This window comes from Dendrobates tinctorius, unplaced genomic scaffold (assembly GCF_039654945.1).
Source record: "Dendrobates tinctorius isolate UK_male_01 unplaced genomic scaffold, ASM3965494v1 ptg000070l, whole genome shotgun sequence".
Lineage (NCBI taxonomy): Eukaryota > Metazoa > Chordata > Amphibia > Anura > Dendrobatidae > Dendrobates > Dendrobates tinctorius.
Window position 1 is genome coordinate 58052931 of NW_027361738.1, and position 121872 is coordinate 58174802.

The 121872-nt window shown below is 44.3% G+C and overlaps 1 protein-coding gene across 2 annotated transcripts; it reads left to right on the forward strand.

Moving 5' to 3' along the window:
• The first annotated feature begins 20738 nt into the window (after window positions 1-20738).
• On the forward strand, window positions 20739-116903 carry EPC1 (enhancer of polycomb homolog 1). Of its 2 annotated transcripts, XM_073581687.1 has the most exons (15): window positions 20739-20826; window positions 21058-21261; window positions 80876-81035; window positions 81300-81445; window positions 81536-81742; window positions 83404-83552; window positions 84421-84565; window positions 84868-85038; window positions 85835-85924; window positions 86046-86194; window positions 86372-86724; window positions 104702-104817; window positions 107413-107554; window positions 107636-108008; window positions 115269-116903. In XM_073581687.1, the coding sequence occupies exons 3-15, from the start codon at window positions 80936-80938 to the stop codon at window positions 115339-115341; spliced, it is 2214 nt and encodes a 737-aa protein (XP_073437788.1). In that variant the 5' UTR covers window positions 20739-20826; window positions 21058-21261; window positions 80876-80935; the 3' UTR covers window positions 115342-116903. The 2 variants fall into 2 exon arrangements, with proteins under 2 accessions (XP_073437788.1, XP_073437787.1); XM_073581686.1 differs by lacking the exons at window positions 20739-20826; window positions 21058-21261 and adding an exon at window positions 50256-50738.
• Window positions 116904-121872: the final 4969 nt, after the last annotated feature.

The window sequence follows — 121872 nt, forward strand, 5'->3', positions numbered from 1 at the left end:
GGCCATCACCCCATCATGGCCATCACCCCATCATGGCCTTCTCCCCATCACCCCATCATGGCCATCACCCCATCATGGCCTTCTCCCCATCACCCCATCATGGCCTTCTCCCCATCACCACATCATGGCCTTATCCCCATCACCCCATCATGACCTTCTCCCATCACCCCATCATGGCCTCCTCCCCATCACCCCATCATGGCCTCCTCCCCATCACCCCATCATGGCCTTCTCCCCATCACCCCATCATGGCCATCACCCCATCATGGCCTTCTCCCCATCACCCCATCATGGCCTTCTCCCCATCACCCCATCATGGCCTTATCCCCATCACCCCATCATGACCTTCTCCCATCACCCCATCATGGCCTTCTCCCCATCACCCCATCATGGCCTCCTCCCCATCACCCCATCATGGCCTCTCCCCATCACCCCAACACGGCCTTCTCCCCATCACCCCATCATGGCCTCCTCCCCATCACCCCATCATGGCCTTCTCCCCATCACCCCATCATGACCTTCTCCCATCACCCCATCATGGCCTTCTCCCCATCACCCCATCATGGCCTCCTCCCCATCACCCCATCATGGCCTTCTCCCCATCACCCCATCATGGCCTTCTCCCCATCACCCCATCATGGCTTTCTCCCCATCACCCCATCATGGCCTTCTCCCCATCACCCCATCATGGCCATCACCCCATCATGGCCTTCTCCCCATCACCCCATCATGGCCATCACCCCATCATGGCCTTCTCCCCATCACCCCATCATGGCCTTCTCCCCATCATCCCATCATGGCCTTATCCCCATCACCCCATCATGACCTTCTCCCATCACCCCATCATGGCCTCCTCCCCATCACCTCATCATGGCCTTCTCCCCATCATGGCCTCCTCCCCATCACCCCATCATGGCCTTCTCCCCATCACCCCATCATGGCCTTCTCCCCATCACCCCATCATGGCCATCACCCCATCATGGCCTTCTCCCCATCACCCCATCATGGCCTTCTCCCCATCACCCCATCATGGCCTTATCCCCATCACCCCATCATGACCTTCTCCCCATCACCCCATCATGGCCTTCTCCCCATCACCCCATCATGGCCTTCTCCCCATCATGGCCTTCTCCCCATCACCCCATCATGGCCTTCTCCCCATCACCCCATCATGGCCATCACCCCATCATGGCCTTCTCCCCATCACCCCATCATGGCCTTCTCCCCATCACCCCATCATGGCCTCCTCCCCATCACCCCATCATGGCCTTCTCCCCATCACCCCATCATGATCTTCTCCCATCACCCCATCATGGCCTTCTCCCCATCACCCCATCATGGCCTCCTCCCCATCACCCCATCATGGCCTTCTCCCCATCACCCCATCATGGCCTTCTCCCCATCACCCCATCATGGCCTTCTCCCCATCACCCCATCATGGCTTTCTCCCCATCACCCCATCATGGCCTTCTCCCCATCACTCCATCATGGCCATCACCCCATCATGGCCTTCTCCCCATCACCCCATCATGGCCTTCTCCCCATCACCCCATCATGGCCTTATCCCCATCATCCCATCATGACCTTCTCCCATCACCCCATCATGGCCTTCTCCCCATCACCCCATCATGGCCTCCTCCCCATCACCCCATCATGGCCTTCTCCCCATCACCCCATCATGGCCTCCTCCCCATCACCCCATCATGGCCTTCTCCCCATCACCCCATCATGGCCTCCTCCCCATCACCCCATCATGGCCTTCTCCCCATCACCCCATCATGACCTTCTCCCATCACCCCATCATGGCCTTCTCCCCATCACCCCATCATGGCCATCACCCCATCATGGCCATCACCCCATCATGGCCTTCTCCCCATCACCCCATCATGGCCATCACCCCATCATGGCCTTCTCCCCATCACCCCATCATGGCCTTCTCCCCATCACCACATCATGGCCTTATCCCCATCACCCCATCATGACCTTCTCCCATCACCCCATCATGGCCTCCTCCCCATCACCCCATCATGGCCTCCTCCCCATCACCCCATCATGGCCTTCTCCCCATCACCCCATCATGGCCATCACCCCATCATGGCCTTCTCCCCATCACCCCATCATGGCCTTCTCCCCATCACCCCATCATGGCCTTATCCCCATCACCCCATCATGACCTTCTCCCATCACCCCATCATGGCCTTCTCCCCATCACCCCATCATGGCCTCCTCCCCATCACCCCATCATGGCCTCTCCCCATCACCCCAACACGCCCTTCTCCCCATCACCCCATCATGGCCTCCTCCCCATCACCCCATCATGGCCTTCTCCCCATCACCCCATCATGACCTTCTCCCATCACCCCATCATGGCCTTCTCCCCATCACCCCATCATGGCCTTCTCCCCATCACCCCATCATGGCCTTATCCCCATCACCCCATCATGACCTTCTCCCATCACCCCATCATGGCCTTCTCCCCATCACCCCATCATGGCCTCCTCCCCATCACCCCATCATGGCCTCTCCCCATCACCCCATCATGGCCTTCTCCCCATCACCCCATCATGGCCTCCTCCCCATCACCCCATCATGGCCTTCTCCCCATCACCCCATCATGGCCTTCTCCCCATCACCCCATCATGGCCTTCTCCCCATCACCCCATCATGACCTTCTCCCATCACCCCATCATGGCCTTCTCCCCATCACCCCATCATGGCCTTCTCCCCATCACCCCATCATGGCCATCACCCCATCATGGCCTTCTCCCCATCACCCCATCATGGCCTTCTCCCCATCACCCCATCATGGCCTCCTCCCCATCACCCCATCATGGCCTTCTCCCCATCACCCCATCATGGCCTCCTCCCTATCACCCCATCATGGCCTTCTCCCCATCACCCCATCATGGCTTTCTCCCCATCACCCCATCATGGCCTTCTCCCCATCACCCCATCATGGCCATCACCCCATCATGGCCTTCTCCCCATCACCCCATCATGGCCTTCTCCCCATCACCCCATCATGGCCTTCTCCCCATCACCCCATCATGACCTTATCCCCATCACCCCATCATGGCCTTCTCCCCATCACCCCATCATGGCCTCCTCCCCATCACCCCATCATGGCCTCCTCCCCATCACCCCATCATGGCCTTCTCCCCATCACCCCATCATGGCCTCCTCCCTATCACCCCATCATGGCCTTCTCCCCATCACCCCATCATGGCTTTCTCCCCATCACCCCATCATGGCCTTCTCCCCATCACCCCATCATGGCCTTCTCCCCATCACCCCATCATGACCTTATCCCCATCACCCCATCATGGCCTTCTCCCCATCACCCCATCATGGCCTTCTCCCCATCACCCCATCGTGACCTTATCCCCATCACCCCATCATGACCTTATCCCCATCACCCCATCATGGCCTTCTCTCCCCATGTCCCCATTATATCATTGCCTTCTCCTCCAGGGCCAGGCATCACTTACACACACACAGACATACACACATACATACATACTGTATATACACACACAGCACCTCTCTCACACACATACACACACACACAGCAGCACGTCTCACCTGTCACACACACATACACACACACAGCAGCACTTCTCACCTGTCACACACACACACACACAGCAGCACCTCTCACCTGTCCGCAGCTTCACCCGCGCTTCCTCACTCTGGCACAGCAGCGGCCACTGAATGATGACGTCATTCAGCAGCGCTCCTCTCTGTGCCAGAGACAGGAAGCGCGGGCGGCGGGCAGGAAGCAAGACGGATCCTTGCAGCTACGCTCCTGCTATTTTCTCTTGCAGGTAGCGGAGTTGCTTGGATCGCTCCCTGCCTGCCGCACATGAGGGCAATCTGGCCAGGGGCTCCCGGAGCCTTGGGCCCGGAGAACCCGGCCAGATTGCCCTCATCATTTAGCCGCCCTGCAGAGCCCCCTGGAGGCTCTGGGTCCCGATGCATTCGCACTGGTTGAACCGGCGGTATGTCCGCCCATGCCTTATTGCATATGTGAACATACCCGTAGGCCTCATTCAGCTATCTGTTGTTTTTCTCATGTCCGGATGTATTATTATCCCTGTGCTGGACCTCATTGTCATCACTGTTTGGTCAGTGCGTCTGTTTCTGCCTTCACTGACCGTGTTAAAAAAAAAATTGCAAAGTTAATTCTACCGACTGCAATGTTAAAAACATACAGCACACAGACTGCACACAGATGGCATTTGTGTGCTGGCTGAGAACTTCATAGACCTGTGTAGGTGACTCAGATATGTTACATGCCTCTGTGATATTTTTTTTTGGGGGGGAGCACTTGATGTGCAAAACAAATCACGGAAATATGAACAGCCCCATAGACTGTAACGGGTATGTGTTCTATCTGTGAAAAACAAGGATAGAAAGGATAGATTAGGATTAGTGAGGCCTTAGGGTATGTGCACATGTTGCGGATTCTACTGCGGATCCACAGCGGATTTGGTGCTGCGGATCCGCAGCGGATTCTGCTGCGGTGTACAGAAAATGTTATCCAATATAAAACAAAAAAACACTGTGCACATGCTGCGGAAAAATCGGGGTTCATTTCCGCAGCATGTCAATTCTTTATGCGGATTCTGCAGCGTTTTACACCTACTCCATTATAGGAATCCGCAGCAAAACCGGACTCCTTCGCAGGAAATCTGCATTTTTTTTGCGTTTTTATCGCTTCTTTTGTGCGGATTTTTCACGTTTTTTTTCCAGAGGATCCTAATACAATGAACATAGTGGCAAATCCGCAGATTTTCTGCAAAATTAATGAACATGGGCACAAAAATTGGGGAATGCATTCTAATAATGGGATGTTTAACGTATGCATTTTTTAAGCGTTTTTGCAGGGAAAAACGCTAAAAAAAACGAAAAATCCTGAACGTGAGCACACAGCCTTAAACCGCAGGGGAAATCTGCAGAAAAACTGCAGAAAATCTGCAGTAAATCTGCACTAAATCCGCAGGTAAAACACAGGTCATTTTACCTGCGGATTTAGCTAAATACGCTAGGAAAGATCCGCAGGGTAATCCGCAACGTGTGCACATACCCTTAGGGCTTGCTCATGTGTTTTTTCTAGTGTGCGTTTTTTTTCCATGGAAGAAACATAGCATATTACAGTACCAACAAAGTGAATTTGATTTCTGAAATCTCATGCACATGCTGCTTATTTTTTCCTTGCAAATTTGAGCCTTAAGGCTGTGTGCGCACGATGAGTTTTTAGGCTGTGTTCACATGTAGCTTTTTTTTGTGTGTTTTCGCGGCGATTGTAAACTTGCGATTTTGCCGCAAAATCGCAAAAAAAAAGCATCCCATGTAATCCTATGTGATTCCGCACATGCTGTGCTAATGCTGCAAATTTATCCACGACGGAATTGCATCGCGGAAAAATACACAGCATGTTCATTCTTTGTGCGGAATCGCAGCGATCCCGCACCCATAGGAATGCATTGTTCTGCTTACTTTCCACATGTGGTTGTGCCCACCATGCGAAAAGTAAGCAGAACATTTGCGTATGGTACCAAGGGGGTGGAGGAGAGGAGACTGTCCTCCGGGCTCTGGGTACCATATCCCTGTAAAAAATAGAATTAAAATAAAAAAATTGTCTCATTCTCACCTTCCGATGTCCCTCGCAGCGTCCCAAGGCCTCAGCAATGCTCTCGGTAAGTCCCGTTTCCAGTGATGCCTTGCGACAATGACATTTGATGACGTTGTGGTCTTGCAATACCGTAGCGGTCTTGCGAGACCACGACATCACCAAAGGTCATTGTCGCAAGGCATTGCTGGGAACGGGACCTGCCGGGAGCATCGCGATGATCGGGAACGCTACGCGGGATGCCAGAAGGTGAGAATAACACAATTTTTTATTTTTTTTATTATTTTTGACATCCTATCTTTTTACTACTGATGCCACATAGGCGGCCTCAATAGTAAAAAGTTGGTCACATGCGTCAAACACTATGTTTGACGAGTGTGACCAACCTGTCAATCAGTTTTCCAAGCGATGCTACAGATCGCTTGGAAAACGCTAGCATTCTGCAAGCTAACTACGCTTGCAAATCGCTAGTTTTTCCACGGGAAATAGGCGGGAATTTAAAATGCAGTTTTCTCGCATATTTCCCGCGGAATGGAATTCCGGAATTCCCGCAGAAATTTCCGCAGGAATTCCGCAACGTGTGCACATAGCCTTAACGCTGCGTATTTTTGCTGTGTCAAAAACACAGCATCTTTCATTTCAGCCAAATTGATGAGATTTATAGAACTCTCATGCCCTCTGTGCTTTTTTTATTTACTCAGTATAAACGGAGTTTCAAAATCGCCAGGGCCGACCCGAACGTATAGGCGAACTAGGCGGCTGCCTAGGGCGCCAACCCAAAGGGGGCGCAGGAGAAAAAATAGAAAAAATTATAAAAAATCTTTTCAAAAGGCAAAAAGTGTACATATTTAAGGGCAAATATGACGCAAGAGAGGTTGGTTGGGTTGGCAACAATTTCGATAGAATCTGAAGTTGCTAAACAAATTAATCTCGGTGACTTAGTGTCATCCTTTTCAAAAAAAAAGGCAAGGAAACAAAAATTTTAATTACCTATGGTCGTTTTTGTTTTGTGTTATTGATTACTTTGTATATATTTTTCCTATACAACTTTTCAGAAGATTAAAGAGTTAGGAGAGAGTTAATTAATCATTGTTGTTGTGGTTTATTTTGCTCCTAAATTTATATCCCAAGTTTTCATCTACTGCCAAGAATAGTAGGGGCGCAACAAAATAGTTTCGCCTAGGGCGCCGTAATCTCTCGGGCCGGCCCTGAAAATCGCAACATGTCAATTTCTCATGAGGGTGCGCTGATTTTTATGTATGAATTTTCCCCATAAACTTGCATTAGATGCGGAAAATACACAGGTAAAAAAACGCACGTGCCTTTGTAGCGTGTTTCCAGGGTGGAAACACAATAAAAACGCATGTAATCCGCACATGACTATCAATAACGTTTTGTCAAAACCAAATACCAGGAAGTATCAAAAACAAAGCAGCTTTCTTTCAAACATGACATATCAAAAAGAGACCAAAAAGCGCAGAATAAAAAGATGTGATACAAATGCATGTAAAAAAAATGCACTGAAAAACGCAAGTAACCTCATTTACATAGTAAGTGCAGAAATTCTGCAAGATCAAAAACTTATCAAAAGCTCATCGTGGGAACGTAGCCTAAAACTCATCAGCGTATCCGCAAGAGAGATTGATAATTTGCAGAACACACAACTCAGGTTAATTTCTGCTGCGCAAAAGAAAAAAAGCACAGTGGACGTGAGATTTCTGTAAATCCAAAATGTAAAGTACTACGGATTATGTTGGCGCTAGATAAATAAAATTGTTATTATTATTATAAGGCCGGGGTCACACTAACTGATGCAAAATACGGTCTGTAGTTTACATGCGTAATACGGACAAATGTCCCCTAAATAGTGCTCCGTATGTCATCCGTAATCACGGTGTGGTCGCGCATTTTGCACATGTAAGCATCCGTATGGCATCCGTATTGCGAGATTTTCTCGCCGGCTTGCAAAATGAACATTTAACGGTTTTGAGGCCTGCTAACTATTTAAATCATTAGCCTACACCCTATTTATTGCCTCTGTAACAGGTGGCTGCCTCCATTCTGTCCATTTGTGACCTTGCCTTGTCTAGGTGTGTTGGTGTTGTTTGGCCAACATGACAGACAGTCTGAGTTTCAACACAACTGAGCAGGTTCTCTTCAACTGGCTTTTGTCACGCCGCTTTGGTCAACCATATCCTGTGATAGTGGATCCGCGGAGGAGGAGACGCATGTGGGTCCATCCACTTTTGAGGCAACGACTCACAAGAGGTCATTTCCACCAGCTCTATTCTTCTCTGCGGGATCCTGAAAATTTTTTTCAATACTCTCACATGAGCCTTGCACGTTTGATCGACTCTTGGAGACAGTGCACCCTGGGATAACCTTTCAGGACACAAGGATGCGCAAAGCTATATCTGCAGAGGAGCGACTTCTACTCACATTACGGTATGTACTACCCAACTACATTCTCTATGTTCATGATGTGTTGCCCAAAGTATGTGTATTTCATTATTTGGGTACCATTTTTTGGCCTCATCTTAGTCCAGATATATTTAAACTTATAGACCAGAATATTTTGTGTATTATGTACTGAATATCACGTAGTCAATTTGGTCGAAAAAATATGTGTGTTAGTAGATATGACAAATTATGTTTTGTATGTATGTAGCTGTTGTTTTTCTAATTTTTAGATTCTAAATTTTACATTTCTGTTGTTTTCCAGCTTCCTGTCCACTGGCTTGTCTTATGCCGCCCTCCACCGTGAGTTTCTCATTGGAAGATCTACCATTTCTGGCATAGTCAGGTCGACATGTAGTGAAATCTGGACAAGACTACATCAACTTGCCATGCCCGAGCCCAGGATGGAAGACGGGTTGAGGATCTCAAGGGACTTTGAGGAGGAATGCCAGTTTCCTAATTGTATTGGGGCCCTTGATGGGAAACATATCTGGGTGCGTAAGCCGCCAAACTCTGGCTCCCAATTCTTCAATTATAAGCAATACTTTTCTGTTGTATTGTTGGCTCTGGCCGACAGTCAATACAAGTTTATAATTGTCGACATTGGGGCCTATGGAAGGACGGGAGACTCTAGAGTCCTCAATACTTCCATTATGGGTCGGCGGCTACGCACAAACCAGTTGGATCTACCCCCACCACGCCAGCTACCAGGCTCCACTCAAGAATCAGTCCCTTATGTCCTTGTGGCAGATGAGGCGTTTCAGTTAACGCGCAATGTAATGAGGCCATATCCCCGGCGCAACCTGGACCACCAGCACATAATTTTTAACTTGCGCCTATCACGTGCTCGGCGACTGGTGGAGTGTTCCTTTGGCATTCTTTGTGCCAAATGGCGGGTACTCCAGTCTGCCATTCAGGTGAGTGAACAAAATGTTAATGAAGTTATAAAAGCATGTGTCGTTCTTGATAACTTCACCAGGATACATGATTGTTCTTCCTCTGCTGGTGTGGTGCGTGGGTTGGACAATGTGCATAGAGCGAGACCACATGTCAATCCCCAACGTAGACCGCTCTCTGGGCTCAAAGTGCGTGATATTTTCACCAATTATTTTAGGTCACCTGAGGGGGAAACTTCTTGGCAAGAGCATGCTGTATCTATGTTGTATTTTTGTCTGTGTAAATATATATATTTCAACACCTTATGTTTCTCTCACTTTATAATTCCCTTGGTAAGCGTATGTTAGTATGTCATGATGTTATTGCATAATTGAGACAGAGACATTTAATTGATTTGGCAAATTTTTACTTTAGCCAATTTTGAGGCTTTTTTTTTTAAATCATATTCTTGCCATATGGTTAATGTGTAAATGGCACAAAGTGGCCTTTTAGCATATAGGCAATTTTACAAACCAGAAATGTGCTTAGCCAACAAAAAAAGACAAGACCATAAAGAACAAAACAATACTACAACATTACAAATGGTGGTAGGTCGGGGGAGGAGAAGGCGGAAGCCCAGCCTGTGTTGACTGCTGGCTATTTTGGCCAACTTGGCCCTTGCCCTGTGTGGGGGCATGCTCTTGGCCATGATGTTGGTGTGCTGCCTCATGCGATTGTGGTGGGTACTGGGCAGGCTGATACTGGAGTGGGGCCTCCTGTCGGGGCTGGTAGGCCCTTGGCTCATACCCCCCAAAATAGCCACGTCGTCCCCAACGAGGTTGGGACCAGCCTCCAAAACTGAGTGGGAACAAGTGGCCATATTGGTGAGGTTGGTTAGAGCCAGACATATGTGGCCAAAGTTGGGTAGGGGGAAAAAAGGTGGTGAGGTGTAGGAGGATCCTCAGAGCCTGATTGAGCAAGCATGTGTGGCTGTGGTCTAAGGTGCATCAGATTCCTTGAGGAAAGCTGCCACCTCTCCAGATATTCAGATAACTCATATGGGGTATTGGGGGGTGTGCTTGCATCTATCAGGATCTGAAAAGATTCTCGAATACATAGCCTCAACTCACGGGGAAGGGACCGAAGCTAACAGGCCAGGCTGCGTGAGTACGCCTCCTCCCCATCATCATTATTCACTCGAGCAAGATGGTTGAGTACCCCTGTGTCCATATTTGTACGGGTATCTTGGGCAGGGATCTGGCGCCTTCTTTTACCTCACCAGGATGCTACAGCAGGCTGGGGGGAGCCCTCTAGGTGGACACTTGGGCTGCTGCTGATGTTGCCCTGATCATCCTGTATGGCAGATGGTGCTGCAGTTGATGGTCCTGCTTGTGGCTGTGGTCCTGGTGGTGGGGTTTGTGGTGCAGGTCCTTGTCCAAGGTGAGAAGGAGACGAAACTTGGCACATGCTTCTTGGAGGGGGAGAAGATGGGCCAGCCACCTCTTCCCCTACAGACCCAGGATCTATGATGGGCTCTGTATCTGACCCAGTTTGTTAGGCGTCGGATTCCCGGCACTGCACAGCGGGAATCCAGAGCCAGACATCCTGCGGTCTCCCATTCTCCTCCAACCGCTCAGACTCCTGCTCAGCATTCTCGGCAAACCAGGCATTTCCCTCAGACTTGTTCTGTGAGCCTGGATGTTGCTGCCACCTCTGGTGCAGCAATGGTGGCGCAATCTGCTTTGCAGGGAACTGCTCCGGAGGTTAAGTCCTCGTGCCGTGCTACTGGGCATGCCCGCAACTTGTCTTCTCAGTGGAGAGCAGGGGTCACATGTGCAGGTCCTATGTCGGATCTGATTGGTCCTTCCTATAGTACTGGAAGGTCCCGGAAGCGCATGGCTATAAAAAGCCCGCATGGCGGCTCAGCCATGCGCTAGTGTAGCATATTATGCTGTGTGTGTATGGTGATGGATGCATGGACTGGTGGCTGACTTATTTGAAACCCCTTCCCTCGGTTATTACGAATGGTGACAGATTGTTGGGTAGTCAGCTCCAGATTGTGGCAAGCTACACGCCACTGTGCCTCCTGCACTGCACACTAGCGTCCGACGGTGCTCGGTCATTCCGGCGCCGTCGTTCAGCGGCCATAGTAATTGCCGCGCTGCAGTAGCAGCGTCCTTGGCGTCTGCGTTTGCAACGTCACTCGCTGGTTAGCCTGTGAGGTGAACAGGGCCAGCGTCCTCATAAGTCTTTTGTGTTAGCGACACTGTGTGTGAACAGAGCCGCTCTTAGCGTTCGGGTGACGTTAACCCGAGCGCAGTACTTCACCTTTTGGTGCATTCGCCATTACTCAGCAGCGGTCTTGTCACCTACCGCACGGTGGACCCCGGGCGGCGAACGCACCCCCTATTATTTATATCTGGTGCGTTCCGCCGACCCTAACATTACACTAGCGCCAGGGTCTGGCTAGTAATGGCGGATGAACAGCGACTGCTGCAGTACATCCGGCAGCTGCAGGGCAGGTTGGCGGCTCTCGAGCGTTCAGCCTCAGCTGCGGATGTTACTGCAGTCGCTGTTCAGGCAGCCACAGAGGCTGCCTCCCGTGTGACCACAGCCATCCCTGTCCCGACTTTGTCCCACCTCCCGCTGCCCGAAAAGTTATCGGGTGATAGTGCTGCTTGTAGGGGTTTCGTAAGCCAGTGCTCTATACAGTTGGAGCTGCTGGCCGCCCGATTCCCCTCTGAGCGGGCTAAAGTGGGATTTATCATTTCCCTTCTGTCGGGCAGGGCTTTGGAGTGGGCCACACCGCTGTGGGAGCGTGGTGATCATGTGGTGCAGTGTGTCTCGCGGTTCTTAGACACGCTGAAACAGGTCTTCCTGGGACCACGAGTCACCCATGACACCGCGCTCCGGCTGCTGGCATTATCACAGGGCTCGTCCATGGTCAGTCACTTCGCCATCCAGTTCCGGACGCTGGCCTCAGAATTAGAGTGGCCAGATAAGGTCCTCATTCCGGCATTCTGGAGAGGTTTGGCTGGCCATGTGAAGGACGCTCTGGCCACCAGGGAGATTCCCGCTACACTGGAGGAGCTTATCACTGTCTCCACCCGAATAGATCTTCGCTTTACCGAGCGAGGGTTGGAGCGGGACCAGTGTAGGCAAAGGTTTAGGTTGGCACCTTGTTTTTCTAAACCTCTGGAATCTTCCGATCGGGCGTCCGAGCGTCAGGGGGCTTCCCGTGAGGGATCTAGGCTCCGGTCCGCTCGAGCTCCTGTGAGCAGTCATATTTGTCGGCAGTCCGGTCACCGTGCCAACCGGTGCCCACAGCAGCAGGGAGAACGCTCGCGCCCAGTGGCCGTAGGAGGCGGCGCACTAGAGTCAGCGACGTTTTCCTCCAAGCTGTCCTTTAAGGGGACTCTTGGGTTTGATTCTTCCACTCTGGCGGTGGAGGTTTGCGTGGATTCCGGGGCAGAGGGCAATTTTATGTCGTCAGCCTTCGCCCAACGGCACGCTATACCCCTGGTTATGATGTCCACACCAGTCACCGTCAGAGTGGTGAACGGCACTACCCTACCCTCGCAGATAACTCACCAGACCGTTCCCTTAGTACTCTCAGTGGCCCCGTCTCATCAGGAGACGATATCCCTCCTCGTCATGCCCGAGGGTATTGACCAAGTACTTCTAGGGGTTCCCTGGCTGCGGTATCACTCCCCCCATATAGAGTGGTCCTCAGGGAGGATTATTGGGTGGAGTAAATCATGTGAGGGTAGATGTCTGAGGGAGTGCGTTCAGGTTGCCTCCACCGAGGTCCCCGCTGATCTCTCCTCGCTCCCCAAACACTATCGACAGTATGCAGACGTGTTCTCCAAAAAGGCGGCGGAGACCCTTCCACCGCATCGCCGCTATGACTGTCCTATTGACCTCTTGCCTGGTGCTGAGCCACCCCGGGGTCGAGTCTATCCCCTATCTCTCCCAGAGACTGAGGTCATGTCTCAATATATCAGGGAGAATCTGGCAAGAGGATTCATTAGGAAGTCAGTGTCACCAGCGGGGGCGGGATTCTTCTTCGTCCAGAAGAAGAGTGGGGAACTACGTCCTTGCATTGATTACAGGGGTCTTAACGCCATCACCGTTAAGAATAAGTATCCACTGCCCCTGATATCAGAACTGTTTGATAGGCTACGAGGAGCGAGGGTATTTACCAAACTTGATCTGCGGGGGGCTTACAACCTGATTCGCATCCGTGATGAATGGAAGACGGCATTTAACACCAGAGACGGGCACTATGAATACCTGGTGATGCCCTTCGGCCTCTGCAAAGCCCCGGCCGTCTTCCAAGACTTTGTAAACGATATCTTCCGGGATATGCTTACCACCTCGGTTGTAGTCTATCTGGATGATATTCTCATCTACTCTCCAGATATTGACTCCCACCGGAGAGAGGTTTGCAAAGTCTTTGATCGCCTGCGAGCGAACTCCCTCTATGCCAAGTTGGAGAAGTGTGTGTTTGAGCAGGAGTCCTTGCCTTTCCTGGGCTATATCATCTCCGCCCAGGGATTGGCCATGGATCCTGCCAAGCTACAGGCGGTGATGGATTGGCAGGAACCTCATTCTCTCAAAGCGGTGCAGCGCTTTATGGGGTTCATAAACTATTATCGCCAATTCATTCCCCACTTCTCGACTTTGGTAGCACCCTTGGTAGCCCTCACCAAGAAGGGTGCAAATCCCAAGTTGTGGTCGGAACCGGTCTCCAAGGCCTTCTCCACCATTAAGTCCCATTTCGCTAGTGCTCCCATTCTACATCGCCCCGATGTAGACAAGCCCTTCATTTTGGAAGTGGATGCCTCTTCCGTCGGTGCTGGAGCGGTCCTGTTCCAGAAGGACACACAAGGTCGGAAGCATCCATGCTTCTTTTTCTCCAAGACCTTCACACCGGCGGAGAGGTATTATGCCATCGGGGACAGGGAGTTGCTAGCGATGAAGTTGGCCTTCTCGGAGTGGAGACACCTCCTGGAGGGGGCTCGCCACCCTTTCCAGGTGTTCACCGACCACAAAAACTTGGTATATTTACAAACAGCCCAGCGGCTAAACTCTCGCCAGGCCAGATGGTCTTTGTTCTTTTCCCGGTTCCATTTCACCCTCCACTTTCTCTCCGGGGAGAAGAACGTCCGGGCCGATGCTCTCTCCCGCTCCGTGGTTTCTTTGGAGGAAGAGGAGGAGGAGCCTCGGCTGATCGTCCCATCTGAGAGCCTGAGGACTGTGGCTCCGGTTGCCCTTGAGTCAGTACCTCCGGGCAAGACATTTGTCCCTGCCCGTCTGCGACCGGAGGTCCTCTCTTGGGCCCATTCGTCCAGAGTGGGTGGACATTTTGGGACAAAACGGACCTCTGAGCTTTTGGCGAGGATGTACTGGTGGCCACATATGGCCCGTGACGTCAAGGACTATATTGAGGCGTGCGTCTCTTGCGCCCGGAATAGGTCCTCTCGGCAGCGGCCCGCTGGGCTTCTTTTTCCTCTGCCGATAGCAGACAGGCCCTGGGAGATGGTCGGTATGGACTTTGTGGTGGGGCTACCCAAGTCCAGCGGCAGCACGGTCATTTGGGTTGTCACCGACCATTTCTCTAAGATGGTGCACTTGGTACCTCTCTCCCGGTTACCTTCAGCGCGGGGCCTGGCAGTCTTGTTCATCAAGCATGTTTTCCGCCTGCACGGCATGCCGGACAAGATTGTCAGTGACCGTGGCCCTCAGTTTGCGTCCCGTTTTTGGAGAGAGCTCTGTTCTCTACTCAGCATTGAGCTGAATCTCTCCTCGGCCTATCATCCCGAGACGAATGGGTTGGTGGAGAGAGCCAATCAGACCCTGATAACATATCTTCGACATTTTGTCTCAGCCAGACAGGACGACTGGGCATCCTTGCTGCCGTGGGCAGAGTTCGCGTTGAACAATGCTGTGGCCGACTCCACCGGTCAAACCCCATTCCTCCTAAATTACGGTCAGCATCCGCGCGTCCCTGTGCCCATGCCCGTGTCTTCCACCGACTCCAGGGTGGCAGACTGGGCGGTGGAGGCACGTGACATTTGGGATCGCACCCAGGATGCTATCCGAGCTTCCAAGGAGAGAATGAGGATCTCCGCTGACGCACACCGGCGTCCGGCTCCAAGCTTCTCCCCTGGCGACATGGTATGGCTCTCCACCCGAAACATTAAACTGCGGGTTGAGTCGCCCAAGTTCGCGCCACGATACATTGGACCATTCAAGGTCCTTGAGCGACTTAGCTCGGTGGTCTACCGCCTGGCTCTTCCTCCACATTTGGCCATCTCGGACGTGTTCCATGTGTCCCTCCTCAAACCAGTTCACATGGCCCGGTTTTCCGAGCCATCTGCCGGATCTTCAGACTTATCGTCTGACGAGTTTGAGGTTAACGCCATCGTGGGGCGCAGGTTTGTCCGTGGCAAAAAATTTTATTTGGTGGACTGGAAGGGTCATGGTCCCGAGGCTCGGACCTGGGAGCCGGTGGAAAACATTCACGCACCGCTCCTGATCGTGGCTTTTGAGAGCGGTGGTGCTCAGAGGGGAGGGGGCCCTAGGGGGGGGGTAATGTTAGGCATCAGATTCCTGGCACTGCACAGCAGGAATCCAGAGCCAGACATCCTGCGGTCTCCCATTCTCCTCCAACCGCTCAGACTCCTGCTCAGCATTCTCGGCGAACCAGGCATTTCCCTCAGACTTGTTCTGTGAGCCTGGATGTTGCTGCCACCTCTGGTGCAGCAATGGTGGCGCAACCTGCTTTGCAGGGAACTGCTCCGGAGGCTAAGTCCTCGTGCCGTGCTACTGGGCATGCCCGCAACTTGTCTTCTCAGTGGAGAGCAGGGGTCACATGTGCAGGTCCTATGTCGGATCTGATTGGTCCTTCCTATAGTACTGGAAGGTCCCGGAAGCGCATGGCTATAAAAAGCCCGCATGGCGGCTTGGGCATGTGCTAGTGTAGCATATTATGCTGTGTGTGTATGGTGATGGATGCATGGACTGGTGGCTGACTTATTTGAAACCCCTTCCCTCGGTTATTACGAATGGTGACAGATTGTTGGGTAGTCAGCTCCAGATTGTGGCAAGCTACACGCCACTGTGCCTCCTGCACTGCACACTAGCATCCGACGGTGCTCGGTCATTCCGGCGCCGTCGTTCAGCGGCCATAGTAATTGCCGCGCTGCAGTAGCAGCGTCCTTGGTGTCTGCGTTTGCAACGTCACTCGCTGGTTAGCCTGTGAGGTGAACAGGGCCAGCGTCCTCATAAGTCTTTTGTGTTAGCGACTCTGTGTGTGAACAGAGCCGCTCTTAGCGTTCGGGTGACGTTAACCCGAGCGCAGTACTTCACCTTTTGGTGCATTCGCCATTACTCAGCAGCAGTCTTGTCACCTACCGCACGGTGGACCCCGGGCGGCGAACGCACCCCCTATTATTTATATCTGGTGCGTTCCGCCGACCCTAACACAGTTTCCCTCTCAGTAAGGTTAGACTGACTTCTGTTATGAAATATAAAATGGCAAAAATAAAAAAATTGGTTTGGGCCCTGTAAAGGATATGTGTAATGTGGTGTGAGTTTCCTACTTATGGTCTCAGATCCATAATTGGAGCAAGGAAGGAGAGGCGATCATAGTACACATATTTTTGCTTGGTGTGGCCAGCATCACCACTCCTGGCCCGCTGCTGACCTTCCCGCCTGTACTGGTCGCGGATGCTGCGCAAGCGTTTCATCACATACTCATCTGCAATGTGATAGAAAATATTGTACATTTCACAAATTTGTAAAACAACCTTTACAAAAAGTAGCATAGTCATGTGGCCTAGTAGGGTGTGATTTCTACCCAGGGTGGCATATATAATTGGGGCAACCAGGCCAGATACACAGGGTCACAATAGCTCAGGGGGCAAGTAACAACTCAAAAATTGGTTGCCTAGGCATTATGAGGAGCTTGTGGACAGGGACCAATTATGTCAGGGTAAAACAGTGGGGCAAATTTGAATCTACAGGCCTCAAGAGGCAAAAAGCCCAAGCACAGGAAGAGGGGGGGCTACTTCCAAAATCCTTTTTTGATGTGAGGTAATTTTAAACCCTTTTTTGTTAGAACTTACTCATTCGCTGCTGCTGCTCCTCACGTGGCCGATCACCAAAATCGTGGAACATCTGGCGACATATGCGCCTCCATGCCGCCTCCTTTCTTGCCCGGTTGGCATAATGGGGATCACGTTGGTCCCAGATTTCCGGGCGCTCCTGCACCAGAACAATTAGCATCTCCACATTCAGATTCAGGTAGGGTGCCATGATGCTGTACTCCGTGGAGGCGTACTACCTGGATGTCTGGAGCACTTTTTGAGCTAATTAGCATGTCTAAGCTTCCTGATGATGGATTGGACCATTTCCTGTCACCTGCCAAAGTCGTGCGTATTTCTCTCAAGTCACACGTGTGGTCCGTGTGTAATGCGCTGTTTTTGCGCACCCATAGACTTGCATTGGCGTAGTACGGGCGTAATACGCTGACAATCGCAGCATGCTGCGATTGGCACGGACCGTAAAATACGTGCAAGAAATATACGGCTGATGGGAGCTGCCCCATAGAGAGTCATTGGTCCGTGTGCAATGCGTGGGTTTTTACGCCTCTCACTCGATGGTATTTCTCTCTAGTGTGACCCCGGCCTAAATGATTAAATCCCATCCAATTTGCTGGATCTGTACCGTGCTCAGTTTTCGATGCAGTGAAAATAAGCAGGGTCAAAAAATCATCATGGACACAAAGCTTCAGGCTATGCTTCCGTGATGAGCTTTTGATGTTGCAGATTTTCTGAACCTTTTGGGTATGTTTCCACCGTCCGGATTCATTCAGGATTTGCTGCGGAATTATGAAATCCCGTCTCCGCTATGCGTGCAGGGACACCTCCGGTGGCCCTGTGTAACTGGACATGCGGCGCGTCTTTCCAGACCGCAGCATGTCTATTTATTTTGCAGAGACGCTCCGTCTCCGCAAGATAAATAACACCGCCTATGAATACGATGCTGTGATTCCGCATGTGTTCAACGAACACATGCGGTATATCTGCACGTACAATAGGGGGCGGTGCTTTGGGCGGAGCGGGGTATCCGCTGCTTACTCAATGTAAAGTGGTTTAAAATCTGCAACACGTCAATTTCTTTTGCAGGTACACTGAGTTTTATGTGCAGATTTTTTCCATACACTTGCATTAGAAGTGGGAAAGGTAAGTAAAACAAATGTGCTTTTAGTGCGTTTCTGCTGCAGAAAACCACTAAGGGTATGTGCACACATTGCGGATTTGGCTGCGGATCTTTCCGCGCAGATTTTGCTGAATCCGCAGGTAAAATTACCTGCATTTTACCTGCAGATTTAGTGCAGATTTCCTGTGGATTTTCTGCAGATTTTTGGCGGATTTCACCTGCGTTTTTAGGCTATGTGCACACGCTGCGGATTCTGCTGCGGATCGGCTGTGGATTTGGCCTCTGCGGATCCGCAGCAGTTCTGCAGACAGTGTACAGTACAATGTAAGTCTATGTGATTTACAATCCGCTGTGCACTTTCTGCGTTTTTTTCACTGCGGAAAAGCTGCGGTTTTAAATCCGCAGAAAGAATTGACATGTCACTTCTTTCTGCGGATTCCGCTGCGGTTTCCCACCTATTCCATTGTCCAGGTGTCAAACCGCAGGGGAAAACCGCTGGCCAATCCGCAGGAAAACCACAGATCACTTTACCTGCGGATCCGCACTGAAAAATCCGCTGGTGAATCTGCAGCGTGTGCACATAGCCTAAGGCCTGCGGATTCCTATACTGGAAGAGGTGTAAAAACACTGCGGATTCCGCACAAAGAATTGACATGCTGCGGAAAATAAACAGCAACAAATCTGCACGTAATTTTCCGCAGCATGTGCACAGCGGTTTTTGTTTTCCATAGGATAACCTGGTACTGTACACCGCATGGAAAACTGCTGCGGATCCGCAGGGCCAAATCTGCAACGTTTGCACATACCCTCAAACTGCATGTGATCCGCACATGAGTGTATCACTACAGTTTAGCCAAAGCCGAATACCAGGAAGTGTCAAAACCAAAGCAGTTTAATTGTTAGGCCGGGGTCACACTGGCGAGGAATACGGCCGAGTGAGAGGCGCTAAAAGCACGCATTAGACACAGACCAATGATTCTCTATGGGGTCCCTCGCACCAGCCGTATATTTCTCATCCGTATTCTACGCTCCGTGCCAATCGCAGCATGCTGCGATTGTCAGCGTACTACGCCCGTAATACGCCAATACAAGTCTATGGGTGCGCAAAAAATACGGATTACACACTGACCACACATGTGACTTGCGAGAAATACGCACCAGGTGTCTTTTAGAAAAGCCGGCAATTCAGTGCGCGATACAGTAAACTCACACTGACAGGTTTAATAAAGAAACGAAAGAATAGATATATACACATAGAATACATATATATATATATATATATATATATTCTATGTGTCTATATCTATTCTTTCGTTTCTGTTAGAAACCCTGTCATTGGGCTCCATTATATGTCCATTTTGCAAGCCTGCGAGAAAATCTCGCCATACGGATGCCATACGGATTACATACGGATACTAACATGCGCAAAATACGCGACCACACCTTGATTACGGATGACATACGGAGCACTGTTTAGGGGCCATTCATCCGTATTACGCATGTAAAATACTGACCGTATTTTGTGTCAGTTAGTGTGACCCCGGCCTGTCATGTTCTATTTGTAAAGAAACATGGATTTAACATGTAAGTGAAAAACTATGAGATCTGACTTTGGGAATGCGAGATTTAATGACAGCTGATAATTGAAAGCGATCGATGCCAAAATGTATATTCATATCAGCTGTGTTTCTCCCAAGCAAAATTGCTAAATCTGCATCAGGGCAAAGAATATATATGCATTTTTTTTGTGTGTGTTGTCAAGTAAAATTCAGTCTGCAATGTAAGGAGCTAAAGGATAACTAGCAGCTCAGACAGCGAGCTCTGCTAAGCTCACTCCCATTACAACAGCACACAACCCTCTGAGTCAGCTCTGCACTGAAAACACACACAAGGCATCACATTACACCAGCCCACTTGATTTGACACCCTGCCAAGGTAGGTGAAAGACCTCATAAATATGCAAAGCAGGAAGTTGTTTTTTTTTGTTTTCAGTTTTTTTTTCCCAGTTAGCATATTCATGTAAATCCTCCATGATTGGCAGCTGATCACATTCCTAGAACAATGGTCTGTCTCTGGAAAGTTTCAGCTCTGGTGACTGGTCTCAGGAATCAAGGACAGAAGCTTTTTTTTTTTTTTACTTTTTTTTTTCTGAAGAGGGCTGATCCACATTGTTAATCTTTACCACTTCCCTGGAAGAGAAAGGGAGGGGCAGGGGGAGGGTTTTTAGAACTCCCTGTCATGGCCATTTTGTTTGTGGGCAGCATGGTAAGAATCTTGCCAGTAAGTAATAAACTACTAAAGCCCTGGTGCACCAGATCCTTAATTCTTTTCACCCCAGGGGCAGGTTATGTGTTACAGATCAGGGGTAAAGGAAGTCAGAATTCCCTTGCCACAGTCTCTTGTATCAGATGATAAACAATGCCTGCATCAGATATTGTTACATTGTAGCAACTTGTCCTCCTCCTCCTCCTCCTCCTCCATGACATCACTGCAATCTGATTAAATTGTGGAGGTGTGATTGATTCAGGCTTTATGTAAATAGATCAATCTTCTGGGTCTGATGGTATCATGCACAAAGGTTGTGTGCACAGTAGGTGCTGTAGTTTGGCTTTCACATAAAAAAAGAAAAGCAGGTTTGTGTTTGTATGATTGGAGTTTAAAATGGCACACTGCCTTTTTTCCAGGCTGCAGAAGGGGGTGGGGGGGGAGGATAGTGCAGACTGGAGGGACACTGCCCTCCCATCCAATCACAATCCGCCTATTTGCCATTGCAAAGTTGTTAACCCCAGAGTCTTGTGGTTATGCCTCTGCTTCTATAATCTTCTTTGGCTTTTTTTTTTTTTTTTCTTCTTTTTCTTACAAAGCTTGAAGGTTTGAGGAAGAAAAACCTCTGTGTAATCAGACATCATGGAACTAAGTAGGACTTCTTGCCTTCCCAGCCATTTCGAGAGGTTTGCAAACCCATCTGCTTCTTCTTGGAAATTGTTTGATAAAACCCAGATCGTCACCTTCTTTAGATATTGTTTTAATCCGTTCCTCTCTACGGCTTCCCGTCGCCTGGCGAAGAGGTGAGTTCATTATTAATTTTAATTCAAGTTCTCTCCAAAGTGGGGGAAAAAAAAAAAGTGGGTGGATCTGGTAGGAAAATATATAATGTTTTTTTTTTCCTTTTACTGTATACTTTTTGTAACTCTCAATGCAGATTGTTACATTGTATTTAGAACACTACTACACTCTGTATCTTTTATATTATTGTTATTCTCTTTTATTATTTAAATATTCTATGAATGTTTGTAAATATCTCTTTAATATTAGAATCTCCTGTAGCTTCCACCATAATACAGTACTAGTTTTTTTTGTTGTGTTTTTTTTTTTTAACATACAGAATATAGTTTTATATATTCTTTTTTTTTCTTTTATAATGAATGCATCAACAGATTGATTAAATTCTCTGCTCAGCACATCTGGTGTATGTACATGGCGTTAAATGATCTGAATCATTTGTTTAAAGCAAAGTAGAAGGAAGGAGGAGACGGTGACACAAGAGGTTTATTATATTCTAAGTTATGGCTGGTACTAAATGGTGGCTGTTCTTATTTGTGAAGATCAACTCCCTCTATGGCGATGACTGGGTGTAGAATGACACTGGAGGAAGATGATCTATGGATATATACTGCCCTCTTGGCCTCATTGTTATTGAGCTGGAGACAATTAAAAAATAAATTGTAGGATTTTAATGTCCTTTTTTTTTTTGCACACGGTGGGAGTTTTTTTTTTTTTTAATACATTGATCTGTGTTGGTGGCGCTGTGGTGCTCTTAACCAATTTTATATGTCAGTTACACTAAGAGAAAGGGTAGAGAGGTGGGGCAAGGCTTGATCTGATCTGTGCATATTATGTGCTAAAGATATGTCATTGCGTCTGAGTAATAACTGCAGCGTAGAACAAAGTACTTTTTTTTTTTTTTTTTTTTTAATTTATTTTTTTTTAATCATTTTATCTGCGGTTTCTCATCCAGAACCCGATCTAATCAGCGTTTCTGCCCAGACAATGCTGGAACAACAAGAAGAGTCTGAACCATTTTGTTGGCAGCTCGTCAGCGTTGCCCAAGACTGTTATAATAATATAATTTCCCCCTTCTTTTTTTTCACTGTACTATGTTTGAATAAAGGATTAATTTTATAACATATAGTTTATTATAAATCTATATAGTATTCTCTTAGAAATTTAAGTTAAAAAAAAAAAAAAAAAAAAAAAGTTGTCACTTTGTGTGGGGTTTTAAGTGTCTGTCGATGACAAAACTCTAGCAAAAAAAAAAAAAAGTTGTTTTTTTTTTTTTTTTGGCTTTCTTGAAAAGATAAGTGTCTGACCCCTCCCCCCCACTCAACAGGCAGGCTATTCACTTTGAGAGTTTTTTCATTTTTTTTTTTTCTTAAGTTTTATAAGTTCCTAATTTTTGCTGCCCACAAAGTGCCCTATTCCCTGTTTTGTTCCGTTTTATATGAAATAATCTAACATGTACATGATGTAAGTCTCCATTACTGGTAAATACTGAAGGACAATGTGTTCTATTAAACTGCACAAAAGAATTCAGCAGTTTTCTTTTTCTACCCCCTCTCCCTCCCTTATCTGCTGACAAAATGGCTGTTCCTTTAATTGGGATCCTCTATGTGAGAGCTCTTTACTCAGTGTAATCCTCAGATTAATCTAAGACATGTAGAAAGCTGGAAAACACTAGTATTTTGAAGCTTTTGGTAAATTAGATTGTGTGTTTTTGCTTTTTTTTTTTTTCAGTAAGCACTCACTAATTGAAATAGGCTAGGAACTGATCGCAAATACAATGTGTAAGGGTAAAATGTATACTGTATGCATGTGCATATATAAAATATTGCCCTCACACATATATAATTTTCTTATTGCATTTGATTTAGGACAGACAATAGACTGTTTATGCCCCATTCACAAGGGCCAATCCATTGACCAACAGTCATTTACTAATCTATATGTACAGGGCGATCAATAATGCAATTGTTCTGCACGCATAGAATAACATCTAATCGGCAGCACTACTGGAGATGTGCTACCGGTAACTATTTTCACAACTGATGAACAGACACCTGAGGAAGTCTGTTTATAGCTGAAACGCGTTGTGTTTTGAATACCATATTTTTACTGTTTTGTGTTTGTGTTTTTTTTTTTTTTTTTTTCCCTTATTACTAATTTATTTTACTCATTTATGTAGCGCCATTATTTCCACAGCGCTTAACACACCTTATTATCACTGTCTCCGATGGGGTTCACAATCTAAACTCCCTATCAGTATGTCTTTGGAATGTGGGAGGAAACTGAAGAACCCGGAGGAAACCCACGCAAACACGGGGAGAACATACAAACTCCTTGCAGATGTTGTCTTTGGTGGGATTTGAACCCAGGACCTGCAAGGCGGCAGTGCTATCCACTGAGCCACCGTGCTGCCCATTTGACTTGGCCTGTTTTTTTTGCCGGCCTGTTTAGATGCACCAATAGTCTGGACCGAGCGTTCCTACAAGCTCTTGTTCCCTTGTCTAAATGGGCCATTAGAAATTGACCACTACACACATTAAACAAAATGTTGGCAGAACCCTTCAGTTTCAATTTTTGGCTGTATCATCCACCTTTGTAATATGTATGGGGGTCTCCCGCCTCTCCCTTGACAGCAGATGTCAGGCAAAGCAAGAATTGAGCGCGGTGGATTTCATCCTGCCATATCCTTTGTTCTTACAGCCGATAAGCCACTGCTAGAGGTTTCTGGTGATGTATGCACCCCTCCCTCCTTTTTTAAGGCCTAACTCAGATTTCAGTGCTTCACATACATGTTATCATGGATAGATCACATTACCCATAATAGTCACGGGGCCTTCTTATATGTTCATATTTCTAAGACTTCCAGTCCTGGAAAAAAAAAAAAAAGATACCTGTCAGTTTTTGATCCAAATATTCAATCACTCATTCATCGGGTAACTAAGCGCGCGCCATCACTTAGTTACAGCGTGCTCGCGCAGGGATCTGGTAGCCAAGGTACACAGCGGGTAACTAAGCGACGCGCTCGCTTATTTGCCCGATATTTACCTTGGATACCAGCGTCCTCGCTGGTCCTGATCTCTGGTGAATCTGCCTGTTTGACAGGTCACCAGAGATTATGTAGCGAGGCACCAGCGATCCTGACCAGGTCGTATCGTTGTCGGGATCGCTGGTGCATCGTTTAGTGTAACGGGGCCCTTAGTCTTAGTTTTTCTTGTGCAAAAAAAAAAAAAAAAAAAAGGGTTCTACTACACGACAAAATCACTGGATCGCACTCAGTCCAGTGTTATTCAACGACGTCAGGCAGATATCCAAATATTTATTTTTTTTTTGCTTGTTTGTTTTTCCTCAAACCGAGTGGCCCCAGGAGTAAAATTGCAGCATGCATGATTAGCCTCCAATAAATCAGATTGCACTCGGCCATTCAGATCTATGGATTTATGAACAACATCGGACCGCGCTTGCATGATATCCGTTTGTGATCATATGATGAGCAAAGTCTAAATTAGCATTATCTGACCATTTTTTGGGGGATGGAGAACATACGGTCCTGTGACCCTAGCATTGGGGTAAGATCTGTTTATATCAGCCAAAAGAACGCTTTGTTGGCCTCCGATGGTTGAATGGAACCCTAAAAGTACGTTTGCCCCGTATGCAGGGAGCTTTTCCCAATGAACACCCCAAAGTAGTGGCTCAGAAGCAGACAATACACAGCCTTATCCACTTTCAAGCTATATGGTCAGATTCAATTTAGTTACTCCGGGGAAAAAAAAATTCAAGTTGGATTTTTAGTCTAAGTGCATACCCAAGCTGTGAAAATAGCCTGAAAGTTCATGGCAAAATACATGCAAGTCTGCATTCACATGTCAGTGTAGAGACTGCAATCTCCGGACAGACTGCAGATCTCCTGACCCAAATGAACAACCTTGTAGTCTTACATGAACCTGTTTGTTTTGGTCAGGAGACCCATAGTTGGAACCGTTATTGCGGTCTGTTGATAAACCATGACATGCGGACACGAGAATGCAGATTTTGCTGTGGAGTGGTCCATTGACTTCACCATTTCCACTCTTTTGCAAAGTTTCACAAAAGGACATGGTAAAGACCCACAAGATGCCTTGTTGGACGTGCCATCTGAGGTTTCTGGGTATGACTGATTTATAAGAATTGGGCTTCTTTCACTTTACCAAATACAGCGACACAATCTTTCATTTGCGACTATAGTGAAAGCCAGAAGATGCTATTAGCTCTTTACCAAGTACAGCAGCTCCTTCATTCATGTGATTTGGTTGGGGTCCCAACCTTGTAGTCAAATAGTAAGAACTAACAGAAGAGTACAACGTTCTCCAGGGCTTCATTCAGACATCTATTTTTTGTAAGTGAAAAATTGATCTAAGGGTTATGGTCATTGTGGGTTACAACTCCTAAAAGGGCGATTAATTCAAAGCGGAAGCCGCTGGGAGAATGGACCGGTCGCTAATTTTAGTTGCTTTACTACGGAACATATACAAATGGTGGCCTTTAGTGATGAGCGAATGTGCTCAGATAAGGTGTTTAAACATGTAGCCCGCACTTCCCATTCGCACAGAACGATCGGTAATATTATTGTTCTGTAACTGTATGCATACACTGTCATTGTTCTCAGCAGTCTGTCCTGTTAAGAATTATTTGAAATCAAGCTTAAAAATCATGTTACTTGATGAACGAGCGCTTTGCTCGATCACTGGATGATTGGCGGCCTGTTTACACTGCCTGATTATAGGGAAACAAGCATTACTAGAAACTGTTTCCAATTATCAACCAACATAAATGTACCCCGAGTGCTTAAACATTACAATTGTGCTCAAAAGTTTACATACCCAAGCAGAATTTTTGCTTTCTTGGCCTGTTTTCAGAGAATATGAATGATGACACCAAAACTTTGTCTCCACTCATGGTTGGTGGTTGGGTGAAGCCATTTATTGCCAAACTACTGTGTTTTCTCTTTTTAATTCCTAATGACAACCCAAAACATCCAAATGACCCTGATGAAAAGTTTACATACCCTGGTGATTTTGGCCTGATAACACGCACAGAAGTTGACACAAATGGGTTTGAAGGGCTACTAAAGGTAACATCCTCATCTGTGACCTGTGACAAATGCCAGGAAAATTGTTCGGGATGCAAAGAAAAACCCACAGACAACATCAGCTGAAATACTGGACTCTCTGAAAACTAGCGGTGTGGCTGTTTCAAGATGCACAATAAGGAGGCACCTGAAGTAAAATGGGCTGCATGGTCGAGTCACCAAAAGAAAGCCGAATGACCCTGATCAAAAGTTCACATAACCCATTTCTTAATACCGTGTATTGCCCCCTCTGACGTCAATGACAGCTTGAAGTCTTCTGTGGTAGTTGTGGATGAGGTTCTTTATTTTCTCAGATGGTAAAGCTATCCACTCTTCTTTGCAAAAAGCCTCGAGTTCCTGTAAATTCCTGGGCTTTCTAGCATGAACTGCGCATTTGAGATCTCCCCAAGTAGTTTAATGATATTGAGGTCAGGAGACTGTGATGGTCACTCCAGAACCTTCACTTTGTTCTGCTGTAGCCAATGACAGGTCAACTTGGCCTTGTGTTTTGGATCATTGTCATGTTGGAATGTCCAAGTACGTCCTATGTGCAGCTTCTGGGCTGATGAGTGCAAATTTGCCTCCATTATTTGCTGATAATATGCTGCATTCATCTTTCCTGCAACTTTGACCAAGTTTGCTGTGCCTTTGTAGATCACGCATCCCCAAAACATCATTGTTTTGTTAACTTGGGTTGTCATTATTATTTGAAAAGAGAAAGCTCAGACGTTTGAGAATAAATGGCTTCACCCAAACAATAACCATGAGTGGAGAAAAAGTTTTGGTGTTAACATTCATATTCTCTGAAAAAAGGCCAAGAAAGCAAAAATTCTCCTGGGGTATGTAAACTTCTGAACATAACTGTATATACACTGCTCAGATAAATAAAGGGAACACTTAAACAGCAGAATATAACTCCACGTAAATCAAACTGTCCACTTAGGAAGCAACACCGATTGACAATCAATTTCACATGATGTTGCGCAAATGGAATAGACAACAGATGGAAATTATTGGCAAATATCAAGACACCCTCAATAAGAGTGGTTCTGCAGGTGGGGACCACAGACCACATCTCCGTACCAATGCTTTCTGGCTGATGTTTTGGTCACTTTTGAATGTTGGTTGTGCTTTCACACTCGTAGCATGAGACGGACTCTACAACCCACACAAGTGGCTCAGGTAGTGCAGCTCATCCAGGATGGCACATCAATGCGAGCTGTGGCAAGAAGGTTTGCTGTGTTTGTCAGCGTAGTGTCCAGAGGCTGGAGATGCTACCAGGAGACAGGCCAGTACACCAGGAGACATGGAAGGGGGCCGTAAGAGGGCAACAACCCAGCAGCAGGACCGCTACCTCAGCCTTTGTTCAAGGAGGAGCACTGCCAGAGCCCTGCAAAATGACCTCCAGCAGGCCACAAATGTGCATGTGTCTGCACAAACGGTTAGAAACCGACTCCATGAGGATGGTCTGAGTGCCCAACATCCACAGATGGGGGTTGTGCTCACACCCCAACTTCACCCCAGTTGTGAAGTGGGTATCGGGCTTCCAGTAATATGCTCCCCTTGCTGTGCAAATGTTGCTCCAAGTACTGTTGAGAGGGACAAATTTATTTTATTTTTTTTTTTTCGTTTTGCATGGGTTAAGTATATGTGCACACACAGGGCTTATCCACTATGGGAAATGTACAGCAGGAAATGCCATCAAGCTGTGGACTTAAAATCCTTCTCACAGGTCAATTTACATTGCGATTTGTTACCTCTCAACCACAATTCTGCTACTGTAACATGCAACAGAAAAGCCTCTGTGTACACAGCGTCTACAAGTCACACATGGGATGGTGCGCTTATGAAGGGTGAAGGCTATCTTTCTGGACTCTTAGATCAGCTGAGATGCTGCTTTTGCATGACCACTAGCTAATGTGTGTGTTTCCAGAGCACTGGTGGTTGTCAGAGATACTTCATACCCAAGCTTATTGAAAAAAAAAAAAAAAAAAAAATCCTACTTTCATGTGTCCCTAAAAATCACTTGGATCTCTCCTGGTATAATGGTGTCCACAGACATTAACATTTTCTTCTAGCCAAATCTTGGTTCATACTTAAACATTTTAGCTCCCATGAGTTTATTTGCACAGGATGGTCAAATTGCTGGGAAGGTTTTTTGCTGTGTTTAAAAAGGGGTTGCCTCAAGTTGTTGTCTTCAGGAGCATACCACTCCTCAGCCTCCTACTTGCCCACAGCTGGTGCATTCTTGAAGATTGACAATTTGGGACGAAGGAATGGCTTTCCCTCTGCGACATTGGAGTAGCACAGGTGGCACGGAAGCTAGCCGGATCCAGTGTCCTTGTTTAGGAAATCGACCACCTCAGAGGAGGCTGGTAACCTAGGTAATGAGCAGTAAACTATAGAATTCACAAATTTGAAAGTGAGGAGGATTTTTACAATTGCAATTTTTTTTTTTTTTTTTTCAGAATCAAAAGGTTGAGTCGACAATCTAATGCGGGGTTCCCCAACTCCAGTCCTCAAGGCCCCCCAACAGATCATGTTTTCAGGATTTCCTTAGTATTGCACAAGTGATAATTGCTTCACCTGTGCAATACAAAGGAAATCCTGAAAACATGATCTGTTGGGGGGCCTTGAGGACTGGAGTTGGGGAACCCTGATATAATGTATTGGGCCCCTGACTCTCCCCAGTCGGAAACATTTGGATCTTCATGTCCGACATAGGTCTTAAACCTCCTATACATTTTATATATCTGTTTTGGATTGTTTGGTCTGAACTAGCGTTTGGTTACCTTTTTTTATTAAGATTTCTATATGCACCTCGTGGCTAAAGGCCGTAAAGATCAATATATTTCCATGTAACTGTGGATTGTTGGAAGTTTTTACCATTGATTATCTTGCTCATTAACATCTGGTGTGGATTTTAGATCTGCGGCATGTCCATTTAGACTCTGGATTTTCAGTGGATTACGCCCAGAGCAACACGTATGTAACTCTGGTGGATTTGCCGTTTTTTTTTTTTTTTTTTTTTACACTTTGACACCTTATTTTGTGAACAAATTGGCACAATTGACCATATGTCCTTTTTAAAGAGTTGTTCCACCACTTTTGTATTCATAGCTTACCTTGAGGATAGGTCATCAGTATCAGATAGGTTGGGGTCTGACAGTTGCACCTGCCATTTTGACCTAATAAGAGTGGATCTGTGGTGCAGAGCAGTAGCCACCAATAAGTTGGTAGAGCTGTACTGCATCCATCTGCCTTCAGCTTTGATACAGCCGATCGTTGGGGTCCGACAACCCCTACCAATCACATAATGAAGACCTATCCTCCTGATAGGCCATCGGTATAATGGTGGCACAACCCTTTAACCAATTCTGCTCAAGCTGGTGGGTGAGAGGGTAGAGAATCCGACAGCTATAAGTGACCCTATGGTTTGTGTCCTGCAGAAATGCCCTTTGGTTAGTGGTATAGCTTGAAGCTATGCAAAATCTCCAACAGGACCCCCGACAAACACGAGTCTTTAATGATATTGGTCTTCTCATATGTGCCTAAGAATATTGATCATGGGGATAAGCATCTGCTATCATCTACATACAGTACATTTGTACCCTAATGACATGGCAGGACCATGAAATGTGCATTTTCGGCATAAATCCATACATATTCAGGTTTCATTACACTTTTCAATATGGTGAATAATGATGATCTTTTATCAAATCTCCTGCTTTATTAATGTCTGATATTGACTTCAGTATTTCATCCTGCATGTAGATGCTGTCCGTCCTGGGCTGCTACTAGTAACAAGTAAAGCAGTGCAGCTATGTCATGCTGCATACAAGGCTTTCTTTCCTACCTTCAGTTTCAGCAGAAACGCTAAATTCTCCACAAAAAAACCATAACGCTAATTAACGCCTTGAAGTTTCTGCTCTTTCCGTTCCAAAAATTCAGCAGAAGGGCTATATTCATTTAGGGATGTTGACTCTCTTACCCTATTTCTGCTCCTGACGACAGCAGACATACTGTGTGAATACTGTCGTGAGGTTTTATTTGTGAAAGTAATGTATTATGGTGATGTGCAGTATAAGGTGTTAATGCATAATGTGAATAAAGCATAAGGATAAGCTTAGGACAGGTTAGCATGTAGGTAGGAAATGGTTAAGGTTAGGACTAGCCCAATGGGAGGGCACTAGTGCTGATAAGAAGGAGGGCACTTCCTGGTAAGAGGGAGTTGAGTGTCAGCCAGTGAAGTGCATAGTGAAGGTCAAGTTCAGGTGCGGTGGGCTGGTAAGGGCAGCATGGGCCAAACGTTCAGGTCAGTAGGTGGCCAAATAGAGATCCTTGATGGACATTTCAACAGCATCTGGAGGCTGAAACCACCCTGTCGTAGCAGAGCTGGAGTTCTTTGTGGGAAAGCATTAAATAGGGATTATCGGCATGAGGAATATGTTGGTTTATTTTTTATTTGTACAGTAATACATGGGAAAGAGTCGCTGAGTATTTAAGATAAAGGACTTTATTCTATGTGTGTCTTTATTACATTTTACTATGGGGATAGTAATGGGGGGCGTCTTAGAGACTCTTCTCCATTACTAACCCCTGTGCTTGATATCAGCTGACAGTACAAAGCTGACATCAACCCCAAAACTATTACCGCACTTGCCACCACATCAGGACAAGTGGGAATAGCGGAGGCTATACACCAGAATTGGTGCATCTAAAGGATGTGCCATCTCTGGGACAGCTGAGAGCTGACGTTTTTAGTCTGGGAGGTGGTCAATCTCCATGGCCCCTTCTTAGCCTATTAATATCAGCCCACAGCTGTTTGCCTAGCCTTTTCTGGATATTAATTATAGGTAGGACCCCACATCATTATTTTTTTTTTTTTTTTTTTTATGTGGGGAGGGGGTTTAACAACTAGTAAAAGTAAATGCTAAGTAAACAGCTGTGAGCTGATATTAATAGCCTTGGAAGCTCCATGTTTATTACCCCGTTCCCAGGCTATAAACATCTGCCCCCAGCGCTATTCGTTTTCCCTCCACTAGTTATTAAAAATTAGAGGGACCCCCACGCCATTTTTTTTTTTTTTTTACATATTTATTATGAGCTAAATACATGGTGAGAAATATCGCATTGAACACGGATGACACTCGTCCTACTTTTCAGGAACAACATTGGAACGACTTTCTTTTTTCCTTTCTTTGCACTGATGAGTGTGAGCCCTTAGAAAGCTTTCCTAGCAAGAATAGTGTTGGAAGCCAGTGGCTGATCCAGCTGCTGTGACTTTCATCCTATCACAAATTCATTGCAAACAAATAAGGCGGCGGCTATACGGAGACTAGATTGTGCAGCCAAAAATCACTCTGTGTTGCTAATACTCTGTAACATAGTGCAGGTGAAACTGTGATGACCAAGTTGTAAAAAGTTGGATTTTTTTCCGACTTGCTTGTCATGGTCGCAGTACCTTGTCGATCACAATGTGACCTCATTTACCAGCATTACACGGCAATGTAGTAGCAATTTTTGGCTGCACTTCCAATGTTGCCTTCCAACTCCCAATTTTCTTTTATGCGGCTTTGAATGAAACCCATAGTGCCAACATCGTGCCTATTTTGCAGAAATTTAATGAAATTCTATCACGTGTTACTGTTGCATGTTGGCACACAGAAGTTATTTCAGCTTACCTCACTGTTTCTTAGCTGGAATAATATGATCCGAGCACGGATTGGTCTCTGCAAACCTGAAGAATGTTCCAAAAAATGGGGAAATCCAGCTCAAAGGATAAAAATGATTTTTATTTTGACTTTAGTAAAATCATTGGTACAAAAGGGCAGCTATGTACAAATAGGTATACCCCATGAAGGGAACTACCTTGGACTGAATTACAGAGCACCTGGGCACGCTTCGAACACACAGGTTCTTAAGGTACTGTCACACTTATCGCTGGTCGGGATCGCTGGTGCATCGCTATGACGCGGTCAGGATCGCTGGTGCATCGCTAAGTGGTCGCTAGTGAGCTGCCACACAGGCAGATCACACCAGCGACATCGCAGGGGTCGGGGGTCGCTACTTACCTGTCAGACGAGGCGATCTTGATGTCCTCCCGCCCGCGTCCACGCGTCGCTCGTCGGCACCGCAGGAAGCTGACGACGAGAAACGGTCCAGGACGTTCTCGCGCGATCAGCGATAACCAGCGGGGGAGCGGGTCGTAGGTATCAGACATAGCGATATCACTAGCAATATCGCTATAACGTCACAAAAACCTCTCACGTTATAGTGATATTGCTAGCGATATCACTTAAGGTACTGTCACACTTAGCGATGCACCTGCTATATGACGCGGTCAGGATCGCTGGTGCATTGCTAAGTGGTCGCTAGTGAGCTGTCACACGGGCAGATCTCACCGACATCGCAGGGGTCGGGGGTCGCTACTTACCTGTCAAACTAGGCGATCCTGACGTCCTCCCGCCCGGCTCCACGCTCGTCTCTCCACAGGAAGCTGACGACGAGAAACAGTCCAGGACGTTCTCGCGCGATCAGCGATAACCAGCGGGGGAGCCGGTCGTAGGTAAGTATCACACACAGCGATATCGCTAGCGATATCGCTTAGTGTGACAGGCCCTTTAGTGTGACAGGCCCTTTAGTGTGACAGGCCCTTTAGACTCAGGATAAGCTCTGAGGCAAACATTGCATCATATAAAGACAATAAACAGATGAAATAAATAATTACAAAAAAAAAAAACACGTGATGTCAACATACACAAAAATATAAAAATAAAAATGCAATGTGCAGACAATGAATGTATTTGTGCAAATGAAAATAAAAAAAATACAAAAATCAATAATATAACATAAATTCTTTTCTTAGATTAAGACCTGTGGGTGCACGTGTGTTCAACAGAAAAGTCCAAAAAGCTTCTCTATTGCGCAGCACTTGTTCGCGATCACCTCCTCTAGGATGTTTCTTAATACGTTCAATTGCATAGACCCTGCAAGAAAAAAACACTTCTATTGTGTACAGACACAAAGTGTTTGGAAATATTAGACATGTGTCTAGTGGAACTATGTACAATATCATATAAATGCTCACGAAATCTTTCTCATAATTTGCGGATAGTCGATCCAACATATTTCAAAGCACAATGCGTGCATTCAATGATATAAATGACATGATCTGAATTACAATTGAGAAAATTCTGAATTTTATGATTTACTATTTGCTGCATTCTGAAAATGAGTAGTTTTATGAGAAAAAGAACATGTTTTGCATAACGAATGTCCACATTTGTGATAACCCACAGTTGATAACCAATTGCTTGCACCAGTATTTTTTTGTCCATCCAGAAAACTAGGCGACAGAACATTTCCTAAAGTGGGCGCTTTTCTTGAAACAATTTTGATACCGTCCCCCCGTAAATTGTTAGTAATGTCATCACTTCTTAATATATGCAAATTGTTTTGTATAATGTTTGAAATGGAACAAAAATAAGAGCTGTACATTAATACTAAGGTTGGACAATCAAAGGAATTTTTTTGCAGGCAAGACTGCCTCTGGATGAGAGAATCCCTAGATTTAGTATCAGTTTATTGTCTTTATAAGATGTAATGTTTCCTCAGCACTTATCCTGAGTCTAAAGGGCCTGTCACACTAAGCAATATCGCTATAACATCACTGGTTTTGTGACGTTATAGCGATATCGCTATGTCTGATACTTACCTCCGACCGGCTCCCCCGCTGGTTATCGCTGATCGCACGAGAAGGTCCTGGGACGTTTCTCATCGTCAGCTTCCTGCTGTGATGACGAGCGACGCGTGGATGTGGGCGGGAGGACGTCAGGATCGCCTCGTCTGACAGGTAAGTAACGACCCCCGACCGCTGCTATGTCGCTGGTGAGATCTGCCTGTGTGGCAGCTCACTAGCGACCACTTAGCGATGCACCAGCGATCCTGACCGCGTCATATCGCTGGTCGGGATCGCTGGTGCACTGTTAAGTGTGACAGTACCTTAAGAACCACTGTTGCATATGGACCACATATCTTCATCCTTGTGCACAACTGTAGGCTTGAAACAGATCTGTCGCCATAATTATAAATCAGACTTTTACTTGGGAGTCTTGTGTATTCCTGAGGAGCACTCCCTCCACCCATAACCTGTGTCACACTAAGGAAATCCTGAAAACATTAGTTGTTGGTGTCCCTTGAGGAGCAAAGTTGTGCATCCCTGCTGTAGTTGACGCCTGCTATGTATATAGGCAGATACACGTCAGTAAGGCTACTTTCACACATCAGTTTTTTGCCGTCAGGCAGGATCCGGCTATTTTTAGAAAAAACGGATCCGGCATAAATTTTGGAGAACTGTAGAAACGGATCCGTTTTTTTGCTGGATCCGTCTAGCAGGTTATATCTGTTCCTGGGGGCTGGCCAATTGGATCTGAGCATGCGCAGACTTAAAAAAACCGGATCCGGTGGCTGGATCCGTCTTTTTCTGGAGCCGGCGCATTCCGGCGCCCATAGACTTTCGTTGTAGCAAAAAGCTGGAAGCGCCGGATCCGGCGCTTCCGGCTTTTTCGCCGGAGACAAAAAACGTTACTGTAGCCGTTTTTTCCAGACGCCGGAATGAGACAAGTTGCCGGATCCGGCAAAAAACAGATGAAACGCAATGCCATCCGGCACGATCCAGCGCTAATGCAAGTCAATGGGGAAAAACTGGATCCGGCATTGCATTTTGCCGGATCCGGTTTTACAAAAAAAAGCCGGATCGCGCCTGAAGGCAAAAAACTGATGTGTGAAAGAGGCCTAACTAGAACGCTTTGGAGATTCATCTCCCTCTGTTAGCTGCACGTTTTGGCAGGAAATGTGGCTGCGGATATTAGGACAGCCTTGATGATGATAATCCAGTTCTCTTACAGTACTTATCGTGAGCGTTCCTCTGGTCAGTATTTCCTTACAGTCACGGAAAAGGATGGAAGAAGAGAGACTTTGTTGGGATCTGTTCTAATTTTTAATATTGGTATGTAACAATACAGCCATATATTATATTTTTTTCTAGAGTTAAATTGATCCTACGTCGGCCCCATATTTAATGTGACTATATTTCTAATGTGCTGCCTTCTTCTATTGCTTCCTCCATCTCTGGGATTGGTGCCAATTTTTATTCATCTCCAAATTGGCCTATCCATACTGTAGGCCTGGGTAGCGCTACGGAAAGTCTGAACCATGACTCCTGCCTTTCCCTTGTTGTTGGATTGACCAAGATGACAGTGCAGTGGGAGACTGGAGAGGCTTCAATCAAACTTTGGACCATGCTCCTCATGTTTCTGTTCATGGTTTTAGGCTTACTCGTGCATCATCTTTATTATGCCTATGTGTGTGTCAACGGTATGTCAGAGGCTGCAGACAGTCGCACTGCATCTAGCTGCAGAAGGTCTCTGTGTTTGGCCTTGCAGACACCTTCTTAACCCTTCTTACTCTTGGACCCAGTGGCAACTTTTCTCCGGCTCTAATTGACACACCTATGCCTGGTTGTTTATAGATTGATATTTCCATTTCCCCCTGTTGAGGCTTGAAGCTATAGCAGTCGGCTATCTTCCTATTTGGTGTTGCTGGGGGGATGTCTGTGTTACATTTGAGTCTACTCAAGATAAGTGTTCTCCTTCTTTGTCTATCCCAGCTGTATTTAGTAGTAGTGGGGATCAACTATTATTAATTATTATTATATTTATTTATATAGCACCATTGATTCCATGGTGTTGCACATGAGAAGGGGTCACATACAAATTACAGATATCACTTACAGTAAGCAAACTAACAATCACAGACTGATACAGAGTGGAGAGGAACCTGCCCTTTCGGGCTTACATGCTACAGGATGGTGGCGAAGGAGACAGTATGTTGATGGGTTGCAGCAGTTCCGGTGTTGGTTGAGGTGATATCACCGGTAGTGGTGAGAGAGAAGGATGTAGCAGGGTCATTGCAGGCGGTAGGTTTTCTTGAAGAGGTGGGTTTTCAGGTTCCGTCTGAAGGATCTAGATGTGGCTGATAGTCGGACTTGTTGGGGCAAAGAATTCCAGAGAATAGGGGCAATTCGGGAGAAGTCTTGGAGGCGGTTGGGAGAGGAGCGAATAAGTGTGGAGGACAGGAGGCCTTGGGAGGACCGGAGATTACGTGAGGATAGGTATCGGGAGATAAGTTCAGAGACATATGGGGGAGACAGGTTATAGATGGCCTTGTAGGTCAGTATTAGTAATTTGAACTGGATACGCTGAGGGAATGGAAGCCAGTGAAGAGATTTGCAGAGGGGAGAAGCGGAGGAGTAGCGAGGAGAGAGATGAATTAGTCAGGCAGCAGAGTTAAGGATGGACTGGAGAGGTGTGAGGGTGTTAGCAGGTAGACCACAGAAAAGGATGTTGCAGTAGTTGAGGCGTAGTGCTCACCCTGTCATTCCCTAAGTAGGGCTTATCGCCAGGGTCAGGCAGGTATTAGGTTCCTGCTCGGCGATAGATTCAGAACTTACAGTTGTGGCCAAAAGTATTGACACCCCTGCAATTTTGTCAGATAATACTCAGTTTCTTCCTGAAAATGATTGCAATCACAAATTCTTTGGTATTATCTTCATTTAATTTGTCTTAAATGAAAAAACACAAATGAGAATGAAGCAAAACATTGATCATTTCACACAAAACTCCAAAAATGGGCCAGACAAAAGGATTGGCACCCTCAGCCTAATACTTGGTTGCACAACCTTTAGCCAAAATAACGGCGACCAACCGCTTCCGGTAACCATCAATGAGTTTCTTACAATGCTCTGCTGGAATTTTAGACCATTCTTCTTTGGCAAACTGCTCCAGGTCCCTGATATTTGAAGGGTGCCTTCTCCAAACTGCCATTTTTAGATCTCTCCACAGGTGTTCTATGGGATTCAGGTCTGGACTCATTGCTGGCCACCTTAGAAGTCCCCAGTGCTTTCTCTCAAACCATTTTCTACTGCATTTTGAAGTGTGTTTTGGGTCATTGTCCTGCTGGAAGACCCATGACCTCTGAGGGAGACCCAGCTTTCTCACACTGGGCCCTACATTATGCTGCAAAATTTGTTGGTAGTCTTCAGACTTCATAATGCCATGCACATGGTCAAGCAGTGCAGTGCCAGAGGCAGCAAAGCAACCCCAAAACATCAGGGAACCTCTGCCATGTTTGACTGTAGGGACCGTGTTCTTTTCTTTGAATGCCTCTTGTTCTCCTGTAAACTCTATGTTGATGCCTCTGCCCAAAAACCTCTACTTTTGTCTCATCTGACCTGAGAACATTCTTCTAAAACGTTTTAGGCTTTTTCAGGTAAGTTTTGGCAAACTCCAGCCTGGCTTTTTTATGTCTCGGGGTAAGAAGTGGGGTCTTCCTGGGTCTCCTACCATACAGTCCCTTTTCATTCAGACGCTGACGGATAGTACGGGTTGACACTGTTGTACCCTCGGACTGCAGGGCAGCTTGAACTTGTTTGGATGTTCGTTGAGGTTCTTTATCCAACATCCGCACAATCTTGCGTTGAAATCTCTTGTCAATTTTTCTTTTCCGTCCACATCTAGGGAGGTTAGCCACAGTGCCATGGGCTTTAAACTTCTTGATGACACTGCGCACGGTAGACACAGGAACGTTCAGGTCTTTGGAGATGGACTTGTAGCCTTGAGATTGCTCATGCTTCCTCACAATTTGGTTTCTCAAGTCCTCAGACAGTTCTTTGGTCTTCTTTCTTTTCTCCATGCTCAATGTGGTACACACAAGGACACAGGACAGAGGTTGAGTCAACTTTAATCCATGTCAACTGGCTGCAAGTGTGATTTAGTTATTGCCAACACCTGTTAGATGCCACAGGTAAGTTACAGGTGCTGTTAATTACACAAATTAGAGAAGCATCACATGATTTTTCGAACCGTGCCAATACTTTTGTCCACCCTCTTTTTTATGTTTGGTGTGGAATTATATCCAATTTGGCTTTAGAACAATTCTTTTTGTGTTTTTCCATTTAAGACAAATTAAATGAAGATAATAACAAAGAATTTGTGTTTGCAATCATTTTCAGGAAGAAACTGTGTATTATCTGACAAAATTGCAGGGGTGTCAATACGTTTGGCCACAACTGTATATAGCGAAGTTTGGGGCAGACGGGGTGATGTTAGATCTGCCTAAGGGGATCTCCACTCCCCCCCCCCCCCCCCCCCCTTCCCTAGTGTTGGGCTCCATTCCCTTCATGTTGCTCTTGGTCTTACCTACACTGTGCGTGACAGTGTGCTCTGCAGGAGCCATTACATTAAGATGCTGTTTAGTGTAGCATTTGTACTAGTGCGCTGCAGACGTAGTCCTGGTGTGCTGATGTATAGGAGACAAACTACAGTACTCAGCAGTGACCACTACAGAGTATGGAGCTGTGCTGGCCCATTCCCTGTATACAGCAGCGCACCGGACCTCCATTAATATCATCTAAATGAATTCTCCTATGGATAGGCTGTCAATTTGTAAAGGCTCCCCATACATATTACACTAATGGCAGCCAGACCCCCACAAACGTTTCAGTAAGCACGGCAGGGCATACTAGTCTGGTGCTGCCTCCTCCTGGATTTTCCCTGCATCGCTCTATTTGATAGGTTTATCCCATTATGTATATATCAGGAGAGATTTGTCAACCACCTGGAGCAATGCAAGAATAAGCCCGCCACGGGCAAAGCCAGACTAATTTAGTCTTTCCTTATAGACCCTGGTCAAATCTCTAAACTATTTATCTGAAATGCTGGAGGGTTTCTTGGAAAAACATGCCTAGTTGCAATCATGCAGGTCATTTTGTTCCAGAATCACATTTTCAATGGCCCAAAAAAAAAAAACTTTTTTTTTTTTTTTTTTACTCTGCCCAATGTGCTTATAGGGAGTCTGCCAGCACAGAATGACTGTTCAAACCAAGTACAGGTGTTCAGTGCACTATGGCGTGGCCAGACATTGAAAGGGAATCTAAAATAAGGAAGAGGAACAGCATCCGGTCTGGGTGAAAAATTGTATCAAAAATTTATTCTGCCAGTATAAAATACAACGTTTCGCCCATCCCGGTGAGTATAATATAACGTGTTTTTCTTATCTTTCAGGTTAGATCGGAGGCTTATCTACAGCACTACAGAATGCTGTAGATAAGCCCCCGATGTCTATGCCGGCAGCTGCAAGCCGAAAAAAAGGGTGACAGATTCCCTTTAAGTGCACTTTCCCCACTTACCGGTTTTCCCTCGATCTTGACCCTGTCCTCTTCTTTGAGTGACGGTTCTGGCTTTATAGAGTCAGAGAAGGACAGTGATGAATAAAGAACAAGCAGGTGGGAAGGTGCACTTAAATGTTTGGCCACACCCATATGGTGCAACTTGTGCATGACACTTCAGGTTTGTCATTCGCTTTGTTGGCATCAGGCTTTGCATCAGGTTATCTCACAAATTTGCACAGGAAAAAAAAAAGCGACAAATACGCACCATATCTGCAACGTGTGCACACAGACTAAAATATTTGTGTAACTTTCCTGCAGCCCATATAGGGAATGATTTTTTTTTTTTCCAATTTTTGTATAAAGGAACATTTGTGTATTAAGAGGTTTACAGAAGACACCAGTCCTTAGTCCTGATCGGCGTTGGCTCCAGTTTTATCATTTGCCTTAGGCCTGTTTCACACATCAGTTTTTCCAGATCAGTCAAAATCAGCCAAAAAGTGAAAATGGCAGATCCGCTAAAAGTGTAAATACTGATGCAAGCGGATGGTACGGATCCATTCCATCCGCTGGCATCCGTTTTTTCCATTCGTTGGTTCCGTTTTCTGACGGATCCGTTTTTCCACACCTCCAAAATGGGATGCTCCGAAATGTGATTGGCTCATGGAAACTAGGGGAAACTATATCTATGGTGTTGTAAAACAATATCTTTGAAAGGTTTTTGAGCTAGTGGCAGAGATGGAAGGAGTTATAGCGAATATTAACAGCTTCTGTGTGGAATTTGATTTGCTCTGCAATCGTTCGGCAATTATTGCTCTGCAGAGGGAGAAAAGAAGACTGCGACTCCTGCGTTGGAGAAGGAAGAGACGACTGCAGTGGATTCATCCGATAAATGCACAGAGGTTTACCCTTGGCGTGTTTTCTACACTGTATCTGGAATTGAGGGATAATCCGGACAAGTTCTTCAATTATGTGCGCATGAGACAGGACCTGTTTGAGATATTGGTGGAGCGTGTTGGAGCACAAATCCGGAGAAGGGACACCTATATGCGCTTTTCTGTATCACCGGCGGAGCGTTTGATGGTGACCCTTCGGTAAGTTATCTATTTTTTAAAAGTTTTCAGATTCTGCAGACTTTTATTGTTATGCTATGGCTTGTAGTTTGTATTAATTTTACTTTTTCCCCTTTTTTTACCAGATTCCTGGCAACTGCAGAATTCTTCACCTCCCTCCATTACCAGTTCCGGCTTGGGATTTCAACAATATCTGGAATTGTCCAACAGACCTGCCGGGCATTGTGGCATTGTCTACACGAGGAATACATCCCACAGCCAACACAGGAGAGGTGGCTGGAGATTGCGGACAACTTTCAAAAAATCTGCCAGTTTCCAAATTGCGTTGGTGCAGTTGATGGGAAGCATATCAGGATTGTGAAACCCCATTGGATCTGGATCAGAATTTTTCAACTACAAGAAATTCTTCTCCATTGTATTGATGGCCATTGCAGACTCCAAATGCAAATTTATTGCCATGGATATTGGTGCGTATGGTCGATCAAATGATTCTCAGGTCTTCAAGATGTCCGCAATGGGCCGTCGTTTGTATGGAGACTATTTTGATTTCCCACATCCAAGACCACTCCCTGGAACAACAGGCCAACCAAAGCCATTTGTGTGTGTTGGTGATGACGCTTTTCAACTCTCCAAACATCTTCTCAAGCCATATGGTAGTCATGGATTGACACACAGCAAAAAAATATATAACTATCGATTGACAAGAGCGCGAAGAGTGGTGGAGTGCGCTTTTGGGATTTTAACTGCAAAATGGAGAGTGCTGTTAATGGCCATAAAAATCAAAAACAAAACTGAGACTGTGGATGAGGTGGTGGAGGCATGTGTCATCCTGGACAATTTTGTACTTTCAAAGGAAGAACATGTTTGTGAAACCACCTTGTGGGATTATCAGCAGACAAGTGTTCGGAGTACTGTGTCAGTGTCAAGAATGAGGGACACATTTGCGGATAATTTTGTGTCACCAGAAGGAAGAGTCGACTGGCAAGATGACAAGGTATATTTATTTATTTTTTTTTTTTTTGTTACCAAGGTTCCTTTTTTGGATAAGAAAAACTTTTGTAATTTTTCCTTCTTTCTTTCATAGGTTTGATACCTTTACACTAATTGTGGGTAATAACAGTGTTGTGTTTTTTTTTACCTTTACACCACCGGTGTACTTTGAAATGTTACCACGTGTTGTGTATTTGTATCTGTACACCACCGGTGTACTTTCAACCTTTCACCAAGAGCTAAAGAAAAAAAGGACACTACACAAAATTGTTTTGAAACAAAAACGTGTTTATTTTTACATTTTTTTAAAATACTGTTGTTTTAATTTTTTATAAAAAACTTAAACATTTTTCTAAAAAATTTAAATAAGTTTTTTAACAAAGTTAAAGATGCCGGTATTGTTGGGTGGAGCTATCATCGGAGGGGTTAACAGGGTTGACCACATCGAGGGGGGGGGGGGTGGAGGACTGGGAACGGAGTTGGTGAGGATCAGAAATGGAAGGGGGGTTGAAAACATGAGGTTGGGATGGGAGTTCATGGACAGAGGAGGTTTGTGGGAACATTGAAGGTGGGGGTGGGTATGGTGAGGACAATGGGGTATAATGTAATGGGGAAGGAAGGTACTGGGAAGAATGGAATGGGGAACTAGAGAAAGGAGAAGGAGTGGGAGGATGGACGGTGGAATGAGGTGATGGAATCGGTGCATGGGATGCTTCGGACACTGCAGCAACTAGAGCATTGTGACAGGCTTGCATCACATGCATCTGCTGGTGAGTATTTAAACCTTCCATTTGCCGGACATCTGAATGAAAAAAAGTGTCTCGGCGTCTGGTTTGACTTTGCATTCATCCGTTCCATGTAACTTCTGAGTTCCATGATACTTTTATTTATCATGTTCAACCCAGAAGCTAACTGCTGACCATAAACGTGGAAAGCATTCTGGACGGATGAGTTCAGACTCAAAGAGTCAGACAAGGTCATCCTTTCCAGACCTCTCAGACGCTGCCGTCCAGAACCAAAAGTTGGTTGAGATGTTGCGGCAGTGTCAGAGGGGTGGGGCAAAGGGTACTGTAAATTGTCACCAGCAGCTTCATGTGATTAAGTCTGCCCTGCTGCTGCAGTGCTGGTGGAGGGGATAGAGGGACGAGACAAGAGGGAAGGTAGAGAGGGGTCGGATACCTTGATGCGGTCTCCGAAGGGATCCCTCCAGAGGGAGGCAACTCAGAAGCAGGCTCCCGAGTGCTGCAGACGGTGCTAAAAAAAGAGAAAAAAAAATATATTAATATATTGATATTTAATTTAACATTGCGAAAAAAAAAATAGGTTAAACATGTAAACATTTGTACTACAGAAATGGTGGAATATTTACCTTCTGCTCACCATCGTCGACCGGAGGAACGACAGGGCTCGGTAATGTTTATACTGGGTGCTCCTGCGTCCTCTCGATCCACTCGGGGCCTGCATCTCCTTGTTGAAGTCCCTCTTGAAGCGATCCCTGAGCGACCGCCACCGTAGGATAACCCTGTCACCTGTGAAGGAAAAAAAAAAAAGTTGTTGGTATTCAACACTTCACATGCTGTAATATAAGTTACTGAAATTGGAATACTTACGCACAAAATCCCTGGCCCTCGCATCGAGCTCCTCCCAATTCTCAACAACATCCGAACACACCTCATCCCATAGCCGTCGGGTGGTTGGTTGGTCGGCATGTAAGCTGTTTGCCATGTTCCACAGCGGCTCCCGTGGTTGGACAACCTCAATGAGGGCGTCCACATCTATGATACCCTCTTCCACATGTCTGTGGGGAGCACGCTGTGAAACCTGTGAAGAAAAAAAAATAAACAAAAAAAAAATTACATTCAAACACCTGAGGTTCATTAATCAATCACCCAAATAAAGGGTTACTTACCGTTCGCCGACCACCAGAGGCATCACCTCGACGACGCTGGGATGTCCTGGGAGTCGCTCTAGTGCGGGCACCGGATTCTGAAGACTAAAAAAAAAAAAAAGTATGTGGTTGGATGATGGGTAGTTATTGTATGTGCTGTCATGAATGTTTGTTTTGGGTGTAGCATTATGTATGTATGTATATGTGAGTTTTTGTATATGCTAAACTTCTGTGCGCCCCCTCCTTGCATTTCTCCACCCTGCTTGTCTCCTCCTGGAAGCTCCTCAGATTCAGCTTCCTGTGAAAACATAATACATGCATATAGGGTTAAAAAAAAAAAAAAAAAAAAAAAAAAAGTAAAATAAGAGTAAATAAAAAAAAATTATTTACCTCAGTTTGCTGATGATGTGAGGGGGAGCTCTCAGAAGAAGACATTGCTGCGGCCTGGCTGGCGGGTCCTTCCTGAACGGATCTGCAAGTATAAAGACACTTGATAAGCTACTATACAAAGGATAACAAAAGCTTTCAGGCCTTTATACTTACTGGGAAAACTGAAGGTTTTCCTATGTGGCTCTGGTTGCTCTGCTGCGGCCTGGCGAGTATGCTGCGGCCTGCTGGGTTCTTCCTGAACGGATCTGCAAGTATAAAGAGAATTTTAATAACATAAAAAAAAAAAATCTTCATTGGTATTAATGTGTGTAATTCCCTGAAACTCTCACTGAGAGTATACCCAAGTGTTTGCATGTGTGTAAATTCCCCGAAAATCTCTGTGAGTAACCACACTGTGATTGGATGTTTGTAATTCCCTGAAACTCTCACTGAGATTATACCCAAGTGTCTGCATGTGTAAATTCCAATCTCTCACTTGAGTATAACCACACTTGTATACCAAAAACCAACACTTAATGTACCTTTTTAGCACGTATACCCATACTTAGTTTTACCTGGTTTTAAAATAATACTACGGACAGTTTTTATAAACAGTTTTGTTTTTTTTTTCACAAGTAGGAGCTACTCTTATTTTAAATACCACAATAAATGAAAAATAAAAAAAATCCAGAAAACATACTACAGTCACACCACATACAATACCACAGTTACACCATACAATTCACATAACACAATCACAGTAAACTTGAAAATGTGCAAATAAAATGACAGTACATGAAAATAAAATTCAGTACACATGCAACAGAAAAAGTATGGAAAAAAAAAAAAGCATAATAAAAATACACACACGCAGACATGCAAGGAAGGCAGACCACACACACACACACACACACACACACACACACACACACACACACACACACACACACACACACACACCCCACACAAATAGTTTTAATGCTCACACAATCGCAGGCTTTGGTAGCAGGCCTCTCCGTCCTGGCTTGGTGCTGGCAGGCCTCTTGCTCCAGGGGTCTTGCAGCTGGGGGTCTTTCTGCTGGGCAGGTGCTGGCTGGCTCTGTCTTCAGCCTGGCTGGTGCCGGATGTCTGGGCCAATGATTAATTAGCCTACCTTATATAGTTTTTGGACTGTCTGGAAAAGTATCATTTTTTCTGAGCATGCTCAGTGCGATTTAGCGGATTCCGCAAAATAGCGGATCCGCCGCCCATAGGCGCCCATTCTACCACATGGCGGATGACGGCAGATCCGCCGTCTCCCGCCATTTTGACGGCGCCAAAAAACGTTGCAAAGTATGTTCACCTCAGACAGAATCCGCCAGAAATCTGGTGGATCCGCCGAATAGCGGACGTAACGGACGACAATCCGCCACTAATGTATCTCAATGGGAAAAAATGGCGGATCCGCCATTTTCAAATTTTGGCGGATTTTGACCGATGGTGAAAAACTGCTGTGTGAAACAGGCCTTAGAAGGGCGTTCTCATTCAGCGGAATCGCTGAATAGGATGTGTAACAGAACATGATTTTGGGGGGCCTTATTTCTATTAAAATGAATACATTGCATAGGACTTCATCTTCGCTGAATGAAGTACAAACAGTAAAACCTTTCTTGTGATGAGGAATTATCACAGCATTCTGACCCTCTTATACAGCAAGGTAAGAAATCAGATTCTAAGTCTTGGGGGAAACGTAAAAAAAGCTCCCCCCCCCCAGTGTAGGAAAATTTGGAAATTGATGGATATTCCAATGCCTATGTTAGGGTAGTTTCACATTTGCGTTTAAGGCCGCAGCGACGGCCTGCGCACGGCCGCCGCTAAGCCCCGTCCCCTGCTGCACCCCCTTTGGTAGCTCCGCCTACGGGCGTATGACGCTGCATGCGTCCTGTGTCCCTTAGCTTTAGCAATGGGGACGCAGGCTGTGCGCAGGTATGCATTTGGCGGCGCAACAGGTTGCGTTTGGCGCTGGTCGGCGCAGCGTCAAAAGGACACATGCGCCGCCAAACCCATACCTGCGCACGGCCTGCGTCCCCAGTGCTAAAGATAGGGGCCTGTAGGTGGAGCTACTGGAGGAGGCGTGGCAGGGGGCCGGGCTTAGAAGCGGCCGTGCCCAGGCCGTCGCTGCGCCTTAAACGCAAATGTGAAACTACCCTATCTATAAGGTTTTTCCACCAACATAGAAGAGGATTCTTTACTGTTAGGGCAGTGAGAATCTGGAATTCCCTGCCTGAGGAGGTGGTGATGGCGAACTCAGTCGAGGGGTTCAAGAGAGGCCTGGATGGCTTCCTGGAGCTTAATAATATTGTATCTTATAGTTATTAGGTTCTTTAGAAGGACGTAGATCTGGGGATTTATTCTGACGGAATGTAGGCTGGACAAATGTCTTTTTTTTCAGCCTTGCTGTTAGGCCGGGGTCACACTGGCGAGGAATACGGCCGAGTGAGAGGCGCTAAAAGCACGCATTAGACACGGACCAATGATTCTCTATGGGGTCCCTCGCACCAGCTGTATATTTCTCATCCGTATTCTACGCTCCGTGCCAATCGCAGCATGCTGCGATTGTCGGCGTACTACGCCAATGCAAGTCTATGGGTGCGCAAAAAATACGGATTACACACGGACCACACATGTGACTTGCGAGAAATACGCACCCGGTGTCTTTTAGAAAAGCCGGCAATTCAGTGCACTATACAGTAAACTCACACTGACAAGTTTAATAAAGAAACGAAATAGATATAAACACATAGAATACATATAGACACATATATGTGTATCTATTCTTTGGTTTCTGTTATAAACCCTGTCATAGGGCTCCATTATATGTCCATTTTGCAAGCCTGCGAGAAAATCTCGCCATACGGATTACATACGGATGCTGACATGCGCAAAATACGCGACCACACCTTGATTACGGATGACATACGGAGCACTGTTTAGGGGCCATTCATCCGTATAACGCATGTAAAATACTGACCGTATTTTGCGTCGGTTAGTGTGACCCCGGCCTCACTATGATTCTTCAGTAGATTGACTGGTAGCCTAGAGGCCATTGTAGCTGTGGCACACCATTGCAAGTCTGAGGCTACGTTCACACGTTCAGTATCTGAACAGTATACTTTTCCTCTTATTTGCTCCACTCCTGGGTTAACACTGAAGATGGGGCAGAGAGGAACACAGGTTTGTTTTTTTTTAAATTTTCCTCTGTCTGAAAAGGTTCTGGGAAAAAAAAAGTTTATTCTTTTGATGGCCCGATGCAAAAGTGATTGTAACTAGAATGCCCCTTGTAAGCTATGGTCTTGACATAGCAAGAACGGATAGTAAACTAGGTCTAAACATGAATGAAAAGGTTCAAATAATACTGTAGGCCAGAGGTCCCAAAAACCTGCTCTCCTCTAATTGGTGTGATGATGGCAGGTCAGAAGGACATTTGAAATAAAAACCTGCATAGAATTATATGGGAAGAACTGACGTATAAATGAGACCTTCATTGAGTTAACATGAGTGCAGGAAAAAAAATCAGATTGTGAGGGCGTCTCCTATGTACAGCGCCCTTTTCAGGTCACCCAGTTTTTCTATTGGATTTGGGTCAAAGGTTCCAAAACGTTGATCTGTCTGTGGTGAATTTGTACAGATTATAGAAGATATTAAAGGTGGAAAAAGTTCTGAAATTATTCTTCCTGGTATGATTTTCTTACATGACATTTTAATAGGAGTGTTTAGACTTTTTATTTCCCCTGTATGTCCATTTTTTACATCTGTATGGCCTCAGAATGTTTTAATTATTAATGTAAAAAAGCAAATTGGAAACTGCATTTGGCCTATGCTAATAATTGCAATGGATCCATTAAGAACACTGATGCCACAGGGATGATGTCAGTATGGCATCCATTTTTTTCTTTTTTGCACACACATTGATATATGTGAGCCTCATCCAAAAATCAGGTAAGACTGGTGTCTGCTGTGATTTTCCCACATGCACAGTTGGTCAGTGTGGAAAAGTGTTCATGTGAGCTGAGCGTGCATGTAGTTAAAATGGAGAGAGGGGTATAAGATGTTGGCACCCTTGAAATTGTTTGTGTATTTTTCCCAGAAAAGTATTTCACTTACACATGTTTATTTCTTCTGTGTGTATTAGAACAACACGAAAAATGGCAAATTGGACATTTAACACACAACCCCAATAAAGGGCCAGACAAAATTGTTGGCACCCTCAACTTAAGTGGTTGCACACCCTTTGGAATAAATAACTCCAATCAGTCACTTCCTATAACCATCAGAAAGCTTCTTAGGCTACGTGCACATGCTGCGGAATGGGGTACGGATTTGGCTGCGCGGATTTTGTAAAATCCGCAGGTCAAAAGACCTGCGGTTTATCTGCGGTTTCACCATCTCCACAATGGTGGAGATGGGAATCCGCAGAAAGAATTGACATGTCAATTCTTTCTGCGGGTTCAAAACCGCAGGAAAGCCGAGCAGAAAAATCCGCACCGTCTGCACTGCGGTTTTGTATTCCCATAGGGAATAATGGTACTGTACACCGCAGCAAAAACTGCTGCCGATCCGCAGCGGCAACGCAGCAGAATCCGCAGCGTGTGCACACACCCTTACACCTCAACTGGAATTTTGGTCCACCCCTCTTGCAAACTGCTCCAGGTGTCTGATATTTGCAGGGTGCCTTCTTTCAACAGCAATTTTAAGATCTCTCCACAGATGTTCAATGGGATTTAGTTTCCATCCATTTTTGGGAGCGTCATGAAGTATGTTTGGGGTCATTGTCCTGCTGGAAGACCCATGACCTAAGGCACAAACCCAACTTTGACATTGGGCACTACATTGCCACTCAAAATCCTGTGCTAATCTTTAGATTTCATGATGCCTTGCACACAGTCAGTGTACCCAGAAGCAGCAAAACAACCCCAAAACATTTTTCAACGTCCACGATATTTGACTAAGTATGATGATCTTTTCTTTATAGGTCTCATTCTGTTTTCGGTAAACGGTAAAATGATGTGCTTTACCAAAAAGCTCTATCGTGATCTTATCTGTCCATAACACTTTCCCATACCCTGTCTTGCTCTACGCATTTCTTGTGTAGAGCAAGACAGGGGGGGAGCAGGTGAATAAGCCCCGCCCATTGGACCGGACCGCTGCAGTTTACATACATCTGAACCGATATAAAAAAGGTATTGATGCATGAAAGGTGCGGGGTCACGGGGAAGCAAAAGTGCTAAGAGAATCCTTATGTGACACACAATTGAATGATATCATTATATGATATCTCAAAAAAGGGGTGACAGATTCCCTTTAACCAACAGAATATAACTCCAAGTAAACCAAACTTCTTGTTCTGTGTGCCCTGTTAAACCCAATGTCTCTGTCAGGGGTGCATCTGAATCCAATTTCTCGTAGATGCCACCATTTCAGGACATTTAAGCCCCCAATCCGTTACACCCCACTCTTCTCTGTAATGTTCCTGGTTCACTCTGTGGACTGTAGTGTGAAAATATGTAGAATGCACGGAGGCTGTTCTATCTCTGGGACCCCACTCAGAAGGGGAAGGAGACAAAATCCCTTGTGTAAATGAAATACTAACTGAGCAGTTATAATTCCCCATTCACAAGACATACTTTTGGACCCTCATGTGTGTAAGTAGTGGGGGGGGAGCCCTGCAATTGGACCCCCATCAAAATATATATAATACCCAGAGGTGTTGTACCACCAGTGTGATCGCAGCAGCTTAACCACATCGATGTCACCAAGACATGGGGGGCGCACGTCTGTTCGGACTCCGACTGCACCATGATTGGGTGTTGCCATGACAACTGTCGGCCATGTTTGTACACCTATGAAGCCCAGAGCGCACCGTGATTTTTTATTATTGAACTGTTTTGCACGTCGCCCTACGGGGGAGGGATCAGTTTAAAAAAAAGTCATATTCATAACTTTTTTTTCAAAGAATAATAAATTCCACACGTGGCCTCTCCGCGTGCACAGCAGAAATGGCAGAATCTCCGGGGGGGTTCTGTTTTTATTTTTTTCTTTACATGGTTATTTTGCTTTAAAAATGGAATAAAAGGACACAAATGGTGATAAAACTACAGCTCGTACTGCAAAAAAAAAAAAAAGTTGGGAAAAAGATTTCTCGGTGCGAGCAGTGTCGCCGGCTGTGTGAGGAGAATGACGCAGTGCTGCCCGCCGCCCTCACTGCCTCCATCTGTCACCATGGTAACACCCTCCTGGGTGAGGCGCGGCCCCGCGCGCGCTCCCGCCCTCCTGTGCGCGCTCCCTCGCTGCGGCTGGCCCGGGCCCGGCGGACGCGCAGGCGCGCTATGCACTCTGGGAATGGCTGCGCAGCTCGGGTTGGCTGGGGGAGCAGACAGCGGAGTTTTAATGTCCGCCATGTTGGCCATGGCGTATTGAAGAGGGAAGGCGAAAGAGAGACACCGGAGCGCACAGAACCCCACAAAATAACAGCCCGAATCGAGCTACGGACCACCCGGAACACCGGGAAAGGCGCCATTTTGATCCCGGCGGCTGGTGGAGAGCGGCGGCGGCGGAGCACGGAGACCCCATGAGAGCCGCGCGGCACGGGAGGATTTCCCCGCTCGTCGGTCGCATGGCTTTGTTGTGGTAGACAGAAAATGAGCAAATTATCGTTCCGGGCTCGGGCGCTGGACGCGTCCAAACCGTTACCCGTCTTCCGCTGCGAGGACCTCCCGGACCTGCACGAGTATGCCTCCATCAACCGGGCCGTGCCGCAGATGCCCACGGGCATGGAGAAGGAAGAGGAGTCGGTAATGATTGTGGTTTTGTTTTCTGCCTGCGCGAGCCTGCACAAAATGGCCGCCATGTTCTCCTCACGGCCGCCGAGGGGGGGCCGGGGCCGCTCTCCGGGGCTGTCACACCCCGCTGACCCCGGGGAGGGCTCGCCGGCCCCCTCTACTCCACGTACCTGTCATGTACGGGGGGAACGGACGGGTTATTGGGGGCGAATTTAGAGGCGAAAGGCACAAAGGGGTCACGTGACGGGGCCGCGGTCCGCCATCTTGTTTTGTGGGGATCCTGTCTTTTGGGCTGGGCCTGCGCCTGCAGTAGCGGCGACTGTCCACGGGGGGGAGCCCGAGAACAGGCTGTGCGCTGCGCTCACCTTGTGGGATTGTTTGTGTACATTCAGGCTGACAGCTCGGCCTACTCCTGCCGCTCCGGGGATGGGGAGCTGTGTGATCACTGCCCTGTACCATGCAGGCTGACAGCTCGGCCTCCTCCTGCTGTGTGCACACTGCCCTGTACCATGCAGGCTGACAGCTCGGCCTCCTGCTGTGTGCACACTGCCCTGTACCATGCAGGCTGACAGCTTGGCCTCCTCCTGCTGTGTGCACACTGCCCTGTACCATGCAGGCTGACAGCTCGGCCTCCTGCTGTGTGCACACTGCCCTGTACCATGCAGGCTGACAGCTCTGCCTCCTCCTGCTGTGTGCACACTGCCCTGTACCATGCAGGCTGACAGCCCTGCCTCCTGCTGCGTGTACCCTGCCCTGTACCGTGCAGGCTGACGGCTTGGCCTCCTCCTGCTCTGTGTACACTGCCCTGTACCATGCAGGCTGACAGCTCAGCCTCCTGCTCTATGTACACTGCCCTGTACCGTGTAGGCTGACAGCTCGGCCTCCTGCTGTGTGTACACTGCCCTGTACCGTGTAGGCTGACAGCTTGGCCTCCTCCTGCTGTGTGCACACTGCCCTGTACCATGCAGGCTGACAGCTTGGCCTCCTCCTGCTGTGTGCACACTGCCCTGTACCGTGCAGGCTGACAGCTCGGCCTCCTCCTGCTGTGTGTACACTGCCCTGTACCGTGCAGGCTGTCAGCTCGGCCTCCTCCTGCTGTGTGTACACTGCCCTGTACCGTGCAGGCTGACAGCTTGGCCTCCTCCTGCTGTGTGTACACTGCCCTGTACCGTGTAGGCTGACAGCTTGGCCTCTTCCTGCTGTGTGTACACTGCCCTGTACCGTGTAGGCTGACAGCTTGGCCTCCTCCTGCTGTGTACAGTGCCCTGTACCGTGCAGGCTGACAGCTTGGCCTCCTCCTGCTGTGTACAGTGCCCTGTACCGTGCAGGCTGACAGCTTGGCCTCCTCCTGCTGTGTACAGTGCCCTGTACCGTGCAGGCTGACGGCTTGGCCTCCTCCTGCTGTGTGTACACTGCCATGTACCGTGCAGGCTGACGGCTTGGCCTCCTCCTGCTCTGTGTACACTGCCCTGTACCGTGCAGGCTGACGGCTTGGCCTCCTCCTGCTCTGTGTACACTGCCCTGTACCGTGCAGGCTGACGGCTTGGCCTCCTCCTGCTCTGTGTACACTGCCCTGTACCGTGCAGGCTGACGGCTTGGCCTCCTCCTGCTCTGTGTACACTGCCCTGTACCGTGCAGGCTGACGGCTTGGCCTCCTCCTGCTCTGTGTACACTGCCCTGTACCGTGCAGGCTGACGGCTTGGCCTCCTCCTGCTCTGTGTACACTGCCCTGTACCGTGCAGGCTGACGGCTTGGCCTCCTCCTGCTCTGTGTACACTGCCCTGTACCGTGCAGGCTGACGGCTTGGCCTCCTCCTGCTCTGTGTACACTGCCCTGTACCGTGCAGGCTGACGGCTTGGCCTCCTCCTGCTCTGTGTACACTGCCCTGTACCGTGCAGGCTGACGGCTTGGCCTCCTCCTGCTCTGTGTACACTGCCCTGTACCGTGCAGGCTGACGGCTTGGCCTCCTCCTGCTCTGTGTACACTGCCCTGTACCGTGCAGGCTGACGGCTTGGCCTCCTCCTGCTCTGTGTACACTGCCCTGTACCGTGCAGGCTGACGGCTTGGCCTCCTCCTGCTCTGTGTACACTGCCCTGTACCGTGCAGGCTGACGGCTTGGCCTCCTCCTGCTCTGTGTACACTGCCCTGTACCGTGCAGGCTGACGGCTTGGCCTCCTCCTGCTCTGTGTACACTGCCCTGTACCGTGCAGGCTGACGGCTTGGCCTCCTCCTGCTCTGTGTACACTGCCCTGTACCGTGCAGGCTGACGGCTTGGCCTCCTCCTGCTCTGTGTACACTGCCCTGTACCGTGCAGGCTGACGGCTTGGCCTCCTCCTGCCGCTCCGGGGATGGGGAGGTGTGTATGCACTGCCCGGTCCTGACTATGGGGCTGGGTCCTGACTATGGGGCTGGGTCCTGACTATGGGGCTGGGTCCTGACTATGGGGCTGGGTCCTGACTATGGGGCTGGGTCCTGACTATGAGGCTGGGTCCTGACTATGGGGCTGGGTCCTGACTATGGGGCTGGGTCCTGACTATGGGGCTGGGTCCTGACTATGGGGCTGGGTCCTGACTATGGGGCTGGGTCCTGACTATGGGGCTGGGTCCTGACTATGGGGCTGGGTCCTGACTATGGGGCTGGGTCCTGACTATGGGGCTGGGTCCTGACTATGGGGCTGGGTCCTGACTATGGGGCTGGGTCCTGACTATGGGGCTGGGTCCTGACTATGGGGCTGGGTCCTGACTATGGGGCTGGGTCCTGACTATGGGGCTGGGTCCTGACTATGGGGCTGGGTCCTGACTATGGGGCTGGGTCCTGACTATGGGGCTGGGTCCTGACTATGGGGCTGGGTCCTGACTATGGGGCTGGGTCCTGACTATGGGGCTGGGTCCTGACTATGGGGCTGGGTCCTGACTATGGGGCTGGGTCCTGACTATGGGGCTGGGTCCTGACTATGGGGCTGGGTCCTGACTATGGGGCTGGGTCCTGACTATGGGGCTGGGTCCTGACTATGGGGCTGGGTCCTGACTGTGATGCTGCTCTTCTGTATAATGTGTGGCTATATGAAGTGTGTCAGCAGCAGGAGGAGGCCAATTATCACATTGCTACAGTGTTGTGGAATTTATCAGAAATGTCTCAGGGGGTTTCCTACTATTATAAAGAGAATATATCCACTCCTTCTGTTATGGAACTACAACCCCCCCCTTCGCATTTCCTGACCACCGCAGGTCACCAACTGAAATGCCATAGGTTGCTGACAAGCATGATGATTGGGGGGGTGGGTCTGAGTAATTGAGGTCTTCGCCAGACGCATAAACTGTCAGCTGGACCCTGGAATGTACATGGCGTTCTCATTGCCATGTATCTGATCAGTCATTGCTAGGTTTCTGATGCTGGAGCTTATAGGGGGGGGGGCGGTGTTAGATGAAAATGATAATCACTTACCCACAGGATAGGTGATATCTTACTGACCAGTGTGGGTCTGACCCGCACCATTGGGAAAACTGACGGCGTGGTAGTCGTATGCCCAACCATAGCTCCATTTATCAGGGGTTACCAAGTGCTGTACTTGGCTATTTCAACCAACCCCATAGAGCTTGAATGAAGCTGTGATCGGGCATCAGCTCCATTATAATGGGGAGAAAAGTGCTGGTCGCAGTAGTCTGACTCCCACTGGTAAGTCACTTATAACCTATAATGGGGGATAGGTGATTTGTTTTCTCCAGACAACCCACTTTAATCCGTTGTTCCCAGAATCGCACCAGTACTGGGAGCATAATATAAGGGTGTGTGCACACGCTGCAGACTCTGCTGCGGACCGGCAGCGGATTTGGCCACTGTGGAATGGTACTGTACAGTACCATTATTCCCTACGGGAAATGGAAACCGCTGTGCAGACGCTGCGGAATTTTCCGCGTGGATTTTGCTGCGGTTTCTAAACCGCAGAAAGAATTGACATGTCAATTCTTTCTGCGGATTCCTATCTCCACCATTGTGGAGATGTCAAACCGCAGGATAATCCGCAGATAAACCGCAGGTCTTTTGACAGCAGATTCCGCAGCGTGTGCACGTACCCTAAATGTTTTATGCAGTTTTTTGATGGACGCTGGATGCACCTGAGCACAAGTTTTGGTATCAGGCATAAAAGTGATCAGATACAATTGATATGAAAAGGCAGTGATTAATAAGGGAGCGCACCCTACTCTTGCATTAGCCGCTTTTCTGTGATCAGGTGGTCAAGTTGTATTGTATGGAGCAGTCTGGTGTCACCACTGACAGGGGTGAGGCCAGGATGCTTCTGATCTACATTTATGGCATTAGCATAGGATATCCCATAAATATTTTGTGATACGAATACTGAGGGTGTGTGCACATGCTCAGATTGACATCTTGGTAATGAGATCTCGTCAGAGTTCTCAGGACAAGATCTCAATCTGGGCATGCGCCGCCCCCGGCAGTCATTTTCCCCAGAGGCCACCGCATCACAGCAATGGATATGTGGGGCCTTTTTCTGCAGAAAAATCCGCATCGTTTGGCAGAAACCGCAGTGCAGTCTTCTCTGCGGATTTGGTATATTTAGTCCAGTGGAATTGAGGCAGATCCTATTGTGGTTTGGGCTATGCGGATGAGAGAGAGAGATTTCCGCACGCACCCTGAGGGTATGTGCACACGCTGCGGATTCTGCTGCGGATCCGCAACGGTTTTGGCTCTGCGGGTCCGCAGCAGATTTTGCTGCGTTGTACAGTACCTTTATTTCCTATGTAAAAAAAAAAAAAATGCTGCGGATTTTTCTGCACGGTTTTGCTGCGGTTTACAATCCGCAGCATGTCAATTCTTTTGTGCAGAACCGCTGCGGTTTCACACCTCTTCCATTATGAGGTGTGAAACCGCAGGAAAATCCGCAGATAAGTCCTGCGGATTTATCTGCGGATTTCACTACAAAATCCACAGATCCAAAAAACTCCGTGTGCAAATACCCTAAGAGTCAAAACCATTATGCCAATCTCGCATGTACAAATGCGATGTGTGGCCCTGCCGCTGGCCTCCTGACCTGAGCTCAACAGCCCCACATGAGACTCTTGCCGTTCCAGACATTGCTGTCCGTAGTCAGATTGGGATCGTACGAAGTGTGAAACCGACCTTAAATCAGTTGGGCCATATTCTGAAAATGTGCACTAAGCTGGAACTGTAATCCCTGCCGGACCTAGATCCCCTGTGGCCTAGGCCTGTGTTTGGCTGCAGCATTGGTCGGAGATTTAAAGGGAGTTTGTCAGCAGGTTTTTGGTATGCAATTTGAAGACAGAATGAGGCAGGGGTTATAACACAGAATTCAGGGATGTGTCACTTGCCAAAGTACCTGCTGTTGTTTAATAACTGTGAAGGATTTGTCACTAAGAAATTAAAGGGGACCTGTCAACTGATTTGGCTGCTATAAGATGCGGCCACCGCCATTCTATAATGCTGTAGATAAGCCCCCAGGCCAATCTGCGAGATAAGAAAAATAAGTTTTATTATACTCACCCGGGGACGGCCAAGTCCAATGGGTGTCGCTAGTCCTGGTCCGGTGCCTTCCATCTTCTTGCGACGACGCCCTCCTACTTGCTTCCTCGCTCCCGGCATAGTGCTTCTGCGCAGGCGTACTTCTCTGTGCTGGTGAGGGCAGAGCAAAGTACTGCAGTGCGCAGGCGCCAGGAAAGGTCAGAGAGGTCAAGCACCTGCTCACTGCAGTACTTTGCTCTGCCCTCAACAGGACAGAGAGGTCCACCTGCGCAGAAGTGCGATGTCGGGAGTGAGAAGCAATCAGGAGGACGGCGTATCAAGAAGATGGGAGACGCCGGACCCGTACCTGTGACACCCATCGGACCGATCCGCCCTCCTGGGTGAGTATAATAAAACTTATTTTTCTTATCTGGCAGGTCAGACCCGGGGTCTTGTCTACAGCATTATACAATGCTGCAGATAAACCCTGAAAGGCTGCGGCTGCATCTTATTAGCGGCCTAAACAGGTGACGTGCACTTTAACTACACTAGTCAAGCAAACCCCCTCCTGAGATAAGCACCTCTCTGTCTACAGATTTTGAACATGGGGTAGCTTCCTCAGCTATGCTAAAGCTATGTGCACACGGTGCGGATTCTGCTGCGGATCCGCAGCGTTTCAGGCTCTGCGGGTCCGCAGCAGATTTAGCTGCGTTGTACAGTACCATTGTTTTTAATGGTAAACTGAAAAACGCTGTGCACATGCTGCAGATTTTTCCACGCCAATTTGCTGTGGGTTCAGATCCGCAGCATGTCAATTCTTTGTGCGGAATCCGCAGCGGTTTTACACCTTCTCCATTGTAGAGGTGTGAAACCATAGGGCTAAACCTCAGGTCTTTTGACCTGAGAATTTACCTGCGGATTTTTCCAAATCCGCGCGGAAAAGTCTGCGGCACCTAAAACTACGTGTGCACGTAGCCTAAATGTAAAAGCTGTATGAGAACCCCTGCTCGCAGTAATCTAAGTGACACATCGTTGGATTCAGCTTCTCTTTGCCTACCTTACACTGCTCTCACATGAGGTACAAAACCTGCTGACAGATTTCCTTTTGACAGATGTTACATAATGCTGGACTACTCCTTAATAGCTGCAACTGCCCAACATAAAATAAAAACATTTCATACCTCCTCTGATGTTCGCACTGTCATGTGACCACTGCAGCCAATTGGCAACTGCTAATCCATTCCATCCATCATTATTCCATAAGCGATCTTCTACTTTGACAGAATACTGATGGCTGCAGCGGTAATGCCACATTACTGCCAGGGGATGCAGCGTCGACATCGGAGTAGTGGCATCGGTCCTGGAGTTGAGTATGTATGAATTGTGTGTGTTTTTCTTGTTGGGCCTTGGAGTTAAGGGAAAACAGTCAGAACGCTTCTTCCATGTACTGCCCATTTTTAGAGACCTTGTAACTGACTAGTTGTAATTTTTTTTTTGTGTGAACATTTTGCCTCTTTGGTAGACCTCATAAGTGATGCAATATGCTCATTGTCCTGCAGGCGATGTATGACTATCATTCACATTTATGTCTATGAGCTAAATAAGTGGTAGCTGGTGGCCACCACTATAAAGGCCCTGTCACACTAAGCAATCTCGTTAGCAAGATTGCTGTGTGTGACTGGGATCAACGACCGGCCCCCCTGCCGGTTATCGCTGATCGTGCTCGAGCGGCCTGGGCCGTTTTTCGATCGCTGTCTCCCACTGCCCAGCACGCATCGCTGCGTGTGGCAGCGAGAGACCAGCGATCATCGACGCTGGATGCTAATGTAAACGTCGGGTATCCAGGAGCCGCGGCTCCTGGATACCCTCTGTTTACCTTGGAAACCGACGTACATGCTGTAAACGTCGGGTATCCAGGAGTCGCGCGGCTCCTGGATACCCGACGTTTACATTAGAAACCAGCATCACTTGTCCTGATCGCTGGGGCTGTCTAACGTTGGTGGGATCGCTGGGACATCGTTTAGTGTGACGGGGCCTTAAGTGTGATAAGTGGCAGCAGGGTCAGTTTGGGGGATGTGCAGATTCTGATCCTTATCCCATTGATAACGTTGGTGGGATCTCCGATGTCTAATGTATACGTAAAACTGACTTTTCAACATTCCAATCACAATGGCAACAATTATCCATAACAATGGTGACTACAGATCATTACAAAGCGCATTTGGGGATGTATGCAAGAGGTTGGTGGAGGGAGCCTGCTACACACTTGATGAGACCCAGAAAACCCAGTTATATGTCAGTAGGTCCATAAGTGGCTCATGTAGAATTTGCAGTAACGAGTTTATTATAGTAATGGGGCTTGTATTTCTAGAACATTGTACGTATTTGCAAGCTTAACATCTCTAAACTTTCCTAAAGTGACAAGCTATGCATCTAATAAAGTAATTATGACATTGAAGGGGTCATCAGGACTCTATGCAAATTAACCAGCTGCATGGATGGGATAAAAGTAACTAAATGAGTCCTCATCTGCTGTCACCCCATACATCCAGCGCAGGTCTGGTGGTCTCTTGAGACCAGAAGCCATGGCTTCACCATTGTGACACTTGCCTGTTGAGGCCTGTGATTGGCTGCAGCAGTCATATGACTGGAACAGAGCTGTTTGTCACCTGACCTTTACAACCAGTTACAGACCTGACTGGTCATGTGACACCTTCGCTTCTGGTGATGAAACAGACCACCAAAGCCACCTGTGCAGTTGAGGATGCTAATATACTCCTAAGGCTTTTGCAGTTTGTTTGTTTTTTTCCCTTATAGCCCCTTTAATAAATAAATACTTTTCATTTTTAAGCTGGATTAGTCAGTGCCTTTCTACTAACAAACTCCAACTTCCCCCAGCCGTGGTATTATTCACATTGATCTGTTTGGGCGTTGTGGCATCTTATAACTCATGATCAGGGACCTACATGAATGGCTTTTCTGCACAGAGCCTTTTATTTAGTAGTTATAAAAGTTGATTTTACTTGTATTAAAACAGTGCAGGAGAAACGTGGGTTTTATGGTTTTCTGGGGAAATGCTGTTATAAAATCTAACATACTGATCCTTTGAGGGGAGCAAACACCCATTTAAATTATCCAAGTCTGCTGACTATCACCTGATGTGTATTGTGTGATGATGTGCATGTACAGTGCTGGCAAAAAAAATCTTTACAAGTTCAATGAAACCACAAAATCTTAATATTCAAGTGGATTCAAGTGTTTTATTGTGGATATTTTATTACAATTAGTATTTTGTCATGTCACCATTACATTTTATCACCATCTGCAGTCGTTTAGGCATGGATTCAGCAAGGCTGGCTAAGTACGTGGAGACCATGTTTACCCAAAGTGTCTTCAGCACCTCCTTTAGATTGTTGATGTTGCTGGGTCGTGTCTCTTGGACCTTGTTTTTCATTAAATTCCAGGCATTTTCTATGGGGTTAAGGTCAGGGGAATTACCTGGCCACTCTAAAATGTTAATGTTATGGTCACTGAGAAACTTTCTCACGGCCTTGGCTTTGTGGACAGGGGCTTTATCATGCATAAAGTAATTACACTGATGTATGACCCAAAAAGTAAGCTTGTGTTCTTCCAAAACAGTAATATAATTGCTTGCTTTCATAATTACATTCTTCAGAAGGAAGTACAAACCTGCCCTGCCCCTGCTTCCACTGAATGCACCCCACACCATCACACTGTCAGGGTGTTTAACAGTCTTAACTGTATATTTGGGGTCATACCGAGACACGGTACTCGGACGACGCACAACCTTTGAGCCTCCCCTGACCAGCCTGAAAGTGCTCTCATCACTAAACATCACTTTCTTCCACTCTTCAGATGTCCAATCTTGATATTTCTTACAAAAGGCAAGCCTTTTCTTCTTCATTGCTGCTGTGAGCAGGGGCTTCTTTGCGGCACGGCAACTTGGTAGACCCAGGTCCTTCTGCAGGCGGTGACGAATTGTCCTAGTTGCGATGTTCTGGAGGAGCATAGGGTATTTGTTTTTTAGTTCAACAGCAGTTATAGAAGGATGTGACATCACTTCACGCTTCAGAAGCTTATCAGTCCTTGGTGAAGTCTCCTTAGGTGCGCCAGAGCCTGACTTCCTCTGCGGTACCATCCCAGGAGGAAATGATGCCGCCGACCGCTTCAGTTGATAAATTGCTTCTCTTGACACTCCCAGATCTCTAGCTACAGCAATCACCGAATCCCCCTTCTCGAGCAGAGTCAAGGCACGGGATTTCTCTTCCATTTTAAGCTTCTTTCGACCCATTGTGGGAGATAATAAAAACTGAGGGAGATAATAAAAGACTGCCTAATAGCAAAACTGGCTGAGCTGCACATAACAACCAATCAGAGTGCAGCTTTCGATATACCAGAGAAGTGAAAACTGAGCGTTGATTGGTTGATATTTGCAACAAAGCCAGCTTTAATATTAGACAGTTTTTTATTATCTCCCCATTGTGTACACTTTTAAAAAGTGAAACTATGATGTGGATTTTATATGTAAAGATTTTTTTTGCCGGCACTGTAGGAGGACTTCTCTCTCCTGTCAATATGTCTGCAGCGCTGCTGTTTTGTTTCACTTTCTTCTTGTCTGCTCCACCCATTTATAAACAATGGCGTAGTTTTACTTTCCGTGTGCACTTGGTGTCTGATTACATAAACCTGAATAACCTTTCCAGGGATAATGTAAGTCTTTCTGGTACATTCCACTTGCTTTTCCCACAAGTTTAGCCAGTCTGTTCTAGCCAAAAAATCTTGTTGCTAAAGGGACAATCACTTTTTAATAGGTAGTATATTAAATGAAGACCCATCTTGTCTTTGTCTGTATTTTGACATATTTATGGAAAGCTTGAATATTACATGTATACTATCATGTGTGCTTCCCTCTCTCTGAACAGATACAAATGCAATTATGAACATAGCCTTCAAAAGACTTCAGTAGAGAGCTTGCCTATCCTTGAAATCTGCCTATATGTGCTGTCACTGGCTACCTAGTCTCATTGAACAGATCAGGGACATTCTGATATGTAGGACCCCCAGCTTCCAAACCTTTATGGTATATCTAGTGTGAGGCATCTAAGGCTCAGTTCACATGTCTGGTAGTCAAATGTTTAAAGCTGATGGAGTAAGCAAAAAAAACCAATAAACAGATTTGTTTCAAATGGAAGAAAAATGGATTGTTATGTAATGGATCTTTTATCTCTAGACTTTAATGAAAATGGTTGTCTTCACTGTTTTTTTTTGTTTTTTTTTGTTTCTCTTTTTTGCTATGTATGTGTGTGATATATACCATAATTTTGGACTATAAGTCGCACTTTTTTCCCCAAAAAATTTTGGGGGGAAATGAGCACACTCCCTTCCCAGGCTGGTGCAGCAAGTTCGGCAGTGGTGCGGGGGGGCTCCGCGGCATTTTGTGAAAGCCTGGAGGCCCCCGCGTATCCATTGCTGCAATGCGGTGGCCTCCGGGAAAATGGCCGCTGGGTGTGGCGCATGCTCAGATTGAGATGTCAGCAACGAGATCTCAATCTGCTGCAATGCGGTGACCTCTGGGGAAAATGGCCGCCGGAGGCGGCGCATGCTCAGATTGACATCTTGGTAACGAGATCTCGTCAGAGTTTTCGGGACAAGATCTCAATCTGGGCATGGGCCGCCCCCGGCGGCCATTTTCCCCGGAGGCCACCGCATCACAGCAATGGATATGTGGGACCTCTGGGCTTTCACATGATGCCTGCAGAGCCCCCGCACCACAGAGCACCACTGCCGAACCTGCCACACCAGCCTGGGATGGGTTTTCCCGGAGGCTGCCGCACCAGCCTGGGATGGAGGTCATCGCCGGACCACCAAACACTTCCACTCCCCCCCCCCCCCCCCCCGGGTACACTGTACTCTGACTGTAAGAGGAACCCCCATTTGACACATTCATTTTTTTCCCCTATTTTCCCTCTGAAAATTTGGGATGCGTCTTATGGTCTGGCGTGTCTTATAGTCCAAAAAATACGGTATATATCTTTGTCCTGCTAGGAGGACTGCTGCTGGATCCATTTCAAACAGATGATTACTGAAGATGAGAATGTTGCTTTTATCTGCTGCCCATTCCCTGTTTACGAGCCATTAAGAAGGGCTCATTCAGATGTCAGTTTTTATCTTACAAGTGCCATTGGTGTATTTTATGGATAGCCCTCATTCCTATAATTTATATTCCTTTTAGTAACTTCTATGAAAGGTCACAGGGAGGGATGTTTCTAAAACAAAATGTGTTCTTGTAGTGTTTAATGACATGTTTTCCCATTTTTCTGGTGCATAGTTGTGTCTTGTTAGAATTGTGAATACCGTAATCTTCAAAATAATAAAATGTACATTCTATTAAATACAAAAATTTGACATTGCCTCATGTTTTAACGGAGAATACGCAGTCCGGCACAAAAAATAAAGGACAAATAAACAGCAAAAAAGACCCATTAGTGCAAGTTCTACACGTGAAAGATACAGAACCCATACGTCAAAAAAAAAAGTCCGAATGACTCCTTATTTCTGCTGCTCGTCTTATTGTTTTTTTGTAATATTGGTGGTATATTCTAGCAGTTGGCCTGTAGAGCTGTATGATGGTCATGATAATATTTCTACAATATAAGAAAATATATGCAGTCATTGTCCATCGGGGGTTTTCAAAGTAACAAAAAAGGGAGAGCCTAATACTATGTTTCGACCTAACATAGATCAAGCATATTTACGGTATTTGTACTGCTCCTCTTCTGGTATGCTGGTCATTCATAAAATGGTAGAGAAATTTCCCTTTTCCTCTATGCTGAGGGGATTATGTACTATGAAAACCTTTTTCTAAATTCTACTTTATATTCCCCAATGTAAGATAAAAATAGATACTCCCCTCTGGATCAGTTGTAGTGATGTTGGTACTGGTTATATCCTACCTCTTTCTTGACCTTTGTTATTCCACATAAGCGCTGCAGCCAAACAATGCCATGAGAGCTTCAGGAGACCCAGCATCCCTGTAATATCGCCAGTGCAGGAGTCAAGTGTCTGTCGTTTTTATTTTATACTTCAGAATAGAGTATTTAAGAAGGGATGTACCATTCATGGACATCACCTTTAAGAAGTATAAGAGAATAAACCTTGATCAGTCCTGCAGCTTTTTACCCATACAGAAATGTAGCTATAAATGTGTTATGTGCATAGGTATTAGGAACTTTGTGCTACTTTTTGTGAACCTATAGCTTTTTACTAATAATTACATTTTTAGAATTCCATCTCTATACAGTTTATTCATTATGCACTGACACATCACATTTAGATTAGTGTGTTAAAGAGAATCTGACAGGACATTCATGCTATAAGCAGCGTGACCCAAACACCGACTTCAGTGTTCTTTTTACACGATTCCAAATACTACGGTACTTAGTTTGGAAAATCTGCCAAGGAATATGTCTTTGACTAGTCACTAGGGTAAGAGGCCGATTCCCCGAGTCTTCTTACTTCCCTGCTCCCCGAGATTGATGGGCGTTTCCCCACACACACTCGGGTTCACTCATTTTCGAACCAACGTTAATCAATGGGACTCTTCAGATTAAAGGGAATCTGTCACCCACTTTTAGTGATATCATGTAAAGGTATCACCCAATTGTGCGTCCCATAAGGATTCTATTAGGACTTCTGATTCCCCCCAGCCCCGCACCTTTGATGAATAAATACCTTTTATCTTGGTGGAGATGTATGGAAATCGCCGCGGTCCGATGGGCGGGGCTTATTCACCTTCTTTATCTCCCCCCCCCCCCCCCCTTGCTGAACGTAATCTTCATCTGTGAATATCACAGATGCCGTAGTTTTCCGCGCTTGCGCATTGAAAAGGCCTCCGACACTTGCGCGGTATGCTTTGCCCAACTGTGGGCAAAGCATATAATCGGTACTGCGCACACGCCGGTATTTTTCAGCACGATCTATGCCCCGGAAGTGTGTCCTGCATGTGAAGACTTCTGGGGCATAGACCGCACTGAAAAATACTGGCGCATGCGCGTACCGGTTATATGCATCGCCCACAGTTGGGCAAAGCATACTGCGCAAGTGCCGGAGGCCTTTTCAATGCGCAAGCGTGGAAAACTGCATCTGTGATATTCACAGATGAAGATCACGTTCAGCAAGCCGAGGAGGGGGGGGAGAAGGTGAATAAGCCTCGCCCGTCGGACCGGACCGCGGCGTTCCATACATCTCCGCCAAGATAAAAGAGGTATATTTATGCATCAAAGGTGCGGGGTCGGGGTAATCAAAGGTCCTAATAGAATCCTTATAGGATGCACAATTGGGTGATATCTTTACATGATATCACTAAAAATGGGTGACAGATTCCCTTTAATCTGAAGAGTCCCATTGATTAACGTTGGTTCGAAAATGAGTGACAGATACCCTTTAACTTTTATTTTCAATGGACCAATTGCCCTTGTGAAAATTGCAGCAAGCGCTAGTCTGCTCAGTACATCGAATGAGACTCGTCCGTTCAAATCTATGGGTTCTCAAAATTCGATTCTATACGGATCAACAATACATTAACCAATTTTTATGAATACATTGTCATTGTTTAACCTAGGAAACTGTATTTGGTCTTGTAAATTTTAATAATTGCTGATGTATTAAAACAGATGCCATACAGATACAAAATTGTCAGTTTTTCTTTTCTGGATGAAAATTTAAACATTCCCCAAATTTGGCCATAGAGAAACTTGTGAGTCATGGGGAACAATCAGGGAACAGACTTGTTATTCAAAACACATTATTGCACATCTTTGCTCCTTTTTTGCACAAAATTCATCTTTGCATATTTTTTTTTTAGCATCTTTCCTAACAAGACAAAAGACAATTTTATTTGTGTGCAAAATTCATGAACCAAGAGCGCTATATTTGATTTTGGCGCAAGAAAAAAAAGTGAATACCACAAGGCAAAAGTGACTTAAAACCCTGCAAATTATGAATCTGGTCCATTATACTCGGGTGGCTTCTAAAAGTATGTTTTCTCTGAAATTTAACAGCATTTCAAAGTGCTCTTCCATTGTTGTATGGGATGATACAACAAAAAAACAAACTCTTTTTTTTGTGTGGGTAGTTCTTCCCTTTTCCTCTGTGTCGACGGGATTACTTCAACATGCCATAAAACTGTTGTGGACCCTGTGATACGTATTGCTCTCACAGATTGTATCTGACCATTTCACACAAAAATGACAAGCCACTGAAAAAGTAAGAAATGTTGGTCACATAATGAGTATTGTGGCTCAAATACTGTTCTCTCGGCTCCTTTTTTTTTTTTTTTTTTTTTGGGGCCAAATTCATCACAATGGCGTATGCAATTAGTTTATTTGACTGATCGTAAATATATAATAATTTTCTCTTGCTTTTGTGACTTTTGGTGTCAAAAGTCAAGAAAATTTCTCCAAATTTTGGACTTAATTGAAAATACACAAGGGGATGATGGCGGAAAATTGCACAAAAGTTTAAGGACTTTTTTTTAAAAACGTGATAACTGATTAATAAGGTGAAAGTATCTGGAATTGCTAAACTGCCAACAAAGCATAGAACAAAAGAAAAATAAGAACTCAGGTGAGCACATATACAATAGACTTAAAACAAGGCCCAAATAGAATAATGAATTTGGTGCAAGCAATAAAAGACAAAAAACGGGTGCAAAGGCAATGATGAATCTGGGCCTTAGGCTAAATTGTTTGCAAAGTAAACAGTTGTTACCTCTTAGATAACTGAACATAACTGCAAAAAAAAATTGGACTAAATATAAGACACTGCTCTCAATGAATGCCGTTATGTAATAACACTACTAAGATAGCTGTTGTATTAACAAAGCAAGGATTACCCATCCAAATTACTGAACACCATTTCTGTGCTCCAAAGCAGTGATTTTCCATCATGACCTGAACATTTTCTTCCACCACTTTTACCTATTGTGATGCATTTTATTTTTGCTCCTGAAAATTATTAGGGACAAGTGGCTACTATCTCTTGTACCTGCAGTCAGATGTTCACTTTTACAGGTGTTCAAAAATGTCCTCTCATCTGTCATAAATAGACAGGGAGAAGGGATTTTATCACCTACGGTTAAAACAGTAGATCAGCTTGATCAGAGTGTGGTCCAAATGTCCTCAGTTCTTTCCATACATTGAGGGGGAAAATAGTTTCTCCACCTTCTCCATTCTGACTGTCCCTGAAAATCATAACATACTCTGTCATCCGAGTGTAGTCCTATTTTATTTTATTTTTTTGTTTGTTTTCACGGACTCATAGACTTTCATTGTTAATTTTGATGCTACCCACGGATAAAAATCAGACATGTCTACGATTTTCCATTGATTACTCGGTCCACAAAATAAATCGCAGGCAGATGTGTGAATGGCACAATGGATAATCGCAGGTAAAAGTGCATGAAAACTACGGATAGCACTATGGCTCAGAAAAAAAAAATTGTCTGAATGAGGCCTTAAAGCAACGTTTTTTGTGAAGTAACTAGTGTCAAGTCAGGGGCACATGTCACTTGAAAGCCCCCTTTATTTACAATGTGTATATATTATTTTTTTTACCCCACCGGTTGTTCTTTTTAGTACTCTATGTAGAAACGGAAGTGTGGTTTTTGGATTCAGATCTTAGTGTTTAAAGCTATTTTGTTGGTTAGATTAGAGCTGAAGTTGTGTGACTGTACCACGACAGTGAGGGGAGGTGGACGACCTCTGATTAGTCAGAGTACACAGTTCTTGCATTACACCAGGAATAGCTGAGCCACTTGCCAAGCTTGAGAAGAGAGTAAATGCCTATGCTCTCCCACTCCAGCCCCCATCCCATCTTTCCCCCCAAAAGGGCCCCCTTTACTATGTCTAATACGCATCTTTTGACATTTACTCCTACATTTATTTTTTTTTTTGGCTCGGTGTAGAAAACTTTTTAGTATAATCAAATTTACTAGACCCCCACCTCCATTAGATCCCTGTCTGTACAAACAGCTGTATATCCCTATGAGGAGTCTAATGTGCATGTCTCCTTGTAAATAATATTTATAGATGTCTTTTATAAAATGTAATGTTACAATTCTAAAGGACAATCCTGTCGCTACAGATTAGTTTCTGTTTCTTAGTTTATCTTCTGTAAAGCCTTCCCGCAATAAAATGGTTGTTCAACATTTCAGTATAAGTTTTGTTCTTGTTGTTTTGATTTAATTGTAATAAATCTATCAGACAGCACTTCACTGAGATTTCTTGTTGCTCTTATCTAGAATTCACTGTGCGTAGAAACAGTACTAAGAAATTACTGGAAAATTACTCACACGTGTGAGCTTCTAGAGGTCCTTTCCTTACGGAAATTAAATTATTTCCTTAGAGTAAACACCAGCTATAACACATTTTACCTGATAAAATAAGGTTTCATAGAAGAACCACTGAGTAAAATATAGAGCTTTGTAGTGAAAATAAATCTCATTTTTGCACAATTCTTTCTCAAACAAACGTTAAAGGGAACCTGTCATCAGGATTGTGCATAGTAACCTACACACAGTGTCAGGTCGGCGGCGTTATACAGATTAAAATCTTGTGCTTTTTTTAGTCCTTATTTTCAGATTTTACTTAATGATATGCTTGTGTCCTAAGGCGGTGTTGGTGTGTATTGTGCTCTGATTAGATATTCATAATGACCTGCCCCCTAGTTTGCATAATGGATATACTAATATGTGTATTTGAAAAAGTCATTTCAAAATGGCGGCGCCTGCGTGCTATCACTAGTCAGTTAGTGCCTATTATATTGCTGTGTTGAAAAGGAAAAAAAAAATCACCTCCAAAATGGCGCCGTTGGCTGTGCATTAGCATCTATCGCGTTCCGATAGATGCATTTTAATCAGTATAACTGCGCCTACCTGACACTGTGTAGGTTATTATGCACAATTCCCTTTAAGACTCAAAAATTGAATTGTAGTATGAGTGTCACTCCACTACAAGGAGAAAACCTACCGTATTTTTTGGAGTACAAGACGCACCAGACCAGAAGATGCACCCCAAATTTTCAGAAGGAAAGTGGGGAGAAAAAAATGAATGCGTCAAATGGGGGTCCGTCGTACAGTCCTGAATTCAGCTTACCCTGGGGGATCAGCAGTGCTGGTGGAGCAGAGTCACGGGGTGTTTCGTGGTCCGGCGATGATATGACCCAGACTGGTGTGGCAGGTTTGGTCGGTGCTGTGGAGCCTCCGACAATATTTTGTGAAAGCCCGGAGCCCCCTCGCATCCATTGCTGCGTTGCTGTGGTTTCTGGGAAATCCCCTCACAAGGCTCGTGCGGGGGGGCTCCGGCGACATTTTGTGAAAGCCCTGAGCCCGCGCACTTCCATTGCTTTGATTCTGTGGCCTCTGGAAAAATGGCCGCCGGAGGCGGCGCATGCGCAGATTGAGATCTCGGCAACAAGATCTCATTGCTGAGATCTCAATCTGTGCATGCGCCGCCTCCGCCACAGGATCGAGGCAATGGAAGTGCGCGGGCTCCTGGCTTTCACAAAATGTGGCCAGAGGCCCCCCCCCCCCCGCACCACTGAGCCTTCTGCATCGGGGTGGGAGTGAGATCATCGCCCTGCAGCGTTAGACCACAGGAAGAATCTCCCGACTCCTGCTGCCAACTCGCTAATTGTATATTTGGTTTAGCCCACATTTTTTTGGGGGAAAAAAGTGCGTCTTATAGTCCGAAAAATACGGTATATGTTACTTGGCTGGGTGAGTGGCATTGTCTGTAGTATTGCTAAAAAATACATACAGTGAGTTCGTAATGAATTCAGACCCCTTTAAATTTTCACTCTGTTTCATTGCAGCCATTTGGTAAATTCAAAAAAGTTCATTTTTTCTCATTAATGTACACTCTGCACCCCATCTTGACTGAAAAAAAATAAATGTAGAAATGTTTGCAAATTTATTAAAAAAGTTAAACTGAACGATCACGTGGTCATAAGTATTCACACCCTTTGCTCAGTATTGAGTAGAAGCTCTTTTTGAGCTAGTACAGCCATGAGTCTTCTTGGGACTGATGCAACAAGTTTTTCACACCTGGATTTGGGGATCCTCTGCCATTCTTCCTTGCAGAGCCTCTCCAGTTCCTTCAGGTTGGATAGTGAACGTTGTGGACAGCCATTTTCAGGTCTCTTTAGAGTTGCTCAATTGGGTTTAGGTCATGGCTCTGGCTGAGCCAGTCAAGAATGGTCACGGAGTTGTTCTGAAGCCACTCCTTTGTTATTTTAGGGGTGTGCTTTGTGTCATTGTCTTGTTGGAAGGTGAACCTTTGGCCAAGTCTGAGGTCCAGAGCATTCTGGAAGAGGTTTTCATCCAGTATATCTCTGTACTTGGCCGCATTCATGTTTACTTCAATTGCAACCAGTCGTCCTGTCCCTGCAGCTGAAAAACACCCCCATAGCATGATGCTGCCACCACCATGTTTCACTGTTGGGATTGTATTGGGCAGGTGATGAGCAGTGCCTGGTTTTCTCCACACATACCGCTTAGAATTATCACCAAGAAGTTCTATCTTCGTCTCATCAGACCAGAGAATCTCATTTCTCATAGTCTGGGAGTCCTTCATGTGTGGGGTTTTTTTTTTTTGCAAACCCCATGCGGTCTTTCTGATGTCTTGCACTGAGGAGATGCTTCTGTCGGGCCACTCTGCCATAAAGGCCTGACTGGTGGAGGGCTGCAGTGATAGTTGACTTAGGAGAAAGTTCCACAATCCTACTGCATTTGTGGAACTCAGCTACAGGGATCTTGGGGTTCTTCTTTACCTCTCTCACCAAGGCTCTTCTCCCACGATTGCTCAGTTTGGCAGGACGGCCAGGTCTAGGAAGACTTCTGGTGGTCCCAAACTTCTTCCATGTAAGGATTATGGAGGCCACTGCGCTCTTAGAAACCTTGAGTACTGCAGAAATTCTTTTGTAACCTAGGCCAGATCTGTGCCTTGCCACAATTCTGTCTCTGAGCTCCTTGGCCAGTTCCTTTGACCTCATGATTCTCATTTGGTCTGACATGCACTGTGAGCTGTGAGGTCTTATATAGACAGGTGTGCGCCTTTACAAATCAAGTCCTATCCGTTTAAATAAACACCGCTGGACTCCAATAAAGGAGTAGAACCATCTCAAGGAGGATCACAAGGAAATGGCAGCATGTGACTTAATGAGTGTCTGAGCAAAGGTCTGAATACTTATGACCATGTGATATTTCAGTTTTTCTTTATTAATTTGCAAAAATGTCTACATTTTTTTTTTTTTTTTCAATTTAAGATTGGGTGCAGAGTGTACATTGAGAGCAAAATGAACTTTTTTGAATGTACCAAATGGCTGCAATGAAACAGAGTGAAAAATTTAAAGGGGTCTGAATACTTTCCGTACCCACTGTATATCGGATAACCATTCTATCAATTATGAGATTCAGTATCCATCTTTGTGAGATGCTAATATTGACCGTTTCTGTATGCTGCCATCGTTAGCTGAGGCTAGTTTACTCAGGCTGCATATATGTGCGGCTAATAACTGGAATTGGATCCTGCTTGGTACAAGTAGACAAACCTCTTCGAATTAAAGCCGTTTGAAATGGTTTCTCTGCTTTTTCCTGATGACATCAGATCTTGTTCTATAAGAATAATCTTTATATAGCACCAACATATAAGTAAAGAAAAACAATGACGCCCCTGCTCGTAAGAGCTTACAATCTACAGTGAGATGGGGGAGACGCAAAGTACAGGTGCTTATTTACAATGAGGGTCTAGACATCTTGAGGTCAATGAAATCCCAGCGTTCAGGCAGCATTTACATATAGTGTATGACCAACTCTACTCGTGCAGTGTATCCAGGTCCGTGGAAGGATGTGAGGTTGGACAGTTTATGCACCAGACCATAAAATATATAGTAGCTTTGTGTGAGACATTTTTACAGATCAAATGACCTGATTATTCAATAGATTTTTCTATTTATTTATATACTTTAGTGTTTTATGCAGAAAGATGATGTCCGCTGCGCTGGTAGTATGAGGATAGTTTTCACCTCCATCTTCCTGTTAGAGAAGGGTGTGTTATTTTATTTCTTTCAAAAAATGGCAAATATAGTGTATTCACAAGTGTGTCAATTTTGCCCCTTTTTTTGTTTTCGTTAAGTTGAGTTTTTGAATATGCGCGGTTTTATTTTTAAGCGCGTAAACTGACCTCCAGTGCGTTTTTTGAAATTTTCCAGCTTGTCAGTTTCTCTTGTGGGAACTTTTTTTTTTTTTCTTTTTGTGCGGATTTACCCGTCGATTTGCAGTAGATACGGAAAAATTCACATGCAAAAACAAAGCTGTTTGTTAAAATATGCTAATCCAAAAAGAGACAAAAGAACAGCAGTGTCAAAACCGCCACAAAAATGTACGTTTAAGAAAAACAAGTGACCTAATAGATGCAGAAGATCTGCAGCATCCAAAGTTCCCAAATATTCATCACAGGAACTTAAAATCCCCAATCCATCATTGTTGTTTCTCTGCTTTTATGGAGTAATTTGCTTCTTTTCACTGGCTTTAGTATGTGCCCCTTAAAGGGAACCTGTCACCTCCCCCCCCAGGGAGTGTTTAAAAGAGCCACCTTCAGCAGCACTAAGGCTGCATTCTGTGAAGGTGGCTCTTCTGTTTCTGACCCCCATTAGCGCTGAAAAAATGACATGAATAGGTCCTCATACCTGGATTCAGTCACAGAGGTATGGAGTGTCCCACTAATTAAGCTGCCTCCCAGCTGTCCATCAACCTCCCTGTAGCGTCCCGACACCGCCTCCTGTCTTGTTTCCGTTACATGCCGGCGGGTGCCTGCGCTGTGACAACAGTTCTCGGGCATGAGCAGTGTGCGCTGCCCGGGAACTGACAGGCTATCGCCAGTTATGAAGTATTCACACTGCGGGGCGGCATCTGGAGACTTAGAAACACGCAGGCGCAATAGCCTGATGTCAGTTCCCGGGCAGCCAATTTTGTTTTCAAAAAGCCAAACGGTGCTCCCTCCCTTCTGAGCTCTGCCGTGTGCCCACAGTGGTTTTCCCCACATATGGGGCATCAGTGTACTCGGGGGCAAATTGCACAAGAACTTTGGGGGTCTGATTTCTCCTGTTACACTTAGTAAAATAAAAAATTATGGGCTAAAAACATTTTTGTGGGAAAAAATGATTTTTTATTTTCACAGCTCTGCATTAAAAACATCTGTGAAGCACTTGGGGTTTCAAAGTGCTCACCACACATCTAGATAAGCTCCTTGGTGGGTCTAGTTTCCAAAATGGGGTCACTTGGGGTTTTTTACTGTTTAGGCACATCAGGGGCTCTCCAAACGCAACATGATGCCCACAGAACATTCCATCAAAGTCTGCATTCCAAAAGTCACTTCTTCCCTTTCGAGCTCCGACATGTGCTCCCCCCCTTCCCCCCCACATATCGGGTATCCGTGTACTCAGGACAAATTGAAAAACAAGTCTTGGAGTCCAATTTCTCCTGTTACCCTTGTGAAAATAAAAAAATTGTGGGCTAAAAAAATCATTTTTGTGGGAAAAAATGATTTTTATTTTCACAGTTCTGCATTATAAACTTTAGTGAAATACTTGGGGGTTTAAAGTTCTCACAACACATCTAGATGAGTTCCTTGGGGGTCTAGTTTCCAAAATGGGGTCACTTGTGGGGGGTTTCTACTGTTTAGGCACATCATGGTGTCTCCAAACGCGACATGGTGTCCGATCTCAATTCCACCCAATTATACATTGAAAAAGTCAAACGGTACTCCTTCCCTTCTGAGCTCTGCCGTGCGCCGAAACAGTGGTTTACCCCCACATATGTGGTATCAGCATACTCAGGACAAATTGCACAACAACAACTTTTGGGGTCTAATTCCTCTTGCTACCCTTGGTAAAATAAAAAAAATGTGGGTGAAAAGATCATTTTTGTGAAAAAAAACATGGATTTTTTATTTTTACAGCTCTGTTATAAATGTTTGTGAAGCACTTGGAGTTCAAAGTGCTCACCACACATCTAGATAAGTTCCTTAGGGGATCTAGTTTACAAAATGGTGTCACTTGTGGGGGTTTCCACTGTTTAGGCATATCAGGAGTTCTCCAAACGCAACATGGCATCCAAGCTCAATTCCAGCCAATTCTGCATTGAAAATGTCAAACTACGCTCCTTCCCTTCCGAGCTCTGCCGTGCGCCCAAACACACGCATATGGGTTATTGGCATATTCAGGAGAAATTGCACAGCAAATTTTGTGGTTCATTTTCTCTCTTAACACTTGTGAAAATAAAAAAAATGGTTCTGAAGTAAATTTTTTTTGTAAAAAAAAATTAAATGTTAATTTTTTTCCTTCCACATTGCTTAAGTTCCTGTGAAGCACGTAAAGGGTTAATAAACTTCTCGAATGTGGTTTTGAGCACCTTGAGGGGTCCAGTTTTTAAAACGGTGTCTTTTGGGTATTTTCTGCCATATAGACCCCTCAAAGTGACTTCAAATATGAGGCGGTCCCTAAAAAAAAATGGTTTTGTAAATTTTATTGTAAAAATGAGAAATCGCTGGTCAACTTTTAACCCTTACAACTTCCTAACAAAAAAAAAAATTGTTTCCAAAATTGGACTGATGTAAAGTAGACATGTGAGAAATGTTATTTATTAAGAAATTTGTGTGACATCACTCCCTGATTTAAGGGCATACAAATGTAAAATTTGAAAATTGCAGAATTTTAAAAATTTTCGCCATATTTCCGCTTTTTTTCATAAATAAGCACAAGTCATATCAAAGACATTTTACCACTAGCATGAAGTACAATATGTTATGAAAAAACAGTCTTAGAATCAGCGGGATCCATTGAAGCATTCCAGAGCTATAACCTCATAAAGGGACAATGATCAGAATTGTAAAAATTGGCCTGGTCATTAAGCTGCAAATTGGCTCTGTCACTAAGGGGTTAAAAGTGGTGCCCTTTAGCTTCAGGAAGATTACCCCAAGCCATGCATTTAATTTTAGGAAAATGAAGCTAGCGACAGTGTGGTTCAAAGGCTGTCCTCCATCTGTAAATTCAGAAAGTCTGTAAAAATGGGAAGCTTCTTCAATTACAGCTAGTGACTGGACAAATGCATTAAAGACCCAAGTTGGTAAAACAGCTTTGTTTTTTGAATACTTGCATGCAGTTCATGAAGAGTGTGAAGATTACCATTTGTTGCTAGAGTGTTGGGGCTACAGCCATCTGTGCCAACTCTTGTGGATTCTTGCAACTTTTGGACTAGTTGTTTTGTTGATGTGTAATCGTCGAAACGCGTTCATTTGTGTCACTTCTATGACAGTAGCGTTCTAATATTTTTATTGCTTAACCCCTTCCTGACATGAGACGTACTATCTCGTCCATGGGACCCGGGCCCCTATGCCCATGGACGGGATAGTACGTCTACCGCGATCAGCGGCGCCCACGTGGTGAGCGCCGCTGATCGCGGCCGGGTGTCAGCTGATTATCACAGCTGACACCCGGCACAATGTGTCAAGGGCGGTCACGGACCGCCCCCGACACGTTAACCCCTTGCACACCGCGATCAAACACGATCGCGGTGTACCGGGAGTTAAAGGGAAGCATCGGCAGGGAGGGGGCTCCCTCAGTGCTTCCCTGAGCCCCCCACGGCAGCGCAATGTGCAGCGCTGCTGCGGGGGACTCCTTTCCTCCAGGCCCCCGAATCCAAGATGGCGACGGGGGCCTTCTGGGGCCTGCAGGAAGCTGGCTTCCTCAGTGCCTGCAAAGAGCAGGCAAGAGGAAGTCTACTTCAATGCCTGTGACAGATTGCTGATCTGTCACAGTGATCTGTGATGTGACAGATCAGCGATCTGTCACAGGACAGTGATATCCCACCTGGGACTATGTAATAAAGTAAAAAAAAAATTAAAAAAAAGTGTAAAAATAATTGTAAAAAAATCGCCAAATAAATTAGTAAAAAAAAAAAAATATATTCCCCAATAAATTCATTTTTTGAAAATAAAAAAACCCCAAAACAATAAAAGTACACATATTAGGTATCGCCACGTCTGTAACGACCCGCCCTATAAAACTGTCCCATTAGTTAACCCCTTTAGCGAACCCCTTAATAAAAATAAAAAACGAAGCAAAAAATAATGATTTATTATCATACTCCCAAACAAAAAGTGTAATAACGCGCGATCAAAAAGACGCATATAAATATCCATGGTACCGCTGAAAACGTCATCTTGTCCCGCAAAAAAAAGAGCCGCCACACAGCATCATCAACGAAAAAATAAAAAAGTTATAGCTCGCAGAATAAAGCGATGCAAAAATAATTATTTTTTATGTAAAATAGTTTTCATTGCATAAAACCGACAAAACATAAAAAAACGACCTAAATGAGGTATCGCTGTAACCGTACTGACCCGAAGAATAAAACCGCTTTATCAATTTTACCGCACGCGGAACGGTGTAAACGCACTCCCCCAAAAGAAATTCATGAAACGCTGGTTTTTGTTCATTCTGCGTCCCAAAAATCAGAATAAAAAGCGATCAAAAAATGTCACGTGCCCGAAAATGGTACCAATAAAAACGTCAACTCGTCCCGCAAAAAATAAGACCTCACATGACTCGGTGGGTCAAAATACGGAAAAATTATAGCTCTCAATATGTGGTGATGCAAAAGCTATTTTTACAATAAAAAGCGTCTTTCAGCGTGCGACAGCTGCCAAAAATAAAAACCGCCATAAATAGTAAATCAAACCCCCCGTTATCACCCCCTTAGTTAGGGAAAAATAATAAAATTAAAAAAATGTATTTATTTCCATTTTTCCATTAGGGTTAGGGCTGAGATTAGGGTTAGGGGTGTGTTGGGGTTCGGGTTGGAGTTAGAATTGGGGGTTTCCACTGTTTGGGCACATCAGGGGGTCTCCAAATGCAACATTGCGTCTGATCTCAATTCCAGCCAATTCTGAGTTGAAAAAGTCATATGGTGCTCCTTCCCTTCCAAGCTCTGCCATGCGCCCAAACAGTGTTTTACCCCCACATGTAGGGTATCAGCCTACTCAGGACAAATTGCAAAACAATTTTTGGCATCCAATTTCTCCTGTACCTTTAGGAAAATAAAAAAATTGAGGGCAAAAATATCATTTTTGTGGAAAAAAATGATTTTTTTATTTTCACGTCCGAGCGTTATAAACTTCTGTGAAGCACTTGGGGGTTCAAAGTGCTCACCACACATCTAGATAAGTTCCGTGGGGGGGTCTAGTGTCCAAAATGGGGTCACTTGTGGGGAGTTTCAATAGTTTAGGTACATCAGGGGCTCTCCAAACGCACATGACACCCGCAGACCATTCCATCAAAGTCTGCATTCTAAAATGGCACTGCTTCCCTTCCGAGCCCCGACGTGTGTCCATACAGTAGTTTTCTTCCACATATGGGGTGTCAGCGTACTCATGACAAATTGGACAACAACTTTTGGGGTCTAATTTCTCCTGTTACCCTTGGGAAAATAAAAAAAATGGTGACTAAAAGATCATGTTTGTGGAAAAAATACGAATTTTTTATTTTCACGCCCGGGCGTTATAAACTTCTGTGAAGCACTGGGGGGTTCAAAGTGCTCACCACACATCTAGATAAGTTCCTTGGGGGGTATAGTTTACAAAATGGTGTCATTTGTGGGGGGTTTCCACTGTTTTGGTACATCAGGGGTTTTCCAATCGCGACATGGTGTCCGATCTCAATTCCAGCCAAAAACGTCAAATGGCGCTGCTTCCCTTCCGAGCTCTGCCATGCGCCCAAATAGTGGTTTACCCCCACATGTGGGGTATCAGCGTACTCAGGACAAATTGCACAATAACTTTTAGGGTCCTGTTACCCTTGGGAAAATAAAAATTGGGGTGAAAAGATCATTTTTGTGGAAAAAATATGATTTTTTAATTGTACCGCTGTACGTTATAAACTTCTATAAAGCCCTTGTGGGTTCAAAGTTCTCACCACATATCTAGATAAGTTCCTTGGGGGGGGTCTAGTTTCCAAAATGGGGTCACTTGTAGGGGGTTTCCAATGTTTAGGTACATCAGGGACTCTCCAAACGTGACATGGCGTCCGATCTGAATTCCAGCCAATTTTGCATTGAAAAAGTCAAACGGCGCTCCTTCCATTCTGAGCTCTGTCATGCGCAGAAACAGTCGTTCCCCCCCCCCCCCCCCCCACAAATCAGGTATCAGCGTACTCAGGACAAATTGCACAATAACTTTTGCAGTCCAATTTCTCCTGTTACCCTTGGTAAAATAAAAAAAATTGAACCTGAAGTATTTTTTTTGTGAAAAAAAGTTAGATGTTCATTTTTTTTTAAATAATCAAAAAAATTCCTGTGACGCACCTAAAGGGTTAATAAACTTCTTGAATGTGGTTTTGAGCACCTTAAGGGGTGCAGTTTTTAGAATGGTGTCACTTTTGGGTATTTTCTATCCTATAGACCCCTCAAAGTGGCTTCAAATGTGATGTGGTCCTAAAAATAAAATGAGAAATCGCTGGTCAACTTTTAACCCTTATAACTTCCTAACAAAAAAAAATTTTGGTTCCAAAATTGTGCTGATGTAAAGTAAACATGTGGGAAATGTTAGTTATCAAGTTTTTTGTGTGCCGTATCTCTGTGATTTAAGGGCATAAAAATTCAAAGTTGGAAAATTGCGAAATTTTCAAAATTTTTGCCAAATTTCCGTTTTTTTTCACAAATAAACGCAAAGTTATTTGAATGAAATTTTACCACTAACATGAAGTACAATATGTCACGAGAAAACAATGTCAGAATCACCGGGATCCATGGAAGCGTTGCAGAGTTATGACCTCATAAAGGGACAGTGGTCAGAATTGTAAAAATTGGCCCGGTCATGAACGTGCAAACCACCCTTGGGGGTGAAGGGGTTAAAGGGGTTTCCGTTTAGCAGCAAAAAAGGTGATAAAAATTCCCATAACTCATCTCTGGGATTTCAAACAATCTTTAATAACTTCACTACAGCGATGACTTGCTCTGCAAGCATTTTACTGTTGATGGCCTCCGTTATGATGATTCCATGTTTTGGCATGTGACCACTGAGGTCTAAAGATAGGGCCATCAGTAAAAAGTCTCAGTAAACGCCTTTAAAGTCTGCCGAACTAAAGGTCATTGTAAGCTTAAGCACTGTTCCCATAAAAAAAAAATGTTTTCCTCTTTAACATATTAAAATCATTATGTTATATAGCACTGTACACTGACAATTGCTCATTTTGTCTTTGGTGCTCTGAACTGAGCCAAAATCTCGATCTGCACATGCGCCATTTTATTGAAGTCCTGCACTTAAGATGCCGGCTCCCACTGTGCACGTGTCGCCGACATGGTTAATTAAGACTGGTATTTTGCGCTCCAAACTTCCATGAAGGGAACGCTGAACTAAGATTGGTCAAATTAAGAGGACACCCCTCTTTAAAGGGAACCTGTCACCTGTTTTGGCCGCTATAAGCTGCGGCCACCACCTTTCAGGGCTTATTTACAGCACTGTATAATGCTGTAGATAAGCCCCCGGTCCGATCTGAAAGATAAGAAAAATATTTTTTGTTATATTTTTATTATACTCACCCAGGGGGCGGTCTGGTCCGATGGGTGTCTCAGGTCCGGGTCCAGCGCCTCCTATCTTACGATGCCACCCTCCTGCTCCTGCACAGGCATACTTATCTGCCCTGTTGAGGGCAGAGTAAAGTACTGCAGTGCGCAGGCGCTTGACCTCTGACCTTTCCTGGCGCCTGCGCACTGCAGAACTCTGCTCTCAACAGGGCAGAGAAATGCGCCTGCGCAGAAGCGCGATGCCGGGGAGCGATGAAGCAAGCAGTAGGGCGGCGTCGCAAGAAGATGGGAGGTGCCGGACCCAGACCTGAGACACCCATCAGACCGGACCACCCTCCTGAGTCAGTATAATAAAAGTTATTTTTCTTATCTTTCAGGTCTGATCAGGGGCTTATCTACAGCATTATAGAATGCTGTAGATAAGCCCTGAAAGGCAGCGGCCACATCTTATAGCAGCCAAAACAGCTGACAGGTTCCCTTTAATTTGGCACATTTTTCTGCTTGATAAATCAGTGATGGAGGCCTATATCAGACCTGGGCAAAGTACATCCCGAGGGTCCCATGCGGCTCTTTGGGTGTTTCAATGTGACCCCTGGATCCGGACAGCCTCAGTGGCATTCCGCACCACACTGTCTCCTTCCTGACACCTAAAATTAATTTTCTCTAATTCACAGTACATTGTGGGAAATTGTAAGGACATCATGCTATGCCCCAAGGGTATACTGTATTAGGGCTTTTTTTTTTTTTTTTTGGGGGGGGGGGGTGCATACTGTGTAGGGCGGCTATGTGGGGATATACTGCAGGATGGCATCATACTTTGTGGGGACATCACAGTGAGGTGGGCTTTGTGGGAGCATCATACTGTGTGAGGGTACATTACACAGTGAGAGGGTTGTGGGGAGATCATACTATTTGAAGGGCTTTGTGGGGACATACGCTACGTGGGGAGCTCTCTGGGGTTAACATACTTTGTGGGGACATTATGCTTTATGTTCTATGAACGGTCGACACTCATAGCAAGTCAGCATTTCTGCTACATAGAGCAGGGCCTGAATTACGTTTTATGGTAACAGCAACATTGCAATAAAATGCAATAAGTGGCAATCAAAAGATCGCATCTACACCTAAATGGTATCAATAAAAACGTCAGATCGGCGCGTAAAAATAAGCCCTCACCCAACCCCAGATCCCGAAAATGGAGAAGATACGGGTCTCGAGAAATGGCGTCACTTTTTTTTTTTTTTTCCTCACAAATTAAGTGAAAAAGAACCTAGACATGTTTGGTGTCTGTGAACTCGTAATGACCTGTAGAATCATAATGGCAGGTCAGTTTTAGCATTTAGTGAACATGGTAAAAAAATATGGTACACAATATGGTAAAATCAATGGTGCCACTCAAAAGTACAACTCGTCTTGCAAAAAACAAGCCTTCACATGGCCATAGTGGCAAAGCAAAAAATGGAAATACCATCGGTCCTTAAGGGGTTTTAATGTGGTCGGTTGGATCGGCCCTCTAGAATAGTCACGGTCTTTGATATGGCCCCTTGGGAAAATTAATTCCCCACCCTTAGCCTATATGCAACTATATCAAGGGTCTGTGTACATTTAGCTTTGAAGACGGGGTTGGCAGGGTCTTATCTCTTGGATCCCCATGAGTCGGCAGAATGAAACAAAACCGTGCTTGTTTTGCTGCTGGTGTTTCTAGATCTCTCTAAATCGATAATTTTACATCTCCCCAATGTGATTGTGATTTGTCACCTATCAATAAGAAATGAGGCAGTGACTTCTGACTCACGGTGGCGATACCCCTTCTTATTTCCACAGTTTTACTAAAGTTATTCCCTGGTTAATTATTAAAGCACTATAACTTCTGACTTGTCATCAATCGCTTTCTTTAGCTAAGCCCCAGTGAGAGTATAAATGGCTTCATATATTCTAATTTGTAATCCCGTGCCCTCTTGTAAATTGTACTAGAAGGTGAATTACAATCTAATATTCTCTGTTCTGTCCCTAGGAACATCATCTCCAGCGAGCCATTTCAGCACTGCAGGTATATGGAGAGAAGCGGGATAACATGGTTATTCCAGTACCGGAGGCAGAAAGTAACATCGCTTATTATGAATCTGTGTACCCAGGGGAATTTAAGATGCCAAAGCAGCTCATTCACATACAGCGTAAGTGCTTCACTTTTTTTCATCTAGTGACTTTCTTACTGTTGAGTGCATAAGTTGGCTGTAAATGAATATTTTATTTGGCCTTTGTGCTAAATTATTTCAATGTTTAATATTTAGAGCACTTATTTAGTCTCCATCTATGATTTATTTAGGCTGATTTCCATTTTTGCCTGAATGGCTTGTAATCACAAAAACGTAAACTATTTTAATAAGTCATCCAGAAAATGATCATCTGATACTAATATATATATATTACTTCTTCAGCTTTTAGTTTGGATGCCGAGCAACCGGATTATGACAAGGATTCTGAAGATGAGATTTTTGTAAACAAACTTAATAAGAAAATTGAGATTTCTCCTCTTCAGTTTGAAGAGATGATTGATCGATTAGAGAAAGGCAGTGGTCAACAGGTAAGTTATCTGATGGAGGTCATTCTTTATGGATAAAAGTTTTGATTTTATATAAATGCCTACAAAGTGAAAAACATTTTTTTTCTTTAGCCAGTTAATCTCCAAGAGGCCAAACTGTTGCTGAAGGAAGACGATGACTTGATCACAGAGGTTTACGACTATTGGATCAAGAAAAGGAAAAACTCTCGCGGCTCCTCTCTTATACCAGCAGTGAAACAGGAGAAGCGGGATGGCTCCAGCACCAGTGATCCTTACGTTGCTTTCAGAAGACGTACGGAGAAGATGCAGACACGGAAAGTAAGAAAAACGTTTGCACTGCTTGTAGAAAATTGATCACACAAGACTATAACTGGCTACATTGACAATCTGTTATATAAGTAAGGTGACTGAAACAAAATTGAGAACTCATTCAGATGATTGTTTTTGTATTTTTGCTTTTTTTTGTTTCATGTTTTTCATGGATACAACATGCACTTGCTATAGTTCATGGGGGACTGTTCATTTGACCAGGGTACGCAAAGAAAAAAACTATCACGGAGACATTGGTTTATGAAAGTACAGGAAGAGCATTCCGGCAGACACACTGACCTGAAGATCTGATCCAGCACACTGACAAATCTTTTTGCATATAAAGAAATCTGAATGATTCTTTTAATGTAAATTTCCAAATTAAAAAAAAAATAATCAGGAAACAACTAGTATTAAAACTACCCCAACAAATTAACCCTTTATTGACTTTTTTTCCTTGTGCTTTTGTTTTCTTCCACCTATTCTAAAGGCCATGTCACACTAAGCGAGATCGCTAGCGATATCGCGTAAGCGACACCGATTTTATGACGCAGCAGCGACATCGCTGACGATGTTGCTGTGTGTGACATGTAGCGGCGACACGGCTCCCGCTGCAATGTCGCTGATCGTGCACAAACGTTCTGGACCGTATTTTGATCGTTGGCGTCCCGCTGGTGAGCCTGAATCGCTGAGTTTGACCCCCTTTATGAACAACCTTGTTGGCGACTCATATATGTCAGCGGCGCAGGCGGGACTAGGTTTTCTTTTGTAACGCCCCTCAGCTCCGATTGGTGGCCACAACATCACCTCAGCAATAAATGAAAACGTCAAACTGCGCCCCCATCCATTGTTCCAAGACAGTATAGAGATCCTGAAGGAATCAATAAATCCAGGCCAATCGCAATAGCGACACAGAATGGATCGCTGGAGCTGCAAAGCTGAAGGCTGGCAGGACGCAATATGGAAGGCTGCTGCAAATTCGTATGAACCACTGCGCTCGAGAATAATGGAAGGGAGCGCTAATACGTCGTCTTTTTATTACGCGGTCGTCCAATCACAAAGCGGGAGCTGTGATATAAACAGTCATGACATACAGTGACCACCAATCTCTGCTGAGGGGCGTGGAAAAGGTTGCGCTCAATCACGTCTATCGAGGTCGGGGTCTTTTACAATACATGCTGTGTGACAGGTCCCAACGACCGCCGAGGTCGTTATACAGATCCCTGATGTGTCGTTTATGAGATCTTCCTGTTTGGAAGCTAACTAGCGACCATATAGCGATGTACTAACAATCTCTGCCAGGTCGTGTCGTTGTCGTGATCGCTGGTGCGATCGCTTAGTGTGACAGTACCTTAAGACCCATAATTCCCATCACCTCCTTAATTTAGCCATATTGGTAATGGGTCGTTAAGGGATTAAAAAAAAAAAATGATGAGGCCATTTGAACAACATACTGAATTTGTAAGGTTTTTGTGAAAGACAAACGATGTAAAATATATTTTGATATTAGGTAGTACATTGCTGATCTATCATTGTATTTTTCAACCTGAATTTACACTTGGGAGAATATATTTATACATTCTCAGCTCTGTGCTACTGTGTGCATAAAGTTTTTGTAAGTTTGTTCTGCATTTCAATTTTATCTAATACTTCAACTTTATTTTACATAGAATCGAAAGAATGACGAAGCGTCTTATGAGAAAATGCTGAAGCTACGTCGTGACCTAAGCCGAGCTGTAACAATACTAGAAATGATAAAACGACGGGAAAAAAGCAAGCGTGAATTACTGCATCTAACACTGGAAATAATGGAGAAGAGGTCTGTATTTTTTGTTTTTGTATAGTAGGGATGCTGTGGATATTTGTGCAGAGCTTGACAAATTCCAGGAGGCAGGTGGCCAGTGCACCTAGAGATTTGCCGCTGACTTATAATGTAGAAGTATCAAATCCATTATTAAGTGCTTATAGTTAAAAGCTAAGTAAACTCATCAGAAAGTTTAAAAAAAAAAACCCAAAACCTCTGTTTTATAAATGTAACCATTAGCAACTCCCAAGTAATTAACTGGTGAAAAGGAATGTTTACTGACGTGTTAACTGGTGCTCTATCTCTACTCCCTGCCTGACACTTGATAGTACACATTGTCACATTATGCACTCCTCATCGCTTGTTCTGCAGTGCAGCACAGCTTGTATTTGCAGCTTCTTTGTAACATGTCCAGGAGCATGGAACGAGCTTTGACTGTAATAAAGAAACTGTTAAACTAGTTGGCATGGATCCCGAAGGGAGGAGTAGGGCAGACAGGGCAACAGGTAGGATGACTGCAGCTTGGCATGGGCTGGCTACATCCCCGGATCTGTGACATAATGTGTTAAAAGCGAGCAGTAGCACTGGGAAGACGAACCGCCATCAAATTCAATAGCCGGTACTGTTAGGATAAGACACAGCACTGTGGATGTTGGCTTCATACAGTGTGCAAAGCTATGTCCATTAGACTACTTCATCTCCTGGAGTACCCCATTAATTAATGGCTACTTAAAAGGCTTCCAGATGACAATGTTTCTTAGGCCAGCATTTGCTTTGCATAGTCTGCTGCTTGCGAAGGCTCTTAAGTTTTTCATTTGATGAATGATGTGCTTGTTCACTCCTGACCTAACAATATAATTTAAGTTCATTGTTTTATTTGCAGGTATAACCTAGGTGATTATAATGGAGAAATCGTGTCAGAGGTAATGGCACAACGTCCGCCATTGAAGCCCACCTACGCCATCCCTATCATCCCTATTTCTAGTCCGTTTAAACATCAGGATACGATAGAAATTAAGATTAACAAGGTAAGACTAATCCATTGTTATATTGACCATCCTATTTGTCCTGCAAAAAATCTAACAAGCAGATCTAGTCATGTAGACAGATGCAGTTATATCAAACTGGAGGCAATGCATCCAATGGTTACCTTGCATGTTGCATTCAGATAGCTTTTTTTTTTTTTTCCTAATAACTTTATTAACCAGGATCTTGGGTATCCTCCTTAAATGATGTTATTGTTTTTTTTTGTTGTTCATATAGTTTCCAATTGTTCACGATTACCTATCAGTTTGTTTTTTTGTTTTTTCACTTTCTCAATGACTTGTAGCCAGAGAAATCTGATGTTGTACGACCGAAACGTAAATATGAGAAGAAGCCCAAAGTCTTACCCTTATCTCCTGCTGCTCAACAGACAAGCCCTGCTGCACTGCCAGTGTTCAATGCTAAAGATCTGAATCAGTATGATTTTCCCAGCTCTGATGATGAGCCCCTCTCACAGGTATTTTAGAAGCACTGGAAAGCTTGTTTCGTTAGGCCTGTTTCACACTTCCGTTTGTGACCATCAGTCAAAATCCGCCGTTTTGCAAAAAAAAACGGATCCGCCATTTTGTTTTGCGGATCCGTTTTTTTTCCCATTGAGTTGCATTACCGGCGGATCTTGACGGATGGCCATCCGTTGGATCCGTTTTTTTGCGGATCCGCCAAATTTTTTGCGTCCGCCGACATGCCCGGACAGACCATGCAACGTTTTTTTTTGTGCTGCAGGATCCGTATTTTATAGTGCGCATGCCCGGAGGAAAGAAGTCAGCTGGAAATTTAACCCTGAAATCATCTCTGGCGTCCAGAAAAATTCTCTCTCCCTCTCTCTCTCCTACGGTTCCTTTAAAATTCTTCATTCATCGGATCCGTTAAAAAAACGGTCTGGTGGCATCCATTCACATCAGTTTATCAACAGATCCGCTTTCTGCCATTTTGGCGAATTTTCACTGACACAAAAAACCGAAGTGTGAAACAGGCCTTAGCGGCTATGTCATTTAGGTTGCTAGTAACAGTAAACCCATGTATTTCATATAATTCAAAGTTAATGGCTCATACATGCATTCTACTAGTAAAGGTGTTAAATGCGCCTTGTAACTGTAAATCTGATTTGCAGTTCGTCAACATGTAACATACACGTTCTTATAAGTGAAGGTGCATCATATTATGGGTGTATAGATATAAAAGCCAAGGGTTGAATTTACATTTATTTTCCAATTGAGCATAGTTTTAATGTTTCTGCCCTTCTGTCTTGTAAGGTCATGTCTGGTTCATCAGAAGCCGAGGAAGAGAACGATCCAGATGGTTCCTTTGCTTTCCGTAGGAAAGCTGGCTGTCAGTACTATGCTGTAAGTAAAAAGATATGTGTGTGAATGTGTGTGGTTTTTTTTTTTGTTTTGTTTTTTTTAAGCAAATTTTTACTTTGTCCTAAATATATGTACATATTTTTTTCCTTTTTGTCATTTTTAGCCACATTTGGACCAAACTGGCAACTGGCCATGGTGTGGTCCAGAGCAAGGAGGATTAGGAGACATTCGCTATAGATACTGCCTCACTACCCTCACGGTTCCGCGCAAGTGCATTGGGTTTGCACGAAGACGGGTTGGACGTGGAGGAAGGTGAGTCGCTGTGGTTGTCACTTTTTTTTTTATAGTTGCAATTATACTTATACACTTTGGGTATCTGTTAGCTGAAATTTTACACGTGGAAGCGGCTTTTACTCAAGTGTGTTTCTATATTTGGCTCTATTTTGTTTTTCTAAATGGATTTTTTTTTTTTCACGTCATCTTTTTCAGGGTACTTCTTGACAGAGCGCATTCTGACTACAATAGTGCTTTTCGTCAATTGGATGTTGACATGCTTTCCTCTCCAGAACACACTTCAATCAACTTATTTGCCAATACCTCAGAAACGAATACCTCGGATAAATGTTTCTCTAAAGACCTCAGCCAGATATTAGTCAATATAAAATCACGTAGGTGGCGCCATTTTAGGCCTCGGACAACATCCCTACATGACAGTGACATTGTTGACATTTCCTGTAGAACGTTTCACAAGGGTATAACACGAACAGGCACAGCACAACCTGGGACCCAGACTTGCAGTACCTCGACATCAAGTAAAAGTAGCAGTGGTTCAGCACACTTTGGTACGTGGTCCATTGCCTTGTTTATTCTCTTGATTACATGGGAAAACTGCTCCAGGGATGCATGGCGACATTTGTATTGTAGGTATTTGTATAAATCTCATTTTAGGCCATTTGCAAAACCTGTTTCTGTTCATGCTTCATTGCATAGTGTACGTAAAGTAATCACACCAAGTAAAAGAAGTAACAATTCGCTCTTAAGTGATCTGTCATTGTCAAGCTAAATTGGGTTATTAAAAGTACAGATAATGTAATCTTGTGTAGTGAGCTTAGGATGGTTTGGAAGCGGGTCGAAGAGGAACCTCTAAGGCTGCTTTCACCCTTTGCGGTTTGCTGCGATTGCAATAGAAAAGCCGCTTTTTTTCAAAATTGAGGCAAAACACAAACGTGATCAGAGCCTAAAGGTCATAATACATTGAAGATGTTTCTTGATTAATATTTTTAACCTATGTGTCATTTCTTGGGTATATTATTGATTCTCAGAACTTTTTTGATCTCTGTTTTGATTTATGTTTTAAACAAATAAAGCAGCATTCTGTAACGCTATAGCATGCAAGCATGAAATATGAAAATTGAATTGCATTACTGCTCTAGAAATATGAAAAATAAGAATGCTTAGCCCATAAATTGGCCAGTTCATGTGTACCTGGCAGCCATGATTGAGGCGATTATCATTTCCAGGACCTAATGCCAATCCTCTCTTAGACCAAAGTCTACATCTCTTATGGGAACCTAATGTGAATCCTCTCTTAGACCGAAGTCTATAGCTCTGTGGAGGGGTAGGATCCTGCTATAATTAAAAACGCCTGAGGCTAAGGGGTGGAGTGCTCAGTCAGAAGGCTAATGTATTACAATATCAAAAGACTGACCTTCACATCCAAACACAAATTAGGTCTGAACAGGTGCTTACTAAAAGTAGCCAACTCATATACAATCAAACAATTGGCTAATTCATGTGTACCTAATTTATGTCTTCAGTCTAAGCGAGGATTCACATTAGGTTCCCATAAGAGATGTAGAATTCAGTCTAAGAGAGGATTGGCATTAGGTCCTGGCAATGAGAATCGCCTTATTGTGGCTGCCAGGTACACATGAATTGGCCAATTTATGCGCTAAGCATTCTCAAGTTTTCATATTTCTAGAGCAGTAATGCAATTCAATTTTGATATTTCATGTTTGCATGCTATAGCAATAGTTCCACTGTAAAGTATAAAAAAAAATATTTTTTTGGACATTGCTGCCTCTTAAAAACCTTATAGATCAGTCAGAGTCTGCATTTTGAGACCACCATTGATTGCTCAGCTCTGGAACAAGTTTGTATATACAGTATAATTATATCATTTTTTTAGAAGGAGACTGTAGTGAGATTTCTGGTGTAGGTAACACCACATCTCATCCCAGTTCTGCCCATTGTGTTGGAGCTGGGAGAAGCTGGTGTGAAAATGCCAAAAGTTGCAAACTTTTGACTCCTCTCAGAGTTATCTATAAATTTTAAGACTTTTTGAATCTTTTACCCCAGAATTTTGGTGTGAAAGCTTTGACGAATCGGGGCCAGAGTGTGAGAGTCTTACAAACCGTTTTCTATTGGAGGAGGGCGTCCTGAATCTCTGCTTGTTTGAGACTTGGGCATAGCTGAATCTTTTCCACTTGCCATGGTTAGGGGATTAGAAAGTAAATGTGATCGTACATTGAACTGTTCATATCTAGAAGATATGGAGTCCGCTTTACCTGGGTCTTGACTGACAACTGGTGCATGTTGTTTTTATATACATATATTTTTTATAATGATAATTCTAAGACTTTCTATTGGTGTGTTGTATAATACTAGATAATCACATTTTCCCATACAGTTCTGTAGGTCATAGTTTTTGGCATTTACCCTAGTGTTGGAGGGGTTACTGTTTTAACTGGAGTGTAACAAGCAGTTTTCCCTGGGGGGGTGGGGGGTATAAAATTTATCCATTAGGTTTATTCCAGAAGGAAGAAATCTGTCTCCAGTTCCCCCTGTAGGAGGCAACTATCTGATTAGCGCTTTAAAACATGTCTCAGTATGTTGGCCAAACCAGTGTCTCCAAAAGCAAGAGGCATACTTTTGTAGACATCTATTTTGGGGTTCTTGTCCCCCATCAATTTGGAGCAAGGTAACTGGGTAGGATGGGTGAGAGCAGGGCTGTGGATTCGGTAAGCCAAACCTCCAACTCCTCAATTTCCCTGACTCCATGATTTGGACTCATACATGCCTCACTGCTGATCTTATATATAAAGTGCAGCACAGATTCATCTCAACTAAAAATCCAGATCCTTAGATGAGGAACATACATTTATAGGATATTTCATAATTTTCCCAAATTCTTATGAAAAAAAATTACAGCTCATCCTCTATTGTACTACTGTAACCAATTTATTGTATATTTTAGGAGTTGGTTCATTTTATACCGACTCTTACTCCATGGCCCTGGATGAGGCTGCCAGCACCCTTGAATATGTGTATTGTATCCAGCATCCATTCCATATTTTCCAAAATAATGCTTTTGGAAACCTGTCAAAAAGGTTTTCACTTGGGACAAATTGTCTGGTCATGCTCAAACAAAGAGTGCAACGTAAATATGTCCATAACCCAAAGAGAAGAAAATTTGGTCTATCTTAGACGCTCATCCATAACAAATTGTAACCCAAGGAGAAATAGGACACATTAGAGTATCAAGTAAAAGAGTAACAATCTTTTAGACAATTAATAAGCACATCAGACAATGTGAGTATAAAGGAAGGATTTAAAAAGTGACACCAAAGTGCCACGTTCATGCAGCAGGCACACCATACTAGGGGCAAGAGAAGCATAAGGCAAAAAAACTTGAAGAATCAAGACAGGCTGTGAAACTAAGCAGCCTTTAACAGAAAAATTCTCTATAATCCCTCAGTATGTCAGTAATAATATTATTTATTTATATAGCACCATTGATTCCATGGTGCTGTACATGAGAAGGGGTTACATACAAATTGCAGATATCACTTACAGTAAACAAACTTACAATGACAGACTAATACAGAGGGGAGAGGACCCTGCCCTTTTGGGCTTACATGCTACAGGATGGTGGGGAAGGAGACAGTAGGTTGATTGGTTGCAGCAGTTCCGGTGTTGGTTGAGGTGATATCTCCGGTAGTGGTGAGGAGGTAGTGGAGTCATTGCAGGCTTTCTTGAAGAGGTGGGTTTTCAGTTTCCGTCTGAAGGATCCGAATCTGGTTGATAGTCGGACATGTTGGGGCAAAGAATTCCAGAGGATGGGGGCTATTCGGGAGAAGTCTTGGAGGCGGTTGGGTGAGGAGCGAATAAGTGTGGAGGAGAGAAGGAGGTCTTGGTATACCTGGAGATTACGTGAGGGAAGGTATCGGGAGATTAGTTCAGAGACACATGGAGGAGACAGGTTATAGATGGCCTTGTAGGTCAGTATTAGTAATAATGCAAAACCGTTAATAATTAAACATGCATGAATCCTCATAGGCAATATAAAGTGCTTGTGCAAAAAGTATAATAAAGAAAGCTACCGTATATACTCGTGTATAAGCCGACCCGTGTATAAGCTAACCCCCCTAATTTTGCCACAAAAACTTGGAAAACTTATTAACTCGCGTATAAGCCTAGGGTGGAAAATTCAGCAGCTACTGGTAAATTTCAAAAATAAAAATAGATACCAATAAAAGTAAAATTAATTGAGACATCAGTAGGTTAAATGTTTTTGAATAGCCATATTGAATCAGGAGCCCCATATAATGCTCCATACAGTTCATGATGGCCCCATAAGATGCTCCATACAAAATACACCCCATATAATGCTGCACAAAGGTTAATGCCCCCATAAGATGCTCCATAGAATAATATGCCCCATATAATGCTCCATAAAGGTTATGGCCCCATATAATGCTCCATAGATTATTTCCCATATGCTGCTCCATAGATTATGCCCTCATATGCTGCTCCATAGATTATGCCCTCATATGCTGCTCCATAGATTATGCCCCCATATGCTGCTCCATAGATTATGCCCCCATATGCTGCTCCATAGATTATGCCCCCATATGCTGCTCCATAGAATATGCCCCCATATGCTGCTCCACAGAATATGCCCCCATATGCTGCAAAAAAGAAAAAAAAAATGCTATACTCACCTCTCCTGCTCAGGACCCGGCACCTGAGATATTGACCTGTCCGGGGTCCATCGCTGCTCACCGCCGTCTGCCCTTCCTGTGTCAGTGACTGTTCAGCCAGCAGAGGGAGTAGCGCGCACTGACCACATCATCGTGCCCTCTGCTGCCTAAACGTCACTGACACAGGATGCAGCAGACAGCGGTGAGCAGCAATGGACCCCGGACAGGTGAATATTGCTATACTTACCCCCTCCTGGCGCGGTCTCTGCAGCCCCGCTTCTCCATGGTCTCCCTTCCTGCCTTTAGCAGTCGCATGATGCTGCTCATTATACTCATGAATATGCACATGAATATGCACATGGAGAAGCAGGGGGCTGCAGATACCGCGCCAGGAGGGGTAAGTATAATCTCTAACACCCCAGCTCCCCCTCCGACCCCCAGGTATATGACTCGTGTATAAGCCGGGGGACGGGGGGGAGACTTTCAGCCCCCCAAAAATGGGCTGAAAATCTCGGCTTATACACGAGTATATGCGGTAATTATATAGTAATTAAGCCGTAAACCAACCATCAAAAGTTATAGGTATAAGTAACGAACCACAAATAAAGCCCAGTCATAAATATAAGCACATACTATACCCAACAAGCGTTTATAGTTAAAACCTAAAAAAAATATATACAACAGCCACCATATAAAGATAAATCATTCCTGACCCCAAGTTTACAGTATAATCCCCAGTGTACAGTCTGATAATGATGTGGATGAATGGCTCCACTAAAATATGTCCAGTATGAGATAACGAGTAAATAAAAAAAAATTAAAAAAAAAGCCCCAAGACTTGTGCAGGTGATCAGCAAGGGAAAATGCATTGCTGTGATATGAAAGTAATTGGCTGTGAATAAGAAAGTGTCATTAATGGTCTGGTTATGGTTATTACACCATTGTTTTGTTTCAAACAGTATATTTGTGAAAGTGGCTGCAGGGAACACAATCTTCCCTTTGGCATTGGCAGAATACATTCTTCTAAGGCTGTGTGCCCACGTTGCGTTTAAACATTTCCGCCGTGTTTTTGCCGCTGCAGAAACGCTTAAAAAAAAAAAAAAAAAAGCGTGCGTTTTACCCTCGGCGGGGAGTTGCGGAAATGCTGCGGACAATTCCACAGCATTTCTGCAACATGGGCACATACAGTGCCTACAAGTAGTATTCAACCCCCTGCAGATTTAGCAGGTTTGATAAGATGCAAATAAGTTAGAGCCTTCAAACTTCACACAAGAGCAGGATTTATTAACAGATGCATAAATCTTACAAACCAAAAAGTTATGTTGCTCAGTTAAATTTTAATAAATTTTAAACATACAAGTGTGGGTCAATTATTATTCAACCCCTAGGTTTAATATTTTGTGGAATAACCCTTGTTTGCAATTACAGCTAATAATCGTCTTTTATAAGACCTGATCAGGCCGGCACAGGTCTCTGGAGTTATCTTGGCCCACTCCTCCATGCAGATCTTCTCCAAGTTATCTAGGTTCTTTGGGTGTCTCATGTGGACTTTAATCTTGAGCTCCTTCCACAAGTTTTCAATTGGGTTAAGGTCAGGAGACTGACTAGGCCATTCCAACACCTTGATTTTTTGCCTCTTGAACCAGGCCTTGGTTTTCTTGGCTGTGTGCTTTGGGTCGTTGTCTTGTTGAAAGATGAAATGACGACCCATCTTAAGATCCTTGATGGAGGAGCGGAGGTTCTTGGCCAAAATCTCCAGGTAGGCCGTGCTATCCATCTTCCCATGGATGCGGACCAGATGGCCAGGCCCCTTGGCTGAGAAACAGCCCCACAGCATGATGCTGCCACCACCATGCTTGACTGTAGGTATGGTATTCTTGGGGTCGTATGCAGTGCCATCCAGTCTCCAAACGTCACGTGTGTGGTTGGCACCAAAGATCTAGATCTTGGTCTCATCAGACCAGAGAACCTTGAACCAGTCTGTCTCAGAGTCCTCCAAGTGATCATGAGCAAAGTGTAGACGAGCCTTGACATGACGCTTTGAAAGTAAAGGTACCTTACGGGCTCGTCTGGAACGGAGACCATTGCGGTGGAGTACGTTACTTATGGTATTGACTGAAACCAATGTCCCCACTGCCATGAGATCTTCCCGGAGCTCCTTCCTTGTTGTCCTTGGGTTAGCCTTGACTCTTCGGACAAGCCTGGCCTCGGCACGGGAGGAAACTTTCAAAGGCTGTCCAGGCCGTGGAAGGCTAACAGTAGTTCCATAAGCCTTCCACTTCCGGATGATGCTCCCAACAGTGGAGACAGGTAGGCCCAACTCCTTGGAAAGGGTTTTGTACTCCTTGGAAAGGGTTTTGTACCCCTTGCCAGCCTTGTGACCCTCCACGATCTTGTCTCTGATGGCCTTGGAATGCTCCTTTGTCTTTCCCATGTTGACCATGTATGATTGCTGTTCACAAGTTTGGGGAGGGTCTTAAATAGTCAGAAAAGGCTGGAAAAAGAGATAATTAATCCAAACATGTGAAGCTCATTGTTCTTTGTGCCTGAAATACTTTAGGGGAACCAAACAGAATTCTGGTGGTTTGAGGGGTTGAATAATAAATGACCCTCTGAATAAACTTTTCACAATTTTAAAAAAAAAATTAAACAAAGAAATAACATTCTTTTTTGCTGCAGTGCATTTCACACTTCCAGGCTGATCTACAGTCCAAATGTCACAATGCCAATTTAATTCCGAATGTGTAAACCTGCTAAATCTGCAGGGGGTTGAATACTACTTGTAGGCACTGTAGCCTCATACTGCAGCTTTATTCTGTTGGCTGCATCACAAAGCTTCTGCTTATGAATGCGCTTCCAGTAAATGATGAAAATGGCAACTTTGAGACTGCCATATGTGCGGTAAGGGTTCAGACTGCATTTCTGCTCTTGCCTGTTTTGTACTGTGTAGGTATGCAAAAGCTGGTATTGCATTGGGAGTTCGCTTGATTGGACTGAAGAACATGAGTGTGTTACCAAAATACCTGGGGGGAGGGGGACATCAGCGGTGATTCTTGCTGGAATCTGTATAAAGGAAAAATCTTTGCCAGTGAACTTTCCAATGTAGTTTACTTCATTGTAAGGATTTGCCAGACTGTACACTGTGTTCCAAATTATTATGCAAAAAATATTTCCTCATATTTTCCCTAAATTACCTATATGAATTGCAGTCATTGTTATTTTCCAGTCATCTACTATTCTAGTATAATTGCAATGTTTTTGAACAAACTGCCTATGAAAACAGTATATTTTTAAAAATAATAAACACTCAAAATGCATGTTCCAAATTATTATGCACAGCAGAGTTTTCAACCTTTTTATTGTTATTTTGAACAAAAAAATGGTCAGTTGTGAAATTATAAGCATTATCAGCTTATTACAAAATGAAATCAAACAGTTTTCAAGTCAAAACTTTCTTCTAGGTGATGTTACATTTGCACATAGGAGCCCTTGTTCGAAAGAAGCTTCTGAACTCTCTCGTCCATTGAATTTGTCAGTTTTTGGATGGTTTGTGCTTCAATTGTTTTGTGGACAGAATACCCTCCCAGAGCTGTTGCTTAGATGTGAACTGCCTCCCGCCATCATAGACACTCCTTTTGATGATGCTCCAGAGGTTCTCAATGGGGTTGAGGTCAGGGGAAGATGGTGGCCACACCATAAGTTTGTCCTCCTTTATGCCCATAGCAGCCAGAGATGCAGATGTGTTATTTGCAGCATGAGACGGTGCATTATCATGCATGAAAATGATCTTGCTGCGGAAAGCACGGTTCTTCCTCTTGAACCATGGCAGGAAGTGCTGTTTTAGAAACTCCACATAGATTATGGAGTTCATCTTTACCCCTTCAGGGATCCTAAAGGGGCCGACAATCTCTCTCCCCATGATTCCAGCCCAAAACATTACTCCACCTCCTCCTTTTTTGCGCCTTAGCCGTGTTTTCATGGGGTGTCCATCAACCAGCCATCCTCCACTCCATCCATCTGGACCATCGAGCGTTGCACGGCACTCATCGGTGAACAAAACAGTTTGGAAGTCAGTCTTCATGTATCGTTTGGCCCACTGGAGCCGTTTCTGCTTGTGTGCAGTGGATAGAGGTGGTCGACAGGATGGCTTACACACAGCTGCAAACCTCTGAAGGACCCTGCATCTTGTTGTTCGGGGGACGTTGGAGGCACCAGCAGCTTCAAAAACTTGTCTGCTGCTATGACAATGCATTTTTGCTGCTGCTCTTTTAACCTGATGCAATTGCCTGTTGGAAAGAGTCCTCAATTTTTCCTTATCAGTACGCACACGTGTGTGCTGGGAATCCGCTACATACTTCTTGATTGTGCGATGATCACGATGAAGTGTCTTGGCAATGTTGATTGTAGTCATGCCTTGACCTAAATACTCCACAATTTGTTGCTTCTCAGCAGCCGACACATCCTTTTTCTTTCCCATTTTGGCAAAAAATGTAGGCTGCATAATAATGTGGAACAGCCTTCTTAAGTAGTCTTGCCTTTATTTGGACACACCTGCCAAACTAATGTGCACAGGTATCTGCAATTGCTTTCAGTGATATAAAGAGCCCTGACACACATCACCATCAATGAGTTTAAATGACAAACAAAAAAATTCTAACCTTATCACTCCTAAACTCTTTTTGCATAATAATTTGGAACACAGTGTAAATGCTGAGTTTTGTGTATCATAATCTTGTGCATATGCCACAGATACAGAACAGTAAGTGAAGCCGTTGTCTTAGTCATTAAACGAACCTTATTTCCCAATTGGGTTGTTATTTTTTTTTTCCAATAAACCACCTTCTGATCCCAGAGATGTGACTGTTATCATGCTACTGCCTTGGTTGTTTTTCTACTTTGTTCGTAGACACATTTTCTGGAGATTGTTGCCCATCCCATTGAATAGATTTTAGCACACATTACCATGTGCCACTGTCTTGGCTGCTAAAAGTACTGATAGTAGATTTCTGGCTGCTCAAATAAAGAGGGGTTTGCGTTTGGCTCTATAGTTATAGTATCGGTTTCATTGGCTGTCAGAAGGTACTTATTTGGGAGTTTGACATCATTAACAGAAACTAATGGAAGCAGTCATAACAGCTCTGGAGTGCCGGTCATAACACTACTTATCTTGTTAGTTTACGTGCACACGCTGCAGATAGGGGTGCGGATTTGGCCGCGCAGATTTTGTAAAATCCGCAGGTCAAAAGACCTGCGGATTATCCTGCGGTTTGGCCCTGCGGTTTCACCATCTCCACAATGGTGGAGATAGGAAACCGCTGCGGAATCCGCAGAAAGAATTGACATGTCAATTCTTTCTGCGGTTTCAAAACCGCAGGAAAGCCGCGTGGAAAAATCCGCACCGTCTGCACTGTGATTTTTTTTTTTTTATTCCCATAGGGAATAATGGTACTGTACACCGCAGCAAAAACTGCTGCGGATCCGCAGCGGCCAAATCCGCTGCGGAACCGCAGCAGAATCCGCAGCGTGTGCACACACCCTTACTTCTAAAAAGCATCACAAGACCGATCATAACACTCACTCTCTTCTGTCATCTTCTTCAACCATTCTCTACATTGTAATACTAATACCTGCAGCACATACACATGTTCCAGTTGGCCATTTAAACAGACAAAACCTACAAGAAGCAAAATTGTCATAAACTTTGCTGTAACTAAGTAAAAAAACAAAAGTGCATTTAAATAGAGTGCTTAGGAAACACTGTTTTTGATCAAAAAAGCATAAGCCATCCCACCGTCTTCAATGTGACCCTGGTCAGGATGGTCCTACACTGTCTACTATTAAAAACCTTACCAGGTGTCAGAGTTTACCTCAGTGTGTATAAGGGCAGACATAAGTCCCAAAGTGTGGGCACCAGCCATGGGAAGCTATTTAAATGTAATATCCAGCTCAAGGAAGAGAGGCCACACCCTGGCTTGCACAAAATGCAAAAGTGTAAAAAAAAAAAAAAAAAGCTTGGGTTTAAGTTGGTGTACTTGAAGCACATAAACGCATGTTCACATTGGCCATTAAACAGACAAAACCTACAATCCTTTGCCCTTATACATATTGAGGTAAACTCCTTAACACATGGTAAGGTTTTTAATATTAGACAGTGTAGGACCATCCTGAACAGGGTCACCTTGACCAAGGTGGTATGGCTTTTATGCTGTTTTGATTAAAAACAGTGTTTACTAAGCAATAACTAAGCATGTTATTTAAAGTGTACCTGTCAGCAGGATTTTACTAAGTAAACTACAGGCATTGCCAGGTTGGTGCTGTTATGCTGATTAAAATGACACCTGGGGTGAAGAAATCCGTCTATGGTTCTCGTGTAATTGGTGTTAGAAGTTTTCAGTTGATGAGATGCCCGTGCTCCGGGGCCGAACTGTAGGCAGAGTCTTTATTTTCCTGCTCTAGGCCAGAGAAACCAAGACCTGCCCACAGGCCGCCCCAAAGCGCAAACAGTCTGTCTCTATGATGAGGAACATGTTTGTGCTTCGGGGCAGCCTGTGGGCAGGTCTCTCCTTGGTTTCTCTGGCCTAGAGCAGGAAGATAAGTCTCTGCCTACATTCCCGCCTCGGAGCACGGGCATCTCATCAACTGAAAACTTCTAACACTGATTACACAAGAACCACAAGACGGATTTCTTTACCCCAGGTATCATTTTAATCAGTATAACCCTGCCAACCTGACACTGTCTGTAGTTTACTTAGCAAAATCCTGCTGACAGGTACACTTTAAATGCACATTTATTTTTTTACTTATTTAGTTACAGCAGGGCATATGATCATTTTTTTTTTCTTGTAGGTTCGTTCTCTACATTGGCAGCAGGAATGTTTGAGCTTTGATCTCCTCAGTTAAAGGTTTATTCACTCATTAGTAATTTATCCCCCATTCATTGGATAGGCGATATGTTACGGATTACTAGGGGTTCAACCGCTGGCACCCCCCAGTGGAGTCCTGCTTTGCAGAGCCTCATTTTGAATGGATCGGGGCTGCACATGCACCTCTGCTTCATTTATCAGCTATGGGACTGCCGGAGAAAGCAGAGTACAACGCTCTGTTACTTCCGACAGTCATACACCTTGAATAGAGATCTATCAGGGAAAAATGTGATTAATAATAATCTTTATTCTTATATAGCGCTAACGAAGAAATGTTCTCTTGCACTACTTCACTAAAAGTTGTATTGGCACAGGTGTGAGTCTACTTTTTAAAGGTGTTTAATAGATCTGTCATGTCCTACCTTACAAATGGTGATATTTCCACACATCAGTTTTATATCAAAATGGACAACAGCAAAGCGGCCACATCTGTGTTTAATGACATTATTAGAAGGTTGTTGTGTATCAATTTCTCTGAAGACAAAGCATACATTTCAGTTGATTAATTAGAAGAGGCCCGAAAGACCCACTTCACTTTAGATTCACACATTCACTTTATGCTAATTTGCAATAAATCACCACTCTTGGGGTAAGTTCACACTAGGTGTTTTTTTTTCTTCAGCAAAACATGATCCTTTGGCAGGAAAGAAGCTGCAGAAAAAAAGCAGGTTTCTCTTGTGTGTTTTTTGCTGCAGTTTTGACTTGCTAGATTTGTTTCTTATGCATGCTAATAAAGTTTAGAGTTGGGAGAAAAAAAAAATCCTTTTTCTATGGAATCAGGTTTTGGTACAAAAAAAAAAAACTGCAAAACCTGATACCTGCGTTTTTGGTACTTTTTTCACCACCCATTCATTTCAAAGTGTGAAAAAGACTGACAGAAGTGACATACTCCATTGTGCAATTAAACATGCAAAGCATGAAATCCTCATGACAAAAAAACAAGCAGTGTGCATGAGATTTCTGAAATCTCAGACTTTGCTGGTACTGTAAAATGTAACTGAAAATTTGAATTATTAAAACAACACACTGCAAAAATGGCTAGTGTGCACTTAGCCTTAAACACAGTTTTGTTAGTTGTCTGAGAGGAATCTTGTAAACTTAATCTAATTTGTAGGATGTTATAGAGAAAAGAAGCTTGGCAGAATATCCATTTGTTAGAAAAGATTCAGTATAACTTCTATTATATTAATTGAAATCCCAGATGTTTGTATATGTGAGTCTAGTGTGCGGTCCTACTAGTGATTGACCGCTGTTAATGGCATACATGGAAGACTGTCACTAAAAAGGACCACCCACTGGAATTTCAATAAATAAAATGTCTTTCGGAAACTTTTCCATCTTTTTTGATTTCTTAATGCCATTAAAGCATCAATTCTAGATACACTTGCACAGTTTTTTAAGGACCTTGGCAGGGAGGTTGATCCAAACATCTTTGAGACCTAACCACAGATCTGTGGATGTAGGCTTGACGCCTCCGTGGTGGTATTGTATGATCATTATCTACCTGTGTTTCTCAGCATTTAGGACGCTATTCTTTTTTTACTAAATCCCCAACTCATTTGCTGACATGCATCCCCAAGCTTGCAAGGACCCTCCATTGCATGCAGACACATTGTTCCGCTCTCCACCACTTCGAGGAACAAACTGCCTTCTGTTCCAGACAAATATTTCATTATTGACTCTTCAGTCCAGAGCGCATCTGCTGCCATTTTTTTTGCACCCCAGTTCCTATGGTGTTTGCGCACAGTTAGTAACTTTCGCTTGTATCCATCTTGAAGGTATGAGTGTTTGGTTGCAACACCTTCATGAAGACCACTTTTGGCCACACTCCTCAGATGGGTGTAGCTCTGTCCCACAGTTCTGAGCTGACGCCAGTGCTGAACGTCTTCCAATTTAGAAGGGAAGTAAGCATGATTTTTCTTTCATCTGCTGCACTAATTTTCCTTGGCCAACCACTGCAATTATGGTCCGCAATGTTGTTCCTTTTTTTCTTTTTTTTCTGGAGTCTTCAACTTGTTGTCTATCCTCAAATAGCATCAGGGAGGTGTCTGGCTCCAAATTTATTCTGCAGCAGGATGAAGATCCCAAATTTACAGCCAATGTCATTAAGAACCTATTTTCAGCAAAAAAAAAAAAAGAGGAATCTTGGAAATATGTCCCCCGCAGTACCCTGATCTCCATACAGACAGTTAGGGTTTGTATGTTCTTAATGTTTTTTTTTTATCAATTAACACTTTCACATTTGAAAACATTTTTAAATTGCAGTTTTTTTTGTCACCTGCCTGTTACTTGCACAGTACATTGTTTTATAGTGATTGGCACTGTGCATTGTCACAAATCTTCAAATACCTTGAACAGTAAACATCAAAAAGTTTAATTCTTTTTCTATTAAGGGGCTGTATTATGTTTTACATGGAATTCAATAATGACGCAGTGAGCCCCACCTAATTCTAGATGCCAGCAGCATCACTTTATCATTTACCTTAATGGTAATGCAATCATAATGCTCTTTATCCCAAAACGGAGCTCCAGCTGAATGTACATAATATAAAATTTAGATCTACAAATGGCACTGTCATGGTAGTAAGCGCCTCGGCTGCTACTTAATAGTACGAGAGTGTGAAGGTTTTTTGCTGATGATATTTCTCTTAGTTTGCAAAATGTTAACAATTGCGAGTTCTGAACAAATACCCTAAAACAGTCTAAATGACAACTTGATTTTTATCATATCTAGAAGAAAAATATAGGCTCCGTGTTAATTTTGAGGCTATATACTCTTTTTACGTGTGTTTTTTTTTTTTTTTTTTTTTTTTTCTCGCTTCTTAAATGCCAATTATAAAAAATCTTCAGTAAGTTTTTCTTCTATTTTGCTAGTGTGCTGCTGCTGTTTTTGACATGGTTGTAGACCTCACCTTCTCCTCTGATAACACTATGTTATTCTAAGAAGTGTTAAAGGTGTTTTCAGATAGATTGAATAGAACAAAGTTTTATTGCACAGCTGCAACTATATATGTGGATTTTTATGGAGCACTGTAAAGCATGAAAAGGCACAGCGCCACACTTTTTTTTTTTTTTTTTTTTTTTTTAATGTCTGATTGTAAGGGGGACTGAGAGTTTGACCCCCACCAATCTAATATAGAGGTATTATTCTAAGGGGGTAGGTCATTAATTTTTTATCCATGGGGGGGGGGGGGGGGGGGCTCGGGAGAGAGAGAGAGAGTAAAGGGCCAGTCACACTAAGAGATATCGCTAGCAATATCTCTGTGTGTGATACTTACCTACGACCGGCTCCCCCGCTGGTTATCGCTGATCGCGCGAGAACGTCCTGGACTGTTTCTCGTCGTCAGCTTCCTGCGGCGCTTCCTGCTGTGACGACGAGCGACGCGTGGAGCCGGGCGGGAGGACGCAGGATCGCCTGGTGTGACAGGTAAGTAGCGACCCCCGTCCCCAGCGATGTCGCTAGTGAGATCTGCCTGTGTGGCAGCTCACTAGCGACCACTTAGCGATGTACCAGCGATCCTGACCGCGTCATGTCGCTGGTCGGGATCGCTGGTACATCGCTAAGTGTGACAGTACCTTTTATGTATAGCAAAGCAATCTGAATTGGACAATGAAAGGAGGATGTAATAAGCATCTAAGTCTGCAGAGTCTTGAGTTTTGAGTTATGTAGTATCATTACATAGTAGCTACACAGTTATGTAATATTACAAACACTTCCATAACTTTCCTTACTGGAGTCAGTATGGAGGGAGGAGGGTGAGAGCTGACAGCACTGTAGGATAAGATCTGGTAATGTTTATAATGATGCATAACTCAACTTTAGGCCGGGATCACACTTGCGAGAAACTCGCACGAGTCTCGCATCTTTATATCCGGCACTCAGGACCGGAGTGTGCGGCTGCATGTATTTCTTATGCAGCTGAGCGCTCCGGTCCCGAGTGCCAGACTCATGCGAGTTTCTCGCAAATCTTACCCTGGCCTTACTCTGTCTGTGCAGTAGCTGCAGAGATCTGTGAGGAGAGAAGGGGGGGTGTTCTTTTTCTCCCTGTATGCCACCTCCTGCTTATGATTGGTTAACCTCATATACAGGGGAATAAGTACATTCCCCCTGAGACAAATCTCTAACACCCAGTTGAATTATAGCATAAATGGCAACCTAAATTTTACAGGCCGATATCTTCAACAGAGAAAAGAATTTAGCCACTTATTTTGTCACCATTTGTTCTGAAGTGTTGTTTAAGTTCACATCCGCATTAAGTTTTGTTCTCTACATTGTTGTTTTTATTTTTTCTTCAATCCATTGTCAATATGAGGATTATCATTTTGCCTCAGATGCGATTAGTCTAACAGGAGCAATTTAGACAATAGGAACCAAGACTAGAGATGTTCATTGACTTCTATAGGAGAGTGCTGTGGGCAGGCTCTGTGATCTGTGCAACGAAGGGGGTGAGCGCTGACCAGCACCTACTGTGAAATGGTGGATCCCGTGTTGTGTGTGTGTATGTATGTGTGTGTGTGTGTATATATATATATATATATATATATATATATATATATATATATATATATATATATATATATAGTTAATGCCTTGCATTTTAATAATTACTGTGACCATGAGATGACTACTGTCAATTTATTATGAGGTGCAGTGCTTAGATATATTATAAGCTGAAACAATTCCCAACAAGAAAAAAATTGGGTATATAAGATCAATGTAAAATCCAATGATATATGGACAAAAAATATCAACCCCAAAATATATAAGATAAAAAGGACTAAAATTGTATACTCCAGATAACAATACAATACACCAAAAAAAAAATGGAGTTCCATACAAAGAATAATAAAAAATTGCTTTTATTATACCAAATGTTGTACATATGTAACAAAAAAGTACTTAAACCCCTAAAAAATCTTCCTTAAATTACATGGGTCCAGGGCATATAAAAAAATATTGTTATATTTTATCAAAGCACATAAGCCATGGAAAATGTGTTACAATATTGACATAACATTCCAGCTATTAATAGCATATGAGAGAAATATACGTCCTTAAAATACCGCAGGCATTAAATCTCATGCAATGGGAATTATCCCTCAAACAGTGAACAGCCCAGCGTTAGCTAAAGGAAAACAATATATTATCACTAAACGTGCTTATTAGTGCTTACCCATATGTAGTACTATTATTATGCCCGGGAGCCTCGTGTCACCCCTTGACGCGCGTTTCGCGTGTGCTTTATCAATATTGTAACACATTTTCCATGACGTATGTTATGCCCTGGACCCATGTAATTTAAGGAAGATTTTTTAGGGTTTTTTAGTACTTGTTTGTTACATATATACAACATGTGGTATAATAAAAGCAATTTTTTATTATTCTTTGTATGGAACTCCATTTTTTGGTGTATTGTATTAGATATATTATAGTTGTAATTGTTATATAAAAGCGTCCGAAATTCTACAATATGTGTAATGTAATCCATTCTAACAATAAGTTTCTCTGATATATACCATATAAAGCTGAACTTTGGCATTCTGAATTAGTCATCAGGTTCAGTGTAAGCCTATGTTCCCAATATGCGTAAAACAAAAATATGATTCAACTTCATCAGGTTTTGGCACCAAAAAACGCCGCAAAACCTGATATTTCTGCGTTTTTTGCACTATACATTGCTTTCAGTGGGTGAAACGCTGCAAAAACGCTAAAAGAAGTGATGTGCTGCATAATACAAAAACGCGTGGATTCAGTATTTTTGGCTAGTCATTCTTGTGTTTGGATGCATTTGATAGGTGCATTGATTTTCGAGTAGAGGTGTAATCCACATACTGTAACAAGCCGTACAATTGTTTATAATCACATGAGCAGAGGAGTTTTGTAGTAGTGATTCCTGTGTAACTGCAGCCAACAGAAAATGATTATCTGATACAAAAAAAGTAAGTTTTATTCTCTAGTATCCCCTTTTACTGTAGTGAAATGGTAACATCAGGCTTTTAATAACCATTATACAATTATCAAGCTATTTAGATAAAACATAACTTATATTTATTGAAATACAGCAGTTCTGAGATGAGTGCAGGCATTCCTTCCAGTGCCTTTTTCATCTTTTCTGTAGATGAAGGAGCTTCACTACTGAGCATGTACATAAAGTGAAGCACAGATTCATCTCCACTAAAAGCCACGATCAGGAACTGAACAATTATAGGCCATTTCATAACTTTCCCAAATTCTTTAGAAAAAAATATTCAGCATATACTGCATTGAACTGCTGTACCCAATTTATTATATATTTTAGGAGTCTGTCCATATTTTTCAGACTCCACAACTCCCACTCCACAGCACTGAACAGGTTTCAGTGACTGCAATAATCCAAGTGGTAAAGTCTCTCAAATTGTCTCTTCAGAGAGGAAGAGGACTAGACCTCTAGTGCACCTACAGAGAGCAATCCTAAAAGTCAATATCGACCCTCTAACGAGCCTTGTCACATGACTTAGGATAAAATTCTAAACGAAAATCTCAATTTAACACACTGTGTTAACACTTCCCCCCCCCCCCCCCCCAAAAAAAAAAAAAATAAATAAAAATAATGGCAGATCTGCGTCCACCTCATTGCGGTTTTATCGCACTTATGAACTTCTTCACGGGTTAAAATTTGTAAACCTTAAAGAAGCAGGAGCACTAATTGCTGTCATCTAAATGGAAAATGCTGCTATAGAGCAAGCAGTGCACTGCACAGGTAGAGTAATCGTATGAGGTCTGTCATGAATTGTAGCATGGACATGCTGAGTACACAGTATTGTGGTAAGCAGCTGTGGGACAATGGCATTAGGACAGCATTTCTAGCTCCAGTTTGGAGCACTGTCATCTCCTCTTGTGGTCACACACTAATATATACCACTTTTACTTTCAGCATTTACAGCCGAACAATACCAGCAGCATCAACAACAACTGGCACTAATGCAGAAACAGCAAATTGCTCAAATCCATCAACAGCAAGCAAATAACTCATCCGCCAACACTTCACAGGTAATCATGGCGCTCTCATTATGCTGAATATGTGTTTGCTAGCCTGTAAAATCTGCGTGATGTGAAATTCTGGTTCTTGCTGATGTTTCCAATCACTGACGCAAGTACTCCAATCTAACACAGAATTGCTGACCCTCCACATGGGCACATTCCACTCCTCCATCAGATTTACCAATCCCCTGAACACCTAGATCAGGGGTCCTCAAACTTTTTAAACAGGGGGCCAGATCACGGTCCCTCGGACCATTGGAGGGCCGGAATATAGTTTAAAAAAAATTATGAATAAATTCCTGTGCACACTGCACATATCTTATTTAGAGGTAATAAAACAAAAATAGGAACAAATACAATATTAAAATGAAGTTAAATCATCAAACTTACCGATTTTATTGGGTTCTTCGAATATCCTACACTTCGAGTCAATTTTTTCTCTTTCTTGATATCATTGTTTCCTAGGGATTCAAAATTGCTATTAGTAAAATACCAACATATATACAGCGCTACAAAAACAATATACCAGCAATAAAATTGCCCACACAGAGACATACAGACTGCACTGACCATCAATGTGGCCTGATCAGTGCCCATCAATGTGGCCTGATCAGTGCCCATCAATGTGGCCTGATCAGTGCCCATCAATGTGGCCTGATCAGTGCCCATCAATGCAGCCTGCTCAGTGCCCATCTATGCAGCCTGCTCAGTGCCCATCTATGCAGCCTGACCAGTGCCCATCAATGCAGCCTGATCAGTGCCCATCAATGCAGCCTGATCAGTGCCCATCAATGCAGCCTGATCAGTGCCCATCAATGCAGCCTGATCAGTGCCCATCAATGCAGCCTGATCAGTGCCCATCAATGCAGCCTGATCAGTGCCCATCAATGCAGCCTGATCAGTGCCCATCAATGCAGCCTGATCAGTGCCCATCAACGCAGCCTGATCAGTGCCCATCAGCGCAGCCTGATCAGTGCCCCTCAGCGCAGCCTGATCAGTGCCCCTCAGCGCAGCCTGATCAGTGCCCCTCAGCGCAGCCTGATCAGTGCCCCTCAGCGCAGCCTGATCAGTGCCCATCAGCGCAGCCTCACCAGTGCCCATATTGGTGGAACTCCACTTTTACCTCCGGCTCAGATTGGTGTGGTGCAAGAATCCCCAATAGGCAGCATTGGTCCCTAAAAGGCAGGTAAATGTCCCCAATAGGCATCATAGGCCCCAATAGATAGCACAGGTCCCCAATAAGCAGCACAGGTCCCCAATAGGCAGGTAAATGTCCCCAATAGGCAGGTAAATGTCCCCATTAGGCAGCACAGGTCCCCATTAGGCAGCACATGTCCCCATTAGGCAGGTAAATGTCCCCATTAGGCAGCACAGGTCCCCATTAGGCAGGTAAATGACCCCAATAGGACCCGGCGTTAAAGTACTCACCTATGTCCCCCGCTGCTCTGAAGAGGCGCCCGCTCATCTCAGTCTTCTTCCTGCTCAGGCACACAGGCGGCGTGACGTCATCAGGCCGCGCAGGCGGCGTGATGACAATCACGCCGTCTGTGTGCACTGTGCTGTGCTGCATACGGAGGGCTGCGTAACGCCTTTCCTCGGCGCCTCGTCCCGCCCGCGATTACAGAGCTCGCCGGCATTGAACTGCAGTGCAGTTCATGAGTTCACCGTCGGCCTGGCGGGGGACCGGATAAAAGTCCTTGGCGGGCCGCATGTGGCCCGCGGGCCGTAGTTTGAGGACCCCTGACCTAGATCATCCCATCTTTACCCTTCAACTGTAAACAAAGCTTCTGTTCCATTGTTTTGCCTCATCACTCCATGCAAAATAGTGGTGTTGCACCTATATTGAGAGGGTGAGGAGGACTCAAATGGTGCTGATTTAGGGCAGCACGGTGGCTCAGTGGATAGTACTGCAGCTTTGCAGCGCTGAAGTCCTGGGTTCGAATCCCACCAAGGACAACATCTGCAAGGAGTTTGTATGTTCTCCCTGTGTTTGCATGGGTTTTCTCCGGGTTCTCTGGTTTCTTCCCACATTCCAAAGACATACTGATAGGGAATTTAGTTTGTGAGCCCCATCAGGGACAGCGATGATAATGTGTGCAAACTGTAAAGCGCAGCGGAATATGTTCGCGCTATATAAAAATAAAAATTATTATTATTTCTCACTGATTCTTTATAGTGTTCCAGTGCAGAAAAATTAAAATGTTATCTGCAGATAACCCATCGTTAACAAGACCGTGATAACAGTATTCATTAAGCTCACAAGCGCCACATATTGATATGTTATTGTATTGGTTAATACTTTCTAGAATTCTTGATCCAAATCTCCATCATAAAGATGAATTGGAGAAACATTGGAGCTAAAATTGACCTTGGATGTAAAATTACAAATAAGGGAGCCGCTGCCTGCACGGACACTTCTGGCTTTCCAACCCGCAATGTTAGATTGTAATGATTCAACAGCACTATTAAGCACAATACAATGGCTTTTGTAATTCCCGGCATGTCTGCCCAGTTATGGTTTATTGATTACATTGTAACAGCAGCTCAGTTTTCTCTTTCTGGAAATATTCAGCTATTCAGATCCTAATATATAATTTTTCTTAGGGTTTTGTTTCGAAGACGTTAGACTCTGCCAGTGCTCAGTTTGCTGTTACAGCTTTGGTAACGTCTGAACAGCTGATGGCCATCAAGATGAAGGATGATGTTGTCCTTGGCATTGGAGTGAATGGCATTCTTCAAGCCTCAGGTATGCCATGATGCCCGAAGACTGAATGTGTTGAATTGTTTCCTAAATGTCCCATTGCTGATGTGGTTTGTCTCTTTACAGGAGTATACAAGGGCTTACACCTCAGTAGTAATACGCCTGCAGCACTCGTACATACAAGTTCATCATCGACATCAACTGGTTCAGCCTTGCTACATCCTTCCAATATAACACAGACTGCGAGTTCCCACAGCACTCTGAGTCACCAAGTAACTGCTGCCAATTCTGCAACAACTCAGGTCCTGATTGGGAATAACATCCGATTAACTGTACCCTCGTCCGTTGCCACTGTAAACTCTATACCCCTCAATGCACGCCATTTACCCAGGACTTTAAGTGCTGTTCCCCCATCTGCCTTAAAGCTCGCTGCAGCAGCGGCAGCTAATTGTCAGGTACCCAAGATTCCAGCAGCATCTTCTGTGGATGGAGTACCAAGGTAAGAGCCCACCGACACCTAGCAGAAAATGATTAGCAGTGCTGTTGTATGTTACATACCGCAAAAGCTTTTGAGGAGAAGGCAATGGGTTCATGCTGTGTATAGACCTTCCAGTAGTTGTTTGCTGCCTCCACGAGTTTGCTCTTCCTCTCTTTCATGCTCTTCCCCTCTCTTTCGCTTTCTTTTCCTGGGTAACACAGTTTCTTTGAACTATAAATTTATGATTTATAAATATGTTTGATCAAATCTTATTAAAAACCAACCCCTCCTTTAGAATACAGCTTGCTATATACAATCACATATAGGTGAGGTACTACAAGGACTTTAAAAATTTACTTATAACCTTGTAGGAGGAGGGCAGACATATTCTAGCATCTGTTGTGTTTTGTTTTTTTGTTTTTTTTGTTTACTCTTTGGATGGTTCCTGTAAGTTACATATTCCAATCTCTTCACAATGAAGAAGTGGGATGTTTTGGGTAATAGGACTGTGAGCCATCATAAGCACAGACACTGATGTCAAATCCGTGAATTTTAGGTGTCGCGTTGAGCAATGTATACAAATGCCTAACTGCTTTCTCTCTTATAAATCATTTTGTCTATTTGTCTGCTCACCTCTGGCTTCAGTTTGTGATTAATTATTAATTTTTATAAAGCGCAAACATATTCTGTTTCGTTTCACACTTGTAGGGTACTTGAGTAACTAGACTTTACAGAACAACAAAATAATTAACAGGTAAAAAAATACTAGTGATGGCACTGCTTGTAAGGGCGTTCATTGTAAGAAAATAATAAGTTACAGTGGCATGCGAAAGTTTTCACCCTCATGGCTTTTTACCCATTTGGTTACATTACAGCCTTTGTTTATTTTTGTAATCCGATTTGTGTGTGATGCATCTGCACTAAATAGTCTAAGTTAGTGAAGTGAGAAAAATATAGGCATAAATTCAATTTATGGGATCAAATAATTAAAAATTGTCATGTGCATATGTATTCCCCTATTGTGCAATGAAGGCTTTAAACATTTCTAGTGCAAGCAATTACCTTCATAAGTCACGTGCTTAGAGTCAGGATATCCTGTGTGCAATCTCAGTGTCACATGTCTGTCAGTACAGTTGTGCTCAAAAGTTTAAATACCCAGGCAGAATTTTTGCTTTCTTGGCCTTTTTTCAGAGAATATGAATGATAACACCAAAACTTTTTCTCCACTCATGGTTTCTGGCTGGGTGAAGCCAGTAATTGACAAACTACTGTGTTTTCTTAATCATAATTGTTAGGAGTCGGATTCCTGCGTTTACTCAGCAGGGATCCAGATCCTCACATTCTGCACTCTCCTCCTATTTTTCCACTGCAGAGGAGATTGCAGAGGAGATTGCCTTGCAGCAAATCTCTCCTGAGGCCAAGTCCTTCTGTCCTCTTACTGGGCATGCTCATGGGACGATCTCCCATTGAAGATCGGGAGTCATGTGCTCAGGTCCCGCTCCAGTTCTCATTGGTCCACCTCAGAGATCTGGAAGCGTGCAGAAGGTCCCGGCTGCTATAAAAGGCGCGCATGGCTGTTCCGCCAAGCGCTAGTATAGTCATATTTGCTGCTGTGTGTATGAGGACGGATGCATGATTCTGGTGACTGACTCATTTGAAACCCTTTCCCTCTGATATTACGCATGTGAATAGGGACTGAGTTAGTTTCAGTGCCAGCGCTCCTCTGCTTCAACTTGCACAGCTGCTAGCGTCCGACATTGCGCTTGCGCCTTGCCTTTGTCGTTTGGCGGCAATGTCCACGCCGCGCTGCAGTAGCAGCCTCCTTTGCGTTTGCACTTGCAACGCCGCGCACACGGTTGGTCTAGACGGACGTAGTGCCGCCATCTTAGGATACTCCTGTGACCATATACCGTGTGTGCGTTTCTTACTGAGTGCTGTGACTACAACAGGCTCAGATACTTGTGTTTGTACTTTTGGCTTCTATGTGAGTTTAACTGAGATTGCTCTGCGCACCTGGGTGGAGTTTAACCCTGTGTGCAATTCCGCCATATTGCTCCTGCCACCACTTAGCAGCGGTTATTTCACCTACTGCACGGTGGACCCCCGAGCGGCGAACGCACTTTATTTATATTTTTATTTAGTGTGTTCCGCCGTTCCTAACAATAATGACAACCCAAAACATCCAAATGACCCTGATCAAAAGTTCACATACCTCATTTCTTAATACTGTGTATTGTCCCCTCTAACATCAATGACAGCTTGGAGTATTTTGTGGTAGTTGTGGATGAGGTTCTTTATTTTCTCATATAGTAAAGCTGCCCACTCTTCTTGGCAAAAAAACCTCCAGTTCCTGTGAATTCGTGGGCTGCCTAAACTGCGTGCTTGAGATCTCCCCATAGTGGCTCAATAATATTGAGGTCAGGAGACCGAGATGGTCTCTCACTTTCTTCTGCTGTAGCCAATGACAGGTCAACTTGGCCTTGTGTTTTGGATCGTTGTCATGTACATCCCATGCGCAGCTTCCGGGCTGATGATTGCAAAATTGCCTCCACTGTTTGCTGATCACGTGCTGCATTCATCTTTCCTTCAACTTTTACCAAGTTTATAGCTCACTCATCCCCAAAACATCAGCGATCCACCTCCGTGCTTTACAGTAGGAATGGTGTTCCTTTCATCATAGGCCTTTGTTGACCTCTCTCCAAATGTTATGGTTGTGGCCAAAAAGTTCAGTTGTGGTCTCATCACTTGTGGCATTTGCGTAGTAATGTCTTTCTTCTGGTGACTCGACAATGCAGCCCATTTTTATTCAAGTGACTTCTTATTGTGCATCTTGAAATAGCCACACCGCTAGTTTTCGGAGTCCAGTATTTCAGTTGATGTTATTTGTGGGATTTTCTTTGCATCCCAAACAATTTTCCTGGCAGTTGTGGATGACATTTTTGTTGAGCTACCTGACCGTGGTTTTGTTTTTACAGAGCCTCTGATTTTCCATTTGTTAACTACAGTTTAAACACTGCTGACTGGCATTATCAATTCCTTGGATATCTTTTTGCATCCCTTTCCCGTTTTATACAGTTCAACTACCTTTTCCCGTAGATCCATTGACAATTATTTTGCTTTTCCCATGACTCTCAATCCAGAAACATCAGTGGCTGGATGAAAGATGCAAGAGTCTGTCTGGATCCCAGAAACTGACTCCGCTTTTATGCACACACACTGATTACAAGCAAACAGGTCACAGGTGAGGATGTTACCTTTAGTAGCCAGTCAAACCCATTTGTGTCAACTTCTGTGCATGTTATCAGGCTAAAATCACCAGGGTATGGGAACTTCTGATCAGGGTCATTTGGATGTTTTGGGTTGTTGTTATGATTTAAGAAGAGAAAACACAGTAGTTTGACAATAAATGGCTTCACCCAACCACTAACCATGAGTGAAGAAAAAGTTTGGTGTTATCATTCATATTCTCTGAAAAAAGGCCAAGAAAGCAAAAATTCTGCCGGAGTATGTAAACTTGTGCGCACAACTGTATATACGCTTTACGTTTCCTGAAAGGCCTCATAGCCTGCAACACCATTAACAAGAGGCAGCACGAACCAAACCACACCATGAAGACCAAGATCTCCAAACAAGTCAGGTACAAAGTTGTTGTGAAGTTCAAGTGAGGATTGAGTTATTAAAAAAAAAAAAAATACCCCAATTTCTGATGATCCCCCGGAGGGCCGCCCACCAAAACTCTCAGCCTGGGCAAAGAGGCATTAATCAGACATGCAGCATAGAGACCAAAAGTAACCCTGAAGGAACTGCAGAGTTCCCAAGTAGAGACTGAAATATCTGTCCATACGACCACAATAAGCCATACACGCCATAGAGATGGCCTTTATGGTAAAGTGGGCAGATAAAAACCTTTACTTACACACAAAAATTGTGAGGCTCATTTTGAGTTTTCCAAAAGACATATGGGAGACTCCACAAGTGTATGGAGGAAGGTACTGTGGTCAGATGACACCAAAATTGGACTTTATGGCAATCAAGGTAAATGCTATGTCTGGGGCCAAACCAACACCACTCATCACCCCAAGAACACCATTCCCACAGAGAAACTTGGTGGTAACAGCATCATGCTGTGTGTATGTTTTTCCGTAGCACGGGCAGAGAAAATGATCCAGGTTGAGGGGAAGATGGATGGTGAAAAATACAGGGATAATTTTGAGCAAAACCTGTTTTGTCAGTGGTTTGAGACTGGGGCGGAGGTTCACCTTCCAACAAGACAATGACCCAAAGTGTTCTGTTAAATCCACTCGAGTGGTTTAAGGAGAAAGGTGTAAATGTTTTGGAGTTACCTAGTGAAAGCTGAGACCTTAATCCAATTGAGAATCTGAGGTCCAAGATGAAGATTGCAGTTCACCAGAGCAAACCAAAATCTGAAAAATTGCCATGGGGGTGAATACTTTTGCAAGCCACTGTAAATGTGTGGGTATTACCGTATTTTTCAGATTACAAATCACACTTTTTTCCCAAAAAAATTTTGAGGGAAATGATGGGGGGGGGGGGGCTCTTATTGTCCGAATTGCAGCTGCAGTAGAGTGGGGTCCCAGGTTCGCTGCTGCAAGAAGCTTCTGGCGGAGGCAGGAGTCGGGTGATGACTGTGGGCCTCAGGCTGGTACGACGAGGTGTTTGTGGGTGATGGGGCTCTGCCAACACTTTTTTTTTTGAAAGCCAGGAGCCCTGCAGTATTCTTTGATGCAGTGGACTCTGGGAAAATGCCCTCCAGAGGCGGCGCATGCGTAAATTGAGAACTCTGCACCAAGCTGTCATCTTCCAAGATCTCAATTGTGCATGCATCGGCCTCCGGCAGCCATTTTCTACAACATTAGAAAGTTTGGTAGGTGCATTCTAGAGAAAACTGGTGCAGCAACAGAAAAGTATTGGTGTGAGCTTGTGGTTTCAGAGGAGTCCATAGAAAATGATACCCAAAAGACAGCTGATAATATGCCGATCAATGGGACCAGCACCAAGCAAGAGAAGAAAATTTTTAGCCCTATTACAGAAAGACACAGGAGGTCGGACGCCCAACCGCTGCTCAGCTGGGTTGCTGGAAACAGCACAGCAGCCCTATAGGGCATAAGGGGAATGCAGGTCACATAGACGCACTGCCGCGTGATTCTAAAGGGAGAAACAAAGTTTCCTATTTTTCTATCTGTTGGACCCCAATTATCAACATGTTATCACCTATCATACATACAACCCCTTCAACCTCAAGCATGGAGCAAGGGTATTAGATTGAGATTGGGGAGGAGATGCCAGGAGGTGCAAAGCTGCATGGGTGAGGAATGTTTCTATAGTGGATCGGCAGTGACTGGCGCAGGGTACCAGTTATGGTCATACGATGAACTGACATTTTTTAGAATCATAGAATGGTAGAGTTGGATGGGACCTCCTGGGCCATCTGGTCCAACCCCCTGCTCAAAGCAGGATTCGCTAAATCATCCCAGTCAGATGTCTGTCCAGCCTCTGTTTGAAGACTTCCATTGAAGGAGAACTCACCACTTCTCGTGGCAGCTTGTTCCACTCATTGATCACTCTAACTGTCAAAAAGTTTTTTCTAATATCTAATCTGTGTCTCCTCCCATTCAGTTTCATCCCATTGCTTCTAGTCTTTCCTTGTGCAAATGAGAATAAAGTTGATCCTTCTACAATGTGACAGCCCTTTAGATATTTGTAGACAGCTATTAAGTCTCCTCTCAGTCTTCTCTTTTGCAAACTAAACATTCCCAAATCCTGCAACCTTTCCTCATAAGACAGGGTTTGCAGACCGGTCACCATTCTGGTCGCTCTTTTCTGAACTTGCTCCAATTTGTTGATGTCTTTTTTTAAAATGTGGTGCCCAAAACTGGACACAATATTCCAGATGAGGTCTGACCAAAGAGGAGTAGAGGGAAATAATGACTTCACGTGATCTAGACTGTATGCTTCTGTTAATACATCCTAGAATTGCATTTGCCTTTTTTGCTGCTGCATCACACTGTTGACTCATATTCAGTCTGTGATCTATTAGTATACCCAAGTCTTTTTCACATGTGCTGTCACTTAGCCCTATTCCTCCCATTCTATATATGCTTTTTTCATTTGTATTGCCCAGATGTAGTACATTGCATTTCTCCCTGTTAAAAAGCATTCTGTTAGTTGCTGCCCACTTCTCCAGTTTATTTATATCTTTTTGAATCCTCTCTCTCTCTTCTCTAGTATTAGCTATCTCTCCTAGCTTTGTGTCATCAGCAAATTTAATCAGTTTACCCTCAATTCCTTCATCTAAATCGTTGATAAAGATGTTGAACAATACAGGGCCCAGGACAGAGCCCTGTGGTACCCCACTTGAGACATTCTTCCAACTGGATGTGCAGCCATTTACGACCACTCTTTGGGTCCGATCACTAAGCCAGTTATGAATCCACCTAACAGTTGCCTTGTCCATTCCATACTTAGTCATTTTTTTAATAAGGATTGTATGAGAGACTTTGTCAAATGCTTTGCTGAAGTCAAGATATACTATATCTACAGCATTTCCTTGATCCACCCAATCAGTGATACCGTCATAGAAGGAAATTGAGTTAGTCTGACATGACTTATTAGCTACAAACCCATGCTGACTCTGTTTAATCACTTCATTCTTATCCAGGTATTGACATACATGTTGTTTAATAATTTGTTCAAAGATCTTTCCTGGTATAGAAGTCAGACTCACCGGCCTATAGTTGCCTGGGTCCACCTTCTTCCCCTTTTTGAAGATAGGAACAACATTTGCTCTTCTCCAGTCTTCTGGCACTTCTCCTGTTCTCCAAGAATTTTCAAAGATTATGGAGAGGGGTTCAAAAATTTCTTCTGCTATCTCCTTCAGTACTCTGGGGTGTAATTCATCTGGACCTGGAGACTTGAATTCATTTAGGTTAGCTAAGTGTTTCCTCACTATCTTTCTGTTTATAGATATCCTGGATTCTTCTACTCCCTTAATAGGACAGTGAATAACAGTTGATGTTACATTTCCTTTCTGAGAGAAAACAGATGCAAAATAGGAATTTAAAAGTTCAGCCTTCTCAACATCCTGTCTTACCATTTTTTGATGTTGGAGCCAATTGCAGTCGTTTTGTAGTAATGCAGGGGCGATGTCACGGGAAGAAGCAGAGATATCGGAGCCTGGTTTTATTGTTGCGTGTATTATTCAGCTTGTGAACAGTCTTTCTTATTTTATGTTTCACTAACACCTTTTATTTTCTTTTACAGGGAAAACCATGAAGCAGAAAAGCCAGCATTGAACAGTATAGCCGACAACACAGTAGCGATGGAAGTGACGTAGCTTTGGCAGGACTGGGACTGCAGCCTTGGGGACTGGTTTAGGTGCTATGCATCAGTAGCATTATGAATGCACGGGATGATGGGAAGCAGCACACTGCATTTCAACCGCAGCTGTGGGGACTCAACAGCAACGCACATCTCTCATGCTTTGATTTCTTTTCTTTTTTCGTACTGTTAATAGGAAAGAATAAACATCTGTAAATTATGAATACAGCAATTATCTGTACAGTACTGCATATTTGTAATACCCTTGTATATATGTTACTTGAATACAGAACTGTTCATTTGTGATGCTTTGCACTTGGGGTGGGCTGGGGGGGGACAAAACGGGAAAAACAAAAACTGCAACAAAGTAAGAGTGTGAGATTGTATAGAGATGAGAAGTGTCATCACATCATGTGCATGGTGCGGAACCTGCTGTTTTATCTATTTATTGTGCCGTGTTTACAGTTTTTTGTACACTGTACCTTCATTGGTTCCTGTGCTGTAGTAAATGTGTTAGGTAGCTGTGGACTCCTTGGTATTTTGTAAATGGTATAACATAACTTGGTTCCCCACCGGGTCTCTGAGTTCTCTGTATCATGTGAAGAAATGGTGACATACATACAGAATCTTAAGAAAAAAAGGCATCTTTTTTTTTTTTTTTTTTATAATTATTTCTTTAAATAACGGGGAATGTACTAATGGGGGATCTTCCTGTTCTAAAATCAGAAGTGACAAGATAATAAGTCTCTTGTATCTTCCCTTCCCCATTCACCTGTACGTCGTCACGTAGGGTGGTTTCTGGTACTTCAAGCACTAAGGTTTTGTTGCTGCTTTACAAACAACCCCCCCCCCCATTTTCCCAACCCTCCTGCCCCATTTCCTCCTCCTACACCAAAAAAAAAGTGTTAAATCAAGTATGCAAATGGAGTCCATTCAACTGGAGTTTTTTTTTTATGTTGTCCGCCTTTTTTTTTTTTTTTTTTTTTTTTTTAGAAAAAAAACACTTTAAAAAAATTGTATTTTTTTATTGTGTAATTGTAAAAGACTTCATTCTTTACTTGTTCTTAAGAATACACAAGGACATAAGGGAGAAGAATGCAGTAATTGCTGTACGTGTATCATCATTCCAGTTTCTAGAACAGCCAGCTTTTTATTTTTCCGATATTTTCTCCAGAAGGCTGCAGGGCCAGAACCACAACTATCGGGTGCCTTCCTTTGGAAATATGCGCTCTCTTCTGTGAAGAGCATGGTACTTTACAGACTACTAACGCTTTGTCAGTACCGAAGTCTGAATGCCCAGTCCAGTGGCATAACATTATCCTTGAGGTTTTTTTTAAATCCCACCTGGAAATAACATTGTGAATGAATTCTCACAAAAAAAAAAAAAATAAATAAACCCAGGGCATTACATGTTGACAAACGAAAATGTGTGGTGATGTTTCTTCTTTTTCTTTTCTGTATTAATTTCCGCTCTAAAGTACATTGTCAATTTCAATTCAATGTTCTGCACTTGTTTCTTAAATGGAAGGAAAGAAAAGCTCCCACTAAATTAAGGAAATATTAAAATACATAAACTATTATCTGGCTCCTCGTGGTTCTAGATTCCAGTGTGGTTTTCTTTCATTCCGACCCTGAACGGAGGACGTCTTCTCGTGATACATAAAGCAGCGTGTGAGTGTTTCCACACGGGTATATGATTTACAGGAGGGATGAAAATGATCCCATATTGGTCAGATTCATTGTGCATGCTAGGGGCTCGGGCACATGATCATAATAATCATCCCCATGTTATTCTATGGGGCCGTGCACGGTTTTTTTTCCTCTCACTCTGCCATTCATGTCTATGGATCCATGGAAAGAATCTGACTTCATTCAGATGATATCAGACCGCGGTCCAATTTTCAAAGACTGACAGAATGCAGAATTACCCTTTTATTCTCCACATCTGAAAAAATGAGATATAAACTGATCAGCATGTGTGTAGCATAATCTGCCGTGTGACCCTAGTCTAAAGATGGGGCCATTGAAGGCTAGTTATCATTAATTATTTTTTTTCTTACTCGGTAATGGGTGGCTGGTCTCTTGGGCAAGGAGAGCAGCACTTACAGCTTGTAAGTGCAGCTCTGAATGTGGCTAGATGCTGCAAAGTCTAAGCTGCGTCTGCTTTCAGCATCGGAGAGCACTCCAGCTATCATAAGCCATCACCGCCTTCTCAATGTACTTTTTAATATGTATTTTTGGAAAGCAAAACCCAAGATCCTTACTTACAAGTAGTACAAAAAGTACAGAGGTGCATCCTATCAGCCCAGTGTTGTGACCCACCTGTTGGTTTTCACTTGTTTTTTTAGTTAGTCTTTTTTTTTTTCTTTTTACATTTGGAAAGTAGAGTTCTGGAGCCACTTATCTCTTTATTGATATTATAACGAGGCATTAAAATAACCATGCCATTTTTATGAGGGATTTATCAGATGTGGCTGCACCATGTCAGACTGCTCAATGTATAGCCTACATGACACCAGTGTAAACACTAACCTAAACTGAGTGATCAGCTAAAATGTGCCGCTATGGAGCTACTCATGTAATTTATCGCTTCTTCATAGTATTTAAATCTGACCTGTTCAATGTGAGCTAAGCTTGAGAAAGAAGGGATGTGGGACCCCCACCATAATAACTTTTCCAATAACAGGTTGCACTAGTTTTGGTAAAGCCCTCAATCAGGTAGCACGTGTACAGATTAGTGCTGGGGGATTTATTGGTTATACACACTTTTGCAGTTATGTAAAGTGACCATAAATCATCGATTGCACAGTCCTTGTCTGGTCCTGAAAACAAACTGAAATACAAAACTTAATACTGGGCTCCATTCACACAGTGAAACTGAAACGCTGGTTCCTTTATCGAAATTCTTTTCTTCCTGTGGCAGCTGCATGGATAACTGCAAATTTAGATAAAGCAGCATGTTAATATATCCTTAGGGTGAGTTCACACAGAGCGTATTCACTGCAGATGATGTGGAAAGTTCTCCTGATTTGAACCAATTTTCAGTTTTAAGATCTGCCGAGTTATTCCCCCTTGGGGTCTCTTAAGTTTTTGGAGCGGAAACTCTCCAATAACCTCAAAAACTTGGCGTTTCTGCTTTGTTCTGAACTCGTCGACAACACACCCTACTTTTTATCTGGATTCTAACTATAAGACTACTTCAGATGCTCTGAATACACTTTCTTTTCTATTTCTTCCTGCTTGTATTAAAAAAAAAAAAAAAAAATTGAAATTCTCACATCGACCCCTAGGGCTTTTTTACATTTTAACTTCCTGTTCTCTTTTTTTTTTTTTTTTCAGGAAATCTGCAAAATTAAAAGGTGGATTGAGCGGGACAAATCCACCTTTCTTTGGTGTTATCTGAGCATGCTCGAGTGCTAACAGAGTGTCTTCGGCATGCTCGAAAGGCTGCATGTCTCGTGTCTTTTCGACAGAAGCAACACATGCAGAGAATGCCAAAAAAACAGGCAATCCTTGCATGTGTTGCAGCTTTCTAACAGCCACGAGACATGCAGCCGCGGGGACTGGAACATATTATTCGAGCATGATCAGATAATGCCTTATCCCAGGACTATTGGTGACGATAGTGATGCATGGAACGCAAATCAAAATGACCAGCATAACCACAGGCCTTAGGCTAAGCTCACTCGTTGCATACTCGGTGCAGACTTTGCGGCACTGTGTGTGGTTACATGCACATTTTATACATATTTCACCCTTTCAATTGCACTGAATGAAAATTCCTGATGGATCCACACAAAGAACTGACATGCTGTGGGTATAAAAATCTGCCCCCACACTTCATTTTATGCACAGAAGATACCGTATCTGCAGTGTGAATATTCGAGCTGATGAAATGTCGTCTTGTATGGTACTGGATTATGTTACACGGTTTCTCCATTTAAACACACCACATACGAACTTAAAGGGGGTCCCAAATATAAACTAGAATCCGCTAATGCTCAAACCTCTCGGGGACCCGGGAAGGCCCTTTGTTGCTGCTCCAGTCTCAATGTTTTGGCTGCTGCAGCAGCATTGACCGCTCACATCACCGCTGCAGCCCATCACTGAGCTCAGACTATGTAGTCTGTAAGAGCCGGTGAGTTGAGTGCTTCACTGACTGCAGCTGTGATTTTATCAGTTGATATTATGTCACTGTTGCAGCAAAAACAGAGACTGTAGCAGCATCAAAGAGCCAGCCCTGGTCCCCGGGAGGCTTGAGTATTACCGTACATGACTTTATATTACAGGAAATATTCGGGGTTCACTTTTCTAAAAGCAGAGAGCCCCTTTAAGTGACTTCACTTCTGATGTCTGCCCCTACTGCTCCTCTCTTGTGCTTGGATGATCACGATGGACAGCTCCAATCACTATACTGATGCAGCCACATTTAAAGCATCTTTCTCTGGATACCACTGTGTTACTGGAAAACCAGATTATTTGGAGCTTTTACCTTTTTCCATTGCAAGAGATCTTATTAAATACAGTTGTGGCCAAAAGTATTGACACCCCTGCAATTCTGTCAGATAATACTCAGTTTCTTCCAGAAAATGATTGCAAACACAAATTCTTAGGTATTATCTTTATTTAATTTGTCTTAAATGAAAAAACACAAAAATAATTGTCCTAAAGCCAAATTGGATATAATTCCACACCAAACATAAAAAAGAGGGTGGACAAAAGTATTTGCACTGTTCGAAAAATCATGTGATGCTTCTCTAATTTGTGTAATTAACAGCACCTGTAACTTACCTGTGGCACCTAACAGGTGTTGGCAATAACTAAATCACACTTGCAGCCAGTTGACATGGATTAAAGTTGACTCAATCTCTGTCCTGTGTCCTTGTGTGTACCACATTGAGCATGGAGAAAAGAAAGAAGACCAAAGAACTGTCTGAGGACTTGAGAAACCAAATTGTGAGGAAGCATGAGCAATCTCAAGGCTACAAGTCCATCTCCAAAGACCTGAATGTTCCTGTGTCTACCGTGTGCAGTGTCATCAAGAAGTTTAAAGCCCATGGCACTGTGGCTAACCTCCCTAGATGTGGACGGAAAAGAAAAATTGACAAGAGATTTCAACGCAAGATTGTGCGGATGTTGGATAAAGAACCTCGACTAACATCCAAACAAGTTCAAGCTGCCCTGCGGTCCGAGGGTACAACAGTGTCAACCCGTACTATCTGTCGGCATCTGAATGAAAAGGAACTGTATGGTAGGAGACCCAGGAAGACCCCACTTCTTACCCCGAGACATAAAAAAGCCAAGCTGGAGTTTGCCAAAACTTACCTGAAAAAGCCTAAAACGTTTTGGAAGAATGCTCTCTGGTCAGATGAGACAAAAGTAGAGCTTTTAGGGCAAAGGCATCAACATAGAGTTTACAGGAGAAAAAAAGGCATTCAAAGAAAACACGGTCCCTACAGTCAAACATGGCGGAGGTTCCCTGATGTTTTGGGGTTGCTTTGCTGCCTCCAGCACTGGACTGCTTGACCATATACATGGCATTATGAAGTCTGAAGACTACCAACAAATTTTGCAGCATAATGTAGGGCCCAGTGTGAGAAAGCTGGGTCTCCCTCAGAGGTCATGGGTCTTCCAGCAGGACAATGACCCAAAACACACTTCAAAATGCAGTAGAAAATGGTTTGAGAGAAAGCACTGGGGACTTCTAAGGTGGCCAGCAATGAGTCCAGACCTGAATCCCATAGAACACCTGTGGAGAGATCTAAAAATGGCAGTTTGGAGAAGGCACCCTTCAAATATCAGGGACCTGGAGCAGTTTGCCAAAGAAGAATGGTCTAAAATTCCAGCAGAGCATTGTAAGAAACTCATTGATGGTTACCGGAAGCGGTTGGTCGCAGTTATTTTGGCTAAAGCTTGTGCAACCAAGTATTAGGCTGAGGGTGCCAGTAGTTTTGTCTGGCCCATTTTTGGAGTTTTGTGTGAAATGATCAATGTTTTGCTTCATTCTCTTTTGTGTTTTTTCATTTAAGACAAATTAAATGAAGATAATAATACCAAAGAATTTGTGATTGCAATAATTTTCAGGAAGAAACTGAGTATTATCTGACAGAATTGCAGGGGTGTCAATGGACTTCAATGGAAGTCTTTAAACAGGCTGGACAGACATCTGACTGGGATGATTTAGCGAATCCTGCTTTGAGCAGGGGGTTGGACCAGATGGCCCAGGAGGTCTCTTCCAACTCTACGATTCTATGATTCTATGCAACAATGTCTACAATTGTAACCCTAGTAAATAGAAATCCACCCATAGGTAAACGCCAAGTATTAGCAGTAACACCACATTTTCTTACCCATGCCAGAGCCCAACCAGTGCGCAAGTGCCCCGACGCACGTTTCTCTGTTGCTTCCTTGGGGGGCAGTGCTCCATCTTAAATATATCGCCATGATGCCCGACAGCCAATGGCAACAGTAAGAACAGAAATTTCCGGCCGCGTCTGACAAGCATGTGGAGGTAGCACTTCTCACAGACCCGCGACGTCACGTCTGT

What these genes read in the sequence shown, in the direction of transcription:
- EPC1 (XM_073581686.1), top strand. Translation starts at nt 50,586, where the DNA reads ATGAGCAAATTATCGTTCCGGGCTCGGGCGCTGGACGCGTCCAAACCG. An exon ending in TAGAAATTAAGATTAACAAG is followed by an intron (nt 84,566 to 84,867) that starts GTAAGACTAATC and finishes AATGACTTGTAG; the next exon opens with CCAGAGAAATCTGATGTTGT. An exon ending in CATCCGCCAACACTTCACAG is followed by an intron (nt 104,818 to 107,412) that starts GTAATCATGGCG and finishes AATTTTTCTTAG; the next exon opens with GGTTTTGTTTCGAAGACGTT.